The sequence below is a fragment of the Ostrinia nubilalis genome, chromosome 12 (genome assembly GCF_963855985.1).
Source record: "Ostrinia nubilalis chromosome 12, ilOstNubi1.1, whole genome shotgun sequence".
NCBI classification, from domain to species: domain Eukaryota; kingdom Metazoa; phylum Arthropoda; class Insecta; order Lepidoptera; family Crambidae; genus Ostrinia; species Ostrinia nubilalis.
The window spans coordinates 14,543,233-14,647,948 of NC_087099.1; the positions used below are offsets into that span (position 1 = coordinate 14,543,233).

Here is a 104,716-nt window from a genome sequence, read left to right on the forward strand (position 1 = left end):
AACTAATTTATCAATTCTATGCCAGGATGGTTGGATGTTTGCAGGACTTAACATAGCTTATTTTATACACTAAACACACTATCATTTTGCAATACTTAGACAGTTAGGTTATGCGATTAAACATTCCTGTGAATTAAATAGGTGTGTTCTTTAAATTAATAAGAAAATCTTACCCACTAACTAGCTAGTAAGCTTACTTTGTATTTTTTATTTGTTTCATGAACTCCTTGGACCCTGAATAAGGCAATAAAAACAATGATTACCTAATTAGGTAAAATATTGCATGAAATTAATTATTATGGAAGCAATACTTATTGAAATTTAATTTGTAATACTTAGTTAGTTTGAACATTTCGTCAGTACGATGGTTCGTCAGTGCCAATTATTAGGTATATTGATGACATTTTGATTAAAGTAAATACCTTGTTTACCTATTTACTAACGCAATGAAACGATGGCCTAGCCCTTATGGTTTCAAACAACGACCGATCCTGTGCTGCCGGCCATCCAGGTGCTTGGATAAATCGGTACCTAACTACCAAGTGATCTACATCATCCACCAGAAATGCATTAAATTGAGATCCACGATCCCCATTTTACGTAATGGAGCTCTATAGCTAATCGTACTTTGTATTTAATTTGATTATACATAATATTCAAAATTATCTATCTATGTATGTGTATTTATTTTCAAAAATGTTAAATACCTAATGTGAAACACTCCGATTGCAATCAATGACGAAGCGTCTATCTGTACGCTTACGTTATTCCTACTTGAATCAAGCTATATCTAAAGTATAAGCCGTGGATAAGCATTTTTTTTGCATAATTACTACAATAATACGCATAATGTCCATAAATATTGATTTAGGTATTTCCCCTACTCAATAGTCGTAGCATTATCCTAATACAGGGCTATAAAATCATCTAGCGATATACATATCGCTGCATTCACTTCTAAAGGTACCTACTACCCCTTTCACGAATACCTGCATGTGCTTATTGTTCCTATAACTAATTTTCATTGCCAAAACCTACCTACTTCAGTGGATTTCATGTTTCGACTGAGGTATCGAAATGCGAACGGTTTTTCCGCGACTACCAACTTAGCACATGTAGAACCAAGTAATTAATTTGGAGATAATTTAGCTAACTTAATTCGACAGGGAAGCAAATCAAATCATTTTTTTTTTCAGTACTTAGGCCCTTTCAGAACGCGTACACGTCCCAAATATATATAGCTTGCCCTACCACACCTTCGGGAAAACATTTGGGCTGGTGCTGTTCAACTGTTGAATCCAACTCAAACCCCCAGCTGGATGCCCTGTCAAGTGGAACCAAGGACGACACTTGAAACATCATCACGCTAAAAGGAAATTAAATCAGATTAATTGATAAGTTTTGGCGATTATAGACACTTTTATCAATGATAAGTTATCGCAGCAGCAAGAAGAAGAATGATCAAAACCTTTACATTTTTCCAGAATTAGATCACAATATTAATTATTAATACTAATTACTTTAAAGTAAGTTTCCAGTAAATAATAAGAAGGCTCATTGAAGGCGGGATCGATTTGAATACAAATTAAAATAGCAACATTAATTACCTTTTGAAAAAACACAAACTACTAGACTTGTGTCAAATAGGTAAACGCGTTTTATGAATCGTAACAATCGTAGCAATCGTAGCAAGTCTACGACTACGAGTAGGTACCTACTACGACTACGACGGACCGTAGTCCGTAGTCGTAGTAGGAACCTATTCGTAAACATCTACGCGCCATAGTTGCAGAGGCTACGGCCTATCGTTTCCACTTCCACATGACTCCACATGAATTTGATTCAGAGAAGATATTATGAAAACTGAGAGTTCCATAAATGAACATGTAAAATAACTGCTATGAGTTAGATAATACATAAGTTACTTAAAAACATATAAGGTATTTTTAGCTAAGTACTTTCTCTTTTCACTAATTTAAGTGTTTAATTAATTTTATTTTTCACACGACGGCATATCTACCTTAACACTGTGGCATTTAATGCATTTGTGATAGAGGTGCCTTTACAATAAACATGTATAGTTTGATGTGCTATTGTCTGTAATTACCCATACCTAGGACATCACGGCAAAATACGTAACGAATCTTATCAGCTCGACCGGCGATTAAAATACCTATCTGATTGCGATGACGCTATCAATATAAATAATATAATAATCATGTACTATTAATGGGTTTTACACTTCAGTAGATCGAAATTGATTTTAGGTAAACACTGGTTTAAGTGGGTATCCGATACTTTTTAATTTACGGATGTTAGATTGTAAGGCAACAGCACATCAAGGCAACGCACCGATGCATCTTACACGGTTGCAATAGGTGCTATTTTTCAAGAAAAATGTATACTCTGATGTGCTTCCGACTGTACTATCTGGATTTTTTCAGCCTAAACTTTTAACTATATTTATTGCTTTCAACCAATAATGGATAACAATAGCCCAATGTTTCTGTATCGAATTCCTCAAGAGTCTCTATCGACCGCTGAACTAAGTATTATGAAATCGTTTAAAAAACCCTAAAGAGTTTAAAAAAACGTTATTTTTCAAGGACTGCTTTTTCAGAATATCTTATTACCACGGAGTTACTACACTACAGGAGCATGTCTCAAGTCCCATTAATATTTGCGTGTTTATTTAATCTCTCCTTGTACCACTCGCCGCGATCGATATAAATGATAATGACAAATGAATAATTACGATTATCATCGCAATAATCTTATCATTATCGGCGACGATGTCAAATACGTTCATTATACAGTGCCAATGTGCGAGCGGACATAATAACAATAAAGAGGAAGTGTGTGTGAAAAACGAAGAAGTTAATAAACCTGGATAATTGCACCTGAAAGAATCTGTGTTTTAGTGATTTTTTGTTGAAGGACAATCGTGGGATAGCTCAAATATTAAAATTCTACATAACTAAGGGTACGTATTATCTTCTTCTTCTATATATATTTATATAAATAAAAATGAATTGCTGTTCGTTAGTCTGATTAAAACTCGAGAACGGCCGGGCCGATTGAGCTGATTTTGGTTTTAAAATGTTTGTCGTAGTCCAGGGTAGGTCTAAACGGTGAGCAAATAAGGAAAAATTGCGATGGCTTATTTATTGCCTTTAAGGCGGAACAGAGTTCGCCGGGTCAGCTATCAAAAATAAAGGAAGAAAATAATCTAACAGAACCGACCGTGAAAACTCTTTAGATTGCCTGATGAATAATTTAAATGCTTTCTTTTAGGTCATTTCGTTATCTATGATTATTCTTGCATATTTTTGTGCTTATTTATGTTGCGGAAATAGCTAGATGTTATTTTTGATCGTTTGTAAGTATACCTAAGTATTTCAAAATGATAACGCAATATGTACTTATATGATGAAGGATGGTTGATGACAATTTTTGTTGTTATTAAGTTAGCGAAAATATTGTTGTTTTTAAATAGGGGAAATGATTAGTACCTTATTAAATAAAAGCGAAAAAACACCTACATATATACTTGCAATTTGGCAGGTAGGTTCCATAAAGGGTGTAGACATCCCTTACGAACGCATTTTACGACACTCTACCCCTAAGGGGGTGAAACAAGGTCCACTCGTACGAAGTAGCGGGCTAGTAATTAATAAAAAACATAATCAACAAGATACGAGTACCTACGAGCTTTCTTAAAACATAGAGGTGAGCTCAGGCATGAGTCATGATCTAATTGCATCTCACACTACGTTATTAATTTTTCTTTTTAATCGGCTTTCTAGAAAGAGCATGTGTCGTTGTAAAAATAGTAATTGAAAAGTGCAAAAAAGATTGCAACGATTCCCCCCTTCTTACCCATAGTCACTCACATCAGGATTCACAGTTTTTTAAATCTTTTTCGTAAAAAATCGTCCAGTAATAAATCGTTTGTCTGGTTTGGAAGACAGTATATGAGGTGAGGATCGGGGTGAAAAAAACATTCACCTTCCAATCTTTAAAGTAAAGTAAAGTAAAAAAGTATTTATTACTAAAAGATGTCTCATTGTACAAATTATTCTGGCGATCTCTGATGCAAGATACGAATTTTTTAAGGCTGGGCTGCACCATCTTACCTACTTTAACTTTAACAAACATCAAATGTCAAATTCTATGCAAAAAACCGGATATGGTTATATAGCCACGGTTAAAATAAGGTGGTGCAACTCAGCAACTTGTAGGACATTAATTAAATGTTGTATTATGATGACGTATCTCTAATAGGTACTCGTAACGTCCCGCGCTGTCCCCGTGGCGGGGATACGGCTTACGGGGACGACGGGTATAGACCAGACGACCGCAGTCCTGCGAGTTTACTATTTTTTCAATAAACCCTGTATAAATTACAATTACAGATCATGCAAAATGGGGGTTGAGAGGTTCTTCGCAGCAGTGCTACTGGTCTCTTTAGCCTCTGCCGCACTAGCCAACCGTGAGTCGACTTTTTATCTTTTAGATTGGAATATTAATCATCTGGATTTAAAAATCACATGTTCTATATTTTACCTATCTTTAAGATTTGTTTATTTGACTTTAACTTGCTTTGTACACGTATAATATCGATAGATATTAGAAAACACTTAACCGAAAGGCACATTTTGAGATCCTTCGCGATTTCTTCTGATTTATAATGAAATATGTAATTCTTATTAACTTTAGTTCAGTTAGACCTGCACTAATTTAATAATGTTCTCCTTTCGATACAGAACGATGTTCGTATATTATCGCAATACCAAGACCGGAGACTCCGGTACTGCCGCCTATTGATTACGAAGGTAAGTTGTGACAATTAGTTAAAATTGTGTAATTAGTTAAATTACACACAAATTAAATCTTTCGTTAGTTAATAATTTAAGTCTCATACGGAGTCTTTTAATTTTAATATTCCTTTCTTTTTATATTCTAATTTGATGATGATAGTCCTTAGTCAAGCCATACCTATTACAAATTGTTAGTATCCTAGTTTAAACGGGTTTAAATCGGGAAAGTCCCGTAGCACGTTACGTCTTATAATTGTTTATTATTATTTGTCTATATACTTATAATAAATCTGTAGAGAGGTCAATTCTGTACATGAAATATATTTTCAAAATAACTATCAGGGGGTGATTAGTGATCGATACTGATGCCAAAAATGCAATCAGTAAAATTTTTGTCTGTCTGTCTGTATGTTCCTTATAGAAACAAAAACTACTCGACGGATTTTAACGAAACTTGATACAATTATTCTTCATACTCCTGGGCAGGTTATAGTATACTTAGGAATTCCCACGGGAACAGGAATTAGCGGGAAAATCCTTTTGTATGAAAAATCTAAACCGCTTAAGTTAGACGCTTGAATTTTGGCATGTAGGTACCTTAGTAAACTTAAAGCTTAGTTACAACAGGATATTGCAAAATTCCCACGGGAACGGGAGTTAGCGGGAAAAAACATTTGTATGAAAAAATCTCAACCGCGTAAGATAGATGAAGGGGGTAAAACGGAATCCACGTGTACGAAGTCGCGGGCGGCCGCTAGTTAATTAATATAATTATGCCTAATTGTAATTTCCCCAGGAAAATCATGGAGTGAACAGCCTCTAATACCCGGCCCGACCCGAGAGGAAGTATGTATGGAGAACTTCTTACCGGATCAAATGATTCAGGTCATATACATGGAGGAAGAAATCGAAGGAGACGTCATCATTGCGAAGCTTAACTATCAAGGTACGGGACGCAAAACCAGATAAGACAGCTATTGGCTCGTGATGTCTTAAGATCCACAAACTACTTATCAAGAATCCACTTTCCGCTAACTGGTGCCTTGACTAACTAACCTTAAGGACAGTCATGTCGCTAAATATTTTTTTCCCAAAAATATGACCTATCCATCCAGTTGAATTTAACCCATTAAAACTATGGGTGTTCCAGATGTCCTCTCAGAGTGCTGAGAGGATAATTATCCTAGTGCTTGACATGATCAAGGCGTCCTTCACAGTCATCCCGCCCTACACGCGGGACCTACAAGCTCCCACTTCTATGGGGGAATTGAAAGGATCCAGCTGCGCTGGGACCACGAAGTCATTTTTTTATGTATATCCCACTACCATAAGCTATCTAGCTAGTCATAACAAATGATTTTCAATGTTCTTTTTCACGACAAGAAAATACGAATCATCATTTCCAATTCATGTTGACACCATAGTCTGCATATTTCGGGGTGCAGGATGAGCGTGTTGGGCAGACCCCGCTAATTTGCAGAATACCCCTGATGCATATTTAACAAATCGACATTTTATTCCCAAGATCCTCAATTAGTTGGCATCGAATCATCACCCCTGGACTTATCCTGACTCTCGTACTCCCCAGGGTCCACCACGCCGGTGCTGTCGATTATGTCAGGCCAGCCCAGAGCCCAGCTGGGCCCCGAATTTCGACAGGATGAAGCAGACGGCCAATGGAGCCTTGTTATTACGCAAAGGTAAGGATAACGCGCTACGCAATTATTCATATGGTTGCAAAGTTTTTTTTTATGTGACAGGAGGCAAACGAGCAGACGGATCACCTGATGGTAAGTGATTACCGTCGCCCATAGACACCCGCAAACCCAGGGGCTTCTTGAAAGCTTGCAGGTCGTATCCGTCCGGAAACACCGCAGACGACAGTGAAACATTCATGGTAATAATTTACCTAACGTTACAGACAAGACTACGAGACAGCAACCATGCAGAGCTATGTGTTCTCAATCCAAGTGGAGGGTGAATCACAGTCCGTACTGGTGGCGCTGGAGATAGTCAACATCGACGACAATCCGCCCATCCTGCAAGTGGTCAGCGCCTGCGTAATTCCAGTGAGTCAAAGAAAATAAATACTTATAGCCGTGAAGAAAGCAAAAAAGGCAAGGGTGATTAGTAAGGAGTATTTTGTAAATACTCGTATTTAATGCTGGATTTTTCTTTGCGCGGGGGCCAATAGCTGTCCAAACATTAAAATAGAAATCTGACCCCGGGTACTTATCGGGAATGTGTAAGGGTAAAGAAGATAACAACAAAACTACAATACTTGGGCTGTTTAGTCAGATTTTATATTACTCTCGAGGTTAAAGATAATTTTCTAAGAGTCAAAGTAAACATACTTAAAAGAACATTAATAAATTTTTCCAGGAACATGGCGAGGCTAGACTGACCGACTGCGTGTACCAAGTGTCAGACCGCGACGGTGAAATCAGCACCCGCTTCATGACGTTCCGTGTCGACAGCAGCAGGGCTGCAGATGAAAGCATCTTCTACATGGTTGGAGAATACGACCCCAGCGACTGGTTCAATATGAAGATGACTGTAGGGATCAACTCGCCCTTGAACTTCGAGACAACTCAGCTTCATATATTTAGCGTCACAGCTTCTGTAAGTATACCCACATAGAAAGGTGAGAGTGCTGCGGTTCACAATAAGAAAATGTTTCGTCTGTTTTAAATTTTGAGATCAAGATTTCAAATCATGATATCACTGCATCTTGTTACTTTCATGAGCAGAATTTGCACATTAAAACTCAAAAGAAAATCGACTTTTTGTTTGTTTTTGTTTCGCCTACTCTCTACATACATAATGCGTACTTTTTTGAATTTCCAATTTCACACATTATTCTAAGAGTGTTATGCCCGTTTTCACTATCAATCCCTAATTTTTAGGACACCCCTATAGTAACAAATAACAGGAATTTAGTTGTCATAGGGGTCACCTAAAAATTAGGGATTGATGGTGAAAACGGGCGTAACTCTACTAACTTGCTCCTTTACTATAGGACTCGCTACCGAACAACCATACGGTCACCATGATGGTGCAAGTGGAGAACGTAGAGTCTCGGCCCCCTCGCTGGGTGGAGATCTTCTCAGTGCAGCAGTTTGACGAGAAGACTAATCAGAGCTTCTCCCTGCGCGCGATAGACGGGGACACGGGAATCAATAGGGCCATCAACTATACCCTCATCAGGGATGACGCTGGTACGTACTGACTAAGGTTTGTCTAGCACAGAAAGAGGTGGCTTATCAATAGAAAATATTTATTCATTTATTCAGAAAGAAGACTAGGAAGTCAGATATAGCTATGTATATCCAGGGGATAAATTTAATAAATTTTTCGGTTCTAGACGGCTATTCTTAAGTGCATTTTGTGTATTTTTTTTTATTCTATCAAATATTTACGATCATATTATAAGATTTCATCGTCTGTTCGTCTCATATCAGTTTTAGTTGAATAAAACACTCTTATGAAAAGAGGATTTTTTTCTGCAGACGACTTCTTTTCCCTGGAGGTGATTGAAGACGGAGCTATTCTGCACGTGACTGAGATCGACCGCGACACGCTTGAAAGAGAGCTTTTCAACCTCACCATCGTTGCTTACAAATCTACTGACGCGAACTTTGCAACAGAGGCCCATATTTTCATCATCGTCAACGACGTCAACGATCAGCGACCCGAGCCGCTGCATAAAGAATACAGTATTGATATCATGGAGGAAACTCCAATGACTCTAAACTTCAATGAAGAATTTGGATTCCATGATCGAGATTTGGTAGGTAAACTAACATTTACGAAGAAAAGCGGTTTATTATATTTCTATTCTTCATTCAATTAGGTGGCCTATTGATTTTGTTATTGCAATCAAAGATCTACTCGTACAAAATAAAATGAACGATGTGATAAGTCATCGAGTTTTCCCAATTTCAGGGTGAAAACGCTCAATACACAGTGGAACTTGAGGACGTGTTCCCCCCAGGGGCAGCGTCCGCATTCTACATCGCGCCGGGGAGCGGCTACCAGAGGCAGACCTTCATCATGGGCACCATAAACCACACCATGCTGGATTACGAAGATGTCGTTTTTCAGAACATCATCATTAAGGTTTGATCACTTCTCTAACAATATCAGACATTCTGCGTAAACGCAACGTTGAATCATTTCACCTGGGTGATATGGTTCCATGGTGCTATGAAGACACCCAAAATTCCACTTTCTTCACCCTGACGAACAGCGGAATAAACCATCTAAAGGCCCGTGCTTTGTACCTACGAGTATGTATAGATAGGTACAATAGCCCAATTGTGTCAGTGTCGGACTGCCAATTCGAGGGTCAGTCAGTATAAGATTTTAAACTTTCGCTTTCGCGTTCCATTTCAAATAAATCAGTAAGACACGGGTCTTAAGTTCTGAACGCGACGTTTATTAATGAGTTACATTAAGTATGTATTAATGAGTAGTTTTAATGTAACTCATTAATTACTTATACCCGTGTCTTACTAATTTAGTTGAAATGGTTACTAATTTAGTTACATTATGTGTTAATGAGTACTTAGTTGTAATTTAACTCATTAATAAACGTCGTGTTAAGACCCGTGTCTTACTTTGGTCAGTCAGTAAGTAGTTCGAAAGGCCTTCTGCTGGACTGTTCTAGTGAACCAACTCCTAAAACAAGCTGAACAATAAGAAACTACCTTCAAAAATAACTTGACACAACTTAGATCAAAGCAGTGGACATGAACAACGCTAGCCACGTGGGCGAGGCGCTGGTGTACGTAAACCTGATCAACTGGAACGACGAACTTCCCATCTTCGAGGAGAGCAGCTACTCCGCGTCGTTTAAGGAGACCGTCGGCGCCGGCTTCCCGGTGGCCACGGTGCTCGCCCTCGACAGAGACATCGACGACGTAGTAGTGTGAGTTGAAACAATCTTTGTATCATTAAAGCGGCGATTCCCGCTGCTCCCCCAGAGTGCACTGAAGTGTTTTTGTAGTCGACGAATTTTCCTTTGCCACATTTTATTTGCATATTAAATCTTTACTTAAAACTTTATTAGGTAAGTACGGGCGGTACGCACTTGCGTGGTAATTTTTTCCCCTTTTCTATTCTGGCAATAGGATTCCGTGAAACAATAATCGAATCATATATATAGAATATAATCGAATATATAGAATCCATTATTGGCTGTAAGAACAAAAATACCTGTTTGTATTATTATTATAAAGAGCTGTGGTTTTCTGAATAAAGAAAAATAAAATAAAAATAAAAAATAAAATCATCTGCCTGATTGCAATCCGGTTCTTGAGGCGATCGGGAAGTCCAGTCCAGTGAGTCATCTCTTATTCTTTCACTGCGTATCTTTTCGCTGGGTTTTGTTGAATGTCTCTTTAGTCTAGAAGAGTGGAGACTGCCAGTTCCTTGCAGTTTGAGAGAGAGGCGAGTTCGTTTCTGTGACCATCCAGTCTCACTTGGTAACTTTTACTGTAATTTCCAATTTGCTGTTTCACGGTATACAGTTTGATATCCATGTACAATCTTGTTACTGACATATCTTAATGCCTCTGATGGTTTTGCTCTAGAACCTTTCGAGTATTTCTACGTTACTGTGACTTACGTGGACATAAAACAACAAACTTATGTAAAACACACACCGTGTGCCTTCAGACTATGATTAGAACTAAGTAATAAGTAATACTATGATGATGAAAAAAAAATCTCAAGCTGTGAATTTTTTCAGGCATTCATTGATGGGCAACGCTGTTGACTACCTGTTCATAGATGAATCAACGGGAGAGATCTTCGTGAGCATGGACGACGCCTTCGACTACCACCGACAAAACACTCTATTTGTTCAGGTCAATGTTAATTCAAAGTCAAATTAAAAGCTTTTATTCAGTACTTAGGCCCTTTTCAGGGCGCTTATACACGTCTCAAATAGATTTCCTACCGCTACTTCGGGGCAAATTAAATTATGGGCAAGTGCTGAGAAGAATTAAGTGGCGGAAGAAACTTAGTCACTTTTGTCAGCCTCTTTTTCAACCAGATACCTACAGCAATCGCATCCCGTTAATCCTTAAATTACGAAAGACCATCCAGACAACCATTCTCAAGAGTTCTCAGCCTTTAAAAGCCAAAATAAACTATTTTGTTTCTTTCTTTCAACGATTGAAAACTTTTGGAACTTGCAATATACAGGTGCGCGCTGACGATACTTTGGGCGACGGCCCACACAACACAGTGACCACCCAGCTGGTGATAGAACTGGAGGATGTCAACAACACTCCTCCCACCCTACGCTTGGTAAGTAAATATAATACTATACTAAAGATTTTTCTGTTGAACTTGAAGTAAACTTATTAACTCTCCCACTCTAGAGAACCTGACTGACTGAAAAATTAAATCTGAACAGTGTTTAAAATACCATTAGCTTAGAATGGCTTAGATCATGAGTAAGAGGGACGTATTATAGAAAAATATACACCGTGAAAGTTTCTATCTATCAATTTTACTGGCAGCCCCGTTCGACTCCAAGCGTCGAGGAGAACGTTCCCGAAGGATACGAGATATCCCGGGAAATCACTGCTACCGACCCGGACACCAGCGCCTACCTGTGGTTCGAGATCGACTGGGACTCCACCTGGGCCACCAAGCAGGGCAGAGAGACCAACCCTACTGAATACGTCGGGTAATTATCATGATTACAGCTTAAATTAAAAAAAAAACAAGTTGGACCTCTTTGCGTTTGCATAGTCGAGTGATAAAATTTAGAAGATTTGGAAACTTATGCTTTTAGCAGTTTAATAGCCTTCACCAGGCCAGTGGTTCGTGTACCGATACTATGCCAGAGGTCGCGACTTAGATTCTTCGATATATGTTAACACTTTGAAAGAAAGTGAAATTAAAGAAAAAAAAGTTAATCCTTACCAAATAAATTAACACCTCCACAACTAATCAACAGCAAAATCAAAAATTTACAATCACAAAATATTTATTTTACTTTTATGTTATGTGTCCAATCTATCAAATTACAATTGAAATGTTTAATTATTCAGGTGTATAGTTATCGAAACGATATACCCCACCGAGGGCAACCGGGGTTCCGCCATCGGGCGCCTCGTGGTGCAAGAGATCCGGGACAACGTCACCATCGACTTCGAGGAATTCGAGATGCTTTACCTCACCGTCCGCGTGAGGGACCTCAACACTGTCATCGGAGATGACTACGATGAGGGTATGGAGCCATTTGACATCCATTTTATGTTGTTATCTACGTCCGTCGACCAACCTTTTAGTTCAAAAATAGGATCATATACCTAACTCGCTTCAGACGACGTATAGATCCAGCAGTGTCCCGATGACACGTCAGTTTGCTGCTACGTGTAAGCTACGAAATTATACCTTAGTGATACGAGGCTTGATCGACTCGAGATCTAAGAAATGCTGGTTCGAACCCCGCCGCTGCTGGACTATTATGATTAACCCACTTGTAACACAAGCATATTTAGCCAAAAGGTTAGGTAACTCCAATTTAACGTTAAGGCTGCGTTTCCGAGACGAGGTAAACGAAGCGATTCTATTGGATTCTGGTGGAAACGCAGCCTTAGAGTAGGCGCACACCGTTGATTTTTAGTTGGCCGATAGTTGTGCCCGATTTTAAATTTTATGACGAATCGGCCAAATCGAATCGGCGTAGTGTGCGCACTCCCTAATACATGCCCATACTGATCAAGTGCCCGACTAAACTATCGGCCGACGAAAAATCAACGGTGTGCGCCTACTCTAATGGTTAAAAAACGAGAGCTAATCTTTATAAAAAAACCTATTTGCAGCGACGTTCACGATCACAATAATCGACATGAACGACAACGCGCCGATCTTCGCGAACGGAACGCTGACGCAGACGATGCGCGTGCGCGAGCTGGCGGCCAGCGGCACGCTCATCGGCTCCGTGCTCGCCACCGACATCGACGGCCCGCTCTACAACCAAGTGCGCTACACTATACAGTGAGTGTACCCACACCATAGAGATATAGAGAGATGCGAACAGCCAACTAATGCGCTGAGTTCGAATGCGAACGAGCAATGTGTTCACCACCAATCACACCAGCCCCGGCCCCTTGTCACATCTCCCCTTCAGTTTCTGTGATCTGTGACCCAGACCCAGAAGAGAGGGCAGCTACTCCCAAACCTGGAAATCGCTTTGAATGAACTAAGTCAAACGATCTGACCCAAAATATCTGATTTGATTCCCCCTCCTCCCTAGGCCAGAAGCTGGGTACGCCCATGTCTGTATTCAGGCAGGCGGATCCGCGCCTACCTGTCTACGCAACTTAACACATGTAAAGGGTGCGCTTCGAAAGCAACCAAATTGGTTATTATTATTAAGTTATTTGTAGACATTTTGACAAAAGTGTGTCCTAGCTAAGCAATCACAAAACCAAACCATAACCTACCATAACTAACTTCAATGAAGGGGGAGGCCTTTGTTCAGCAGTGGACATCCTATGGCTGAAATGGACTTCCGAGATCCGAGTATAGTCTATAAATAAAATATTATGAAACTATTAACTATGTATATTGCTTCATTAGACCTAGAAACAACACTCCCGAGGGATTAGTGAAGATTGACTTCACAACTGGTCAAATTGAGGTGGATGCGAACGAGGCGATCGATGCAGACGAACCCTGGCGCTTCTACTTGTACTACACCGTCATCGCCAGCGACGAGTGCTCCCTGGAAAACCGCACGGAATGTCCTCCAGATCCCAACTACTTCGAAGTTCCAGGCGATGTGAGTAATTAATATTGCTGTCTGTAGCCTTTAAGGTTGTAGGCTGTGTCATCATCTACCGTACCTAAACCATTTGTGTGTAGTTATTTGTTGTGCTAATGTTATTTCATGAAAATTATAAGGGTTCCTTGTCAGAACTACGGAACCCTAAAAACCTGCTGTAATCTAATAAAAATAATAAATGCTGCAACCGTTTCGCCTTTAACTTCGACAGATCGAAATAGAAATCATCGACACAAACAACAAAGTGCCTGAGCCGCTCACTGAGAAATTCAACACGACGGTGTACGTTTGGGAGAATGCCACGAGCGGCGACGAGGTGGTCCAGCTGTACTCCCACGACCGTGACAGAGACGGTAATAATCATCATCATCATTTCAGCCACAGGACATCCACTGCTAAACATAGACCTAATGATTTCCATATTGACCGATTGGTAGCGGCCTGCATCCAACGCCTTCCTGTTACCTTTATCAAGTCGTCGGTCCACTTTGTGGGTGGAAGTCCCGTGCTTTCCGGTAATGTTTATCCGCTACTTCGTAACTATGGCCTTTATAATTATGATCTCGACATACTATTACTACCTACTTATTAAATGAAATATCTCTTACAGAGTTGTACCACACGGTACGATACACGATCAACTTTGCGGTGAACCCCCGCCTGCGGGATTTCTTCGAGGTAGACCTGGACACTGGTCGCCTTGAGGTGCATTACCCGGGGGACGAAAAATTGGACCGCGATGGGGATGAGCCTACACATACTATCTTTGTCAATTTCATCGATAACTTCTTTTCTGACGGTGGTAAGTATCGGTCTGATAACCATTTTTCATTTTAAAATTGCTCATTTCAAGACACTGCTTTTATTATTTTATAGACGGTAGGAGAAACCAGGACGAAGTTGAAATATTTGTCGTTCTATTGGATGTGAACGACAACGCTCCTGAGATGCCGTCGCCTGATGAACTCCGGTTTGATGTTTCCGAAGGAGCAGTTGCTGTAAGTGCTGGTGTTGCAATAGGCGCCTAACATAAAATATTCGTACCCACCTACCTGAATCTACCTAAAATGTCTAAGTAATTAAGGTAATTAACAATGTCCTGCAGGCATCTGTGACGCACAATGCTGTTAGTTCAAAGACTGACAATACCATTTTACAACGCTGCGACGTCGGAGTAAGCTGCGTTGCGTTGCGACAACGCATCGAGTGCATTAACATACCACTCAATGAGTTAAAATCATTGCGTTGCGTTTTCGTCGATGCTGCGCAACGCCCGTCTAGAATCTCTCTTAGTCTAGATGTCTTGGCCTAGGCACATCTACCAGTCATCTATAAAGTTGGACTAAGTATTTAAAAGTCGCTCTTTTCTCTTTTCTGTTACAGGGTGTTCGTGTACTCCCAGAAATCTACGCACCTGACAGGGATGAACCAGACACGGACAACTCGCGTGTCGGTTACGGAATCCTGGACCTCACGATCACCGACCGAAACATCGAGGTGCCGGATCTCTTCACAATGATCTCGATTGAAAACAAAACTGGGGAACTTGAGACCGCTATGGACTTGAGGGGGTATTGGGGCACTTACGAAATATTCATTGAGGTAAGATCCGAAGTATACTGACTTCTGCAAACTTTTAATTAGTGGAAATGGAAACAAATTTTAATGTATGATGATCCTATCAATATTGGAGATTAAGGGGAAATTGAAGAGTTGAGAAGACTGACTGGATAATAACTACATACTTAACTAGCCATTAGCCATAGCTGGGCATTAACTCGTTAATCCGTTAATCGTTAATTAACGAAGTTAACATTTCTATTAACGGATTAACTTTTAAGTTAACTTTAAAAAATGTTAACGGACTCGTTAACTTCCGTTAAATTATCCTAAGTCCGTTAGTCGTTAATCCAGTACCTACTATTTACCAAAAAGATACAGCATGCACGCTGAAAAACGCTAGAACAACGCGTTCTGACAAGTATGTTCGGGCATCCAGAACTTCCAGAACCCAAAACAACAGTTTTCATAACCAGATCACTAACGACACTTGTTAGTATGTGTGGGACAACTCTTGCAACTGAATTTAAGACCAGTTTTCCTCAACCGATTGAGCTGAAATTTGGTATTCTTATATAAGTACGATGACAATGCAATGTTATGGTACCATTGAGCTGGTCTGATGATGGAGTCATGAGGTGGCCATAGAAACTCCTAAATGAAACGGCGGCATCGCATCGAATTTGGGTTCGTTGGATTTGTCTTTTTGAGCACTTTAGTACTAGATGATGTCCAGGGTCCTGATGATGGAGTCAGGAGGTGGCCATAGGAATTCCTAAACGAAACGGTGGAAACTTATCGAGTTTGGGTTTGCTGGATTTGTCTTTTCGAGCACTTTGGTGCTAAATTGTATTGTAATTGAACCAAAGCTCTGATTGAGATACTACTAAAAAGTGTAAAATAAAATTATAATAATTAAAAAACTTTTTTAAAAACAAGCTTTTATTCTGAAATGCAGTTGTACTAAAACGAAAAAAATAATTGTACTTAATAGTGAAGGAGGCGAGGTAGCTAAATGGCGTAATTCAACGGCGCCGTCGAGACCTATCAAAATCGAAAGATAAAATAATTTCGAAAAGAAAAGCTCGTATGGCAAAAACCATTTTCGTGGTGGGTTTGGCGTGTACGGTTTTTCAAAAATGTTAAAAAAAACAGTTACTTGGGCATTCTCGAGCGCGTCAGATACTCATACTACGTATGCCCCGAGTGCCTCTGATAACAACGGTATACTAATCTGCCGGTTTGCGTGGTGGGGGTAGGCATATAAAGTAGTCAAAAATGAGTAAAAAAAAAATTTACTCGAGCGCGTCAGATTCTCGGAAGGGGTGTTAAGTAGGCCCCAAGGAAGCTCCCTTTAAAAAAACTGACGATTTCGGCGTGACGATAAGTTACGATGAATTTTTGAAAATGCAAAAACAAAAAGTTTTCTTGAAATACTCGAGCGCGTCAGATTTTCATAGGGGAGGTTTATCTCGGTATCCTGAAAGCATATTTTTTTAATCTGACAAAAATGTTGGTGGGTTCTCTTAATCTGACCGAAAAAGGTTTTTTGGTTTCTTTTTTTTCCTTTCTTTCTCCTTGATAAAATGGGGAATTTAAGAATGTCAATAAAGCGATAGATACAACGAACGTAGAAATGGCTTCTCCACACTTCCGGTCATGCGGTAACCGGCAGATTTTGTATTTTTAGTAAGTTTTAGATTATATTCTTCAAAATAAAAAATAAAAAAATCGCGCTCGAGAATGCCGGATTAACGTTTTTTTTTTACAAGTTCGCGACCCTATACCTCGGCGGCGTCAAGGACTTATCGTCAGATTAGTTAAATTTAGTCTTTAAACACTAAAATCAACCCCCAATATCTTAATCTGACGCGCTCGAGTATTTCAGACTATCCATTTTTTTTTACTAATCTGATCGTCTATCCTAGGCGCGCGTCACTACATATAGAGCTAAATACTTTACAAGGTTGTTCTATTAGGTCTAAGGTATTTCTCATATCTTAAACTGCCACGCTCGAGTATTGCCGAAAATTCCCCTATTCGCCTCCCTAACCATAAGCAAGGTTCAAATAATTTTCGAAAGCTTGTAGCGCAAACATAAAAGAGGAATAAATTCCATGCGCGATACAAGCTTTCGAAATTATTTTGAACCTTGCATACAATTATTTTTTTCGTTTTATTATCATGTGTTAACGGATTAACGATTAACGTTAACTTCCGTTAAATCTTGCGAAATGTAACGTTTTAACGTTTAACGAAGTTAATTTTTTTATTAACGGTTTAACGATTAACGAAGTTAACTATTTGATTAACGGTGCCCAGCTATGCCATTAGCCAATAATAGCTGTAAGTTGGGAATTGAGATTTCAATGACAAAGTCAAACTTTTTTATTGCAGCTTAGGCCCTCTCCAGGGCGCTTATTATACACGTCCCAAATAGCTTATCCTACCACCACTTCGGGACAACATATTCGCTGGTGCTGAGAAGTGGTGAAAGTTTTCACCATCAATCCCTAATTTTTAAGTGACTCCTATGGTAACACATAACAGGAATCTTGTTTTGAAAAGGGGTCACTTAAAAATTGATGATGGTGAAAGCATGCATAATTTTAAGTCACCTCTGATTTAGATCTATAGTGGATAATAATATTATGTGCTAAAAAAGTGCAATTTGAAAAGTACTCACTTACCTGTGGTTGTCGTGCAGGCCTTCGACCACGGCTACCCGCAACAGAGGTCCAACGAGACGTACACCCTGGTCATCCGCCCCTACAACTTCCACCACCCTGTGTTCGTGTTCCCGCAACCCGACTCCGTCATTCGGCTCTCTAGGGTAAGACACGCAAAATTAATGTTTAATAAAAAGTAATGATGCAATAAATACCCCTTTTGTACTACCAATACTTTCAGTGTATCGCTGTATAAAAAAGACCCTTTGTTATGGCTAAGGTGTTTTCAAGGTGCACCATTTGCACTCGCCTCTTAGTAATGAGTTGTAAGAACAATAGCATGGGGTCAAAAAGTTACAAACATGCTCAATTATAATCAATATTCAGATATTACGAAGAAAGAGAGGTCAGGTCGCGAAACGAGAGTTGTGGCACTGAGGTCAACACACAAGCAAATGTTTGTATCTGTAGTTACCTACATGCGCTTGTCGCGTTGTGCTGAACGGTCTTGCGTATTCTGAGTAAGACCAAGAACTAGCGTTTGACAGCTCATATTATGAACAGGAGCGCGCAACAGAAGGCGGCGTTCTGGCGACGGCTGCCAACGAGTTCCTGGAGCCGATCTACGCCACCGACGAGGACGGCCTCCACGCGGGCAGCGTCACGTTCCACGTCCAGGGAAATGGTAAACCTAACAACAACCTATTCTCCTCACACAGCTCTGGGAAGCTTGTCGAAACAAAGTCTTTTGCTAGGCCTTATCTCATCATCATTTATCATCAGCTCGTTTAGTCTTTACTGCAGGAAGACGATTCTCTGTTATTTATCAGAGGTAAAACGGTGGATTTGGCCTCCCCATTCACATTCTTTCCCCATTCACTGGGGAGTTCTTATGTTCGCATGTACTCTCTCTGTTCCTTTGTTTTCTCAAGAAGATTGGGGGTGATCATAACCACATCATTAGAATATTTAGAAGTGTGCTTGAAATGGTTTAGAATGAAAAAACTAGCTTTACTATTGAAGTATTATTCACATTCTATCTTTTCATACAGAGGAGGCCGTTCAGTACTTTGATATAACTGAAGTGGGAGCAGGAGAAAATAGCGGGCAGCTTATATTACGCCAGCTTTTCCCAGAGCAAATCAGACAATTCAGGGTAAGAATTACAATAGTTATATTAATATAAGTCTCTATCCGTTTGTCTAATGTTTTTAAAAGACGAAAAAACTTGGCAATGAAACCTTTGGCAATTCTGCGGTCGATATCGCTGTTACATAACATACCCATGTAGCGGCCATGATTTCGTTGTAGATCACGATCCGGGCCACGGACGGCGGCACGGAGCCCGGCCCGCTTTGGACCGACGTCACGTTTTCGGTGGTCTTCGTACCCACGCAGGGCGACCCAGTGTTCAGCGAAAATGCAGCTACTGTTGCCTTCTTCGGTAAATATTATCCGCTTATTTAAATCTATTGGGAAATATCCCAAAAGTTTTCAACATGCGTCTTATTTTGGTTCGACTTACTTTTGAAAAAGTTGAGGGGAAAAATCATCTTGAGAAGATAAAACAATTAATTGAACAACTTTTTACCTATGCAGAGGGTGAAGAAGGCCTCCGTGAGAGTTTTGAGCTGCCGCAAGCAGAAGACCTTAAAAACCACCTCTGCGAAGATGACTGCCAAGATATCTACTACAGGTTTATTGGTAAGTTTTGAAACTACGCAGATATCTTTAGGTAGGTATACACTGTAGTGCGCTTTAAGGCTAGACATACCCTTTCTTAACACCTCGCCTCGGGATAACCTTTCGAATCTAGAGGAATTCATCAATACAATCAAAAACATTATAATAATTGGAAATTATAATAAAATATTTTCCCTTCAGATCTAGTCAACCTCAAAAGGTATCATTTAAATTCCTTATCACTTCTAGCTACTTCAAACTTAAACTGATTGAGTTTCTTCAACAGACGGCAACAACGAGGGTCTGTTCGTACTGGACCAGTCGCGCAACGTCATCTCCCTTGCGCAGGAGTTGGACCGCGAGGTGGCCACGTCATACACGCTGCACATCGCGGCGAGCAACTCGCCCGACGCCACTGGGATCCCTCTGCAGACTTCCATCCTCGTTGTCACGATCAATGTGAGTACATGGATGGAAGTAGCGCATTTCAAGCTACCTTTCTTCCTGCAAAAGCTCAGTATTTCCAAATAATGGAAACCACCAATGAGCGTCAATCAGTTTTGTTCTTAACAGTCTCACGCGTTGAGAATTTTTGTACCGCGTTGACGAGTTCTTTGTAACATATCTATTTACTCGCTGAAAACTTTATAAAATCAGTCAGCTATCATCTAACGGTTCAAATCTTTTGCAGGTAAGAGAAGCGAACCCGCGCCCAATTTTCGAGCAGGACCTTTACACAGCGGGCATTTCGACGTTGGACAGCATTGGCCGGGAATTGCTTACCGTCAGGGTAAGTATCATTTACAACACACCACAATCTTAGTCAGTTTAAACAGGAATCTCCTTCACTTATGGGATAAACTAACTTTCCAACTTTCGCATTTATTATTATGTAGGAACTAATTCTTTCCTCTTCGTCGCTACACTCTTGCCAGAGTGGTCGTGGACGTCGTGGTCGTCACACCCGACCCGGTGGCAAACCTCACAATAAATGTCGTCATTCCTCCCGCACTGCAGCCCTTCTTGTGCACTCGTGGAGTGGACCATTGAACTGATTAGGATGAATTAATAACATTTGTTTGCCTAAACGTTGTAGGCGAGCCACACAGAAGACGACATCATCACGTACATCATAGACCGTGCGAGCATGCAGCTGGACAGCAGCCTAGAAGCCGTGCGCGACTCGGCCTTCACGCTGCATGCGACCACCGGCGTGCTTTCGCTCAATATGCAGCCCACCGCTTCCATGCACGGCATGTTCGAGTTCGACGTCATCGCTACGGACACAGGTTCTCTGCCACCATTAAGATTAATCGAAACACCCTTTAAATAAGACTTTGCTCCCTCTCACTCTAGCACTTGATTCACTTTATGAATAGGATTTTTGCGGATGAGAGAGAATAAAGTAAGGGGAAGCACAAAAGATCCCAATGGGTCGACGTGCACTGGGCTCATGCGCGGCCCTGAACGGTATAAGGCTTTGCGCTGATCACTAGCCTAGCTGGATCTTCTGGACGTATGATTCATTCATGATATGATTTGCGTGCCACCCCTGCACTAAACATGCAGAAAATGTAGGTAGGTACCCATATCTATAAGATTCACTAATGCGTGTCACTTTTCCTGTTATAGCTTCTGCAATCGACACAGCCCGTGTGAAAGTCTACCTCATCTCATCGCAAAACCGCGTGACCTTCATTTTCGATAACCAACTTGAGACCGTTGAGCAGAACAGAAATTTCGTAAGTAGTAGAATTAATTGGATTTTCGCTCTTCCCAAGATATTGTCTGTCATCTGCTTTGCACTGGAGGGAAGTCGATCCTCAACCGCAAACGCTTGATATTTTCTTCTGAACTTCTGATTGATTTATGGTTCATTTATCATCTTTACGGTTTCAATGACAGCGCATTGGTAGGTGCTCCTACTGCATCAAGGCTCTCACGTTCTCGTTTGTCCCGCAGATAGCGGCCACGTTCAGCACCGGGTTCAACATGACGTGCAACATCGACCAGGTGGTGCCGTTCAGCGACAGCAGCGGCGTGGCGCAAGACGACACCACCGAGGTGCGCGCGCACTTCATCCGGGACAACGTGCCCGTGCAGGCACAAGAGGTCGAAGCGTGAGTACCTACATAGTACAGCGTCAAATAGTTCGTGATCGTGACACCGAAAGTGACCAAAAAGTTGATAACACAACCACGACACAACCCTATTCCAATTCTGACAAAGACTGTAACTAGTCACCAGTTTCAAAGTTGTGGGCAGCACAAAATTCGTTGTGAAAAAATCGTTGGGGACCTAATGTCCAAGAATACTGACAGTGTGTATTATGTACAGTAGTGAGATTACGTATATAAATAAATAATGGCAGCTTTAGCCTTTTGCACAGAGTAACATTAGAATGCCTTTTGGCTATAAAGAGAGAATTCATCTAAAATCGATAACTATTTTGCTAAAAAAAGCTGGATAAAAATCACCACTGACCGCCACGCCGTTGGTTTCCAGCGTCCGCAGTGACACGGTGCTGCTGCGCACCATCCAGCTGATGCTGAGCACCAACAGCCTGGTGCTGCAAGACCTGGTGACGGGCGACACTCCGACGCTAGGCGAAGAGTCTATGCAGATCGCTGTCTACGCACTAGCCGCGCTCTCCGCTGTGCTGGGCTTCCTCTGCCTCGTACTGCTTCTCGCATTGTTCTGTAGGACGAGAGCGTGAGTATACTTGAAGCAGCTATATACATTCAGCCGATGCTAGCACCAACAGCCTGCAAGACCTGGTGACGGGCGACACGTGTCGACTCTGAGACCTGAGTCTGCGCATATCGCCGTCTACGCACTAGCCGCGCTCTCCGCTGTGCTGGGCTTCCTCTGCCTCGTGCTGCTGCTCGCACTGTTCTGTAGAACAAGAGCGTGAGTATACTTGAGCATCTATCTATAGTCAGCTGATGCTAGCACCAACAGCCTGCAAGACCTGGTGACGGGCGACACGTGTCGACTCTGAGACCTGAGTCTGCGCAGATCGCCGTCTACGCACTAGCCGCGCTCTCCGCTGTGCTGGGCTTCCTCTGCCTCGTGCTGCTTCTCGCATTGTTCTGTAGGACGAGAGCGTGAGTATACTTGAGCATCTATCTATAGTCAGCTGATGCTAGCACCAACAGCCTGCAAGACCTGGTGACGGGCGACACGTGTCGACTCTGAGACCTGAGTCTGCGCATATCGCCGTCTACGCACTAGCCGCGCTCTCCGCTGTGCTGGGCTTCCTCTGCCTCGTGCTGCTGCTCGCACTGTTCTGTAGGACGAGAGCGTGAGTATACTTGAATCAGCTATCTACAGTCAGCCGATACTAGCACCAACAGCCTGCAGGACCTGGTTATGGACAACATGTCGGCTCTGAGACTGGAGTCTGCGCAGATCGCCGTCTACGCACTAGCCGCGCTCTCCGCTGTGCTGGGCTTCCTCTGCCTCGTGCTGCTACTCGCACTGTTCTGTAGAACAAGAGCGTGAGTATACTTGAGCATCTATCTATAGTCAGCTGATGCTAGCACCAACAGCCTGCAGGACCTGGTGACGGGCGACACGTGTCGACTCTGAGACCTAAGTCTGCGCATATCGCCGTCTACGCACTAGCCGCGCTCTCCGCTGTGCTGGGCTTCCTCTGCCTCGTGCTGCTGCTCGCACTGTTCTGTAGGACGAGAGCGTAAGTATACTTGAGCGTCTATCTATAGTCAGCTGATGCTAGCACCAACAGCCTGCAAGACCTGGTGACGGGCGACACGTGTCGACTCTGAGACCTGAGTCTGCGCATATCGCAGTCTACGCACTAGCCGCGCTTTCCGCTGTGCTGGGCTTCCTGTGCCTCGTGCTGCTGCTCGCACTGTTCTGTAGGACGAGAGCGTGAGTATACTTGAGCATCTATCTATAATCAGCTGATGCTAGCACCAACAGCCTGCAGGACCTGGTTATGGACGACACGTGTCGACTCTGAGACCTGAGTCTGCGCATATCGCCGTCTACGCACTAGCCGCGCTCTCCGCTGTGCTGGGCTTCCTCTGCCTCGTGCTGCTACTCGCATTGTTCTGTAGGACAAGAGCGTGAGTATACTTGAGCATCTATCTATAGTCAGCCGATACTAGCACCAACAGCCTGCAAGACCTGGTGACGGGCGACACGTGTCGACTCTGAGACCTGAGTCTGCGCATATCGCCGTCTACGCACTAGCCGCGCTCTCCGCTGTGCTGGGCTTCCTCTGCCTCGTGCTGCTGCTCGCACTGTTCTGTAGGACGAGAGCGTGAGTATACTTAAAGCAGATATCTGCATTCAGCCGATACTAGTACCAATTACAGCCAGCAGGACCTGGTTATGGACGACATGTCGGCTCTGAGACTGGAGTCTGCACAGATCGCCGTTTACACACTAGCCGCGCTCTCCGCTGTGCTGGGCTTCCTCTGCCTCGTACTGCTTCTCGCATTGTTCTGTAGGACGAGAGCGTGAGTATACTTGAGCATCTATCTATAGCCAGCTGATGCTAGCACCAACAGCCTGCAGGACCTTAATAAGGACGACACGTCGGCTCTGAGACTGGAGTCTGCGCAGATCACCGTTTACGCACTCGCCGCGCTCGATGTCATCTCCGAGGGCAGCTCTCCTGGCGATGTGCTTGCATTTCTTACGGTTAGAGGCGTCGCGAGTACACTGGACTATGGTGGACTCAGTGGCCTTTGTGTATTAAGTGATAACAAATTACTCATAAATTTTTCAGCCTAAACCGGCAGCTGCAAGCGCTCTCCATGACGAAGTACGGCTCGGTGGACTCCGGGCTGAACCGCGCGGGGCTGGCGCCGGGCACCAACAAGCACGCCGTCGAGGGCTCCAACCCCATGTGGAACGAGGCCATCCGCGCGCCCGACTTCGACGCCATCAGGTAACCATAGCTCCCTTCCAATGAATATTTTATTCAGCGACATAAAACAACACCCAAAAAATTAAAACAAAACTAAAACTAAATAGAGTGGGTAATGTGAGTGTCACTGAAACCGTATCCACTCAGCATCATGCCGAGGTGACACCACGACGCTGGTCTTCTGTGGATACTCGGAAGAGCAAGAGGCACTGCTATGACGCAGCAATACTACTCCGGTTGCAGTACAAGTAACTAATCCCGATTCAGTCCAATTTTTGGAGACCAGTGCCGTAACTAGCCTTTGAAACTCCCGGTGTAAACTTCTATAACTTCGACTTTGTTCAGTCAGTTCAGTCAGATCTTTTCTGTGCTGAGACGAGGCCACACTCGTTCCTTAACATTATTACGGCACGCGTCAGTCTTCTCCTCCATAGACCTCTCGCAATGCACTACGTCACTAATTAAAGCCGATTATTATGGCATTAAGTTAACTTTATGTATTCTTAGTACAGACGACATCCTAAGATGACGACATCACATTAATTTAGCCAACCCACCTATAATTTTATTGAAAGCCTGAAAGCCACCTATTAGAACTTATAATGTGCCACTGGTGAATGACAGGTCACAGGACTCAACAGTTAGAGCAAGAGTTCGATATAGTGGCTAAAAGAACAGCACACCGGCAGGAGAGCGCAAATAGCTCATTCCGGCCATCTAACTTCTGCATCTTCTGCTTTGACAACCAACAACCAATCTGTTTGTTTTCCATGCAGTGACGCGAGTGGCGACTCCGACCTGATCGGCATCGAGGACATGCCACAGTTCCGCGACGACTACTTCCCGCCTGGCGACACAGACTCAAGCAGCGGCATCGTCTTGCACATGGGCGAAGCCACGGTAGGGCACGTTATGGAACCAATATACATAATAAAAAATATGTACCTAAACGTTATTGAATTGATTTGAACTTCGGAGTAACTTTTATGAGACAATAAATAAAAATAAAAAAGAACCTGCCGGCGTGCACGATGGCGATGGCGATCAGACAAACGTATTGATCGCACGCAAGCTGGTCGCGTTGGTTAGCCCAAGTGGACGTGAGAGACGCAAACGCATGGGTAACCCCTCAAAAAAACTGTTTCTACTTAGCTAGAGTAATTCCAAAACGGCACCATCCATTGAAACTTGCCGCTGTTAGCGTCAGCATTATTTAAGTAATTTTCATACCTGTCTTTCCTGTCTTGTAACTTAATTTCTTATCTCTGCAGGACAACAAGCCCGTGACCACGCATGGCAACAACTTCGGGTTCAAGTCCACCCCGTACCTGCCACAGCCGCACCCAAAGTAACTGCCAGGGTATAACCTGTCCAGGGTGCCTACGCCGCGCGCACACGCGTTTATCATCGGGAAACATTAGCATGATATTATTAGTAAAGATACCTATGTACATATTGTAAATTGTAACATATCTATTTTTATACAAATATATTTTATTTATATTTGCTACTATTTTGTTTTAATGTTTCAATAAGTTTATTTTGCCCAAGTGCGTAAGTATCGTAAGCCAAAGAATAAATGCAACTCCAATCTCCAATGCAACTTAAAACTCAAAGACAAGGTCTATCATCTGTGATTCTTTGATTGTAAATGTCATAACTGTCTGTTAAAACTGAAAGATTACAATTTAATTAATTTTTACACTCACCTTTGAACTCAGAAAACAAAACCATGACTCGCAAAAAGCATTACTGTTCATTAGAATTAGGTAAGCACCAATTATTATTTCCAAGCTAGTTTTAACGAAATGAAAGGTTCAAAGATGTAACAAAACCACCTGGTTTCTTTTATCGAATTATGCCCAGAGAATCCCAAGATTTTAGACCACCACCACGTGCGGCCAATCCGAACTTAAATAATTTTGAGCCCATCCCTTTGCCACAGGCATGAAATAATCATCACCAAGGCAATGTCGGTTAATTCAAATTATTAGTAAATGTACGCCCTTTTCAGGGCACATTTACTTACCTAACTACAAGTCCCAATATAGCTTGCTCTGCCACCATATCCGCTGGTGCTGAAAAGAAGTGGCGGAGGTAACTCAAAGTCACCTTTGTCAGCCTCTTTTTCAGAAAAGACCATTTACAAGTTATGTAATAAGTGCGAGCTAGGCAGGTTAAGTCCACGCACTTGTCATTGTCACGTCCGAAATACCGCAGTGTCTCAAGACAAAAGTCTTTGACCAGAGCCCCGATTACGGTAACTTTTATAACGTCTACAATCCAGACGCGTTTCTGATTCTGCGATACGATTGGTCAAAACAGCTGACGTACGCTGTTGAACGTCCAATCGTATCGCAGAATCGAGAAGCGTGTCTGGATTGTTGACGTTAAAAATTACCGTAATCGGGGCTCAGTGTGTGATGGTATCATGGTATACGGATCTGAGACGTGGTCACTTACTATGGGCCTCATAAGAAGGCTCAAGGTCACCCAAAGGGCGATGGAGCGTGCTATGCTCGGAGGTCGCGGGAGGTGCCTGGATGCGAGCGGCGCAGGACCGGTCTTTGTGGAAATCCTTGGGGGAGGCCTTTGTCCAGCAGTGGACGTCTTTCGGCTGAACGAACGAACTTGTCATTAGGGTCGGACAGCATGCTGCCGCCGCAGCCGGCGTGGTCGGCAGGCTGCCGCGCGCTGCGCAAGGCCTGCCTCATCTCCGAGAAGCACCCCGCCACGTACCTGCACTTCCGCAGCTACCCCACCGTCATCGCCGAGCGCCAGCGCCAGCTCAACGAGGGCGGGCCCTACGTCATACACCCTTTCAGCTTCTTCAGGTTTCATTCAGTTTTATTGCACATAATAAACAACTTATCGTTTAGCAGCTTACATGTCCAAAACCACATAATACGTCGGTAATATGGATAGCTTTTCTGTGATAACTTAGGTAAGTACTAGTTTTTTCCCGTGACTTCATCCGGATAGATCATAAAAATCATCTCTTACTTCATAGCATGTCTAAGTACTGCAGTTATGAACCACCCGGCTACCCGCAGTTGGTCCGGCCCTAGAGACAAAGATCTATAACCAAAGTAGTAAATAGGTAGCTACTAGGACTACAAGAGGTACGAACAGCGATTTGAGCAATGCTTAGCTTCATAAAGCGAAGTTATTTCCCAATAGACACTGTCGCGCTAAGTTAATCCACCAATAAAACTAAGAAGGCCACCTTCCAGTTTGGTCTGGAACACCGTGATGTCAGTGTTAAACATCGCGCACATGGTGCTATCAAGCCTGCGCCTGTGCTTCGTGCTGCATGCGGCCGGCCCGACGCGGCTCCACCCCGTCGACCACGCTCTCCTCGCGCTACACATCTGCTGCTTGGCCGATATCGTCGTGATGTTCCACGTTGGGTACTTGGAGGGAAGGGGCAACGTCATTTTGGATAGATCCCTAATTGCTTGGTGAGCAAGATTTGCATAGTGTGGATTTTTCTTTTGTTTAGTGTCTTGTGATCTCGCATGCTTTGCTCGACAATACTAAACTGCTCTCAGAAACACGTAATTGTCTTATTGGTCTCTGTTAATGGGAATCTAGTTGATTCTGTCATATCCTTCCCATCAAAGTGTTAAGGTGGCAAAGTCAGAAGTCAGAAAACTACTCACCCACGAGCGTAAACTATAGTCACGTTAAAGTGTACATATGAAAATAGATGAAACTAGACCTATTTTTATCGATAAAAAAGAGGTCAAAAAATTTTTGAGATTTTTTTTTAATTTTTTATAGAATTTTTTTTCTTCCAATTACTTATTGTAAAGAAAACATAATAACTTTTAAACTAAGCGGTATATCTTGATAAAATAAAAACAGTAATAATGCTAAATAACAGGCAATACTAAAAAATACATAAAATACACAAAAAAGGCCAACAAATAATAAAAAAAATATACTTTTTGGAAAAAATCCGCTTAAAAATTCGTGTTTTTTTGGTTATTTGATAAATTTCTCCAAAAAATGCCCCTATAACCGGTAGTTTTTATTACTTTGTATTATTCTCTATCGTATTACCTTCGTAAAACCAAAAATCGCATGTCTCTATCCCTATCACAACGTTTGCAATGATCGTTTGAACTAAGCCTCTCCGGGCGCGCCATTCAACGCTTCGTTAACAACAAAACTGAAAATGGCTCTAGATTTGTAATTTTGATAAAGACAAGTTAGATTTCAAATAAAAACAAAAGATTTCGAAGTAAAATAAGCATTTTAGTTAAAATTAAAATTGTCTCTACCTGTAGCGGAGAATAATGTTGTGGCAGGCCTTTGTTCAAACGATCATAGCAAATGTTGTGATAGGGATAGAGACATGCGACTTTTGGTTTTACAAAGATAATACGATAGAAAATAATACAAAGTAATAAAAACCACCGGTTATAGGGGCATTTTTTGGAGAAATTTATAAAATAACTAAAAAAACACTAATTTTTAAGCAGATCATTTTCAAAAAGTATCATTTTTTATTATTTGTTGGCATTTTTTGTGTATTTTATGTATTTTTTTAGTATCGCCTGTTATTTAGCATTATTACTGTTTTTATTTTATCAAGATATACCGCTTAGTTTAAAAGTTATTACGTTTTCTTTACAATAATTAATTGGAAGCAAAAAAATTATATAAAAATTTTAAAAAAAATCTCAAAATATTTTTTACCCTTTTTTTGTCGATAAAAATAGGTCTAGTTTCATCTATTTTCATATGTACACTTTAACGTGACTCACACTGTATTTAATTCATGTAGGTACTTAAATCTGTTTCAGCCGTTATGTTCGATCTTGGTTCTTCGTAGATTTGATATCAAGCCTGCCCGTAAGTTACGTGCTATTGTACCATCGTCCGACCACCAAGAAATATGTTTTGATAGGCCATATTCTGGCCGTTTTGAAATCAGTCAGAATTTGCCGGGATATGAACCACATTGTAACATTTATGAAGGTAAGTATTCGTTTATTCACCTAGTTCTGTTTCCATTAAATTATGCGTCATAAGCAATACTTAGATTTTTATAATTTTTGAGCAGATATTTCGGAAGTCTTACATATGCTACGGCACCATACGCAACCTGATTCTATTCCTCCTGTCGGCACATTGGTGCAGCTGCTGCATCTACGTCCCCCCGGTTCTCAACTACTACTGTAAGTCCTCACGATAATCCTTCTAAACTTCATTTTGTAAAACTGAATTCACTACACAAGGATTTAACATTTCACCAGGGACGGGGAAAATGGTTAGAGGCTTTAACTCATTTCTGAACTCGACGAATCTGAACGGTTACCCTATCGGTTATAGATACCAAAGAAGCATATTTATTTGTCTGTCTGCTTTTATGGGTAAGTTAACTTAGTAGGTAGGTACTTAATTATTTTATCAATTTAATGAAATTGGCAACTCTACTAAGGGCATCACACTACTAATATTAACTTCATCTTTACCCAGGCGCTGGATTCTCGATGTACAGAGTGTATGCGCCATTTGAAGTCATAATAAACGCTTCGCTCATATTGTACGCTGCACTCTTCATGATCTATACGTTAGGTAAAGTTCCTAAATAATCTTATTTATCTATCTAGTCTAGGAATGATAAATCTCTAACCGCATCAATTAATTTTGTAGTGTATCTCATAAAAGTCTACATCACGAGTTACCATTCTGTAATACGCTATCATGAGCTGATGAGTCAATTGGAGGCAAGTATCAAAGTTGATTGATTGATTAAAACGTGATTTTCCCTGTTTACTGTACCATTAAATTAAACCTGATCCAGGAATATATGCGACACAAGCAGTTCCCCGCGCAACTGAAGAAGAGAGTCTTCGCCTTCTATTACTACCAGTACCAGGGCAACTACTTCAGGGAAGACTTGGCATTCGACACTCTGTCAGGTATAAACATTGCTGTAGTCTTATCCTCAACTCGATACCCATCCATTACTACATTCTCACTCTCACCTACTAGGTAGGCGATGATTCGGTCGATAAAGGTCTCCAAAGACTTAATAAGATGCAAGCCCAATCCAACAATGCCGAATAGCAGGTTCTATTTATGCAACCAAGAAGACACCCTCAACCCATTCAGTGTAGAGATGTAGGCCAAATTCTCGATTTGCCCCTAGTAAATAGTGTCGTGCTCCTGCAGCGGAGTGGAGACCAAATGACCTGATGATGGACGACTATCCCACGCAAGTTTCGAGGTTTCACGTCACTAATCCTACAGGCAACTAAAATCGCTGACATAACTATGAACAGGGCATTTATAGCACGCAGTGCTGAGGGCCGATGGGGCAGCAAGGTTCTGGAATAGAGGCCACGTAGCGGCAACCGCAACGTGGGACATCCACCTACAAGGTGGATAGATACCTCATAAAGGTTGTCGCCACCAACCAGCCAATCTGGATATCATTAAGGGTGGCCTATGTTTAGTAGTGGTCCTGTCCTGTGGTTGAAACAATAATGTTGATGATAAATCCTACAGAGCAACTGCGCAACGAGATCGTTCTGCATACGTGCCACAAGTTAGTCGACAAGGTGGAGCTGTTCGACGGGCTACCAGCCAGCGTGGTGGGCTCTGTCCTGGGCTGCCTCCGAGCTGAAGTCTACTTGCCTAATGACCTGGTGGTGCGCGCGGGGGACATCGGAGACTGCATGTACTTTATCGCCAGCGGAACTGTGGCCGTGTACTCGCTGAAGGGAGTTGAGGTAATGTTTATTGAGAGATGCAGAGATTATTCTGCCAGGGGAAGGCAACCCTGTTCTTCCTCTTTTCAAATTCTTTATTTATATTAACTGGTACCTATAGTAGTCTTTTCAGAGAACTTATCACTTCACAAACATAGGTTACCACTTTTTAGACTTTCCGCCACAGAAAAGTAGCGCGAAAAATGAGATCAGCCTTTTGTTTTGACAGTTAAAATTTTGGCTGACCCTCACATCCACATGTTTTCCTCCACTAAAGTGGATACTATGACTGTCGTCTTTCATCGAAGCTCCTATTGCAGCTGTATATCTACGGGCTCATTGAGTCCGAGACAAGGGCTGTCTCAACTCTTACGTATGCAGTATGGTTATGGTCATGATCATGATCAACTTTATGAACTTATTGTACATAGGTATGCCACCTGGTGGACGGCGCGCACTTCGGCGAGGTGGCGTTGCTGATGAAAGACAGCAAGCGCGTGGCCACCGTCGTCGCCGTCGAAATCACGCAAGTCTACCGCCTCGACGCTGAAGACTTTCGGTAACTTTTGAGTTAATGCGATCACATGATATACATGTCAACGTGAAATTGTGAACTCTGTCAGTTTATAATATAACGCGTTAGATTGTAAACTAACAGTGGGTCAGGTTAGGTTAGATTGTAATTTAACTACGTCAGATTATAATCTGACGGAATTCACAATTTTACGGTGACATGCATACCCATTCTTATAATTATTTTTTGTAATTATGAACTATTATAATGGGTACACCTTTTTCTGGTGCTGTCCTTTGTTTGTGACCCTGCACCATTTTCTATTTAGAAAATCAGAATGACCACTTTGAACTATGCCTCCTAAAAAGAAATTAGATTTAGCTGCTGCAATTGATGGCTGTAATTAAATTAAATTCTTTGGCTTCAGGGTTTTCTACTAATTATAAATATTAGCTAATGAAAAATCTAACTTCAGATCCAAAATATGTAGCTAAATTATAATATAACTCAATTGTTCTTATTTGCAGGCACTTCATTGTGTCATACCAAGTACTATTTGAGCGCATAGAAGCCCTCGCATCACAGAGAATGCACGAGACTGTTCTACTGGACGAGGCTTTCAGGAGAAATCGTGAGAAATTTGCTGAACACACCCAGAGTTCTCAAGAGCTGAACAAGACTCCTACAAAGTAACTACTTATTTCAATTCTGAGATACATTACGATTATAATATTTTTCAATTAATAATTTTAAGTTCAAATAAACAAGCATGGATTGCTACTTTAGTTGTTAATAAACGAATTTACTGCTAATTACATGTTCTTACTGCTTTCCAAATAAAATTGCCTCTTAAAATTTAAAATTTGTGTATATTTCTTATATTACAAAATTATCTCCTTACTGCTGCATTGCACTCATACATATTCCAAGGGAATGCATTAGATAGATATAAAATAACTTACAGGCTAGCTTAATCAGTATCAGACGTAGATACCGACCCATAACAACAGGAATAGTATGCCGAAGCCCGAGAACAAGGAGGCTACCAAAGAAAGAAGGAGCTCTTTGAAAAGGTCTCGGGACAGCTTCGTGCTGGTCACCTCGTACACGAAGAACCATGCCGTGAAGAAGATACCGATACCGAGGAGCAGCAACGTCAGGTGTGGGAACACCGCTGGGTTGATCGGCGACGCGTAGCGAACCATGGACTCGATTTCCAACTGAAATAAAAATATTATATGCAGTCAATATACGTGGTTAATGTAGTAATGATATGTTGTCGAATCGAATAATACTTACACTCATTTTGGATAGATATTTCTTGGATTTTGCTAAAGATTTACACGCCGCAAAACACTCCACCGGCCAATAGGAATTTGACAAATCGAACGTCAAATATTTTTTTAAATAATTTTCGGCATTGGAATATAGACCACGCTTTCAGACTATTTTCATCGAGTATTGCAGTAGGTATAGCCTGACCAGGAACATAAAAACCCTCGCCATGTTGCGGAAATCTAATGGTACTAATTTCTTTTAATGGCAACAATAACTAAAAACTTCATTGACATGTCACCTTGCATGTCAGTCTATTGCTGTCAAAGTGTAAACAAACTTTATTTTAAATATGCGCAATTGATTTTGTGAATGAAATTGCTAAAATCTTTTTATAGTCGTGAAAGAAAAGTGGTTCACTATGTGTTAAAGTATTTGTCGAAGAGAAATACCAAGGGTTCGGACAATATTTTCATTGAATAATGTTTCCAACAAAGGTTGTCAAATTTACTGACATGTTTATCGTATAGTACAGTCCACTATGAAAATTAGCTGTGGTTTGTTTCAACTACCTATTTTAAAGTTTTTTGTCACTTTCTAAGTGTTGAATTTTATGGAATTGGGAAAGAAGTACCGAGTTTGAAGCGTTCATGAGCAGACATTGCAGTTGAATATTCAAGTTTTGAATTTGATTATTGATGAATAATAAAATAAATCCTACTAGCTCGATTGATGGTTTCATTTAATTTATTTAAACCAGGTTACCTATAATAATATGTTTTCGTTAATTTATGAAAATATTAAATTAGCCCGTAATCCTGAATCCTGATACATAAAGTTAGCCTATTAATTTAACACAGGTACGACTGTACTCAGTGTTGCACTATCAAATGCAATTGATGCGCCTCTATGCCAGGGTTTTTATGTTCCTGGTCAGGCTATATACGTTATAATAATGTTTCCCCTTTACTAAAACGCACGCGTATTTTAATGGGGATTTAGACAGTCGGGGATTCAATATTATATCATAAAACAGAGTAGGTATTTACGCAAATTGTCGCTTGTCATTCGCATTAAAATCAACATTTTATGGTCATGGTCAGTTACTTTAATAGTAAGGGGAAGGGGTCTCCTTATGAAAATACAAGGTCAAATAAACTTTGTGGCAAAACTTTTAATTCCAATTCCAAGTCTGATGCTATGCTGATGACCGAAAAAAACAACTGTCATACGTGATACGTCAAAAATTTTGTTGAAGTTTACACCAGTTTACACCAGGGTACGGAAACTTCCATACTACGATCAAACTTGCTTCCAAACAGCGACTTCAGTCGATAAATTCCAATACTTTTTTTTTTTTTTCTTCTTTATGGCTCTCGCGGATTGCGTTTAGCCACGACGGGGTTCTTGATTTTTGCGTTCAGTTTTGCCATAAGTTTTGCGGACATTGCGTTTAGACAGGGTGGGATTGGGTTAAAGTTAAAAGGTAGGGAAACGAATCAATTACGGAAGGAAACGGAACAAAGGATGGTTTTCATAGGATCAATTTAGGTGTGATATAAGTACAAAATAATAAAAATAAAATAATATTTACATAAGTACAATATACATTACTATTTACAATTTTATATTATTATGGGTAATAAATTCGGCTAGGAATTATAAACATCAATGTTATTGGTATATAATAGGCAAGTGATGGATGTAGGAAAAGGAATTTTAATGGCTAAAAGAGAACTAATAAAAGAGGAACGATCATATAGGCAACAGTAAAAAAATATGTGATTTAAGTCTCCGACGCCAGAACCACAAGTGCACGAATCATAATCAAGTACATGAATTTTAGCCAAGTGTGCTGGAGTGCACACGTGACCAAGTCGCATTCTAGTTAAAATGGTAGTAACTGTTTTGGAAAGATTAATTTTAACAAACCATGGTTTACAAAGGATGGATGGTTGAATGAGCTTGTAATGTTTCCCCTTAGATTGGCTAGTGAACTCCCAATTCTCATCCCAGGCAGATTTGAGATAAGCTTTGGGAAGGGCTGCCGTTAAGTCATGGCAATAATTTGTGTACGGATGTATATCTCCACACTCAACCGCTTCATTGGCCAGCTTATCAGCTTTATCATTTCCTGGAATATTGGTATGACTAGGAATCCACGCAAAATTAATTAAATGACTGTTAAGACTACATTTGTGAAGTAATTTCCTGCATTCTGTAATAATAGGATAATTAGTATTGTTCTTAAATGGAAATTTATGTAATGCCTGCAAAGCACTTTTAGAGTCACAAAATATTACAGTTGTGTTTAATTTCATAAGGAGAGCATACTCTAAAGCCTTAAACAGTCCAAAACATTCTCCTGTAAAGACTGATGATTCTGGACGGAGTTTTATTTTCTGGACAATATGATATTGTTTATGGTATGCGCCAACGCCAACATGACCCGTTGGAGAGTGCTAAGATGCATCGCAATAGATATGATGCCAATCGCCCCAGTGTTCGTCTACGATCTGATTGAACTTAATGTTAGCATTGTAGTCATCCTTATGTATGTCTAGGTTGAAATGAATTGTCGGAGTAAGAATAAGGGATTCAAAATTTACAGAAAATATCGGAAGAAAGGAGGTTCTGTGGACTGGGGCTTGGATTGATATAAATTTACGAAAACTAATAATCACACAAGGAGGAGATTTACGTGACCAATAAGAGGAAGTATCAATTAAATCATTAAGTCTGTTGAGTTTGCTATATATAGGATGGTCAGCAAATTGAAGTACACGGAAAAGATACTTGTCACATAAATATTGGCGGCGTAATTTCAATGGGGGCTCAACACATTCAGCTTGCAAGGCATTGATTGGACTCGATTTCATAGCACCAGCTATAATCCTTAGCGCTTTAGATTGAATCGCATCCAATTTACTTAAACCAACTAAATTACAAGGCTCTAGATAGAAACTGCCATAGTCAAGTACACTTCTTATAATAGCATTGTATAAAAGTCTTAATGACGCTGGGTGAGCACCCCACCAGACTCCAGAAACACATCTTAAAATATTTAAAAGCTTTTCAGATTTTGCAGCAATGCTATAACAATGAGGAAGCAATACTTTTTAACTACCCTAAAACGCTTTAGATGTCGCTGCTCCTGTTTCCTTCATATTTTCATTTTTTTCTTAATTAAAATATATTTCAGAATATTGTTAATTACAATGTGAAAACTTTTTTTAAAATGAAATTAATTTGTTTTAATTTAAAACTGAACGGTGACATTTTTTGTTATAATTTACATAATAGAGTAGTAGAAATTACTATTTAACATATGGCAACTTTGTTTTTCCTCCAAAATGGCCGGTGTTGTTTTTGTTAGGTTGAATGCATTCTTGTTTTCTTAGCCATCGTTTATGAGTTCTGTGGCCCTATTAAAGTATTGAAGAGTCGAGTCAAATTCAAGTTCATTCCTTCGTACCTGCTGCTGTTCTGGTTCATCGGAGTTTTGTTCGTTCCTTCGTGAATCGCGAAGAAACTTTCTGTTATGTTCACAAGTGATCTGAGTTTTCTCAAAGTGCAAATGCTTTTTTAGTGTTGTTGAAAACTTTGCGAAAAGACGCTTTTGGTGTATAATATTATGTGTGTTCATAAATAAAGTAAAATTATTAAATTGAAAAGTTTTTGTTTATTTGCATTTCCATGTGCAATGTAGAATTTTTCCAAATCCATTGTTTTGAAAATAATACAATACGTACACCATAAAGATAAATACTTTCAAAATAATGGATTTGAAAAAATTCTACATTGTACATCAAAAAAACAATAATTCTTTGAAGGTTATGAGGGCCTATGTGTGCGTGAACTGTGTGTATGTGTGCGTGGACTTTATGTATGTATGTGTGCGTGGACTATGTATGTATGTGAGCGTTACGTACGTAGGTTAAGTACAGGGAATTTAACACCAGGCTGTCAATTAGTAGGTTCAAAAATTTGACAGAGAGGGTTCTCTATTTCCTATGTATTACTTTTCTCTATGGTTTACACCAGCTGATTTCCACTAATTTGTTGTTTCATAGTTAAAAAATCGCAATTTCTCATGATGAATTTGTTAAATCGAGCTGGTGAACCACCTAATTACTATGTAGTGTAAAAGTAAAAGCTAAAATCAAATATAAAAAACAAGGGAAACAATGAATCCGCAATGTTTCTTTATAAACTTGAACAGGGCTACAATGAACAATGCCAACATGAACATCGAACAAAAACCTACTGCAGCGAAGGAGAAGCTCATGTCCTACGAGGAGAAATCGGTAGGATCCACCCCATTTTTCAAATGCGAAGCCTGTCCTTACATGGCGCTCGCCGAGGACGATATAAAGTTTCACTTGTTCACTGTGCACCCTGACCTAGCCAAGAGCAACGGGCTCGCAGAAAACATACAGATCCCATGTCCGGGCTGCACCAGCATCTTCGACGCCGAGGAAACTCTGAGAACTCACTTGCGGAACCATCACAAAATGGGTATCAAAGACATAAAGAAAATGGTAAAGAGTCTAGTCCAAATCGCTCTGAAAAACGCCAAATTAAAAAAAGAAGAAAAGACTAATGATACACCACCTCCTCTGCCCATACAGCAGGTAGTAACAGACATGAAGATTCCCCAAGTGATTGAGATTATCCCTGACGCAGTTAATGCTAACAACCAATTGCCCGAAGGTGTTGCTTTCATATCAGTTGATGAGCTGAACAAAATGAGCACTCCAAACTTTGAAAAGGTTGACCCAAAGAATTTAATTCAAGAAGCCAGTATAAATATTGTGTACACAAATGAAGTATCAACTCAGTATGTTAATGTGAGTGAAGCAGGGGCCTCTAGTGCTAGTCATAATGTTGTCCAGGTGTCTAACATTCCCCCAGATCTGATATCATCAGTGCAGCCAAGGATAGCAGCTTTGCCATCTACAAACACGAATGCTACAAATTTGCCATCTCCTATTTCTAAAACAAAGGAAGATGGATTAATTTCAGATAGATCTGCTGAAGTGAATGACAATAGCATAGAAGAGGTAAAAGAAACTGGTGAGGCATGTCCACTTTGTCCTGTACATCTTGCAGATGAGAAGAATCAAGCGTACCACAGGAAGTGCCATCAAAATGGTCACTTGGTGTGTCCAGAATGTAAGAGAGCTTTTGTGGCGGTTGATGCTCTTCATAACCATTTATGGAAAATACATAACATAGATCTGGAACTGCCGACGTGTGAAGTGTGTGGATTCAAAACATACAAAAAATATAGACTCTTCAATGTCCATATGAAATGCCATGGGAATGTGAAAAACTATATTTGTGAGTATATTCTTTTATATTATTGGCCTTTTATGTAAAACAATGGTATATTTTTTGCCAACTGGTCTGGTGGTTCACATAGCAAATAGCCAGCTTAAGTTGCAGGTTTTGCAAATGATAAAATCGCTGTAGGGGGAAAAATTGCTGTGATAACAAGCATCTTCATCTGCAGTCCATGAATGCTTACAGAATAATAACTAAGTCTGGACAAAAATCAGGCTGTGTATTTTTTTTAATTAATTTAAACTTCTTACACATAATCATTGTACCGTGGAGGACTTACCTATCAACCAGTATCTGTACCAAGTAATTGGGATAGTCAAGCAATTTATTTTTAAGTACATTATTGTTGCTCTCCAGGCTCAATATGTTCAAAACCGTTCAAGAACGCCAATCAACTGTCGAAGCACAAGCAGATCCATCGGAAAGAGAAGAAGCAATGCTCCGTCTGCAAACTTGAGTTCAGTACTCCGCGCCGCATGGAGTTACACATGGCGGCCGTGCACGACAAGCTGCGGCCCTTCAAGTGCTGCCACTGCGACTACACCGCCGCCAGGAAGGCCGAGATGGCGTTACATCTGCGCTCGCATACCGGTCAGTGGACTAGACTTTAGTTACAGCTATAGGATGTACTGGACAACGGCCTCTAAGCAGATCCACTGGAAAGACAGAGCATTGCTCAGTCTGCAAGCGCATGAAACTGCATATGCGGCCCTTCAAGTACTGCCGCGCGTGGAAGGCCGAGATGACTTTTTATACCTGCGCTCACATACTGGTCAGTGGTATGGACTTTCGTTACAGCCTTCTTCTTAGTCGGACACTTGTCAGAGTGGTCGTGGTTGCGCTGATGAGGTACGCTGTGGGGTGCTCTCCTGCCGATGGGCTTCCATTTCTGAGGATTAGAGCTCACATACGCAGTTGTCTGGGCTTTCTTTACAGCGATAGGACGTCCACTGCTATTCAAAGACAACGGCCTCTAAGCAGATCCACTGGAAAGTCAGAGCACTGCTCAGTCTGCAAGCGCATGAAGCTTGCATATGCGGCCCTTCAAGTGCTGCCACTGCGACTACACCGCCGCCAGGAAGGCCGAGATGGCGCTGCACCTGCGCTCCCATACCGGTCAGTGGACTAGACTTTAGTTACAGCCATAGGACGTCCACTGCTATTCAAAGACAACGGCCTCTAAGCAGATCCACTGGAAATGCAGAGCATTGCTCAGTCTGCAAGCGCATGAAGCTGCATATGCGGCCCTTCAAGTGCTGCCACTGCGACTACACCGCCGCCAGGAACATATTCTTATCTATGGCCAGGAAGGCCGAGATGGCGCTGCCACCTGCGCTCGCATACCGGTCAGTGCTCTGGACTTACTTTACAGCAGGACGTCCATTGCCATTGCACTGGACAAAGGCTTCTAAGCAGATCCACCGTAAAGAGAATGAGCTGTGGGATTTAGATGATCAACTACATAATGCTTCCTTTATGTTGTGCTCGAGGACCAAGGTCCAGTTGAAACCATCACGGTTTTTCTATTTATACTAGGCAGGGTAAAAAACTCCGATACCGCGATGCAGGATTGTAGGCGCGGTGGTGTATGCCATAGTAAGTCATAGGTCAGCGCCATCTGTTGGTTGATGACACCACTAATGTGTGGTGGCGCGTCATAGATGCCATCACAAGCAGCGCTCGGTTTGTAAGTTAGAGTTCAGTACTCCGCGGCGCATGGAGCTACACATGGCGGCCGTGCACGACAAGCTGCGGCCCTTCAAGTGCTGCCACTGCGACTACACCGCCGCCAGGAAGGCCGAGATGGCGCTGCACCTACGCTCCCATACAGGTCAGTGGACTAGACTTTAGTTACAGCGATAGGACGTCCACTGCTATTCAAAGACAACGGCCTGTAAGCAGATCCGCTGGAAAGACAGAGCATTGCTCAGTCTGCAAGCGCATGAAGCTGCATATGCCGCCCTTCAGTGCTGCCACTGCGACTACACCGCCGCCAGGAAGGCCGAGATGGCGTTGCACCTACGCTCCCATACCGGTCAGTGAACTAGACTTTAGTTACAGCCATAGGACGTCCACTGCTGTTCAAAGACAACGGCCTCTAAGCAGATCCGCTGGAAAGACAGAGCACTGCTCAGTCTGCAAGCGCTGTAGCTGCATATGCGGCCCTTCAAGTGCTGCCACTGCGACTACACCGCCGCCAGGAAGGCCGAGATGGCGCTGCACCTGCGCTCGCATACGGGTCAGTGCTCTGGACTTTCGTTACAGTCATAGGACGTCCACTGCTGTTCAAAGACAACGGCCTCTAAGCAGATCCACTGGAAATGCAGAGCATTGCTCAGTTTGCAAGCGCTGAAGCTGCATATGCGGCCCTTCAAGTGCTGCCACTGCGACTACACCGCCGCCAGGAAGGCCGAGATGGCGCTGCACTTGCGCTCGCATACCGGTCAGTTGTCTGGACTTTCTTTACAGCGATAGGACGTCCATTCCAGGTGTTTCCCGTGACCTTCACTTTGTTATCTTTAATAAAGATGCCACATCCATGCAAAACTATTGTTTGTAGACTCTTATAATGTCTTTGTGTCTTATTATGGATAGTTTATGAATATTACATTAGCAGCACAATTCTTTTTGCGCTCGCAGCCTACTGAACGCTCGTAATATACCTAGGTACTTAGTATACTTCTAAAAACAACTTCTTGACTTTCCAGGTGTGAAGCCCTACGCATGTAATCATGGCGACTGCACCTACAGATCCGCCGATCACAACGCAATGCGACGCCACAAGAAAACGCACTCCAAAGAGAGCGTCTACCAATGCAAGTACTGCCCATACACCGCCATCCAATCAACCGTGTTCGCGGCGCATATGCTCTCGAAACACCCCAACGTTAGCTCAAACCAACTCCACCAGTGCCCCTACTGCCCCTTCAAAACAGTCAACAAAGACAAATTCCTCGTCCACCTCTCCACTCACTCGGACAAAAAGGAAATCCAGCTCCTACTCGAAATGAACGCCAAATCCAATAAACCGAGCTGGACCATACCGAGCAATGCGGAGCCAGAGAAAAACCCGACACAAGACTCCACTCCCAATAAACAGAGTGACGAAACTAACGCCATAGAAGTGTTCGATTGCGACAGTATCTCCGAGAGCTTGCCGCAAAACTACTCAAAAAGCTACTGTAACACATCCAGCGGCGACGTCCCCCAACCCGACTATAACTCACAAGTGATCGTGACGGATCTCAGCAAAGATGACAACAATTCAGACTGCTTAATCTCCGAGAGCTCAAACGACACCATGATGGAAAGGCACCAGTATCCCTCGCAACACACCTTGCAGTTGCCTTACGATAACACGCAGTCGAATCTCCACGGGTTTCTGAATACGTCTGTATCAATGAAACCGACATTCCTCCAAAATAATGACGTGAATTCTCTCGCTGCCAGCCACACCTCGATGGGGAATAACTGCAATAAAATCATGGGAAATTTCCCCATTAGGTTACCCCCAGTGCCGCAAATATCCGTTCGAAACAATATAATGCTGAAGCCCGTAGATAAGCTCTCTTTGCCTATTACAAAAGTGACAGGCCCCATAATAACGCCAACCCAGATATTACCCGTTCCATCTTCGAGTAACTCGCCAGTAAGCATCCAACTAGAACCTGATGGAATGCCAAGAAAAAAGCCGAAAATATCCGTGAAAAGCAACTTGATATTGAAAGGTCCAGATCAAGAAAATATGTTCCATTCGCAGCAGAAGATGGCGTTCAAAAGGCTGGAGGATAACGAAAGGTTCGGGTTAGGAAGCCCCATGACCTTCAACAATCTCATCACCACTCATACCATGATGGCGTACTCGGAAGACAATATGCTAGGGGATTCGGCGTCCACTCCCGTTGGCAATGAAATGAATGACAACTCCCAAATATTTACATTCAACCAGCAAATGAATGTGAATTCCATTACTATGCTCCCTCCGCCGGAGAAAATTCAAACAAACGATCCCAGTTACATTAAACTAGAGGCGACTATAAAGCAGAACACCCAGTCGCCGAGTCTCGAGCGGATGTGCAACGCGAACATCCTCGGCAGCCAGGCCATCAGCCACGAGTACAAAGCCTCCCCGCCCCTTGAAGACATACACAAAAATATGAGCGAAATAAAAAACGAGGTGAAATCCGACGCTTTTTACAACCTACCGCTGAACAATACCGCGACGAACCCGTCTATATTAGACCAGTATTTGTTGGACAACATCATAGGTGGGCATATGGATTTGTCCTCGGTGGTTCTTCCAGAAGTCTCTGATGAACAGACTGACGTCATCGAGATCGACGACAATTCGGACGACAACAAGTTGCTGCCGCGATTCGACATGAACTTCCCCCTAGAGTCTTTGTATGTGATGCACAATGATTTCCACTTCTTAGAAAATGATGTTCCCGCAAATAACATGCCTGAAGTTGCTGTGAGCGAAATGAACAGAATAGTAACGGAGATGCCTATTATCAACCAAAAAGACAATTTAGATATCGTTCCTCCCGATAACTCGAATAACGACTTCCAAAACTTCATACAGGGCAAAAAGGATCCTATGATGAATACGTCAGTGAGACCGTCTACTAACAAAATAAATGTTAAAAATATTGAATTAATGAAAAATTGATTATTGTAAGTTGTTTAATGTAGAAATATGTAAATATTACATAACTTTGTATATGTATATGCATTTAAAAGACTGTTATCTATAAATACAATATTGTGTTGAACATTTTATTGGAATGATGCCTTGTTATTTATAAACAATTTCTGGAATATATTGCGATGAAATCTTTGCTATCCCTCACTTCTTGGCTGTGGTACAGTGTCCATTCTTCGCTGATCCCGCCGAATGGTCTGGGGTCGGTATGGACGCCTTTTCCATCTGCAGGCCCAATAATAACTACGACTTTTCCCGAGAAGTACTTCAAATACTCCTTAAATGCCTCTCTATTGTTGAAGTAACAAAACAAGAGGGCTGTATTGTGTGATTCTTGAAGTAGCGTTATGATGTCTCTTTCTAACTTGTTGGCAGTGAAGAGGAGGGGTATAAACGTGGGTGGGGCGTACTTGCAGTGCCACCACGCCCCGTCTATCTCTACTCCTGATACCGGTATACCTGTGGGGAAAAGACATTTGAAATTATTTTTTTATGCAAACTACCTACTTCTGAAGATTTTTCTTGGCAAAAGCCTCCTCCTCTAGAGAGCGTCAAGAAATATCCCGCACAAAAGGAAACACGGAAAATAAAAGAATTATAAAAGGAGTGATTCATGAGTCGACAACTAACTAGGTACTATGGGGTGCCTACATCATAACGTGATTTAACTTACCCGTGGCCTCCGTAATTATCCACTCCAGCAGCCCACTCCCGCAGCCAATACTTAGCACTTTATCACAACGCAACCGCTGCAAATGTTTCCGAAGAAAACTCAAATTCTCCTCAGAGGGAAACACCCACAGTAACTTGTTCCTATCTGGATGATCGTGATACTTCTCAACTATGTCCTTCCATTTCTTCTCTTTATAGAGCTCCACAACATCGTTCACTAAGTTCTCCTGCATATCACTGTTTTTAATTAAAATACAAACCACAATACAAACTTGCTACATAGACAAAATAGATAGACTAGATAAAAATGCGGATGAGAAACCTAGCATTGACAATGAGGGAGCGAGATATAGCCCAACGTACCTTCACTGGGATCGATCCATAAATCACCATACAGGGCCGAACTAGGTAATAACTTTTTCAATTATTTTCTAGAGAAGGGGGTGTGTCTCACTTTAGAGAGTGATCTCCACTACCCTATCTATTAATAGCAATAAGAGTTAATAGGCACTTTCGCGAACTTGAATGGACATGTAAGGCGGTTATCACACTGCGCCGCGCACCGCCACGGTACGCGGGACGACAGATTTAATCATTGTTTATTAATGTCCGCCTCAAACATGGCAACGTCTAATAAAATAGGTAATCAGTTTCTCTTTCTGTAAGTAAGCTCCTATCTGATCTGGACACAAAATTCTCATAATAACTACACTATATATTTTAACAATCCGGCCCTGTAATAGCTCATCAGCAGTCAAGAAAAATTGGCCGTAACCCAAACATTATATTCTACTGGCACTAAATATAAATCAAATATTACATAAACTACACGCTAAGAAATAAAAGATAAATGTTCAGAGTTCATTTTATTCGTATAAAATTGTTGGGTACAGTTACAAACAATGTTATATAAAATATTAGTAAAATACACAAACCAATAACAGTATGTATGTATAATGAATAACTAAATTAGGATTTGCTTCCTAATATAAGAGCTATCGTAATTTCGATAATTTTCACCGCATGAGTTAACGCCCCCGTTTAAAGTTCAAACCACACTACGAGCTAAGCTATCTTAGCCAATATTCATCACGTGATTTCGTAACTTTGCTCGTAGTGTAGCCTCGGTTTAAATATTAACCTCTGCTTAGTTGCTCCTAAAAAAACCAAGCTCATAAGAATCTACTTTCAGATTATAATGAAGATTTAACTTTTGTTTGCGCTAAGTGACAAGAAATAACAGTTTATTACGATGTTAACTTTTACATAAACTTAAAAGCCAATTAGAAGGCCCAATGGGCGTGGCAAAAGTTAAGCCACGCCCTCATCATGTTATGAATATTAAATAATTATGCAGATTATTACGTCAGTTCGCACCATTCATTGTAGTTTGTTTCATACTACACTGAATGATTGAACGGATATTTTATAATTTATTTTATAAAACAGATCAAACTACGATATCAAGGCCGTACTTTGCCAAATTTAGATCCAAATGGTTCTCACTCCAATCAGAATACCAAAATTGTGTAAGAAACTTTTTTTAAGTCAGTTCTTGGAGTAGATCATTGATTAATTAATGAAGTACATTATTATAAGATTGCCTCTCTTAATTAAGCAATTAATTTACATATTTTATGCTACCTTCCTCCACTCTGAACTAGCGCAGTAAAAAAATACATATTTTATGTTTAATATTATTAAGTTATCTGTGATATTACTAAGTTGTAACAAGCGTGTACATTATCATACACATGAAAAATAAGGTAAGATATTAATACCACAGTATAAATATGTTTGTATAGCGGCTTGTTTCATATTTCAGACTTAAATCCATAGCTGGGCACCGTTAATCAAATAGTTAACTTCGTTAATCGTTAAACCGTTAATAAAAAAATTAACTTCGTTAAACGTTAAAACGTTACATTTAGAAAGATTTAACGGAAGTTAACGTTAATCGTTAATCCGTTAACACATGATAATAAAACGAAAAAAGTAAAGGTTCAAATAATTTCGAAAGCTTGTATCGCGCACGGAATTTATTCCTCTTTTATTTATGTTTGCGCTACAAGCTTTTAGTAACAACTGCATTTCAACATAAAAGCTTGTTTTTAAAAAAAGGATTTTATCATTATAATTTTATTTTACACTTTTTAGTAGAAGACTAAGAGCTAGTGAACGCCAGACCTACGTCATTTTATAAAAGCTGAAAGTTTGTTAGCGTATGCTCGCAATGTAGGTGAATCATGAAGTTTGGGTCATCGTGGCTTTAGCAGCTATCCTAAAAAAACTGTCTGGCAAGGAGTTGGTACTGTCAAAACTGTCTGGCTGATGAGGAAACTACTTCTAATTATTGCCCTAATATTTTAAATAAAAATCAGCTTTTATGGTATAACGCAAGCCTAACTTTTACGGAGGCTTTTTCTGTATTCAATAGACTAATTGTAATTCTACTTACGTTATTACCATAAAATCTGATTTTCATGTATAATATTTAGTTAGGCAATGATTAGAAGTTGTTTCGACATCAGCCACACAGTTTTGACAGTTCCAACTCCTTGCCAGTTTTTTTTAGGATAGCTACCAAAGCAACGATGACCCAAACTTCATAATCCACCAACATTCTAACCTATATTGGGAGCATACGCTGACAAACTTTCAGCTTTTATAAAATGACGTAGGTCTGGCGTTCACCAGCTCTTAGTCTATAGTATCTCAATCCCAGAGCCTTGTTTTAATTACAATACAATTTAGCACCAAAGTGCTCGAAAAGACAAACCCAAACTCGATAAGTTTCCACCGTTTCGTTTCGAATTTCTATGGCCACCTCCTGACTCCATCATCAGGACCCTGGACATCATCTAGTACTAAAGTGCTTGAAAAGACAAATCCAACGAACCCAAATTCGATGCGATGCCGCCGTTTCATTTAGGAGTTCCTATGGCCACCTCCTGACTCCATCATCAGACCAGCTTAATGGTACCATAACATTGCATTTTCATCTTACTTAAGTACATAAGTATACCAAATTTCAGCTCAATCGGTTAAAATTCAGTTGCAAGATTTGCCCCACACATACTAACAAGTGAAGTCAATACAAAGCTTGTAAATAATAAATAAATGTTCGTTCTGGTTACAAAAACTGTTGTTTTTGGGTTCTGGAAGTTCTGGAAGCCCGAACGTACTTGTCAGAACGCGTTTTTCTAGTGATTTTCAGCGTGCCTGCTGTATCTTTTCGGTAAATAGTAGGTACTGGATTAACGATTAACGGACTTAGGATAATTTAACGGAAGTTAACGAGTCCGTTAACATTTTTTAAAGTTAACTTAAAAGTTAATCCGTTAATAGAAATGTTAACTTCGTTAATTAACGATTAACGGATTAACGAGTTAATGCCCAGCTATGCTTAAATCTATTCTTGACAAGTACAGACAACAATACATCAGGCTAAAGGTAAATTTTTGTTGCAAAATAGCACCTATAGCAACAACAAAAGATGCCCCAGTGTTTACCTTGATGTACTGTTGTGTATTAAAGTTCGGTCGCCTAGCAGATAGAATTTCGTACAATGACCCCAAGCTACCCATCCTAATCGCTCGCGTGTAATTACTCGTATATTGCTCGTACAGTCACTGCGCCGGCCCCGTCTCACAGTCGCGACAGCAATATAATTACGAGCGAGCGATAAGGTAAGGTAGCTTGGGGTCATTGTACGAAATTCTATCTGCTCGGCGACCGGACTTTAGTCGTAGTATGGATATATGTGGAAACAGTGGCTGTTTTATTGTCTGTCAACGATGCCGTTTCGCAAAAACGAAGTATGTACACTTATATTTATTTACACTGTGATAATTGCGTCCTGTAATAAAAAATACGTCAACCATTACAATTCATCTATCTTTATAAAATATGTTTATAATGGAAACACCATTTTGTGCTATTTGTTTTTCAGGCCGATGATGTTCTGGACTCAACAGTATGCTTAGTGCGAGTTTTACTTTATTAGTTATAAAGTTATAAGAACGAAAAATGCAATTACGTAAATCTTAAATACTGTACCTACCTGAGAACTTCAAACAACAGTGTTTTTCGTAAAACACTTAACTTTTGTGAATCAAATATGCAAGAACATTTTATTATGGGCTATGCCTGAATTAAATACCTTTTATTTTATTTATTTTTATTTTATTAAAAAGTAGTTAGAGTGGCGCCGTCTAGCGGTATAAATATTAACTGTAACTTTTTTGATCAAAAAGCGTTCGTGAGTAAAACTCGGACTATGCACACGGATACTGTAAAATCTCTTATTTTAATATTTATTAAATTAATATGCACGTACGCTTATGGTACAAAGCGATTCCTTCCTACATGTTAAAATACATACACCCATTTATGTGTGCGTTAAGTCATTATTTGTTTATATTTGATTAAACTTCTGAAATGTATATTTACAAATGTTTTCGCACGAGGCAAAGTAAGACTTAGGGTTATTTTCATAATCTTATTATTAACAATGTATTATTATTACGTTTGCATTTAATTTCTCAAAAATTCATTCATACTTTTGTTTGGAATAATGTTGGCATTGGCAAACTACTATATAAATTGACTTTTATCTTATAGCGCGCGGGTCGCGCCGCAATGTACTTAAATAATTACTTGAGATCAACGTATGGTAGAGATCAAGTTTTCAGTCAAAATTATAATAACTACTAAGGATTTTTATGTTCCTACGAACCTCAAGTTGGACAAGTTATGCTATCACATTTCTTTTTGGCAAAAAAGAGCAATTCAACAAAAACAAGACCCAATAAAATTTCAATGAAACTATCAATTTTAAAAACTTTAATTTTTTAGCAGAATACTAATTTGTAAAGTAGTTCAAAATAACGAAGTTTATACCCAGTCACAGACTGCCAAGTATTCGAATACTTTGACTGCGCAAGTCTTCTTGAAAATTATAAACTTAATTTCCAATAAATAGACTCGGAAACATTATTATTACGGCACTTGTTTTGTTATTTTTACGCGTAAAATCCGTTAAAACGTGAAACATTTGAGATCAATTTGAATCGTTTTGGTTATTCGAGCTGGTGCCAAGATATTTATTAAAAATAGTATATCGCATAAAGTTTCTAAATCTTCTATGTAAATAAACATCAATAAAGTAAAATGAATAAGAAAACAGCTTACAATTAACCGTCTTGGACGCACTTATTGACTATTTTTAACCATTTTCCCTCTTTTGTTATGTCTACATAACTCGGTATTCGTTAACATTTCATTTTCATATCCAATTTCATAGTTAAAACGTAATTTACTTACATTAAAAGTTATAAATGACTAATGACTTAAAAATGTCTAAAAATCGCATACCAAATTGCGCGCTCCACATTTTGGAAAATTACACGACATAACTCTCAATAGTAAAAATATAAAAATAATGGTAGATTTTCCAATTGTACAAAATACCTGCTCCAAATACATAATCACCCATTTCAGCCTTCCGTTCCGTAATATCTGAAACAACGAAAAAACGTATATTGTTAACACCATTGTAACTGCTCAAAAGTGTAGTTTTTATTTCAAATAGGAAATTATAAAGGTTGAATTGCACCACCTAACTTTAACCGTAACCATAAGGAATACCGGTGCTTTTTAGATTTTGACGTTTGTTAAAGTTAAAGTAAGATGGTGCAACCCAGCTTTAGTTTATCAACGAAACTCACCAGTTAATATTTAGCTTCATTTTCTGCCTCCAGTGCATTTTGGAGCTCAGCTTGGTGTCGTCTTCGCACGCAGCGCCGTCCAGCTCCGACTTCCCATACAATATCTTCTTGTACAGCTCCATGTCTTTCGGAAGAGCGCCCACGTCCAAGTTATTGGCGCTCGTTTTCTGTTCCAACTCCAGAATCTTCTTCTCATCTATTGGCGGAAGAGGAATGTTCTTCTGGCTGGCCATAGAGTTCGCTTTTCGGATTTTGTGCACGTACTCATTGCCTTGCGGGCTCGGCGGTTTACGGTCAAAACTGCACTTGCCGACTATGACGCTCTGCCGGGCGTGGTTCGCTTCTAGAATGTACGATTTGTCGATGACGTCTTTCTCTTGAGTGTTGTCGACGCTCATGTGTTTTTGGATGACTTCTTGCGGAAGAGGGGGGAGGGGGTTGAGGATTTTGAGGATGGATTTGTCGTTATTCTGTGGGGGAGCATCGGGAGTGTCTTGGGGAGGGTCTGAGCGGCCGTTGGCTGCGAGTTGCTTCAGGGCTCCTACGTCACAGTCCACGGCGGTCGCGGGCGATTGGTCGGGATGCGTGTTGCGAATGTGACGTTCTAAGTTGTCTTTACGCCTGAAGCGCCTGTTGCATACCTTGCAGCGGAAGGGTTTTGAATCTGTAAGAAGATAGTCAATTTTATTTTTCAAGTAATGCACTTCTTAACTATAGGCACCCTACATCCCCTCGCTCGGCAAAAGTGAGGTAATATTATGTGTGTAGCAACTGAGTTTCTTCCGCCACTTCTTCTCAGCACCGACGACATCATAAAGGTAGCAGGAAGGCGCTGGACGCAGGCCGCTACCTATCGATCAACATGGAAATCATTGGGGGAGGCCTATGTTCAGCAGTGGACGTCCTATGGCTGAAAATGATGATGATGATGAATTTTTATGTGCTATTTCTGTCTTTGATGATGACGATGTTTATCTTTAATTGTTTTTCGCTCCGACACCTGTCTGTGGACGGAGGACACTGACCGGTGTGCACGGCCTGGTGGCGGCGCATGTCCTTGCGCGAGTGGAAGGCGCGCGGGCAGCGCGGGCACTGGTGCGCGCGCCGCTCCGGCACCTGTCTGTGGACGGAGGACACTGACCGGTGTGCACGGCCTGGTGGCGGCGCATGTCCTTGCGCGAGTGGAAGGCGCGCGGGCAGCGCGGGCACTGGTGCGCGCGCCGCTCCGGCACCTGTCTGTGGACGGAGGACACTGACCGGTGTGCACGGCCTGGTGGCGGCGCATGTCCTTGCGCGAGTGGAAGGCGCGCGGGCAGCGCGGGCACTGGTGCGCGCGCCGCTCCGGCACCTGTCTGTGGACGGAGGACACTGACCGGTGTGCACGGCCTGGTGGCGGCGCATGTCCTTGCGCGAGTGGAAGGCGCGCGGGCAGCGCACCAGTCCGGCACCTGTCTGTGGACGGAGGACACTGACCGGTGTGCACGGCCTGGTGGCGGCGCATGTCCTTGCGCGAGTGGAAGGCGCGCGGGCAGCGCGGGCACTGGTGCGCGCGCCGCTCCGGCACCTGTCTGTGGACGGAGGACACTGACCGGTGTGCACGGCCTGGTGGCGGCGCATGTCCTTGCGCGAGTGGAAGGCGCGCGGGCAGCGCACCAGTCCGGCACCTGTCTGTGGACGGAGGACACTGACCGGTGTGCACGGCCTGGTGGCGGCGCATGTCCTTGCGCGAGTGGAAGGCGCGCGGGCAGCGCGGGCACTGGTGCGCGCGCCGCTCCGGCACCTGTCTGTGGACGGAGGACACTGACCGGTGTGCACGGCCTGGTGGCGGCGCATGTCCTTGCGCGAGTGGAAGGCGCGCGGGCAGCGCACCAGTCCGGCACCTGTCTGTGGACGGAGGACACTGACCGGTGTGCACGGCCTGGTGGCGGCGCATGTCCTTGCGCGAGTGGAAGGCGCGCGGGCAGCGCGGGCACTGGTGCGCGCGCCGCTCCGGCACCTGTCTGTGGACGGAGGACACTGACCGGTGTGCACGGCCTGGTGGCGGCGCATGTCCTTGCGCGAGTGGAAGGCGCGCGGGCAGCGCACCAGTCCGGCACCTGTCTGTGGACGGAGGACACTGACCGGTGTGCACGGCCTGGTGGCGGCGCATGTCCTTGCGCGAGTGGAAGGCGCGCGGGCAGCGCGGGCACTGGTGCGCGCGCCGCTCCGGCACCTGTCTGTGGACGGAGGACACTGACCGGTGTGCACGGCCTGGTGGCGGCGCATGTCCTTGCGCGAGTGGAAGGCGCGCGGGCAGCGCGGGCACTGGTGCGCGCGCCGCTCCGGCACCTGTCTGTGGACGGAGGACACTGACCGGTGTGCACGGCCTGGTGGCGGCGCATGTCCTTGCGCGAGTGGAAGGCGCGCGGGCAGCGCGGGCACTGGTGCGCGCGCCGCTCCGGCACCTGTCTGTGGACGGAGGACACTGACCGGTGTGCACGGCCTGGTGGCGGCGCATGTCCTTGCGCGAGTGGAAGGCGCGCGGGCAGCGCGGGCACTGGTGCGCGCGCCGCTCCGGCACCTGTCTGTGGACGGAGGACACTGACCGGTGTGCACGGCCTGGTGGCGGCGCATGTCCTTGCGCGAGTGGAAGGCGCGCGGGCAGCGCGGGCACTGGTGCGCGCGCCGCTCCGGCACCTGTCTGTGGACGGAGGACACTGACCGGTGTGCACGGCCTGGTGGCGGCGCATGTCCTTGCGCGAGTGGAAGGCGCGCGGGCAGCGCGGGCACTGGTGCGCGCGCCGCTCCGGCACCTGTCTGTGGACGGAGGACACTGACCGGTGTGCACGGCCTGGTGGCGGCGCATGTCCTTGCGCGAGTGGAAGGCGCGCGGGCAGCGCGGGCACTGGTGCGCGCGCCGCTCCGGCACCGGTGCCGCGCACAGCGCACAGCCGCGTCCACAACCGCATTTCTTGTCTGTGGACAGAGGACATAATACTGGTTTTAACTAAAATAATTTTCTAAAAAATCTAACGGGATTGCTCCCGTCAATAACAATTATTATGTTAGTGTATTTTTTTTTTTTTTTTTGATTTTTTGAGTGACCATGAAAGTTCAAAACAATGTATTCTGAAAAATCTTCCCAATAATGTTGATTATTTAGTCGCCACTTACGGGCTCTTGCTTGCCCATGTAGTTCCCTTATGCAATCATAGCGCCCTTTAGTAACACTAAAGTACGAGCTGCCCCATTGCACGGCGCCCCCTAGTACCGTGCGCCCGTGTGCAATGCACAGTGCACACCCTGCACTAAAGGTAAAGCTGCCTCTGACCCATGGGAAGAGTTGAGAGAAAACTCTTTAGGCGCATAATTTTTTTTTTTCAGCTGCGCGTGAGCTCGTGCCAGTCAGTGACTCACCGTCGTGCTTAGCTACGTGCTTCCTGTAGTTGGAGCTGTCACGGAAGCGACGCGCGCAGATGGCGCACGCGTAGGGCCGCGCCTCGCTGTGCGTGAGCTCGTGCTTGCGCAGCGATGACAGGTTATTGAAACCTTTGCTGCACTGCACACATACGAACTTTTTCTCTTCTGCTGACGGAAATGTACAGAATTTTATTTAAATTGGTCTTACTATAAAGTAAGACGCACAAACACAGTGCAAACAACATAATATTATTATGTGGTGGTACAAATGCGTTTATCTCTAAATTAAATTGCTAACATTCACAGAAGAATGTTGTGGAGGAGGAATTCTAAGTTACATATTATAAAAAAATCCCAAATCACTATAAAAACATCTGATAGCAGGATAGTAAACAATGTCAATTGTGCCAGTTTCCATACTCTTAAAAGTTATGGTTTTTAATTAATAACCATGTCAATTAAAATGTAACAACTTACTTGAATGCTTGAGCTTGTGCCGCTGCAGTTTGGACATCTGAAAGAAGCTGTCCCCACAAACGTCACAGGCGTATGTGCGCTCATTCCGATGAACCCTCATGTGGTACTTGAAGTGAGAGTGCGTGGCAAAGCTCTGGTGAAAAATTCATGATTTTATTTACTTTTTATAGTGTACATTTATGTAAAGAATTTTTTTTGTGAAAAATTTTTTGTACAGTCGCGGAATGAAAAGGTTCGTCACCTTAGTGTCGGTTTTCGCTTGTACTAGGTACTGTAAGAGTCAAACCTGCCAACATAACAGTGCAAGAAACAGTGCTGCTAACATTTAAATAAATATGACGTTTGCTAACGAATAAGGTTTTGCTTGTTTATTTTTCTATCCCATCAGTGCAATGCAATGATGACATTGACCAATTGACAATTAATAGTTTTTTTATTTAATAGAAATAATGGCAGGTTGAAACCAACAAGAAGGTTTTAGTTTATCAATCATAATAATCTTGACAAGAAAAATCGTCAAACAACTTTGATCTGAATAATTTTGAACTTTACTGACGAACAGTCAAAGATTATTTTCTCTAACTCGAGATTATTCTGTAACATAGTTTCAAAAGGTAATATGTGCTCGCGATTCGTTGAAGGAATCAATTTGAAAACTGACGAACCTTTTCGTTCCGTGACTGTACAATACTAGAACTTTTCACAAATATAAATGTATTTTTTTTTACTATAACAAACCTTGGTACACTCCGGACATTGAAACGGTTTCCGCTGTCCATTGCAATAAGCATGATATGCAACCTGGCTCCTGGCATGGAATCTCTTATTACAAACAGTACACACATAGCATCTTCCATTTGCATCTGAAATAAAAACCAAGTTTTTAGCATCCAGGAATACTCAAGACACAATAAAGACTTTTAGAGAATAAATCTCTGTGTATGTCATTGAATTGGACTAATTTTGAGGAATACACTTATTTTTATTTATTATAATAATTTATTTAGTTGATATTTGCATTAAAAAAAGACAAACCAGTTTCTATTCTAATATGAGACGTCTCCGGCTTTTTCTTTTTTTCATAATCATTATAAACTTCCGATGCGATTTCCTTCTCCTTTTCGTATACCAAAGGCACCTCGGGGGGTTCGGGGCTGTCATCTCCACACACTTCGTCGTCAGGTTCGGTGCACTCTTGAATAGACGCTAAACAAGCGCTGCATCCAGACTTCTCGTGCAGCAAGCAGTCCATACACTTGACATGCCCACAGCTCTCCGTCACTAGCCGGTTATCCGTCAGGTTCACCACCTTCTCATTGCGACAAGTAACACAAACTTGGGAATTCATAATGGCATAATCACAGGCATAACAAACAAATGAGAGGTTATGTTTCAAAAACTTGAAGTTCAAAATTAAGTTTCATATAATCTAACATTTCCGCAGTGAAGTTACGAATATTTAGGTTTAGGCCAGCCTTTTAATCATTAATATTGTGGAAAAACATAGCAAATACATTATTTTTAAAATTAAAAGCTTGACAGTTCGTCGCTTCGCTAATCGCTAGACAAACTTTGACATCATTTACAAATGTTCGAATACATTTCGAAAATACATTCATATTAAAGTAAATAAATTATAACTTTTCATTGATTTGTTTAAGATAACTATGTCATTTTCTTATCTCTTCATCATTTTTGCTTTTGTCCACATAATCAAAAACTTTTAATAATAAAATTGCTAAGTTTTATTTTCTTATTTTTTCATATTACACTTGTATCTTGTATGTGTATCCGACTGTTTTATTTTTTTCTTTAGCATCAGGAAAGCTGTGCTAATCTGTGGTTGGCCAGCGAGCTGTCATTCAATATTTAATTTCGTTTCGTACGCCTTGAAGCGTTTTTTTACATAAAATAAATAGATAATAATTTAAATAATAAACTCAAAATGGTAAGTTTAATATTATTTAAGTGTTTCTAAAGCCTTGTTCAATGTAAATATAGTGAATCTCCTGTCGACGTATGACTACTGTGGGCTTGTAACCTCAAAAATGAAATTTGTTTTCAGGACGTCTTTCTAATGATTAGGCGAAAAAAGTTAACCATATTCACCGATGCGAAGGACACGACGACGGTTTTAGAATTAAAGAAAATGATAGAAGGTGAGTACAGCTTGTGCGCTCGTATGAAAATCTATTTATAGTAGCGATACAATGTCGGGGAACCAGCGTAGGTTTTGTTGATATAGCGTGCTGTATTGCACTGTGTTCGTGACAAGGTGTTTCTCTATTCGAATAGGCCTTGCTATTGACCCCTAATATTATTGGGTGATGAGGTCTAAGCATTGTGAGTCACAGTGTTTTATGTTGTTTCAATGTCATTTCACATCTGTGATACTGTTGTTGTTGTCATGCAAAAAACTAAACAAAAAACATGGAAAATACAACTTATAGCCTGACCAGGAACATAAAAACCCTGGCATAGAGGCGCATCAATTGCATTTGATAGTGCAACACTGGGTACAGTCGTACCTGTATTAAATTAATAGGCTAACTTTATGTTACAGGATTCAGGATTATGGGCTAATTTAATATTTTCATAAATTAACAAAAAAAAATATATATTATAGGTCAACTGGTTTCAATAAATTAAATGAAACCATCAATCGAGCAAGTAGGATTTTATTATTATTCATCAATAATCAAATTCTGAACTTGAATATTCAACTACAATGTCTGCTCATGAACGCTTCAAACTCGGTACTTCTTTCCCAATTCCATAAAATTCAACACTTACAAAGTGACAAAAAACTTTAAAATAGGTAGTTGAAACAAACCACAGCTAATCTTCATAGTTGACTGTACTATACGATAAACATGTCAGTCAATTTGACAACCTTTGTCGGAAACATTATTCAATGAAAATATTGTCCGAACCCTTAGTATTTCTCTTCGACAAATACTTTAACACATTGTGAACCACTTTTCTTTCACGACTATAAAAAGATTTTAGCAATTTAATTCACAAAATCAATTGCGCACATTTAAATAAAGTTTGTTTACACTTTGACAACAATAGACTGACATGCAAGGTGACATGTCAATGAAGTTTTCAGTTACTGTTGCCATTAAAAGAAATTAGTACCATTAATTTTCCGCAACATGGCGAGGGTTTTTATGTTCCTGGTCAGGCTATACTTATTATAATAAGAATAAATGATCCCATATAGGTAAATGCAAATGTAAACTATCTGGTCCTTTTACATTAATTAAATTAAGTATCAGATGAATAAACTTGAATGACTGTAAACATGTCATGCTTTTACAGGAATTCTGAAGGTGCCTCCTCCTAGCCAGATGCTCTTCAACAAAGACAGTCAGCTGATGGAAGACGAAAAGACCCTGGCTGAGTACGGTTTGACATCCAACACTGCTAAAGCACAATGCCCTGCGCCCATCGGACTTGCACTTCGGTAAGCACTTAATGCAATGTTGTTAGTTATTATTGATCAGTTAGAAAACTTTCAAAAGGATTGGTGCTTATAAATACTTTTCTTTCCATGAATATATTTGAAAGGATTTCACTCAATTTTGTGTTATTTACAGGAAGGAAAATGGTGAATTCGAAGCCTTGGATCTGACTGCATACTCATCCCCACCAGACTTGCCCGATGTCATGAAGTCTCAGGAAACCAACGGCCAGGAACAGGTAAAGTCTTCATAATACACACTTTAAACTTATAATATATCTTTGTCTTAAGACATCCTAAATCCTAAAACAATAAAAAATATATTTTTTTTTGCACATCAATAGCCCTCCTTGCAACTTATTTTATCAATTGAATTAGTCCAAATTTTGGAATTGAAATTAGAGGTAATTCTATAATCAAATTAAATTTTCTTCAAAAAAAGAAGAGACCTCAAAATATTTGTAGAAATAAAAATAAAATGGTAGGTATCAACTTGATCTGCAGCTGGTAGAAAACCAGTTGATTGCTTTGTTGACTCCAAAAGCAACATTTGTAGCTATGAATGTTTTTGTTTGGATCTTCTATCCATTTAGCTGTAATTTTTATCATTGTAATTATAATATAGACTCCACAATCAATGGATTATACTTTACTTTTAAGATCTGACAATAAAGTATAATAAATAAGAAAGAAATATAATCCAAAAGATTCAATGATACTTTTCTATTCTCCATAGAATGAAATAATGAAAGAAGACTGATTTTAAATTATTACTAGGACCCTCCTCTCTCTGTTATTCCAATTCAAAAACTGAAATAAACATGTTTAGGATGTGTTTATGTTAATGACATGCTAATATTCTTTTCAATGCTTGTGTTCCATTATTCATAAGATACTATGCATTGGAGACTAATGTTGTAATACATTAATTATCTCAATTTGTCTTTCTGAGCAAGATAGTGATTATGTTGAAAATAATCCTGCTTGTTTACTGCATCAGATTAACAACTGATATGATTCTATTTTAATCTTTCTTTTGTTCTAGTGCAATGTTGATTACAGATAAAAAAATGTGGTATTATTAATTGAAATACTAAAGTCTAATTCATGACAACATTTAATTGCTATAAGACCAAAATATTTATAAGTCTTATGTGTTTTATTTAAGTCTTTTTATTATTTAGGGTTTTGTTTAGCATTCCAAAATGTGCACTGCTTAGTATTTAATTTGTAGCTGACACTGGATGAACATACTGATATTGGATATTTTTCACACAACTTGTTCTGTGTTGAAATCGCAAAATGAATTTTGCACATTGATTGGAGATTTTAAATTACAATACTTTAGAAATAGTCCCCTAGGGTTGTACAGCAACTTCTGTTTTGTTATTGCTGAATAAAGTTTTTCTTTTCTTATTATTATTCCATGGTTTTCTTCCACAGATGGACCAGCACTAAGCGCCGGCGATGCTCACTCCACGCCGCCGGCCGGGCGGTACTTTAAACTATATTTTTTTGCATATGAACATATTTTGTTAATAATTTATCGACGATATGTGTTCGATTTTAACAATCTGTTATGTCTACACATTTCTTTGTAGTATTTTTGTGATGCTTTGTACGATGGAGTGTAGCGCTTTTGTAGTTTGTTGCTCTACGAAATTCGAAAAACAATAGTTATGATGGTTTGTCCTTCTCGGACGTATTAATGTATTTTGTAACGATCGATGTTGGTGTTTGAGGCCGAACACACACTAAAGTGACGATGTGCGGGTAGTCGTCGGAGTAAAGTTATTATTATTTTCTCAACAACGAATAACGGGTTAGCTGCATTCGCAGATTATTAGCAGTGGGCGATGATATTTTAAAGATAGAAATGTCGCCAAAATTAAAGCCTCGCGACGTTTACTAAAAATCGCTCATTGTATCTGCGATAAGAAAACTAATTTCGGTATTAGACTGAAGAGGAATTGATATTTCCCTTCTCTTACGTTTAAGGCTTAGGTTCAATGTATACTAGATCATTCGCGCGGTCGCTTCCCTGTGCTGTCATTTTAGTGTGTGCCCGGCGTAAGGTAAGGCAAGTAGCGGCGGTGTACATGGAATGAGACCGCCATAGTAATCGCTGTAATTCGGCACTTGGGACACGTGAAAACCTGAATTTTGGGCTAAGACTCCCCGCACACTACAGATTTTTAGTCGACCCATAGTTTGCTCGGCTTCCATTTGTATGAGGAATGCTGAAACCAAATCGGTGTAATGTGCGTACTTCCGTACATTCCGTTCCGTAACAGACCAACCAAACTCTCGGCCGATAAAAAGTCTAGTCTGCGGGGTGTCTAAATGTTTGCAATAACGGCACTGAAATAGGGTTGTACCAGCCAAAACGGGACTGATAGATTCGTACGAAAGTCGGTAATTTTATTTATTATAGAAGCGTTTTAGGCCTCAGTCGGGTGTCACGCGTCGCAAGCGCCGCTGAAGGGCAGCACGGTGCTGACTGCCCTCGTTCTCTCGGAGCGGCACACGCATTTATTATTTGTTATCCTGTGTTTACCTGACGATTTGTTGATGTGTTTATTTGTACCTGTACAAAGAAATAAAATTATGGATCAGTGTATAGCAATGTTTGATTTGTATAAATCATACGAAACCTTTCAAAATGGTGTTGGTCTTTGAACTATTGATAGTAGAGTTGCCAAATTATTCATTGTAAAGCCGTGTGTCGCCCGAGAACGCAACCTCTTGATTCCCGGCGTCGATGGAATACTACATTTGTCAATTGTATGACAACAGCTGTTTCTTTATTACCATTTAAGAATCGAAATGCAGCTCTAAATCTAAATTTATCTGACAATCAACGCACCAGGAATCAGAGGCTTACTTACATATTTATTGTAATAATCTTAACGTCACAATAATCTTCACTCATCGTTATTGTGGCTCATTCACTACTAAGGCCATGACATTACACCATTGGTGACTAACCAGCTATACCAGTATCTCATTTTGTGAACTATCATAATAAAGTAATATTTTTGCACTAAACGATTTGTAACGCGTTCTACTAACGCTGCGTCACGGCATTAATTTCGTTCATAGCTTTACGCTGATATCGAAAATTTTTAAATACCCTATATTTAAGGTATATTTTCGTGCATTGCGATCTTTCGCAGCAGCGTGTGATTCTGGCCCTATGGAAATGAAAAGCATTGCTTTTGGGAAGTGCGACGAACGCGCGCGGTCGCCATCTAAATCGGCGATGGACCGCAATGCATGGAAGTCCCTTCCCTTTAGGGAATCTTACCATATTATTCATTGTCGATGGTTCTGAAGACAAAGTAACAACCGATCCGCTTCAAATCGCTTCCGCCGGCAAGCCAAAATATTAAAATATTGAATGCGTTAATTTAATATGTTTTTAAATCTTAGTTATTTTACAACTTCGTGACTTTTGAAAGGCGTTTTAACTTTATTGATCGAATGTTACTTTGTCTCCGTGCCTGGGTCCGTTCTTCGTGTCTGTACCTTGTTTTTCTTGTAAAAAGTGAATTCTCTGTAGTGTGCGACGCCTGTCGCGAGCGCATAAAGTCATTTCAATAGTTGTATAGTTATCCACAGACGCGGCGAGCGGACGCGAAAACCTTTTAGCAATAGAGTAGGCGACCAGCTCACCGACGGAATAACTAAGGGATTGCCGGACACACTATTTTTCAACTTTATTGCCATGCAATAGAGTTCCAATATCAGTCGCCCTTGTGATGCAAATCAGGCCAAATCAGCGCAAGAATTAGGCCACATCAATGAAATAATAACCCTTATCATTTTACATCTAAACGCGCCGACTCTCTTGCTACGAGTTTTTCTAATCTTACATTATAATGTACACATTATAAATATGATTTTATTAAATTTAATGATAACGGTATTTAACTGATGATAGTTTAGAATGAACTATAGATATTAGCTAACTTAATAGGGGTAAAATAGGGGGCTTTTTATATTCGTAAATCCAGATGATTCCCGATTCTGTGACATTCGAAACATCTATGAAATCGAACATCTGTAGTTCCTCTAACGAAAGGTTGCTATTGTTTTCTTTTTCTATTTTTATGTAATGTTTTCTAATGCACCTTTTTGATGTAAGATGTTCTGTATATTTTGGTTTGGGCTCGACTCCTCAAAGACCCACGATATACGGTGTCCTGCGTCGGCGCGGGCGCAGCGCGTGCGTCGCGCATAGTTAGTTAATATCCCTTAAATTATATTTCACAATTCAGATGTTCTACCAAATACAATTTTCCGTTTAAAATGTAATCCAAAAATAGAATAGTTGGGTATTAAGTGGTATTGCACTTATTGCACTGTAATATTATAGGATAGTGAATTAATGGGTCGCTCTAAAAGTCTGGACGGTGGGGCTTTGAATAGGATAACAGTTGTAAAGATTTTAAACAACTTTCAAGCCGCCGGCGGCTAAAGATGTGTTGTTTCATAGTCCACTCACGTGAGTGTAAACGCTAACAGGAACTTGTTAAGGTCCGATTTTCCACGCTTATCGTAATTTCGGAATCAGAGCTTGCAAAAATGAAACTTCATGGTCAGTCATAAGTATTTAAAATCCCCGTGGCCCCTATACATTAACCGTATCGCCGTATTTTCACAAACTATCATGGATTTTGTGGAACCAAATAAATGTACGAAAATGACAGTGGATAACATGTTTTGCATAGACACTAGCGCCGCAGTTGAGTGACCAACTTCGTGATAATCGCCGGTCTAATGTTACCCCCCGTCCGAACATGGCGCCCTTCTACCGGCCGCAGGCAGGTGTTACTTCTCATACTCAACTTTGCTGTGATGGTCCTTATCACCAAAGAAGTCTTACGGAGTTTCGTGGAACTAAAATTATAATCAACTGAACTGTTGCTGTCAAATTAATCAAAGGCACTAGCCCATTCACTACGGGACTTCTTTCGTGAAAACGGACTACAAATCCTATAGTGGTGGAGGAACAGCGACTATATTACATATATGAATTTATTGATTTAACTAATAAGCGATTCTAGAGTCTCGCTGGTTTGAATGTTTTGTATACTACAAGAACAAAAAGTCGATTCAACGCGGTGGGACCTAGGAGAGAATACTAGTGTAGTGATTCTGTGCAAGTATGGAAGTCCACAATGAACCAGCAGAAAATAAAGCTGTTTTGATTTATTTTGACTTGTATTTATTTTCCTCCATATTCTCCATAAATGATAATATTCAGACCTTTATTAGGTAGCTATGAATAAGTTAATACAAGGGACGGACTAAGGCCCTTTTCACACGTCCCGGTTGCCGGCTAACCAGCGCCGGGTATCCGGTGGTGAAGTGTATGGGCATGGTACGTAGCTTTCACATGTTCCGGCGTAATTAATCCGGCATGCCCATACACTTCACCACCGGGTACCCGGCGCCGGATAGCCAGCAACCGGGACATAAGAAAAGGGCCTAACGGTCTCTCTCTGCCCGATGAAAGTTTGATTGAATATACTAGTTTGTGGGATAATAAAATAATAACATTTATTGGCTATTGCCTCCTATGTGTGTACATAGAAAGAAAGGATATAAATTTAATGTTAGTGGTGGTGGTGGATGGTTGTTAGGCACGGTTTCCACCATGACGGAGCGCAGACTACTCAGATAGTGCCATCTAGGGTGTATTAAATAAACTAATAGTCGTAAACCTTTATTAATCTGAGCGTTCGATTGACTTGACTTTTCGATTAATCGTTTCCGAAAGATTTATTTTTCGATTAATTAGCATTCGATATGGGCCGCTTTCCATTTCGGACGGTACAGACATGTACCGGGCCGGTTCTCCCCTATCCGTCCCCCGGACACGGCCTGAGCCGAGGTCCGAGCCTACCGTGGCGCCCCCAGGCCGCGTCCGTAGTCCCCTCGATCGGGCCCACTAGAGTAAGCCCGCCGTAGGCTGGACTTTGGTCCAACACCGCGGTGGGCAACCCTCTAGTTGGGTTCGCCACTGATCGGGTGCCTTATGCGCTCGATACGGCCCGATCGCGAACGTCGGTCTGCGACCGACGCGGACGAGCCTGGGCTTCGCTTCGCGAAACCCACACTCGGCCTCGTCGGTACGCGCACCGACGATCGCCAAACGGCTAGAGTACCTTCTGTACTCGCCACTCTGCCCGGTGAAGCTGGAAAAACAACTCCTCAAGCTACCAGCGCGCGTCCCTTCAAAAAAAAAAAAACGATATGGGCCTTGATAAACAGAATCGTATCTCGCTAAGAACTTCGATGAAGAATCGATGAGATTTGAACAATCGTTAATTTAGGCATCCCTACTACCTCTAATCCATATCTGTGCCTACTACTGTCATACCTGTCAAGTGTCAACAAATGTCAAAATAAATGGTGTTTGTTGCCGAGCGTGGTCTTCTAACCTATAAAATAAACTAAAATAGCACAATTTTTGCTTTATTCCTGAAGTAATTGGATGCTTTGTAATCACACACGTGGGAAGTGACAAACAAAATGGGAAAACGTAAAGGGAAGTGTGTCAAAAAGAATCCGGCTACCAAGGAGGCTTTGGAACCAGAACACCTTGTGAAAGCACCGCACTCGTTCGTAATTCACCGCGGGCAATGCAGCAGGCACCTCATGGATCTGACCAAGGACTTCAGGAAGATTATGGAACCTTTCACAGCTTCGCAATTGAAGGTAAGCATTTAAGTTCGCACATTCACTCGAAGTACGCAGAACTGACGGCCGATGGGGCAGCAAGGTTCTGGAGTGGAGGCCGCGTACCGGAAAACGCAGCGTGGACCGGCGACTTCATAAAGGTAGCAGGAGCCAGAAAGGCGCTGGACGCAGGCCGCTACCAACCGGGCAGTATAGAAAGCATTGGGGGAGGCCTATGTTCAGCAGTGGACGTCCTATGACTGAGATGATGATGATTTAAGTTCAGTAGTAACATCCTATGGTTGAAATGATGACAAAGTTTGAAGTTTTACATTTATCTAATATCGATAATACACTTTTAAACCTTACTCTTAAAATTTGTAGTAGTAAAATTATTTGAGCAAGACATATTTAATTTCAGGAAAGAAAAAATAATACTCTTAAGGACTTCCTCTCGGTGTCGGGATACCTGCATGTGTCCCACATGATACTGTTCACGGAGACAGAGCTAGGAACATACATGAGGCTCGCTCGGCTGCCTCGAGGACCCACACTTACTTTCAGAATACACAGTGTAAGTATTCAAGTTATTTTAAGATGTTTTGATAAGACTGTCAGCATTTTTTTCTAATTAAAGAAAGTAAGTTTTTATCTAGTCCAAAATCCTTATTTTTGGTTTTTCCACTAATCTATCTTGCTTCTGTTAGCTTAAAACAAATGAAGAAAATTCAATTTAAATAATGCAACTTAGGGCTGTTTATTTCATGTAACTAAATTACAGTACAGCTGCTGAATTCTATAAAACTTTGTTATTATTTTCAGTACAGCCTTGCCCGAGATGTGATTTCCTCCCTAAAGAAACAGTACGTAATAATGAAGGCGTTCCAGAATGCACCACTGATTGTGCTCAACAGTTTCTCCGGAGAAGGCATGCACATGAAGCTCATGGCAACCATGTTCCAGAACATGTTTCCCACCATCAACATTACCACTGTAAGGCTTTATTATAAATACATTTAGAATAGAAAATAATATGTATGCACTCAAAATTACTGGTAACAATTTTAATCCAATCATAAATTCCTGTTATGGAATCATATGCACCATTGAAGCCATTTGACAGAATAATAATATTTTAAAACCCAGCCACATAATTTACTTTCTATTATGATGATAATGTTTTTAGGTGACTAGTGCAGCTAGAGAAGTCAAGTTAACAAAGAGTCAACCATTAACCTACAATACTATTTCAGGTAAAACTTAAGAACATCCGTCGCTGTGTGCTCATGAACTACAACCCGTCCACAAAACTCATTGACCTCAGACATTATGTTATCAGAGCTACCCCAGTAGGACTCAACAAGGGAACTAAAAAGGTTAGTAATTTTTTAACTTATTTTATGACATTTTGCAAGTAAAACAGTACAGTTCAAGTGAAACAACACAGTTTGTGTTATCCTATATTGTATCATAATATTGTTATTTTTAAAGATATTATTTTATTCATTTAATTTGATTGCAGATGGTACAAGGGAAGATACCTAATTTAAATAGATGTCGTGATATGTCTGAATTTTTCGATAAGTAAGTAATATGTAATTCCTTAAACAGAAACACCAGTGTTAATGTACTTTTTCTAAATAATATTACAACTATTTCAATTACAGGGCTGGACTTCTATCAGAAAGTGAGTTTGAAGATGACCCAAACTCCCAGGTTGTGTTACCACAGAATTTGGCATCCAGGGGTGCAACAGCAGAATCAAAATCAGCTATCAGACTAGTTGAGCTTGGACCCAGGATATCATTTCAACTAATAAAGGTATTGTATGAAAACTTTTAAGAGTATTCAATAAGTCCAATATTCAAAAATATTGTTGACAATTCTACTAATTTTAGATTGAAGATGGCCTGATGGACGGCGAAGTATTGTTTCACGAATTAATTGAGAAAACGGAAGAAGAGAAATTACTGATAAAGAAGAAAAGAGAAGAAAAAAGGCAAGTATCTCCGAGTAGCATTCTAGTCAGAATACCAAATATATTTCTGAAATTAATAAAGGAAAAAGTATAAATTTTAATTATGTTCGTATTTTTACAGGCGTCTGAAAGAAAAACGCAAGAGCCAACAAGAAGAAAACGTGAAGCGCAAGCAACAGGAAAAAGAGGAGCTGAAACAAAAAGCAACGGAAGGCATCAAGAAGAAGAAGGAAATGACTGAAAGTCAAAGGTATGTTTGTTACATCGGCACCACACGGGTACTGCCAACATTCGTACCAACGTTGGTCGATAATTTAGTGAGGCGTTCAAACGTTGGCTTTCCTGTGCCGCCAAAGCCAACGTGAAGAAAGATGTTCCAACGTTTGGGGGCGCCAATACTATTTTCTAGATCCAAACGTTGGACGATTGCCGTTGTGACTTGGGACCAACGTGTGGAGCCGGACTATATGCGATAATATTAGGCGAGGTTTCCATCAAGGCGGAGCGGAGCGGATAAGTGTCGGGCGGAATATTTTTTCTATAGAATTTGACAACAGCGGCGGCGCGGCGCGGAGCGAATCTGTGCGTAGCGGAGAAGTGAAAAGCCCTCTACCCGCCTTGGTAGAAAGAAACTAGGCCTAACTTGAATTTATGATGTATCTATTTGACACTAACAAAAACGAATGCCATATTTCAGGCTGATGGAATTGGCAGCAGCCGAGTCTCAAAACGCAGACATGGAACAAGACGAAGAGAACGACGCGGACTATTACAGGGAAGAAGTTGGCGCGGAACCAGAAAAAGGTAAAATACCTATTTTAATAATTATTTTACAGTCAATCCTTGCTCTATTGTTTTGCTATGGTTTATCCACAAGCAGACACAGTGAGTGGATAATAACAACCTCATCATCATCAATCATCCACAATAAAAACCTATGATGTAATAAATAAAACTTGCTTCCAGATCTTTTCACTGAAAACAAGAGGAAGCGGAAAGCCGACGACAACTCAGTTCGAGGATTCAAAAAGATGAGGTTAGATAAGAAAATAAAAAAGAAGTTCCATAAAAGCCAAGACACGGGTGATAAAGTCCAAAATCAACACAATAAAAAGGACGGTAGGAATAGAAAATTCCAGGACCAACAAGACGGTAGGAAGAAACCTTTCCACAGGAGACAGGATGATGGTAAAAGGAACAAACAAAATAATCAGAGAGGTGAAAAACCATTCAACAAACAAAAAGTTTTTGGAGGGAAATTCAACAAGAATAAAATGGGCAAAAGCAGGGAAGGCAAAAGTAAAGGGAAAGGCAAAGGTAAAGGTAGGAAGTGATTGATACCTATAAATTTATATTTTAAAATAAAAATAATTTATAATTACAAAACTATTTTATTTAATCAGGTTTTCCTTAAACTAAATACAGTAGAACGCCGATTATCCGAATTAATTGGGACCGGGGTCGATTCGGATAATCGGACATAGACTGATAATAAAGAAAAAGCGTGTTAAAAACGAATTGTCACACATAGAATAAACTTTATTAACTATGTTTACAGTTCTACAATAACGCTGAGTTGAAATAATTTAGACTCCTGCGAGTTCCAACTTGTTACAACAAAACAAAACAAAAATTATTTGGTTTTAATTTTTTATATTACACTTAGGACCGATTCGGATAATTGGCAATTCGGTTAATCGGCGTCCGGATAATCGGCGTTCTACTGTACATTGATTGAATTACATAATCATGTGATTTTATAAGATTTTCAAAATAGAGACAAAATACCAATATGCTCAAGAGTTTAATTTACCACATAGCAAAGTTAATTGACCAAACTTAACTTTCTTTAACCAATTATGGAATTCGTGGTAGATATGTGGTTGCTTCATACAACGTTACATTATTTTGTACATATTTATAAGGCGGAAATGTAATCGGTGAGGATATTATAATTAAACATTAACATACGTTTTAGTTCTGAATGTGATCCTCTTCTAACACCAGGTTCGCCGGTAGGGATGCGCAGTAGCCGATAGGGCTTCCTGCTGAAAATCAGTGTTGGGACATCCTACAAGGTGTCCCAACTAAAACTGAGCGGGCGCCCTGTTAACATGCATTTGTCTTTTTCGTTTTATTTTAACCATTGTATTGTCATAATGTGTGTTAATAAAGTTATTTATTATTATTATTTTTTCAAAAGAATTTTGATCTCGACCGTAGTCGGCAGTAATGAAACAGGTACGGGATTATTATTATTATTATATTAATTAAAAGTTAGTTATCAGAATCAATAAGAAAGATTTTAAATTTACCACAATTCGGAGAATAGACGTAGCTTCGTATTTACCAAGCACATAGTATAGTTTAATGTCACACAATCTCAAGTGACAATAACGCGACAGCCGAGTACCCATTACCTGGGAGTTGTACGTGATTATTCTCAAAACATCTCGGTTTAGATCAAGAAAACAATATCGTCCGCCATCATGACCTGGTTGTCTTGAGTCATCTTGTCGAGCGCGGCGTGTATCTCGCCTTCGGAGAACGTCTCGTGCGCGTACGCCTCGTTGACGTGCGCCGTGATACGGTCCAGGGGCAAGGAGTTGGCGCGCTCGTCCCGGAATAGTTGTTGTAGCGCGGTCTTGAATTGACTCAACCTGGAGTGATTGATAAGATATTACTTACTATTCATAAATGGTATTTATGTATAATCTTATTTCAGCTAATAGTGAATATCTATAATTTTATATCGCCTACGTTATTCTCAGTTTGGCCATAAGGTTGACTGGAGGAGTGCCGAAAGGCATTAAGTCCGCCTTATGTAGTGTTTTACGTGCATATAAGTCATAAATAAAGACATAGAATAACTTTCATTCGCCTTTTAATATACATTCACTCTTCCTCACTTCAGCCTGCCGAGATATGAGATTAAAAAGATATTCCCCCTTATTACAAAAATCATTGAGCGGGGGGAGATCAAACCAAGGTGCTTGCAGTTGGGGCGCCATTTGAAAAAAGGGGGCGCCTTGAAAGGAGACACGATTAACTTGATTTGAAACTCACACGTTAAAAATAAACTAGTAAACGCGTCGACCTTTTTTTTGTTATCTACCTCTAAGAGGGGGCGTCGCCACAGTAAAATTTTGGCCTGGTTAGAAAAAATCGTAGATCTTTGTCTGCTCATACAGTTGTATAATAGGTGCGGTTTTACAAATATAAACTTATACACACCTTTTTTTGTTAGTAATCTCTAACGCTCCCTAGTCACAGTTATCTGGTTCACTCGGTTAGAAAAGTTGAGGGCTATGGTTTTTATACTTAACAGTTGGCACCCCTGGCGATTGACAGGACCTCACTCTACAGTGGCGTCATCTTGATGAGTGCAAATGCGATAGTCCTCCTACCACTTTAGCGCTCACAAGTTGGCGCCACTGTCTTCGCTACTAGCAAGTGACAGGACCTTACTCTACAGTGGCGCTAACTGGTGAGCGCTAAAACGATAGCCCTCATTGGTAGATCCCTGGCCGCTAATAATAGGTGCGGTGCCAACAAAACATGTAGTTACCTATTGGAGTCGATGGTCTTCTGCGAAGCCCTGGTGGAACGCTGCGCGGGCTCGGGCTGCGAGGCGCGCGCGGCTCGCAGCACGGGCTCCGCCTCCTCGTCTGACGAGAACTGGTACGGGTCCTCGCTTGCGCCCGCACCGCCCTGAATTGAACAGTAATTTATACCTTATGGCGTTGAAATAGTTTTTTTTATCTACAACGAGGAAGCTCTTGGCTTGTATCTCACCTGATGGTAAGTGATGATCAGGCCGAAGGTGGAAGCGAGTTTCACTCGGAATCCTCAACCACAGAGGAACTGGCTATCTTACCTCTAACTGCCGGAACACAACAATGCTGTTTAGCATTGTTGTTATGGCGACAGACTTAGGTAAGATGGTGGTAGCTAGCCAGGCGGAATTGGAACAAGCCCTACCACCAACCAAACCGAACAGAAAAATCTGCCCCCACTGAGAATCGAACTCAGGAACTTTGTGTCTGAAGCAAGTGGTCTTACCACTAGACCACAGTTTAAAATTGAATGAGAGAGAAGTTATAATACGTTATAACTAGCGTAGAAACTAAATCTGCTGTCAACTGTACACATCTTGGAGCCTAACATGACGTTTTCTAAGCGCGCCACGTCGACGCGCATTAGTAGCGATACACACAAAAGTTGGACACAATCACGCCGTGTGCACAGGCCCTTACTTCTACTGTTTTATCTAGCCTCTATTGCGCCTTAGATGACTCGATCACATGTTTCTCAGTCATCATCAATGGCGTCTCTCCCACTAAAGGGACTAGACCGGTGTTTTTCAGCCTTTTCCATGACATGAAAAAATATTTTGAGACCGGACCACTAGCTTTTTTTTCATGCCTTTTATAATGTTATAAAAATGGTATAGCAACCGAATATTTCAATCTATACAACATGCATTTGCATAATTAGATTTCGGATACATCTATCTTAATAACTTTACTGTTTTTATTACTGAGGTATATTTTAGGACCTCTCGCGACCACCCAGGGGGTCGCGACCCACAGGTTGAAAAACATTGGACCCACTAGACGAATGGGAAAAATATCTACTTTTCTACCCATGGCAACAAATGAGGTGCAGAAACCCAATTACTGTTAGTGCTTATGAATTAAGCAAGACCCTAGAGTAAAATAGAAATAGTTCTATTAATAAAGTAATCTAAGCCTTGTTTTGCCTGAAATACAGGAATTATAATTCTTAGTTCAGGCACTTGTGTACTTTTACCTATTATAGTTTAATATTAGCCTATTGTTAAAAACTGTCAATAAGTTATTCAATAAAGAATTTATTTATTTATTATCCTTACCGTCCTTCGCGACCTCTTGGCCTTCGGCTGCTCGGCCTGCTCGGCGTCCGAGCCCGCGGCCTCCTCGTCGGACGACGCGCGTCTCTTGCGACGTTTCTCCTTCGTCAGCACCTGGGGAAACCACACAAAGTGTTTGATTCCAGCTTTACTTTACAGTAATATTGTGTTAAGTCGCTTAGGCAAATGTAACTGTTTTGTTACTCATACTGTAACTCAAGATATCATCTGTCTTGATCATCAAATGAATTCATTGCTAAGCGCGCCGTTTGTTCCCGTTGAGTCACCATTTTGTGTAACACTGTTACCCATTGGTAAAAAAAATACCGATTAGTAACACTGTAACTGTAACACTCAATGCCACATCTTTTTTTCCACGGGTGACTATCACCGTGCAGTACTTATGTCTCTCCTGTAATTTGTGTGCGCCTCATTTAACCGTGTGTATTACCCCCGAATTTACTTGTCAATACTCAATCGTTTTATTGCATAACCACATTAGGTCTTACAATTTAAGCAGTTAAACAATGTGGACCCAGTTAGGGCACAGCAACTTTAGGAACTGGCTATAACATGTGCAAACCACAATGTTCCAAACCCATACATACATATTTAGCGCGATCTATGATTCTTCTCACCTTTACCGAACTAACAGGAGTACCGAACTAATTCACTTAATGAATCATAGATGGCACTGCACTACGTCCGTGCCGTGCTGTTTCCACGACCACTTTTTTACACTTTTCCTCGAACCATTGTCTGTTCAACATCTACTGCGTGTAACAATACAAACTTTACCAAATAACGTCTCCTGAGTTTCTCTTCAACACCACTCGTAGTCCCACTTTAGGCCTCAGCCTCGAGTTTAGCGGGCAGCGGGGCGGGAGCGGCGGCTGCGCGGGAGCGGGGCGGGCAACGCAGACCCGTTCTCGCTGCCCGCTAAACTCGAGGCTGAGGCCTAAAAAGCAACAAACCAACCTTCTTGAAGTACGCGAACTGCACGAGCTCGATGGCGGCGTGCGCGTCGTCCTGCGTGACCTGGAAGCTGAGCCGGCACTTGGCGTGCGCCGTGGCCAGCCGGACCAGCGTCACCGGCTGCGTCTGTGAGGACCAACAGACCGACCTTCTTGAAGTAGGCGAACTGCACGAGCTCGATGGCGGCGTGCGCGTCGTCCTGCGTGACCTGGAAGCTGAGCCGGCACTTGGCGTGCGCCGTGGCCAGCCGGACCAGCGTCACCGGCTGCGTCTGTGAGGACCAACAGACCGACCTTCTTGAAGTAGGCGAACTGCACGAGCTCGATGGCGGCGTGCGCGTCGTCCTGCGTGACCTGGAAGCTGAGCCGGCACTTGGCGTGCGCCGTGGCCAGCCGGACCAGCGTCACCGGCTGCGTCTGTGAGGACCAACAGACCGACCTTCTTGAAGTAGGCGAACTGCACGAGCTCGATGGCGGCGTGCGCGTCGTCCTGCGTGACCTGGAAGCTGAGCCGGCACTTGGCGTGCGCCGTGGCCAGCCGGACCAGCGTCACCGGCTGCGTCTGTGAGGACCAACAGACCGACCTTCTTGAAGTAGGCGAACTGCACGAGCTCGATGGCGGCGTGCGCGTCGTCCTGCGTGACCTGGAAGCTGAGCCGGCACTTGGCGTGCGCCGTGGCCAGCCGGACCAGCGTCACCGGCTGCGTCTGTGAGGACCAACAGACCGACCTTCTTGAAGTAGGCGAACTGCACGAGCTCGATGGCGGCGTGCGCGTCGTCCTGCGTGACCTGGAAGCTGAGCCGGCACTTGGCGTGCGCCGTGGCCAGCCGGACCAGCGTCACCGGCTGCGTCTGTGAGGACCAACAGACCAACCTTCTTGAAGTAGGCGAACTGCACGAGCTCGATGGCGGCGTGCGCGTCGTCCTGCGTGACCTGGAAGCTGAGCCGGCACTTGGCGTGCGCCGTGGCCAGCCGGACCAGCGTCACCGGCTGCGTCTGTGAGGACCAACAGACCGACCTTCTTGAAGTAGGCGAACTGCACGAGCTCGATGGCGGCGTGCGCGTCGTCCTGCGTGACCTGGAAGCTGAGCCGGCACTTGGCGTGCGCCGTGGCCAGCCGGATCAGCGTCTCCAGCGTGCGCGCCGTCACCGGCTGCGTCTGTAAAGAAACGGTCGCACGTCAGTCAGTAGTTTGAGCGGGAAACGACTCTATGGGACTATTGTCGGCCGTTTGGTGTAGTGGTTCGAAACGGACTACTATTCCAGTGGTTGCGGGTTCGATTCCCGTACAGTACAAACATTTGTGTGCATGAACATATTTGTTTGTATTAGACTGGATGTTTTCTATGTATAATATGTATTTACAAAAAAAAAGTATTTAAGTATGTATATCCGTTGTCTAGTACCCATAGTACAAGTTTGAGACTAGAAGCGTAGTGTAAAATGTCCAATGATATTTATTTATTTATTCCCACCTCTCATTCCCACCACTGCAACTCTTGTAGCCAGGATCCACAGCTTGACCGCCAATAAAAACCCAACCAGTGAAGGTCAAGTTTGTCCCGGGGGAAAGTTAAACTGTCATTGGACCCGCAACGAAATTAATCAGAAGAACATAGGGAAACGACTGTAGCTGAATTCATAGCACGCAGAATTGAGAGCAGCGTGGGACATCCACAAGATGACAAGGTGGAATAACAACCTCATAAAGATAGCAAAGACACTTGATTCAGGCCGCTACGCCTATGGTCAGCAGTGGTCATCCTGTGGTTGAAAATCACAATCATCATCTTTTTAGCCACAGGACATACACTGCTGAGCTGAACATAGGCTTCCCCTAATTTTTCCCTTCCGGCTCGTGGTCGCCATTCGAGAACTTTTCTGCCCCAGCGGCCATCAGTTCTATGAGCTATGTCCCGCTCACTGCCACTGGATTTTAGCAATTCCGACGACCTCATAAAGGTAGCGGGAAGACGCTGGATGCAGACCGCAACCAACCGGCCATTGTGGAAATCATTGGGGGAGGCCTATGTTCAGCAGTGACGGTCTATGGCTGAAAATGATGATGATGATGTTAGTCACTTTGGTTATTTATTTATTTATTTTATTCGGAAAACTAACAGCAATACAATACAAATAATGGGACCTTAAATTATTCTACGATTTCGTCATTTCTGATTCGATCACGTAGGAAAACTCCGAGCATAGCACACTCCATCGCATTTTGGGTGACCTTGAACCTTTTTACGAGGCCCATAGTAAGCGACGACGTCTCAGATCCATCCAGATCAACTTCCTGCTTACCCTGGCCACGTCGCTGTCCATGGTGTCCTGGCTGCGCAGACGCGCGTACTCGTCGGCGATGGCGTCGCTGGCGTCGCTCGTGAGCTTGGGCTTCATGAGGCGCGCGATGTGGATGTACTTGCTGCTGAGGATCTGTTCCTTGCTGCGTGTCCCGTGGAGCAGAGGGTCCTGTCTGTATATGAACCAGCTCCCTTACCCTGGCCCTGCCCTTATATGGGTGTGAAACGTGGAAGGTCACCAAGGTTATCTTGCACCAGCTGCAGGTCTTCATCAACCGCTGCCTTCGCCGAATTCTCGGCATATACTGGCCCGAGAAAATCTCCAACGTCGAGCTATTGGAACGCTGCCACGAGATTCCGATCGACCAGCAGATCAAGCGCCGCAAGTGGAACTGGATTGGCCACACTCTCCGAAGGGACCCCGATCACATCCCTAAGCAGGCTCTGGATTGGAATCCCCAAGGAAAACGCAAACGTGGTCGACCCAGGCAAACTTGGCGGCGCACTGTAGCGGACGAGGCGAAGAAGATCGGCAAGACCTGGAGCGAGATCAAGCGAGAAGCTCAAGACCGAACGAGATGGAGGACTGTTGTGGACGCCCTCTGCCCCATCTAGGGGACATAGGACCATAAGTCAAGTAAGTCAAGTCCCTTACCCTGGCCACGTCGCTGTCCATGGTGTCCTGGCTGCGCAGACGCGCGTACTCGTCAGCGATGACGTCACTCGCGTCGCTCGTGAGCTTGGGCTTCATGAGGCGCGCGATGTGGATGTACTTCCGCATGAACTTGCTGCTGAGGATCTGGTCTTTCTTGCTGCGGGTGTTCCCGTGGAGTAGAGGGTCGTATTTCTCGTATATCGACTCGCGAGACTCCTGAAATTATAGTTATTAAAATATTAATGCCCGTTTTCACCATCAATCCCTAATTTTTAAGTGACCGCTATGAAAACAAAATTCTTATGTGTTACCATAGGGGTCACTTAAAACTTAGGGATGGATGGTGAAAACGGGCATAAGAGTCGCATCTCGAAATATTTTGGGTTCAACCAATGTCTAAGTAGCTCGGACGGTGACAAAAGGCGCCCGGCAAGCGAAAGATCGTGGGTTCGAGACCTTAGGCAAGTTTTATAATCCTGAAATTATGTGAAACAAAACTACATAATGATATATGAAAAACCGTTACAGATGGATTTCGAAGCACTCTGTGGCTTGCTAGGCGACTGCTTTTACAACTTAGGCGTTCGCATAACAACGAATTTGAATTTTTGGGTACCACTATTGAGAATGTAACATTATCTTACATCAACTTCTTCAGTGTCGGGGTTTTCTGTTGACAACATCTCCACTGAAGAACCCATGGGTAGAACTTCGCCATCTTGCTCCTTAGGGTTTCTGCAAAAACGATATGGAAGAAGAATTAGCCATGCAAAGATCTCTATTGTATTGATGGTAGGGTAGAAAGCTTATTTTAAGTCCACCTGGCTAGCTACCACCATCTTACCAAGTATTTCGTCATTGTTGTATGTTAACAGCATTATGTTTACGATAGCCAGCCTCTGCGGTTGAAGATTTCAAGTAAAGCTCGCTAACTTTCCATCAGGCGAGATGCATCCAAGAAAAGCAAGAACAAAAAAATAAATTACAGCATTATAGAGCAGCTACACTATGTGGAAAGTTGTTCGAATCAGATAGTGTAAACACGCAGTTCAGTTCGTTTTGCCGTGCGTCACCCATACTTCGATGTTTCTCTTCGATCAACTTCGTGCATAGTGTAACTGCGCCTTCAGTGAAACCAATATATTACCTGTATCTGTGCATCCTGAGCACGTGTTCGGAGATCATGTTGTCGTGGTCGGCGTCGGCGATGTCCAGCATCACGAACAGCAGGTCGAAACGCGACAGCAAAGAGTCTTGGAGCCCGATGTTCTCCATCGGCGTCTTGTACTGGTCGTACTGAGGGATGATGAAGGTGATTAAGAATTACACTCTAAAAAATCAATCAATACACTTGAGGTGTTGCTAATAATGGAGCGAAATTAACTGAGAGATGTGTGTGTATAATGGAGAAGAACGAGAGAGCTGCCACACGGGTGTTGACGTTGCGTTGCGGTGTCGCAGCGACATCTCTCTTAGGCACAGACGGTGAAACGCAACTGCAACGAAACTGCAACTTTCTGATGATTCTTATGAATGAAACTGAAAGTTTCAAACTGGTTGCGTCATGTGTGGTCTCTCAACGGACGCTGTGGCAGAAACTTAGATGCAACTCAAAAGTAACTAGCAGTTGCAGTTTCGTTGCAGTTGCGTTTCACCGTCTGTTCTGGGCCTTAGTGATACGCATAGGGTTATGACCTGTTGCGATCAATAACTTTTCGTAAACTCTCAAAACATAGTTTTTTCATAGAATTATTCGTATGTAGCATCCATCCAGCCACGTGCCGGAAAGTGCAGCGTAGGTCGTCCACCCACAAGGTGGACCGAGGACCTCATAAAGGTAGCAGGAAGACGCTGGATGCAGGCCGCTACCGACCGGTCATTATGGAAATCATTTGGGGAGGCCTATGTTCAGCAGTGGACGTCTTGGCTAAAATGATAATGATGAGTATCCATCTGACATCACTCGTCGGTTTATTATTATTATTGTGGCGTGACAAGGCCTTGGCGATGGTGACGCGGCCCGTTCTAAATCTCCACCAGCAGCGTAACTATACCACCTGAGGTCTATGCAAATACAGCATGGGGCCTTTGGCGTATTTAGGGTTATTTTGCAGGGGGGGCACGGGGACCATTACGATGGGCGGGGGTCCTGGGCCAGGGCCCCTTCAGGTTGGGGGCCCGTGGCATTTTGCCAGCCCTGTCACCCTATAGTTACGTCTCTGCACTCACTCACTTGGCGATGGTGACGTGGCCCGCTTTATGTAACACTGCACCAGAGTAAATACAAATGAGTAGATCATCTTCATAGAAACGCACGGGCGCGGTTTGTATGTGAGCGCGCCAACACGTATGCGGCGCGCACGCACACCAACAACATTCGGCGCAACCACGACTGGCTCCCCGCTAATCCCCGCTAAATTTTGTCAGTGTGCGTGCGCGCTGCATACGTATAGGCGCGCTCACATACAAACCGCGCCCGTGCGTTGAGATGACCTACTCATTAGTATTTAGGCCGTTTGTAGACATCCATTTTTTCACCAAAAAAATACAAAAAAATACAAAATATTTTATTTCATTACAAAAGTACATTAAATAACATACAGGGTTTGGAGTTTCCTTTTAAGCATACAGTTGCTTGTGTTAGGAAACACCGCTCTTGTGTTAACAATATTTAAGTAGAACTTATTCAAATCTCTATTGTACCGCGTGTCAGTGTGTGTGTGTGTGTGTGTGTACGTGTGTAAGTGTGTGTGTGTGTGTGTGCGCGCGCGTGTGTGCGTGTGTGTGTGAATACTATGTATAAGGTTTGACTAGGTTTTCGATATCGTCATAGTTTTTGGTCTTAAGCCACTCTGTGATTCTGTTTTTACACTCATGGATAGTCAACGGATAAATATTTAATTCATTGTTAAGGACATTATAAATAGAGGATGACAGTCTACCGTATTGACGTTTAGCAAAAGTAGTTTTGACCATAGCTGTAGGAACAACATTTTTCTTTCTTCTGCTATCAGTATTTATAAGTTTGATGTCGTAGGGAAAGTATTTGTGTATTTTTAAGGCAATCAGGAGCACATAAAGCTTACGTACACTAAGGAGGCCCGACGTCAGGAAGAGCATATCAGTAGGAAACCTGTAGGGTTTGAAGTACATAACTTTCACCAGCGATCTTTGAGCTCTTTCAAGTTCCAAAAATTTCATTTTAGATGCACCTCCCCAGATCGGCAGACAATAACCTAAAACCGATTGGGCTAATGAAATATATACTTGGTTTAATAATTCCTTATTTGCAATATGACGTAATATCTTGAAAGTCCAAATTAATTTTCTAATTCTATTTAAGATCAATTCAATGTGAACATGCCAGGATAATCTTTGATCAAATATTATTCCTAAATATTTAGTATGCTCAACTTTCTCCAGGTCAACGCACGAGCAGTCAGAATCCGAAAAGTTTTTGCAATTATGAATTTTTATTTTGAAATCGGCAGCAGGTTGAGAACGATCATAAATGGAGAAACAGATATAGTGCGTTTTTGCAGTATTTAACGTTAAGAGGTTATCCTCGAGCCAATGCGATACCACTGCCAAGCCATTCTCAGCAGAAATTCGAGTACATTCCCAAGTTTTCCCAGTAAAAAGAAGAGCAGTGTCATCTGCGTACGTAAAAACACGTCCATTGGTCAAAGTCAAATTACTGAGTTGGTTAATGTAGACAAGAAACAATGTCGGGCCCAGGACACTGCCCTGAGGTACCCCATAGGTTATATTTTCATCGTCGCTAATATGATTTCCTATCTTAACTCTCTGTTTTCGCTCCGACAAGTAGTCCTTAAATAACCGCAGCGGGAGGCCTCGAACACCAATGCTCTGTAGTTTTTCTAGAAGAATAGGCACAGAGACTGTGTCGAAGGCCTTTTTCAGGTCTAAGAAGACTACTAGACATTTGTTACCACTGTCCACTGCTTCTGTCACGGAAGAAGCTAGTGACATGATAGCATCTTCTGTAGAAATGCCTTGGCGAAAACCGAACTGTTGTGCTGATATTAATTCAAATTTATTTAGATAGCTTACGAGTCTGGAGTTTAAAATTTTTTCAAGAATTTTGGAAATGGAAGGTAAAACAGAGATTGGCCTAAAGTTGGATACATCGGTTTTATCGCCACTTTTGTATACAGCAGTTATAAGGGCCTTTTTAAGAGAGAATGGAAATATGCCCTGTTCAAAACATAGATTTATTAAGTGAGCCAAAATAGGAACGATTTGAGCGTGAGCGGCCTTAAGGAAAAGAGTCGGTATGTGATCCCATCCAGGCGCACTGCTAGATTTCAAATTCATTAAGGTAGTATGAACTTCCTCAAGATCCGTGTCATGAAGCGCAAACGATGATATTGACAAGTTTTGTTGCTTAAGGCGTTCAAAAGTTTTGGAGTCCGTCACATTGATTTTTTCAGCTAATGATTTACCCACGGAAGCAAAATAATGATTTACCCTATTAACGGAGTCTTCAGAAGTCAAGCCTAGGTCTAAAAGACCAGTACTGTCAATTTTCTTTGGCTTCCGCTGTGTTATACAATTGATAGCATTCCAAATTTTTTTAGGATCTTTGTGAGCTTTTAGTAACTGTTCTCTATCATATTTTCGTTTTTGTTGTCTAATAAGGTTGTTGCAATAATTTCGATAACGTTTAAAAGTGATTTTTAACACCTCGTTGTATGGGTCAGACTTAAGTTTTTTTTGTAAAGCATTACGATTCAAGATACAACGATGTAATCCTGTTGTCATCCAGGGTTTCATTATTCTTAATTTAGAAGGAATTGTACTAGTCACAGTGTTATTAGCTAAACATTGTTGTAGTACAATTATAAGAGAATCTACTAAAGTATTAGGGTTGTTTAAATGCAGTAACTGTGTTATGTTGCTTTCATTTAGTTGAAGTAGTGCCTTTTCCATATTTAGGGTAGTTTTAGTCTTAGTGTTTGTATTTTCATGAGGACGGTTAGACAACTTTAGGAAAACCATGTTATGGTCAGTAATGGTAGTGTCTAGAACGGCTATTACAGCTGACTTTTTATTTGACTTTAATTTTATCATAAAGTGATCCAGACAACTATTACCTCTAGTAGGCAGTAAATGACCAGTCATTATTCCATGAGTTGCCAACATATTTAAATAATTTAGTCTGTTTGTTTTTTCATATTGTGGTGCATCCTGTCTGTAGGCCAGATTAATGTTGATATCGCCTGTGATTATAATATTGTAATTAGATGGGATAGTGTTAAGATGTTGGTTGAGAGACTCGATGAAATCATCAGTATTAGTATTAGAGGGTGATCTGTAGATGCCGATCACAATTATATCAGGAATAACCCTAATTTGCAAACAGGACGCATGTTTAAGCATTATTTCACTTACTTTTACATTGTGTGTTTTTTTAATATATGCCACTACACCATCCGCTTTATTGAGATGTTTACTAGTTTGGTAAGCATCGTAACTATTAATTTGAGGTATATTCTTGTCTCTATTTATTCTACATTCACTGAGAACGATCAGATCAATGTGGCATTTCAAATTGGCTAGGTTTAACGTGAGGTCATCAAGGTTGCTATATATGCTCCGGATATTTTGAGTAATAATTGTAAAATCTGAGTTACTTATTTTAATTTGTTTAACGAAATCAGTTACCGAGTAATCAAAAACCTGGGCTACTTCAGTATTGTCTATTTCTTTTAATGTGTTGGCTAAATTATTCATTTTTACATAAATGATAAGGATAGACATCAGTTCTGGTTCGGGTTACATGAAATGTGTGGTGTACGAATACACACGTATGTTGAAACAAAGTAAGAGTGAGTGCGAGTGATATATTATGATGAGATGGGTTTTTGTGTGATGATGAGTGTGAATTTAGTGTAGAGTATAAAATAAATTGTTTATGTGTAGTAATGTGTATATGTATGTGGCTTATAGTATAAAACGTTGAACATAGAGATGTGTAATTACGATTTTGTACTTTTAATAATACTGTAGTAGTTAGAATAAAACATTTAACAAGAAGCAGGTATAGAGGCTCGGCTAGTCATGACAGTTGCAGGAGATTATGTATCTGTGCCTCGGATTTGATCGCGATAATAGGCGAGTTTTCGTCTTTTCTGACGTATACTCTACCGTAAGCCGTCCAGCAAAACCTGTAGTTTTTGGATTTCACCAAGTCTCGTGCAAGAAAATGCAATCGGGCTCCTTTACCTGTCAACTGCTCCGATACATATATAGGGCTATACTCTTCTTTCTGTAATCCGAGGTGCTTCGCGCAAAGTTTTTCCTTGTGCCTGTTATTGAAGGTTTTTGTCATTTTTAAGAAGTCTGTTTTAATTAGTGTGGATGCTAATTCTACCACAATCGTACCGTTATTCACTTTACTCCGCCTGTTTTGCACTCTATATATGTCACGGATATCTCTGGACTCTATTTTGCAGTCTATAGCTTTAGATAAACAGACTGTCATTTGGATTAAATCGTCTTTAGACTCCATGGACGGACGGAGGACTGTCAAAAAACGGATATCCTTTGTTTGCTGTCAATTTTCTCGCCGGACCTATGTCCGATGCATGTGCACACGTTCATTAATAAACCATACGCCACCGCTAAATCCGGTGAAAAAATCGGGCCGTTGTCCGGTCAAAAAAACGGATGTTTACAAGCGGCCTTACTCTGACTGTAACTGTCGATGGTGACGCGGCCCGCTCTATGTAACATGCACTCACCCGGCCGTACACGGGGTTGGCGGCGGCCAGCACGCTGCAGCGCGCGTTGAGCGTGGCGTGCACGCCGGCCTTGGCGATGGTGACGCGGCTCGCTCTATGTAACATGCACTCACCCGGCCGTACACGGGGTTGGCGGCGGCCAGCACGCTGCAGCGCGCGTTGAGCGTGGCGTGCACGCCGGCCTTGGCGATGGTGACGCGGCCCTGCTCCATGACCTCGTGGATGGCGGTGCGGTCGATGTCCGACATCTTGTCGAACTCGTCGATGCACACCACGCCGCGGTCGGCCAGCACCATCGCGCCGGCTTCCAGCCTGGGAACATATTTATTGTGTTAATCTAAGCGTCCACAAGGTGGACCGACGACCTGATAAAGATAGCAGGAAGGCGCTGGATGCAGGCCGCTACCAACCGTGCTATGGCTGAAATGATAGTGATGAATCTAAGCGTTAGCTGGCAATATCGCGCGTCTTTGCCGAACATTGTGAGCGCTATTTGTTGCTATGGCAGCCTTATTACTTTGGAACACTACAAATACAGAAACAAAGATACAGTACTGCTACCTACCTAGAACCGCTGGCTTCTTAGCCTCTTTACACACTGCATCGCACCACACCGCGACGTGTGTAGGTAAGGTGTCCTACTAAATCCTAGTGTGATTAATGCGCGGCGACGGCGACAACGCGCGGTGTCGTGTGTAAACAGCCTTACCGACATACGGCATATGCTGAGTGGGGACCTATGGGATGGGCATCGCTGTGCGACAGGGCGGCACTGCTCAGTTCACTTTCTCTTCCATTGTATGTTTTATGTGTTACCTCTGTCTTGTTTGCTTTTTTTTATTTACCTCTTTTGTCTTTTCAACCGACTTCAAAAAAGGAGGAGGTTCTCAATTCGACCCGTATGTTTTTTTTTTTCTATGTTTGTTACGCGATAACTCCGCCAATTATTAACAGATTTGAACAAATCTTTTTTCGGCGTATAAATAATACCTCAAGGGTGGTCCCATTTAAATTTAATAATAGAAAAAACAACCCCCAAGGGTGGAAATTGGGGATGAACTTTTTTATACGCAATATCTCCGCCGATTATAAATCAATTTAAACGATTATTTTTTTGTTGAATAGGTATTATCAAAAGGGTGGTTTCATGCGAATTTGAAGAAAATATTTCACCCCCAAGGGTGGAAAATTGGGGATGAACTTTTGTATACGCAATATTTTTAATTTTTAATTTTTTTTTGTGTTCACGCATTTGAAGTCGGTTTTATTTTTTTTTAAAGTTAATTATGTGATGTCCATGGCAATAAATGTTTCTTTCTTTCTTTTCTTTCCTTACCGGCGGTCCCCGGTCTCCGGGTCGGTGGTGACGGCGGCGGTGAGCCCCACGCCCGAGGAGCCGCGCCCGGTGGTGGTGATGGCTCGCGGCGCCGTCTGCAGCACGTAGCGGAGCAGCTGCGACCTGGAGCCTGCTGGGTGCTCACCGGCGGTCCCCGGTCTCCGGGTCGGTGGTGACGGCGGCGGTGAGCCCCACGCCCGAGGAGCCGCGCCCGGTGGTGGTGATGGCTCGCGGCGCCGTCTGCAGCACGTAGCGGAGCAGCTGCGACCTGGAGCCTGCTGGGTGCTCACCGGCGGTCCCCGGTCTCCGGGTCGGTGGTGACGGCGGCGGTGAGCCCCACGCCCGAGGAGCCGCGCCCGGTGGTGGTGATGGCTCGCGGCGCCGTCTGCAGCACGTAGCGGAGCAGCTGCGACCTGGAGCCTGCTGGGTGCTCACCGGCGGTCCCCGGTCTCCGGGTCGGTGGTGACGGCGGCGGTGAGCCCCACGCCCGAGGAGCCGCGCCCGGTGGTGGTGATGGCTCGCGGCGCCGTCTGCAGCACGTAGCGGAGTAATTGCGACTTGGCCACGGACGGGTCGCCGATGAGAAGCACGTTGATGTCACTATAGAGATACAGACGACACATCAACATAAACGCTGTCCACTGTGGCATATAATGTCGGCCGTTTGGTGTAGCGGTTCGAAACGGACTACTATTCCGGAGGTTCGATTCCCGCACAGTACAAACATTTGTGTCATTTGTTGTACATATTTGTTTGTATTGGACTGGGTGTTTTCTATGTATAATAAGTATGTATTTACAAAAAAAAAAGTATTTAAGTATGTTTATATCCGTTGTCTAGTACCCATAGTACAAGCTTTGCTTAGTTTGGGACTAGAAGCGCAGTGTAAAATGTCTGGATATTTATTAAAAAAATAAAAAAAATGTGGTTGTCACACCTGACCAAGACCACTCTTGCAAGAGTGTAGCGACGAAGAAGAAGAATATTATTATGTGGTTACTGTACCATTTTGTAACTACAGTTGATAATGGATCAAATAAACCCTAAGAGTGGGCGCACACCGTTGATTTTTAGTTGGCCGATAGTTGTGCCCGATTTTAATTTGTATGAAGAATCGGTCAAATCGAATTGGCGTAGTGTGCGCACTCCCATACATGCCCATACTGATCAACTGCCCGACTAAACTATCGGCCGACGAAAAATCAAACGGTGTGCGCCTACTCTAAAATTAATTGCAAACATAAACCATACTCTGGCTTTACTTCATACAAAAAGAGTTTTAAAAAGTACATAAAATATTTCTTTTTCCATTCTTATTTTGACTTTAACAAATATGTCAAAAATCTTTCAAACTCCATACAAAAAGCACCAGTTATTGTTAAAGTTACGGTCAAAGTAAGTTGACAACTCTTACCCTCTGAGTCTAGTGCCATTAGGCAGTATCTTCTCCATGCCGCCCAGCAGCAGACACAGTATAGCCTTCTTGATGTACTCATGCCCGTGTATGGACGGTGCCAGCGACTTGCTCAGCAACTCGAACATGTCCACGGTGGCTCTCTTGGCCAGACGCTTGCACAGCTTGATGTCTTCCAACGTGACGTTCAAGTTCATGTCTTTGTTTATTTGGGTTATGTTGTTGGCTATGAGGATGGTTCTGTAAAGTATTTGCAAGATTATTTACTGTGTACCTTAATTATCAAATCCAGTGAGTTTTTTTATAGAATAGAAAATATTTATTTGTCTCAAAACAGGTTACAATTTATGTCAGAGTGTATAGTCCGGTCGCCGAGCACGTAGAATTTCGTCCAATGACCCCAAACTACCCATATTTGTCGCTCGCGCGTAATTATATTGCTGTCGCGTCTGTGCGACGGGCGGCCGCAGTGAGTGTGCGAGCGCAACAGGAATATAATTACGCGCGAGCAATAAGGATGGGTAGCTTGGGGTCATTGGACGAAATTCTACGTGCTCGGCGACCGGACTTTAGTATTACAGTGTGTTGTACACTGTGCTATAGCCATGATATGAAGTGTCTTTGACTAAGTATAATAATATAAATTAGACTTTGAAAATTTATTTGTTTATCTATTCAAAAGTTTTAGATGAAATTAAGAGCATTGGTTAAAGGTTATCTACCTACCTGAAAGTGCCAGCAGTGAAACTGCCTTGTTTAGAGGGTAGACACCTGTAGTTCCCAACGACCTGCACCCTGTCTCCGGGCTTGCACTTATCCACCAGATCGTCGTCGCAGACCACGTCCACACTCCGCGGCAGCTGGCCCGCAGGTGCCCTCTCCGGCATCTCCTGGACTGTGAGTGTCTGGTGGTCTTTGTACCGGGACAAACCATATTCAGTTTCCAGGGGATTTCCTTCATCATCCTAAAATTATGATTGAAAATCTAGGTGAGTATAGAGGATAGCTTTCCGCCCGCGGCTTCGTGCGCGTGGACTACATTATCTACATATTTTACGGAACCCTATTTTTTTTCCAAAATAAAATATAGCCTATGTTACTCGTAGATAATGTAGATTTCGAATGGTGAAAGAATTTTTAAAAACGGTCCAGTAGTTTTTGAGCCCAATCATTACAACCAAACAAATAAACAAAGTTTTCCTCTTTATAATATTAGTGTAGATGAACAATAAATGTCAAGACATTATAGCAAGTAGTAGCAGTAATAGTAAACCTGATTGACAATGTGCTACAAAAAATCTAGCCTTATTATGACATAGCTTTGGCTTTTGGTTATACTAAACCCCCTTACTAATAAAACTTACACGCTCGTTGAACAGTGGTTTAAAGTGACGTTTAGTATGGAAATGTCATTTTAAAACAGTGTTCAACAACTGTGTAAAGGGTAAAGTCTTGTTTTTTTGACTTTTTTTTTTTACCTTTGTAGGATACACAGCTGAAGTAGGGAAAGCTTCAAAAGATGTCAAGTCGGTGTACTTCCGTTCCATAACCTTCTTTGTAGCAGGGCAGTAATGTACACTGCGCACTACCTTGGGCCGCACCAGTGACACCCTGGTTACTATACCTTCCACACATATTAGGTTGCCCAAGTACCTAAAAGTTAGAGGAATACACTTAGGTAATTAGAATGAAATACGTAGTGTGGGAGTGTGAAACGGAACGCAAGGGAGTGAGTGAGAGGGAATGAATGAGAGTAAGAAAGACGCGATTTTGAGAACAAGACAATAAGTATGAAGACGGTTGACTTTCCTTTTTTTTGTGGTTATATCCCAGAAAAATGACAAATAAAGCTGAAGAAATACAACTGCATTTAAATTTCTACAGCTTCTAAGGGACTTTATCTGTAACTTTTAAACAATAATACGAATGACAACTCACCTCGACGTTAAACTTCTTGGCGTTACATGTTTGTTTCCAAAGCTTCCAGAGAAGGCAACAAAAAACTCTTCTTGGACTTTAGCATATGTAGGATCAATTGAAGACACGTATTCTTTCAGAGCACGCTGGAACGCTATCTGTTCTTCAAAAGCATTCTCAAGCAAATTCTTAGCTCTTTGTGGATTCTTTCTCCTGAGATCGTTCACATTTACAACTAATCGTTTAGACTTATCCGCTATCATTTGCTTAACTAACTCCATATAAATTCCTTGGTCTTCCTACAAAGGAAAATATTGGTATTAACATTTTACACAGTGAGGTCAGAGGTGAGGTTAGCTTTCGCTTGAAACTTACTTCATCGTCTAAAAACTCCAAATAATCTCTTTGCAAATCTCTCAGACGTTGATCAAAATCTCCGTCTTCCATATTTATATAATATTACTACAAAAAACAACAGAAATTTAAACAGAAACACAACAAAAACCACACAACAACAATAAACGAAAATTAACTTTTTGACAGATTTAGCAGATTGACGAATTTGGCGCGAAACATATTTTTTTAAACATACGCCTAGTTTTAGAACAAAGTCATTTGGCCACGTTACCCAAGCCAAAAGTCAACCCCATTGATCGTTAAAATAGTATCAGTGACAGTGACATATTTGAATGAAAAAAAGTTAGTTTGATTTGGAGAAGTTGATTTCTTAGAAGACAATATAATTTTTTCTAATGTCTATTACGGTAGAGCAGCAAACGGATATGGATTAAGTGTTTTATCAAATATCTTACGGCGGCATATCATAACTATGTCTGAACATAACTCGAATTCTAACCTCTCGGTATCACAAAGCACCAAGGAAACCGGTAGGCCTAAGTTAAAAATCTTAGCTTTCCACGGTTACAGACAAAATGGTGCTGTGTTTAGAGCTAAGATTGGGTCTTTTCGCAAAGCCGTTGCCAAGTATGCCCAGCTGACATTCATATCAGCTCCTCATAAAATATTCAATGAAGATGGGGGAGGTGACGAAGGTTAGTTATAATAATATCTCAAAGTCAAATATTTTATTCAGTACTTAGACCCTTTCCAGGGCGCTTATACACATCCTAGATACAGCTCGCCTTACCAAATTTCTCCTTTTGTTTTTATTCCTTTTGGAAACAGTACCAACTATTCCGTAATCTAATTAGCAAATTAAGCCACTTGATTTTTTTCCATAAAATGTTTGCTATTATGATTTCTGTTGCTTGAGGACTAATTTCATCATGTTGTATAGATTGCAGATCATGGTGGTTCAATGCTGAAGACAACACATTCAGTGGTAAATGCTTGGGTGGCCCTGCAATAGGGTTTGAGGACACATTGAAGTTGGTTGAGAAGGTGGTTAAAGAGCATGGGCCATTTGATGGGTTCATGGGCTTCTCCCAGGGGGCATGCCTAGTGGGACTTTTAGCTGCTATGCAGCAGAAAGGATGTGAGTTTTTAACACCATCAGTTTACTATAATCAATCTATGGAAATATAAGTCTGCCTTACTGCCCAAACATCCAGCTACATAGCAAAAATTTGTTCATTTATTTATTACTTATGGTGCTGTCCCCATTTGAATATTTTTTTCAATTGTGGCCTCTTCTACATCTGAACTTGTGTTCTTGTGTTCCAGACTTACCATACACATTCAAGTTTGCAATATTTTCATCTGGGTTCCGATCAGGGAGTTTAGTGCATAAGGGATTCTATGATGAGGAAATAACTTTGCCCTCATTGCATGTTTATGGAGAAAGTGACTCTATTATTCCTAAAGGTAACAGATTTTTTGTATTCTTTTCAGCAACATTGCATTCATTGAGTTTGCTATAGCAAGATTTAAAACAATATCACTTTATTATAATGGATTAATACTATACACTAAAATAATATTACACTTTCAGAAATGAGTGAATCACTAATAAGCCTTTTCATAAAGCCTGTAGTGGCAGAACATTCTGGAGGCCATTACGTTGCATGCTCAGGATCCACCAAAGACGCGTACCTAGATTTCCTACATGACAGGTATCAAGATATACTGGAAGAGGACAAGGATCAGGAACAAGGAGATGAATAGACTACAAAGAGACACAGAGCATTAGGTTTACGCTTAAACTGGAACAGACAAGTGATAGCCATTTGAGAAGAGACTACCTAATTCCCCTTTTCACCATCAATGACCAATTTTTAAGTGACCTCTTTGAAAACAACATTTCTTTTGTTACCATAGGGGTCATAAATTAGGGATTGATGGAGAAAACGGGCATAAGAATAAAAAATTGATTGAAATGGCTGGAAAATTTTAATGCAACATTCATGTTAATTAAAATTCTATAAATTACCATTGTCTTATACTTATTACTACAATTACTTATCACCTTTGTACTATTAATTTAATTATTTATATCTATGTAGGTATTAATACTTTTTTATTCTGAAACGTAAGGTGCAGTGAAAATGGATTCACTCATCCCTAACTCCCGTTCCATTTTCAATAGTTCCAAGTCCAGTTTATATTTTTCTCTTCTTGCTATTTCCACTTTCTCTTTCATTAGTTGTATTTCAACCTTAGCTTTCTTTTTTTTTAGTTCCACTAGTTCATTAAAATTATCTGAGGAAGTCATTTGTTGCAGTGGCGATTTTCGCTTTGTAGTTTCATGTACACGTTTTTCAGCAAAAGTTTCCTGTTCAGAGTTATCTGAGACATCTAAGCCATCTCCTGATGCATCTTTATCCACATAGCCTGATTCTATGTTATCGTCATCATTATTTGACTTGGAACTGCAACCAGCTTCTTGCCTGTTGTCCTGTGAATTTAAAGAATAATAGATAATTTAATAATGCTCTATGCTATCTCACCGTCATGCTCCTCTAGTCCTCTAGTCGGTGTGATAAGCTTCACGATAATCTGATATACTTTATTTTATTTAATATCTCGCGAGATACAAAACTATCGAAAAATTGTGAACCGGAGCGAGTTTACAATTTAACGCATTTTATTTTTCGGTAGATTATAATCTAACTAAGTGAAACCGCTTTAAATGACAATCTGTCGCACGTTAATTGGTCAACTGTATTAGGGCTGCTATTCCTGTTTGTTCGGTCTTACAGCCAGCAATTCTGTGTCAGCCATAGAGTTAAGAACGAAACACGGGCGTCAGTCAATATATTATTATGAATTGTGACATCAAGTATTTATTTATTATTTTGGAGGTCAATAATCACAAACATCACATAGAAAAAAAAGGAATCAATAAAACTATTGCCAAACGTATTGTAAATTTATTTTAAAAACGTAAATTATACTGACCTCTGCTTTTGGACAGGAAAAAACAGCATTTTGAGGCATCCTACCTTTGATTACGCCTCTTATTGGAGCCTTTTTCTTTGCTAAGCATATTTTACACAAATTTATGAATATTGAAATCGCAAATATTGGCACCATATATTTATCTCTCAAAACGTGAATAATTTTATCTCGACGTCCATGTCCAGTGGCAATATGTGCGTCGAGTATCAATTGATAATACTCTTCCACTGGAATAATTTGTACTAAAGGATCTGAGGTATCCTTTCTCTTCATTATTAAAACTTTCTGGTCACCAATATTCATTACATCGTATTTTTTTGCATGATAGTAATGCTTGCTTGTTAGTCGCCCACCTTGAGATTTGGATGTGTTGTACTCGTCTAACAATTTTATCACATTTTTTATTCTTTGATTTGTCCATTCATTTTTTTTATTATTTTTATTAAGACTGCTGTAATAGTTTTGTAACTCTATGGTAAAATCATCCCGATTAACAATAACTTGTTTAGCTGAGTTTTGTTGATGGTCAGGCTCAATATCCGACATTGCAAACCAAATTGTTATCTCGATTAAAAACTAATGTAGGGTACCTAGTAGGTATGTAATTTAGGTTAGGTTCGGTGAATAACTGCACTTCTTTATTTAATCACCAATTCATAATTACATCCACAAAAAAAAATCTATAACGTATTCTACAGCTGTTTTCGATTCTAATCAGTTTAAAATCACCAAAATTATTCGTTTATATTCCATCAAACGAACGACTTAACAAACAAATATGGCGGCGCGAAGCATTATTATGCCGTTCAACCAATCAGCGCGCGAAATGCGTTCCGTTTCGTCGCATCGTCATTTCATAATTTGACGGTTTCTTCACTTCGATAGATTCAACGTAAGCATTATGTTACGGTCTTAGATTAATAAATCGTTACGGGTCACCAATCACAATCTTTCGACAGTTAACAATCTCGCGAGATGGATTTATAATTTTACGTTTTTACAATTTTATTTTTTAAGTTAGTCAATTTTTGTATTGTTATAAACGAGCGACGATACCCGAACGGTGAAGGAATGAGGATCAGTCAGTAGATAAGGCAATTTATTCTGTTCGTAAGTGTAGCTAGAGTGTAATTTTATGATTGTTTAATTATTAAACATACATTTGAGAGCTTTTTTTGAGGCTTTTGGCATTCAAATTTATGAGGCAAAACTCCCTTCTTTAGTTTAAGCTGTCCTCCAACCAAATTATACTTTATGTAATTTTCCATATCTTCTTTCAACTGAAATATAAAAATGTAGGTATAAGTATGAATTTATTTACTTCTAACAATAAGGCATAGCTGAGGCAGATACATAAATGACCAAAGGCATAAGTTGAAGCCTTGACTGATTTTTGCAGTCAAGTGGTTTTGACCGATTATGTATAAGTTTTAACTGTAACACAAGTAGGTAACAACCAAGCACGTTTATTTTATGGGTATGCCCGGTCTATAGTATAATACGTCAATGGGTACACCACAGTATATTTTGTGATACAGTTCACACGTAATAAAAGTTGTAAGTAAGTAGGTAGGTACCATCTTATAATTCTTATACCGACAATTAATTAACACACAAACTAAATAATAAGTATGTAGGGGTACGTACATCGAAATGATCTTCACAGCAATGTCTTGTAGCCAGGACAGAGGGTGTAGTTTTATCATTTCTGTTAGCAAGGGAATACCATTTCATACGAAGTTTTGGGTCTCTAGGCACGTGAAAAAATAGTTTTTCTGGCGTTTTAAAAGTAGTGTTTTTACATTTCGGCACTATACAATATTTATACATAGCTTAATTTGTTTCAAAGTGACGATTTAGTAATCAAACATAACACTGCGTGCCTTGTCGTTGCCAACGGCTAACTGGGGTGTCATGGCGGCGACCGTCTGTCACTCTGACGTCACAGTTACCGCGCCGGGCGTTGTGCCGGGCGCGGGCTGTCAGTGAACTTCGCTAGTAATTTGGTCTTAACTTCGTCAATTTTTGTCGTAGAATAAAAATGTTTGGACTGTATTAAATATGGATTTCTTAGTCCTATAAATCTGCAGTCATTATTTTATTACGTATCAAACCATAAAAAAAAACCATTCGATTGTTGGAATCGCCATTTCTGCTACTGGGCTGGGAGAGACGCGCGACGCTCGAATGAAAACCGAATCGTGCCGATTGGAGATAGGACCCGAGTACCCGACCCGAACGGGTTAAAATCAAAATATCGAACACGTTTCATCGAACGATCAGAATATCGAACGATCAAAATATCTAATTCTCAAAATATCGAATGTTCAGAATATCGAATTTACAAATGATCGAACGATCAAAATATCGAATGAAAGAAAGAAAAAAATCAATATAGAGGTTTTAATTAAATGTAATCATACCTACGATTAATGTAAATAAAACATAAATTCTTAAACACATATTTTTTTTTTATTTCCCACTTTTGGGTACCATAGTCAACAAGGAACCCTTACCTCCATCTTTCTAAATAAACTATGCAACGTAAGATCGACTTTCGATATTTTAATCATTCGATATTTTGATCGTTCGATCATTTGTAAATTCGATATTCTGAATGTTCGATATTTTGAGCATTCGATATTTTGATCGTGCGATATTCTGATCGTTCAATGAAACGTGTTCGATATTTTGATTTTCGATCATTTGTAATGAGGATCATTTCGATTTTTAGCTGTGAATGCAGATTTATAGGGCTAAGAAATCCTTAATACACAGTCCAAAAATTTTTGTTCTACGACAAAAATTGACGAAGTTATGGCCAAATTACTAAAAAAGTTCACTGACCGCCCGGCGCGGGGACGATGACGTCACTATATCCGATCCGAACGCTGCCGGCGTACTGCGTGGATAGAAAATATTTTTTTCTAGCCAAACTATCAGTTTTAGAGAAAAACTTGTAATGACATTTATTCATCAGAATAAAGTAAGCTATCGATAGGTAATTTTTAAAAATAGAAATTGTGAAAAATGACTATACTTTATGACTTATCCCCCCCCCCCCCCAGGCCAGAAACTGGGTATTAGCATCATATTATGTATTATTATGTTCAGTACAATCATTAAGTTACACTCACCCCAACCGCGTCTCCGCATTGCATCGAATCCTATGAAAATGTGGTTTTTGGACATAGCGATACTTACTTTTCACAATTTTTATTTTTAAAAATTACTGGTCGATAGGTTACTTTATTTTGATGAATAAATGTTATTAAAAGTTTTTTTCTAAAACTGATAGTTTAGCTGGAAAAAAATATTTTCCATCCCAATAGTACGCCGGCTGCGCTCGATTCGGATATAGTGACGTCACGCGGCCCTGCGTACGTTGACTTTTAGCGGCAAAAACGGCTTATGTTTATTACTTAATATCTTCGTAAGTAATGGTCCGATTTGGATAATTCAAAAAGATATATCTTTCTTATGTCTTAAAGATTAACGTAGATACTAGTTTTACTGAATTTTCTACAACAGTACTGATGCTCATTCGATATGGTGTAGGCTACCCGACCCGAACAACACAAGCCGAATGGCGCTGTTACACTATGCATTCATAGAAGTATGGGCGAGTCCCGGAAATTGTTCGAATTTTCTCGCCGTAAAAACCATCCTTGGACTTCAACGAACTGGTAAAATTGATTCAGGCTGTTGAGTTTTATGCGCTTAGCAACACGTTTTGCGATCCTTATCTATAAGGATCGCATGTTGTCTGTCTGTCCGTCCGTATGTCACACACACAGCTACTTTTTTTCCGAAACATTAACAGCTATAGTACTGTTGAAACTTGGTAATATAGCTGTATTCTGTTAATATTCTCTCAAACTCGAATTTGATTTGGCGCTTTGAATAAATAAATCAAAGCGAGTCCCTACCTACGCGACAGGCTCTCTCATGGACGTATAAAAAGTACGTCTATGCTCATTGCTCTCTCATTCTACCTAAGCGAGATCCGATCGTTGTGTCATTGTGTGGTGGCGCGAGTTCCAGTTCAAAATAACTAAAGCTACATCGATTCTAGTTAAAATGGGTACCTTCGTACAATTAATCCGTACGAAAGCGAAACACGTTTTAGCGAAAAACATTCATCGTGGTAGGTACGCTGGAGCGAAAGGCTAATCGAAACATTGGCGGCCGAATGACGCCGCGGCGACTAACATTTATGTGTTTTTTTTTAGTAGCTACATGTACGCCTAAGATGCGCGCCGCGATAAGCTTTATCGCGCCATTGTATCGATTTTTTACGCGATAAGCCGATGCGTTTGTCGTATCAATATTGGCCAGGGTCATCGCCCTGTAGGCCTAGGATGCGCGCCGTGATAAGCGGTTATCACGCCATTTTATCGATTTTGCCCATACATATACTTTGACGTCGATAAGAGTATAATATACTCTTCTTGAACGATGCACGCCGTGATATTACGTGCATCCTAGCCTAGATTGTGGGTGGGGCTGGTTAGAGGGGTCTGGAAAAAGTAGGGTAATGGAATGATTTCCAGATTTGAGGTTTTGTGGGGTGGGGATGATTATGATTACTTTTTAAATCATGATTATTTTATCATTGTGTAATATTCATCAAAAGTATAGGTAGGTAACATAAATTAATTACTTTGCTAATTTGTAATTTTTAATTCAAACTTTACTTATATTAAATTACTTACTCCATTTGATTCGGCAAGACTATCCCATCCCATTTCTATGGCCATCTCTTTCCTCATGAAGCTGAGGTTCTCTGATAACCCTGGAGTGGTGCTAGCATTGTCAGTAGCATCGGTGGATTTGCTGAGATCACGTCCTTCTGCTCTCGCTTTACGCTTTTGATCCCTCCAACACTAAATTATAAAATAGTGATGACTGATACATGTATACTGAAATAGGAATAGGAGTTGGGTAAAGGTATGACAGCGCATCAAGCTCAACACTGCGGCATCATAAACAGTTGTAATAAGTGCAAGTTTGCAACGAAAATGTATGGTCTGATGTGCTGTTGCATTGGATTTTGGGTCCTATGTAATTATATAATGAATCTCACCGTCTTCCACTGCTCCACAGACCGATGCGGCCCCAATTCGTCTAGTGCAGCTTTCAGTTCTGCCCATTGTAGTTCAAATTGGGCAGCGCGTTGCGGCGTTTTCCATTCGCCTCGTGCGAAGTCCTTATTTTGCAGCATATATTGGATAATATATTTTACCTGTGCTTTAGTACTTCTTATTTTCCTGAAAAACCGTGATAAAGATAAAAAATTATGTATTTAGATTAGAAAACAGTCTATTGATAAATATGTACATTTCAAGTATAATTTGAATCTATATTACTCACGTCTTTGTAGCCATTTTTCTAGACACCCAAGGTTTATTCATTATTAATTAAAAACAGTGTATTTATTTACACAACCAAACTTTTGAAAAAATCTCAACTTCGGCCGTCAACAAATCGTCAAATGCCAAATGCAATATGTCAAATTTGACGTACTTATTTTTTTTCCATACTTTCGTGCATTGGATCACAGATTTTGTAGTATGTTTACAGATTCTAATGTTATTTATAGTCCGACCAGGAACATAAAAACCCTCGCCATGTTGCGGAAAACTAATGGTACTAATTTCTTTTAATGGCAACAGCTCAGACTAGGGCAACAGTAACTGAAAACTTCATTGACATGTCACCTTGCATGTCAGTCTATTGCTGTCAAAGTGTAAACAAACTTTATTTTAAATGTGCGCAACTGATTTTGTGAATTAAATTGCCAAAATCTTTTTATAGTCGTGAAAGAAAAGTGGTTCACAATGTGTTCAAGTATTTGTCGAAGAGAAATACTAAGGGTTCGGACAATATTTTCATTGAATAATGTTTCCGACAAAGGTTGTCAAATTGACTGACATGTTTATCGTATAGTACAGTCAACTATGAAAATTAGCTGTGGTTTGTTTCAACTACCTATTTTAAAGTTTTTTGTCACTTTGTAAGTGTTGAATTTTATGGAATTGAGAAATAAGTACCGAGTTTGAAGCGTTCATGAGCAGACATTGTAGTTGAATATTCAAGTTCAGAATTTGATTATTGATGAATAATAATAAAATCCTACTTGCTCGATTGATGGTTTCATTTAATTTATTTAAACCAGTTTACCTATAATACAATATTTTTTGTTAATTTATGAAAATATTAAATTAGCCCATAATCCTGAATCCTGATACATAAAATTAGCCTATTAATTTAATACAGGTACGACTGTACCCAGTGTTGCACTATCAAATGCAATTGACGCGCCTCCATGCCAGGGTTTTTATGTTCCTGGTCAGGCTATAACTCATTAATAAACGTCGCGTTAAGACCCGTGTCTTACTATTTTAACTACGTACAGACTACAGAGTTTTCTTCGCGAAGGTATTTTAAAAAAAATCTACTCAATGTCATCAACAATATGGTGTAATTTTGACTTTGAAAGACACTGATCTTTTCACAATAAATGTCGGGTTTAAACCCGTGTCTTTCTATTTAAGTCGAAATGGAACGCGAAAGTTTTAATTTTATGGTGTAATTTAGCTTGTCTCAGAGTCGAGCGCCGTTTCGTTTATATACAACACTGATCGGTACTATGGTACGGTTGATGAATAATAAAATAAATCCTACTAGCTCGATTGATGGTTTCAATTAATTTATTTAAACCAGGTTACCTATAATAATATTTTTTCGATAATTTATGAAAATATCAAATTAGCCCGTAATCCTGAATCCTGATACATAAAGTTAGCCTATTAATTTAACACAGGTACGACTGTACTCAGTGTTGCACTATCAAAATGCAATTGACGCGCCTCTATGCCAGGGTTTTTATGTTCCTGGTCAGGCTATAATCGCTTAAACAAATAAAAAGTTAACTTTTTTTTTTATATGAAGCTGGGTCTCCAAAATTCAACAAAATTGTATCTCTGCTTGTGTTGATGGCCTCCTTAAGTCCTCACCTCGTCAGAGTAAATATATTCTTTGCTCCTCACCCTCAACACGTCTTGTTGTAATTTCTTATTCCACAAGAAACGAAACGAACAAAAAAAAACAAACCACACACATGTTATGTGATATGTCAATTTTTATATTTTTTTTAGGTTATGTTGTGATTGTGTTACCAACGGGAGACGAGGGAAGAAAAATTTCGATTCGATTTTTAATGAAGATGAGAGTTTAATTTTGGAATCTGGTTCTTTAGATTTATTATTCTTCTGAAAACAATTCCTACTCAATTTACTAGTACGATGTGGCGTCGATATTTGTTATGGTTCGCTCATGAACACGTTGATTTCCGACATGGTGTGAGTGGATCATGTTTTTTCATTAATTTTATACTAGGAAAAATGGAACCTATTTTCATTTGACGTTATTGTTACAGGAAATGCAAAGTATACTTTCAGTTTTAAATATTCCAATCAGGTTCATAGAAGAACCGTGTATGAGGAAACCATACTGGATTGTGGAGTTGGCTACTGAAGAATGCGCTAGGAAAATAGCATCTAGGTCCGTTCTTCTCAAAAATTGTATAGAACTATGGGCTAGAGCTAAGACAGAATCCCAACTCCACACAACTTTGAAGAGTGCGTTACTTAATTTAACTGGTAAATGGATGGTGAATAATAACGGAACAGTGAATGATTGTGGAATAAGTGACGGCCATGTGTGCCCGCGGTCTCTGATTGATCCTTGCTGTTCAAAAGACAAGTCGTTCAAGATTGAAGTTGAGACTTTCTGTAAGCATTTCTCAATGAAAGAAAAAGTTGATAAGATTGAGGTAATAAGACAATGTTTTTCCCATTTAAGTCATAAAGATATCTTGGCATCTTTTACTTATAAGCATGATAACCATATTTTTAATGATTGAGAATGAATTTATTAAAATTGCAGAAATTCAGCTACATGCCCCTGGAAGGTGCTGTAAAGCTGAAGAAACCAGACGTGACTCTGTCATACTTGGAGTTCTATGGAGTGGACCCAAACAATGTGCCTGAGGAGCCACATGACTTATTTTTTGGAAGATGGGTAAGGTGTACCATGTATGGTTTTTTATAATGATTTTATGAATGCATCTACAGCCTTGTAGATGATAAAATTCGAAAAGTTCTCAACAAGTTTTTACTCTTATCTATCATGCTATAATAAGCTATACTTTTTTACTATCACTTGAGATATTTTTGGAAATTTATCAAGACATTTTTCTTCTCATAGCAATCAGTAAAAAATTATAAAAAGATTCTTTGTGTGGTTAGATCCCCACTGAGAATTTCGGTTATCAAGCTAATTTTCACCAAGGTTAACAGTCTAACTTTTCACCAGATAGCTGATGGGCAGCGTGATGTCATCCAGTTCCACTCGCTGAAGAAGCGCCAGTTCATCGGGAACACCAGCATGGATGCTCAGCTGGCGCTGATCATGGCTAACCAGGCTCGGGTGGCCACGGGCGACCTGGTGTTGGACCCATTCGTTGGGTCCGGCTCATTGCTGGTTGCTGCTGCTCATTTTGGAGGTAATATCAGGTTCATTTGGTTTAATTTAACTTTTAAATTATACACTGCTACTAATGTAGAAGACCGGCCACTGCAAACTAAACAAACATAAATCGAACATGAACATGACCGAGGAAACTCTGTGCAGATTCTGCCATACAGAAGAAGAAACGGCCATGCATGTTCTTTGCTCATGCTTCCCGCTTATGAGCAAAAGAAGTATCCATCTCGGGCGACACATCATGCACCCGGATGAGATAGCAGATATCACGCTCCAAAGAATCTGGAAATTTATAGACTCAACGGGACTAAGCAGTGAACTCTAAAGACAAGGGCTGCCACAATAGATCAAACCTGGTCGAGTTGGCGCAAGTAAAGGCCCAAAAACCAATAATAATAATAAATGTAGAAGAAATATTTTCTAATCCTGTGTTGTTCGGAATCCTAAATGAGGGCCGTCAATTTGCGCCATATATCGAGTACACTTTAGGTTTAGATTAGAATGCTCATTTCATGTCTTTTAGCATTGCCTTACTGAAACATACACACTTATTCCTTTATTATTTAAGATATTCTACTTTTGATACAGGTTTTGTGTGGGGGTCAGACATAGACTTCTTGATGCTACACGGCCGAACACGACCCACGCGCGTCGGACAAAAGGTAACCAAGTATGTATTCAAATGCTTTTCAATCTCAAACCAATTTTTTTATACTAGACAGAAACTATAGTGAGCGTACGGCGTCGGACCGGATAGAAACCAGTCAATACACGCCTTGACCATGACAGTTGGTCAAATAACTCCAGATTTTTTTATTCTTAAAAAAAAACACTGATTTCATATTTATGCCACTTTACTATAAGCCTCTTAATCCACTGCAGGCGCGCGCGAAAGAAGAGAGCATCCGCGGCAACATGAAGCAGTACGGCACATCTTCACGGTACCTTGACGTGATGGTCAGCGACTTTTCGCTGCCCATGTGGAGGGACAGCCTTAGATTCGACGCGATTATCACTGATCGTAAGTTTATACCTATGACTAGCTTTTGCCCGCGGCTTCACCCGCATGAAATTTAGTTTGTCACATATCTTCATAAATTATAGCCTATATGTATTATGTATGTTAATCTGGGTTATAAACAATAATACTGTAAAGTTTCAACAAAACCCGTTCAGTAGTTTTTGCGTGAAAGAGTAACAGAATCAGAATTTTATTTGCGTAAAAACATCCAGACATCCACACAAACTTTCGCATTTATAATATTAGTAGGATATGATAGCATAATCTCGTTGCTCAGTCCCATCCCATTTACGTTCCACAAATAACTTTCACGTCACCACACCCAATGAGGGCTATTCGCTGGGTGCGAAGTACTAGGTGGGGGGGACATAATCTATCGCAGCGCTCATGGTGGTCAAAAGTAGAAATAATGTTAGCTCTGTCATCAGATGTATCTGTCAATGGCAAAGCGATTCTTCATAATACATTTTAATATCATTAATTAATCGCATAAAAAGGGTCCTACTGGGAACTTAAATAAAAGAGTGGACTGTATTTCGATAGGGCTGTTTTAATAGCCGTTTACAATTTGGAAATAACTAAACTATACAACGTGGTAGTACAAAAATGAGTCACAGTAGTTGTTGTGCACAGATGTTTGCTTTATGATGAGAGCGTGAATTATTGAACTCTGCCCTTGTTTTGTTCTTAATTCTTCTACATCTCGGACTTGTCCAGCCAATACCAACAACTTTCCTTTAAATACGGTTTGTGGTTGGAATTTGATATTGTAACTCTCACAAACCCGGTCTTCAAAACGATACTCATTTCGATCTGAAAACGATATTTAATTTATTACTAGCGATACAGAAACATTTAAATATATTTACTGTTATATAATGAAACCGTTAAAGTAGCTTTTTCTTTTTGTTTTACTGTAAAACTACAACTGTAAATGAAGTAAACAAACCCTGACACAATCAAAATAAAACACACTTTTTGGACTTACCTCATTTGATTTGAATGACCAAAATGATTTCAAAACCTTTTTTCCACCCAAATCGTGGTATCACAACAATTTATTAGTTGAAAATATTTGTTATTTTTTCATTTCGATATTTTTTCACAAATATACGACCTAAATGTCAATGTGACAGAGCCCACAAAGTTGTGGACGCTAGTTGGCGCTGTAATCGTGCACGGAGCCAATAGTTTTTATTTTGGCACCACTGGCGAGCGACGGGATTTATCTTTATGGTGGTGGCGGTATCACTATCTCGGCTATAAATCGTTCCATCCACAATGACGCGCCCCACCATTCTTCCACTAATGTTTGAGTGTTATCGGTACACGCTAAATTATCCACGAGTGTGCACTGTGCACACACACTACAATAATGCCGCTCGAATTTCTCGGATCAACTTCCCCGCACCCCGCGCTTCCCTCGACCAAAAAATGGTGGGGCGTGTCTTCGTGGATGAAACGAGCAAGTGACAGGACCATAATCTACAGTGGCGCCAACTAAAGTACGGCCAACTAGTAGCGATACAAAAGGTCGATACGACTGTCGAGTTGACAATATATTCTGTCTGTCGTAATGTCTCGTTCTCCCGCTAAAATATGTCAAAGTCAGATTCATCCATGACATTGGGTTTGTTTACATTTTGGTAAAGCCTGGTCTGTGAGCACGTAGAATTTTGTCCAATGACCCCAAGCTACCCATCTTATCGCTCGCGCGTAATTATGTTGCTGTCGCACTCGCACACTCACTGCGGGCGCCCGTCGCACAGTCGCGACAGCAATATAATTACGCGCGAGCGATAAGGATGGGTAGCTTGGGGTCATTGGACAAAATTCTACGTGCTCACGGACCAGGCTTTATCGCTTGTCGTTGGCCGTACTTTAGTGACTCTCATTCTAAAACCAGTCGCCAATTCCCCAGCTCCGTACGGCGTCCGCGAGCCGGCCGAAAAGATAGGCATCGAGAAGCCCAACTACATCCTGATCGAGGAGCACCTGGTGCACCACGTGCCTTCCAAGGTGGAGTACGCGCTGCCTCACATCTACAGCGACCTGCTAGACTTCGCTGCGAGGAAGCTCAGGATGGGTGGCCGACTGGTTTGCTGGTATCCGCTGGTCAGGTCAGTAGAACTGTGATGAAAACTTCATACTTTATAGAAGCGCTAAAAGATTTACGCCCGTATTCACAAACATTACTATGAGGTCTCTCTTGGACGCACAGCGTGACACACGAACCAATCACTGAGATCTATTCAACGCTGTGCGTTCGATTTGCTGCTTCACTTAAGCAAGCATCGTTTGTGAATACGGACGTTAATATCTTGTTTACGAAATTTCTTAAATCTAAACACTCGACAGCTTTTATTCTAGGCAAAGAATACAATTCATCGTCTTCATTTCAGCCGCAGGACGTCCACACACAGGATATAGCCTCCCCAATGATTTCCAGATTAGCAGATAGAATACAGTAACAAAAGATTCATATCTTCTCTACAGATATAATCTGCCGGCTGGTTTTAGTGTCACGCGGACTGTCAGTGCGGATCGCTCCGCACAGCCGATCTGTATGAACTGGTAGGGAGCGGAGCGGTTCCTCCGGACCGCATTACTCTAAAACGCTCCCTAGAAGTTCATACAGATTGGCCGTGCGGAGCGGGTCCGCACCGGACGGTCCGCGTGACACTGGATTTTTCACAGCGATTCGCAGTTTCAAATCTTTTTTTTAAACTGTTCAACTACAACTGACATAATAAAGTTTGTTATTATTGTCTTTAGAGAGGAATACAAAGAGGATCAACTCCCGCAACACCCGTGCCTAGAACTCGTATCTAACTCCGAGCAAGTACTGTCGAAGCTGACAGCGCGTCGACTGCTGACCTACGAAAAGACGCACGACGACGTGCCTAACTTGCCCGTCGACCCGCACTCGGGAACTCACAACTTCAGGTAATTTGAACTTTATTACGTAGTCGATGAAGTTGCAAGTGTAATACTGACCTACGAGAAGACGCTCGACGATGTGCCTAACTTGCCCGTCGACCCGATTTCGAGAACGGACAACTTCAGGTAATTTAAACTTTATTGCGTAGTCGATAAAGTTCCAAATGTAATGCTGACGGCGCCGGCTGCTGACATACGAGAAAACGCGTGACAATGTGCCTAACTTGCCCGTCGATCAGCACTCAGGCACGCACAACTTTAGGTAATTTAAACTTTATTACGTAGTAGATAAAGTTCCAAGTGCAATAAAGCACTCCGAGCAAGTATTGTCGAAGCTGACAGCGCGCCGGCTGCTGACCTACGAAAAGACGCGCGACGACGTGCCTAACTTGCCTGTCGACTCACTCGGCCACACACAACTTTAGGTAATTCAAACTTTATTACGCAGTCGGTAAAGTTCAAAATGTAATGCTGACCTACGAGAAGACGCTCGACGATGTGCCTAACTTGCCCGTCGACCCGATTTCGAGAACGGACAACTTCAGGTAATTTAAACTTTATTGCGTAGTCGATAAAGTTCCAAATGTAATGCTGACGGCGCCGGCTGCTGACATACGAGAAAACGCGTGACGATGTGCCTAACTTGCCCGTCGATCAGCACTCAGGCACGCACAACTTTAGGTAATTTAAACTTTATTACGTAGTAGATAAAGTTGCAAGTGTAATGCTGACGGCGCGACGACGTGCCTAACTTGCCAGTCGATCCGCACTCGGGCACGCACAACTTCAGGTAATTTAAACTTTTATTACGTAGTTGATAAAGTTTCAAGTGCAACAAAGCACTCCGATCAAGTACTGTCGAAGCTGACGGCGCGTACGCGTCTGTCCCGGACTGTCCGCACGCACAACTTTTAGTAATTTAAACTTTATTTCGTAGTAGATAAAGTTTTGAATGTACACAGTACTTTTTGTAGTATAGTGTTTTTTTACATCTGATACTAAAGCCTGGTCCGTGAGCACGTAGAATTTTGTCCAATGACCCCTGTCTCGACTGTGCGACGCGCGCCCGCAGTCAGTGTGCAAGCGCGACAGCAACATAATTACGCACGAGCGATAAGGATGGGTAGCTTGGGGTCATTGGACAAAATTCTACGTGCTCACGGACCAGGCTTTAGAACATACAATTTTTTTTCCCACAGAGAGAAATACTTCGCTATGGGTGAGATATCGAGGCGAGAGAAGAAAGAAAGACGCGCGGAGGAGATCGCCGCCACTGCTGCGTATAAAGCGAAGATGGCCGCCGGTGACGTCACGTGATAATATTCTATTTCTGTAAGAAGTTCTGTAAATACAACAATCAAATTTTAATTTTGTTTGCTTTCATTCCCGCTACATGTTTTAAAAAGTGTGATGATAGGAGAAAAGTAATGATAAACTCATAATACTTAATATTCAATTTATATTTGAATAAATTAACAACCAAACCGCTTTCAAGTGGTATAAAATAAACATATGATCTTAATTCGAATGAATAACTAAGCATTTAAACATAATATTCACTCCGACTTACATTAGTCAAAATGTATTTCATTTTTTATATTAACTATATTTGAAATAATAAACTCGAATCAATAAATGATATTATGCATACTGAAAACAAACCACATTTAATTCATGTAAATATTTATCTATACTTATAATAAAACAATCTAGGTATGTTGAGAGTGCACAGAAAATACATAATTATAATAATTATCTTAGTATTTGTAACATAACATACTGAGGGTAACTAACACAATAAGAGAGCTGCCACACTAGCGGATTGCAAGCGGAGCGGCGGCGCGGCGGGCCGCTAAGAAAACGCCTGCAATCCGCCAGTGTGGCAAGGCCCTAACGCTCGGAATGGATTTGATACTGCGCTGCACATCACTTACTATGCAATTCGCTGTACCACCCCAACCTAATGCGGCAGAGGGTTTTAGAATCGCGCTGACGGCTCGCTGATCTTCGGCGCTGACAGATCAATATTTATGTTAAAGGAAACGTTCGTAAGTGACGCTGATCGTTCGACGATTCAAGCTTCAATCACACACACCAACGGGCCAGATCGCCATCGCCGGCGCAATCATAGGTCAATGACAGGTCGCGCGACCCATGACAGTGATGGCGATCTGTACCTCTAGCATGAACAACTTTCGTCTTCGAATCGTTTGCGTATTCGAAAAAATTCGATACTCAACCTTCGAATTAAACGATAACGTGACAGTTTTGATTCTTAAAATAAGTTTCGTGCAATCATTTCTCATACTAAGTTCACTTTACGACACGTTCACAAGGGCGTTGTTGTAGTTTTCGTGCTAAATCTTTTGATGGCGATTGGAATACGCAAAAGATTCGAATTCGAAAGTTTTTCGTGCAAGCCGTATTGCACGCGTTGCAGTTGGTGTGGTTGAAGCTTTATAGATTTCGGCTGTCAGCGCCGACGGTCAGCGTGCCTTATATTGAAAATGGTCACCACGCCCTCCCCGAACGACCTACATACACTTAACTAGTCGGCGATAGCGAGCTGCAGCATCATGGCGGCGAGCTTGGCGTTGTAGTAGTACAAATTGTACAAAGAAACAAGAGTTTCGACAGCTTACAAAAAGTAACTGAAGTATCATAAGGCGGGTTTTAGAATCGCGCTGACAGATCAATATGTATGTAATTGAAGTGAACGTTCCTGAGTGACGCTGATCGCTCGGCGCCGACGCTTCATACATTTCGTCTGTCAGCGCCGAGGGCCAGAGTGCATCAGCGCGCCTTATCTGTTGCAAATGGTCACCACGTCCTCTCCACGACCTAAAGACTGGTCCGTGAGCACGTAGAATTTCGGCCAATGACCCCCAGCTACCCATCCTTATCGCTCGCGCGTAATTATATTGCTGTCGCGACTGTGCGACGGGCGGCCGCAGTGAGTGTGCGAGCGCGACAGCAACATAATTACGCGCGAGCGATAAGGATGGGTAGCTTGGGGTCAATTCTACGGTCTATTCCACTTTGATCACCTGGCTTTGATGACCCAGGTGATCAAAGTCCACTTCCAGCGACAATTTAGTGTCCTTTGATCACCCACGGATATGAGCTCTGGGTGATCAAAGTGGACTCCAGTTAAATTCTTATTTTATACTCAATGT

The 104,716-nt window shown here is 41.3% G+C and overlaps 14 protein-coding genes across 15 annotated transcripts; 9 read left to right on the forward strand and 5 right to left on the reverse strand.

The window, feature by feature from the left end:
* Positions 1-2,812: 2,812 nt before the first annotated feature.
* LOC135077012 (protocadherin Fat 3-like) lies at positions 2,813-25,951 on the forward strand. The gene is made up of 35 exons (XM_063971604.1): positions 2,813-2,983; positions 4,416-4,492; positions 4,767-4,835; positions 5,617-5,766; positions 6,409-6,520; positions 6,742-6,889; positions 7,203-7,442; positions 7,840-8,038; positions 8,330-8,610; positions 8,766-8,939; positions 9,557-9,750; positions 10,573-10,690; positions 11,031-11,135; positions 11,351-11,520; positions 11,888-12,066; positions 12,665-12,839; positions 13,425-13,626; positions 13,841-13,982; positions 14,240-14,431; positions 14,506-14,627; positions 15,013-15,231; positions 17,897-18,022; positions 18,423-18,543; positions 18,911-19,014; positions 19,170-19,302; positions 19,458-19,562; positions 19,828-20,000; positions 20,233-20,331; positions 20,638-20,830; positions 21,174-21,283; positions 21,504-21,661; positions 22,047-22,253; positions 24,301-24,462; positions 25,218-25,341; positions 25,713-25,951. The coding sequence occupies exons 2-35, from the start codon at positions 4,426-4,428 to the stop codon at positions 25,791-25,793; spliced, it is 5,154 nt and encodes a 1,717-aa protein (XP_063827674.1). The 5' UTR covers positions 2,813-2,983; positions 4,416-4,425; the 3' UTR covers positions 25,794-25,951.
* A 176-nt stretch (positions 25,952-26,127) lies between these two features.
* On the forward strand, positions 26,128-32,648 carry LOC135077013 (potassium/sodium hyperpolarization-activated cyclic nucleotide-gated channel 3-like). Its single transcript, XM_063971605.1, has 12 exons — positions 26,128-26,210; positions 27,083-27,275; positions 27,675-27,902; positions 29,253-29,427; positions 29,513-29,627; positions 29,706-29,822; positions 29,929-30,027; positions 30,106-30,179; positions 30,257-30,374; positions 30,964-31,187; positions 31,598-31,725; positions 32,208-32,648. The coding sequence occupies exons 1-12, from the start codon at positions 26,174-26,176 to the stop codon at positions 32,371-32,373; spliced, it is 1,674 nt and encodes a 557-aa protein (XP_063827675.1). The 5' UTR covers positions 26,128-26,173; the 3' UTR covers positions 32,374-32,648.
* On the reverse strand, positions 32,530-33,089 carry LOC135077014 (transmembrane protein 258). Its single transcript, XM_063971606.1, has 2 exons — positions 32,980-33,089; positions 32,530-32,900 (listed from the first exon to the last, which is right to left on the reverse strand). Exons 1-2 carry the CDS (start codon positions 32,983-32,985, stop codon positions 32,661-32,663), a joined length of 246 nt encoding a protein of 81 aa, XP_063827676.1. The 5' UTR covers positions 32,986-33,089; the 3' UTR covers positions 32,530-32,660.
* Positions 33,090-36,979: 3,890 nt separating this feature from the next.
* On the forward strand, positions 36,980-39,146 carry LOC135076725 (zinc finger protein 236-like). The gene is made up of 3 exons (XM_063971146.1): positions 36,980-38,298; positions 38,659-38,892; positions 39,100-39,146. Exons 1-3 carry the CDS (start codon positions 37,143-37,145, stop codon positions 39,144-39,146), a joined length of 1,437 nt encoding a protein of 478 aa, XP_063827216.1. The 5' UTR covers positions 36,980-37,142.
* A 189-nt stretch (positions 39,147-39,335) lies between these two features.
* On the forward strand, positions 39,336-40,344 carry LOC135076726 (transcriptional repressor CTCFL-like). The gene is made up of 4 exons (XM_063971147.1): positions 39,336-39,417; positions 39,506-39,647; positions 39,963-40,132; positions 40,217-40,344. Exons 1-4 carry the CDS (start codon positions 39,336-39,338, stop codon positions 40,342-40,344), a joined length of 522 nt encoding a protein of 173 aa, XP_063827217.1.
* Positions 40,345-40,458: 114 nt separating this feature from the next.
* LOC135076727 (uncharacterized) lies at positions 40,459-43,081 on the forward strand. Its single transcript, XM_063971148.1, has 3 exons — positions 40,459-40,540; positions 40,631-40,744; positions 41,010-43,081. The coding sequence occupies exons 1-3, from the start codon at positions 40,459-40,461 to the stop codon at positions 42,971-42,973; spliced, it is 2,160 nt and encodes a 719-aa protein (XP_063827218.1). The 3' UTR covers positions 42,974-43,081.
* LOC135076591 (uncharacterized) lies at positions 42,974-44,135 on the reverse strand. Its single transcript, XM_063971017.1, has 2 exons — positions 43,680-44,135; positions 42,974-43,465 (listed from the first exon to the last, which is right to left on the reverse strand). Exons 1-2 carry the CDS (start codon positions 43,909-43,911, stop codon positions 43,104-43,106), a joined length of 594 nt encoding a protein of 197 aa, XP_063827087.1. The 5' UTR covers positions 43,912-44,135; the 3' UTR covers positions 42,974-43,103.
* A 3,555-nt stretch (positions 44,136-47,690) lies between these two features.
* Positions 47,691-54,834, reverse strand: LOC135076728 (zinc finger protein 62 homolog). The gene is made up of 8 exons (XM_063971149.1): positions 54,319-54,834; positions 54,022-54,146; positions 53,284-53,416; positions 52,804-52,974; positions 50,891-52,362; positions 50,433-50,859; positions 49,408-50,071; positions 47,691-49,198 (listed from the first exon to the last, which is right to left on the reverse strand). Coding segments are annotated over exons 1-8 (3,306 nt in total). The 5' UTR covers positions 54,632-54,834; the 3' UTR covers positions 47,691-49,197.
* A 281-nt stretch (positions 54,835-55,115) lies between these two features.
* On the forward strand, positions 55,116-61,966 carry LOC135077015 (elongin-B). The gene is made up of 5 exons (XM_063971607.1): positions 55,116-55,231; positions 55,349-55,442; positions 56,608-56,752; positions 56,886-56,988; positions 58,193-61,966. Exons 1-5 carry the CDS (start codon positions 55,229-55,231, stop codon positions 58,205-58,207), a joined length of 360 nt encoding a protein of 119 aa, XP_063827677.1. The 5' UTR covers positions 55,116-55,228; the 3' UTR covers positions 58,208-61,966.
* Positions 61,967-63,150: 1,184 nt separating this feature from the next.
* On the forward strand, positions 63,151-66,800 carry LOC135077016 (protein Peter pan). The gene is made up of 10 exons (XM_063971608.1): positions 63,151-63,475; positions 63,858-64,010; positions 64,259-64,429; positions 64,690-64,812; positions 64,959-65,020; positions 65,104-65,257; positions 65,335-65,435; positions 65,536-65,664; positions 66,112-66,218; positions 66,381-66,800. The coding sequence occupies exons 1-10, from the start codon at positions 63,290-63,292 to the stop codon at positions 66,746-66,748; spliced, it is 1,554 nt and encodes a 517-aa protein (XP_063827678.1). The 5' UTR covers positions 63,151-63,289; the 3' UTR covers positions 66,749-66,800.
* Positions 66,801-66,901: 101 nt separating this feature from the next.
* On the reverse strand, positions 66,902-86,259 carry LOC135077019 (DNA replication licensing factor Mcm3). Its single transcript, XM_063971612.1, has 14 exons — positions 86,048-86,259; positions 85,694-85,971; positions 85,234-85,408; positions 84,482-84,720; positions 83,756-83,995; positions 82,777-82,941; positions 81,119-81,317; positions 75,386-75,534; positions 74,883-74,973; positions 74,239-74,454; positions 72,299-72,439; positions 70,309-70,368; positions 68,983-69,125; positions 66,902-68,074 (listed from the first exon to the last, which is right to left on the reverse strand). Exons 1-14 carry the CDS (start codon positions 86,117-86,119, stop codon positions 67,873-67,875), a joined length of 2,370 nt encoding a protein of 789 aa, XP_063827682.1. The 5' UTR covers positions 86,120-86,259; the 3' UTR covers positions 66,902-67,872.
* A 150-nt stretch (positions 86,260-86,409) lies between these two features.
* LOC135077018 (esterase AAEL000016) lies at positions 86,410-88,060 on the forward strand. The gene is made up of 4 exons (XM_063971611.1): positions 86,410-86,724; positions 86,970-87,167; positions 87,356-87,496; positions 87,624-88,060. The coding sequence occupies exons 1-4, from the start codon at positions 86,502-86,504 to the stop codon at positions 87,794-87,796; spliced, it is 735 nt and encodes a 244-aa protein (XP_063827681.1). The 5' UTR covers positions 86,410-86,501; the 3' UTR covers positions 87,797-88,060.
* On the reverse strand, positions 88,003-94,561 carry LOC135077017 (uncharacterized). 2 transcript variants are annotated; one of them, XM_063971609.1, is made up of 5 exons: positions 94,403-94,561; positions 94,116-94,299; positions 93,745-93,915; positions 90,190-90,309; positions 88,003-88,526 (listed from the first exon to the last, which is right to left on the reverse strand). In XM_063971609.1, exons 1-5 carry the CDS (start codon positions 94,441-94,443, stop codon positions 88,149-88,151), a joined length of 894 nt encoding a protein of 297 aa, XP_063827679.1. In that variant the 5' UTR covers positions 94,444-94,561; the 3' UTR covers positions 88,003-88,148. The 2 variants fall into 2 exon arrangements, with proteins under 2 accessions (XP_063827679.1, XP_063827680.1); XM_063971610.1 differs by lacking the exon at positions 90,190-90,309 and having other exon boundaries at positions 94,403-94,554.
* A 1,611-nt stretch (positions 94,562-96,172) lies between these two features.
* On the forward strand, positions 96,173-102,908 carry LOC135077020 (tRNA (guanine(10)-N2)-methyltransferase homolog). Its single transcript, XM_063971613.1, has 9 exons — positions 96,173-96,393; positions 96,471-96,866; positions 96,980-97,114; positions 97,409-97,598; positions 98,168-98,241; positions 98,462-98,600; positions 100,522-100,720; positions 101,376-101,546; positions 102,740-102,908. The coding sequence occupies exons 1-9, from the start codon at positions 96,337-96,339 to the stop codon at positions 102,855-102,857; spliced, it is 1,479 nt and encodes a 492-aa protein (XP_063827683.1). The 5' UTR covers positions 96,173-96,336; the 3' UTR covers positions 102,858-102,908.
* The last annotated feature ends 1,808 nt before the right edge of the window (positions 102,909-104,716 follow it).

Excerpts from the sequence above, each read along its gene's own strand:
- LOC135077012 (XM_063971604.1), top strand. The coding sequence starts at position 4,426 with ATGGGGGTTGAGAGGTTCTTCGCAGCAGTGCTACTGGTCTCTTTAGCC. Across the intron at positions 14,432-14,505 it reads TAACTTCTTTTCTGACGGTG|ACGGTAGGAGAAACCAGGAC; the intron begins GTAAGTATCGGT and ends ATTATTTTATAG. Across the intron at positions 15,232-17,896 it reads CTTACGAAATATTCATTGAG|GCCTTCGACCACGGCTACCC; the intron begins GTAAGATCCGAA and ends GTTGTCGTGCAG.
- LOC135077013 (XM_063971605.1), top strand. The coding sequence starts at position 26,174 with ATGACTCGCAAAAAGCATTACTGTTCATTAGAATTAG. Across the intron at positions 29,428-29,512 it reads ACATTGTAACATTTATGAAG|ATATTTCGGAAGTCTTACAT; the intron begins GTAAGTATTCGT and ends ATTTTTGAGCAG. Across the intron at positions 30,028-30,105 it reads CTTCATGATCTATACGTTAG|TGTATCTCATAAAAGTCTAC; the intron begins GTAAAGTTCCTA and ends TTAATTTTGTAG.
- LOC135076725 (XM_063971146.1), top strand. The coding sequence starts at position 37,143 with ATGAATCCGCAATGTTTCTTTATAAACTTGAACAGGGCTACAATGAAC. Across the intron at positions 38,299-38,658 it reads GAATGTGAAAAACTATATTT|GCTCAATATGTTCAAAACCG; the intron begins GTGAGTATATTC and ends GTTGCTCTCCAG. Across the intron at positions 38,893-39,099 it reads ACATCTGCGCTCGCATACCG|CCTTCTTCTTAGTCGGACAC; the intron begins GTCAGTGGACTA and ends CTTTCGTTACAG.
- LOC135076726 (XM_063971147.1), top strand. The coding sequence starts at position 39,336 with ATGCGGCCCTTCAAGTGCTGCCACTGCGACTACACCGCCGCCAGGAAG. Across the intron at positions 39,418-39,505 it reads GCACCTGCGCTCCCATACCG|AGCATTGCTCAGTCTGCAAG; the intron begins GTCAGTGGACTA and ends CTGGAAATGCAG. Across the intron at positions 40,133-40,216 it reads GCACCTACGCTCCCATACAG|ACAGAGCATTGCTCAGTCTG; the intron begins GTCAGTGGACTA and ends TCCGCTGGAAAG.
- LOC135076727 (XM_063971148.1), top strand. The coding sequence starts at position 40,459 with ATGCGGCCCTTCAAGTGCTGCCACTGCGACTACACCGCCGCCAGGAAG. Across the intron at positions 40,541-40,630 it reads GCACCTGCGCTCGCATACGG|CATTGCTCAGTTTGCAAGCG; the intron begins GTCAGTGCTCTG and ends GGAAATGCAGAG. Across the intron at positions 40,745-41,009 it reads GCACTTGCGCTCGCATACCG|GTGTGAAGCCCTACGCATGT; the intron begins GTCAGTTGTCTG and ends TTGACTTTCCAG.
- LOC135076591 (XM_063971017.1), bottom strand. The coding sequence starts at position 43,911 with ATGCAGGAGAACTTAGTGAACGATGTTGTGGAGCTCTATAAAGAGAAG. Across the intron at positions 43,466-43,679 it reads GATAATTACGGAGGCCACGG|GTATACCGGTATCAGGAGTA; the intron begins GTAAGTTAAATC and ends TTTTCCCCACAG.
- LOC135076728 (XM_063971149.1), bottom strand. The coding sequence starts at position 54,631 with ATGAATTCCCAAGTTTGTGTTACTTGTCGCAATGAGAAGGTGGTGAAC. Across the intron at positions 54,147-54,318 it reads TCATATTAGAATAGAAACTG|ATGCAAATGGAAGATGCTAT; the intron begins GTTTGTCTTTTT and ends TTTTTATTTCAG. Across the intron at positions 50,860-50,890 it reads ACATGCGCCGCCACCAGGCC|ACAGGTGCCGGACTGGTGCG; the intron begins GTGCACACCGGT and ends CTCCGTCCACAG.
- LOC135077015 (XM_063971607.1), top strand. Across the intron at positions 55,443-56,607 it reads ATTAAAGAAAATGATAGAAG|GAATTCTGAAGGTGCCTCCT; the intron begins GTGAGTACAGCT and ends ATGCTTTTACAG. Across the intron at positions 56,753-56,885 it reads CCCATCGGACTTGCACTTCG|GAAGGAAAATGGTGAATTCG; the intron begins GTAAGCACTTAA and ends TGTTATTTACAG.
- LOC135077016 (XM_063971608.1), top strand. The coding sequence starts at position 63,290 with ATGGGAAAACGTAAAGGGAAGTGTGTCAAAAAGAATCCGGCTACCAAG. Across the intron at positions 64,430-64,689 it reads CCACCATCAACATTACCACT|GTAAAACTTAAGAACATCCG; the intron begins GTAAGGCTTTAT and ends ATACTATTTCAG. Across the intron at positions 66,219-66,380 it reads TGGCGCGGAACCAGAAAAAG|ATCTTTTCACTGAAAACAAG; the intron begins GTAAAATACCTA and ends ACTTGCTTCCAG.
- LOC135077019 (XM_063971612.1), bottom strand. The coding sequence starts at position 86,119 with ATGGAAGACGGAGATTTTGATCAACGTCTGAGAGATTTGCAAAGAGAT. Across the intron at positions 85,972-86,047 it reads TGGAGTTTTTAGACGATGAA|GAAGACCAAGGAATTTATAT; the intron begins GTAAGTTTCAAG and ends TTTCCTTTGTAG. Across the intron at positions 85,409-85,693 it reads CCAAGAAGTTTAACGTCGAG|GTACTTGGGCAACCTAATAT; the intron begins GTGAGTTGTCAT and ends TCTAACTTTTAG.
- LOC135077018 (XM_063971611.1), top strand. The coding sequence starts at position 86,502 with ATGTCTGAACATAACTCGAATTCTAACCTCTCGGTATCACAAAGCACC. Across the intron at positions 87,168-87,355 it reads TGCTATGCAGCAGAAAGGAT|ACTTACCATACACATTCAAG; the intron begins GTGAGTTTTTAA and ends CTTGTGTTCCAG. Across the intron at positions 87,497-87,623 it reads TGACTCTATTATTCCTAAAG|AAATGAGTGAATCACTAATA; the intron begins GTAACAGATTTT and ends TTACACTTTCAG.
- LOC135077017 (XM_063971609.1), bottom strand. The coding sequence starts at position 94,443 with ATGAATAAACCTTGGGTGTCTAGAAAAATGGCTACAAAGAC. Across the intron at positions 94,300-94,402 it reads AGAAAAATGGCTACAAAGAC|GAAAATAAGAAGTACTAAAG; the intron begins GTGAGTAATATA and ends ACGGTTTTTCAG. Across the intron at positions 93,916-94,115 it reads CTGTGGAGCAGTGGAAGACG|TGTTGGAGGGATCAAAAGCG; the intron begins GTGAGATTCATT and ends TTTATAATTTAG.
- LOC135077020 (XM_063971613.1), top strand. The coding sequence starts at position 96,337 with ATGTGGCGTCGATATTTGTTATGGTTCGCTCATGAACACGTTGATTTC. Across the intron at positions 98,601-100,521 it reads CGACGCGATTATCACTGATC|CTCCGTACGGCGTCCGCGAG; the intron begins GTAAGTTTATAC and ends CCAATTCCCCAG. Across the intron at positions 101,547-102,739 it reads TCGGGAACTCACAACTTCAG|AGAGAAATACTTCGCTATGG; the intron begins GTAATTTGAACT and ends TTTTTCCCACAG.